General features: G+C 51.1%; 14 protein-coding genes, 1 long non-coding RNA gene and 1 pseudogene across 31 annotated transcripts in view; 5 read left to right on the forward strand and 11 right to left on the reverse strand.

The window, feature by feature from the left end:
• Positions 1–3,664, reverse strand: part of CLN3 (CLN3 lysosomal/endosomal transmembrane protein, battenin) — a 9,922-nt gene extending 6,258 nt beyond the window's left edge. For 2 of the 5 annotated variants that reach the window (XM_087417248.1, XM_087417249.1), the window contains exons 1-3: positions 3,472–3,664; positions 3,162–3,284; positions 253–324 (exon numbers count right to left, since the gene is read on the reverse strand). In XM_087417248.1, coding sequence (XP_087273374.1) covers positions 253–324; positions 3,162–3,284; positions 3,472–3,624 — 348 coding nt within the window. In that variant the 5' untranslated portion in view covers positions 3,625–3,664. Of the gene's footprint in view, positions 1–252; positions 325–1,637; positions 1,735–2,925; positions 3,005–3,161; positions 3,416–3,471 lie in introns of those variants that run through there. The other 3 variants (XM_087417246.1, XM_087417245.1, XM_087417244.1) reach the window with 3 other exon arrangements.
• Positions 3,665–5,227: 1,563 nt separating this feature from the next.
• On the forward strand, positions 5,228–10,539 carry APOBR (apolipoprotein B receptor). The gene is made up of 4 exons (XM_087417250.1): positions 5,228–5,299; positions 5,630–9,187; positions 9,273–9,538; positions 9,628–10,539. The coding sequence occupies exons 1-4, from the start codon at positions 5,243–5,245 to the stop codon at positions 9,695–9,697; spliced, it is 3,951 nt and encodes a 1,316-aa protein (XP_087273376.1). The 5' UTR covers positions 5,228–5,242; the 3' UTR covers positions 9,698–10,539.
• A 42-nt stretch (positions 10,540–10,581) lies between these two features.
• Positions 10,582–15,198, reverse strand: IL27 (interleukin 27). Its single transcript, XM_004439386.3, has 5 exons — positions 15,058–15,198; positions 12,739–12,911; positions 12,556–12,654; positions 11,636–11,794; positions 10,582–10,939 (listed from the first exon to the last, which is right to left on the reverse strand). The coding sequence occupies exons 1-5, from the start codon at positions 15,086–15,088 to the stop codon at positions 10,694–10,696; spliced, it is 708 nt and encodes a 235-aa protein (XP_004439443.1). The 5' UTR covers positions 15,089–15,198; the 3' UTR covers positions 10,582–10,693.
• Positions 15,199–31,593: 16,395 nt separating this feature from the next.
• Positions 31,594–33,521, reverse strand: NUPR1 (nuclear protein 1, transcriptional regulator). The gene is made up of 3 exons (XM_004439387.3): positions 32,806–33,521; positions 32,227–32,376; positions 31,594–31,890 (listed from the first exon to the last, which is right to left on the reverse strand). The coding sequence occupies exons 1-2, from the start codon at positions 32,918–32,920 to the stop codon at positions 32,240–32,242; spliced, it is 252 nt and encodes an 83-aa protein (XP_004439444.1). The 5' UTR covers positions 32,921–33,521; the 3' UTR covers positions 31,594–31,890; positions 32,227–32,239.
• Positions 33,522–43,520: 9,999 nt separating this feature from the next.
• Positions 43,521–80,053, forward strand: SGF29 (SAGA complex associated factor 29). 2 transcript variants are annotated; one of them, XM_087417251.1, is made up of 10 exons: positions 43,521–43,685; positions 65,967–66,056; positions 70,328–70,403; positions 71,106–71,178; positions 77,279–77,343; positions 78,137–78,266; positions 78,341–78,487; positions 78,758–78,793; positions 78,898–79,060; positions 79,848–80,053. In XM_087417251.1, exons 1-10 carry the CDS (start codon positions 43,551–43,553, stop codon positions 79,962–79,964), a joined length of 1,032 nt encoding a protein of 343 aa, XP_087273377.1. In that variant the 5' UTR covers positions 43,521–43,550; the 3' UTR covers positions 79,965–80,053. The 2 variants fall into 2 exon arrangements, with proteins under 2 accessions (XP_087273377.1, XP_087273378.1); XM_087417252.1 differs by lacking the exon at positions 65,967–66,056.
• Positions 80,054–80,214: 161 nt separating this feature from the next.
• LOC101391147 (sulfotransferase 1A1) lies at positions 80,215–84,287 on the reverse strand. 5 transcript variants are annotated; one of them, XM_087417261.1, is made up of 9 exons: positions 83,887–84,287; positions 83,409–83,554; positions 82,482–82,690; positions 82,247–82,372; positions 82,060–82,157; positions 81,407–81,533; positions 81,215–81,309; positions 80,550–80,730; positions 80,215–80,412 (listed from the first exon to the last, which is right to left on the reverse strand). In XM_087417261.1, exons 3-9 carry the CDS (start codon positions 82,627–82,629, stop codon positions 80,300–80,302), a joined length of 888 nt encoding a protein of 295 aa, XP_087273387.1. In that variant the 5' UTR covers positions 82,630–82,690; positions 83,409–83,554; positions 83,887–84,287; the 3' UTR covers positions 80,215–80,299. The 5 variants fall into 5 exon arrangements, with proteins under 5 accessions (XP_087273387.1, XP_087273388.1, XP_087273390.1 ...); XM_087417262.1 differs by having other exon boundaries at positions 83,409–83,559; XM_087417264.1 differs by having other exon boundaries at positions 83,414–84,287.
• A 331-nt stretch (positions 84,288–84,618) lies between these two features.
• On the reverse strand, positions 84,619–88,554 carry LOC147913613 (structure-specific endonuclease subunit SLX1-like). The gene is made up of 7 exons (XM_087449228.1): positions 88,475–88,554; positions 86,481–86,532; positions 86,033–86,375; positions 85,842–85,885; positions 85,044–85,171; positions 84,789–84,876; positions 84,619–84,707 (listed from the first exon to the last, which is right to left on the reverse strand). Exons 2-7 carry the CDS (start codon positions 86,526–86,528, stop codon positions 84,678–84,680), a joined length of 681 nt encoding a protein of 226 aa, XP_087305354.1. The 5' UTR covers positions 86,529–86,532; positions 88,475–88,554; the 3' UTR covers positions 84,619–84,677.
• Positions 88,555–88,733: 179 nt separating this feature from the next.
• LOC147913614 (SAGA-associated factor 29-like) lies at positions 88,734–91,559 on the forward strand. The gene is made up of 6 exons (XM_087417268.1): positions 88,734–88,871; positions 89,672–89,777; positions 89,850–89,993; positions 90,264–90,299; positions 90,404–90,566; positions 91,354–91,559. The coding sequence occupies exons 2-5, from the start codon at positions 89,722–89,724 to the stop codon at positions 90,495–90,497; spliced, it is 330 nt and encodes a 109-aa protein (XP_087273394.1). The 5' UTR covers positions 88,734–88,871; positions 89,672–89,721; the 3' UTR covers positions 90,498–90,566; positions 91,354–91,559.
• Positions 91,560–91,720: 161 nt separating this feature from the next.
• LOC147913615 (sulfotransferase 1A1-like) lies at positions 91,721–96,018 on the reverse strand. 5 transcript variants are annotated; one of them, XM_087417255.1, is made up of 9 exons: positions 95,391–96,018; positions 94,915–95,060; positions 93,988–94,196; positions 93,753–93,878; positions 93,566–93,663; positions 92,915–93,041; positions 92,721–92,815; positions 92,056–92,236; positions 91,721–91,918 (listed from the first exon to the last, which is right to left on the reverse strand). In XM_087417255.1, the coding sequence occupies exons 3-9, from the start codon at positions 94,133–94,135 to the stop codon at positions 91,806–91,808; spliced, it is 888 nt and encodes a 295-aa protein (XP_087273381.1). In that variant the 5' UTR covers positions 94,136–94,196; positions 94,915–95,060; positions 95,391–96,018; the 3' UTR covers positions 91,721–91,805. The 5 variants fall into 5 exon arrangements, with proteins under 5 accessions (XP_087273381.1, XP_087273382.1, XP_087273383.1 ...); XM_087417256.1 differs by having other exon boundaries at positions 94,915–95,065; XM_087417257.1 differs by lacking the exon at positions 95,391–96,018 and having other exon boundaries at positions 94,920–95,186.
• A 64-nt stretch (positions 96,019–96,082) lies between these two features.
• Positions 96,083–96,678, reverse strand: LOC147913616 (uncharacterized). The gene is made up of 3 exons (XR_015548568.1): positions 96,546–96,678; positions 96,291–96,378; positions 96,083–96,209 (listed from the first exon to the last, which is right to left on the reverse strand). It is a non-coding gene; the product is annotated as an uncharacterized LOC147913616 (long non-coding RNA).
• Positions 96,679–97,487: 809 nt separating this feature from the next.
• On the reverse strand, positions 97,488–101,384 carry LOC147913617 (structure-specific endonuclease subunit SLX1-like; annotated as a pseudogene). Its single transcript, XR_015556451.1, has 3 exons — positions 99,968–101,384; positions 97,976–98,027; positions 97,488–97,871 (listed from the first exon to the last, which is right to left on the reverse strand). The product of XR_015556451.1 is annotated as a structure-specific endonuclease subunit SLX1-like (transcript).
• LOC147913618 (SAGA-associated factor 29-like) lies at positions 98,263–101,491 on the forward strand. The gene is made up of 4 exons (XM_087449230.1): positions 98,263–98,298; positions 100,220–100,364; positions 101,165–101,270; positions 101,344–101,491. Exons 1-4 carry the CDS (start codon positions 98,263–98,265, stop codon positions 101,489–101,491), a joined length of 435 nt encoding a protein of 144 aa, XP_087305356.1.
• Positions 101,492–103,212: 1,721 nt separating this feature from the next.
• On the reverse strand, positions 103,213–106,869 carry LOC147913619 (sulfotransferase 1A1-like). Of its 2 annotated transcripts, none has more exons than XM_087417254.1 (8): positions 106,407–106,869; positions 105,477–105,685; positions 105,242–105,367; positions 105,055–105,152; positions 104,402–104,528; positions 104,208–104,302; positions 103,544–103,724; positions 103,213–103,410 (listed from the first exon to the last, which is right to left on the reverse strand). In XM_087417254.1, exons 2-8 carry the CDS (start codon positions 105,622–105,624, stop codon positions 103,298–103,300), a joined length of 888 nt encoding a protein of 295 aa, XP_087273380.1. In that variant the 5' UTR covers positions 105,625–105,685; positions 106,407–106,869; the 3' UTR covers positions 103,213–103,297. The 2 variants fall into 2 exon arrangements, with proteins under 2 accessions (XP_087273380.1, XP_087273379.1); XM_087417253.1 differs by having other exon boundaries at positions 106,402–106,869.
• A 708-nt stretch (positions 106,870–107,577) lies between these two features.
• Positions 107,578–110,283, reverse strand: SLX1A (structure-specific endonuclease subunit SLX1A). Of its 2 annotated transcripts, XM_087417266.1 has the most exons (6): positions 110,096–110,283; positions 109,474–109,525; positions 109,030–109,368; positions 108,041–108,168; positions 107,786–107,873; positions 107,578–107,704 (listed from the first exon to the last, which is right to left on the reverse strand). In XM_087417266.1, exons 1-6 carry the CDS (start codon positions 110,281–110,283, stop codon positions 107,675–107,677), a joined length of 825 nt encoding a protein of 274 aa, XP_087273392.1. In that variant the 3' UTR covers positions 107,578–107,674. The 2 variants fall into 2 exon arrangements, with proteins under 2 accessions (XP_087273392.1, XP_087273393.1); XM_087417267.1 differs by lacking the exon at positions 107,578–107,704 and having other exon boundaries at positions 107,855–107,936.
• Positions 110,284–110,409: 126 nt separating this feature from the next.
• Positions 110,410–111,413, forward strand: BOLA2B (bolA family member 2B). Its single transcript, XM_014794608.2, has 3 exons — positions 110,410–110,793; positions 110,882–110,979; positions 111,269–111,413. Exons 1-3 carry the CDS (start codon positions 110,410–110,412, stop codon positions 111,366–111,368), a joined length of 582 nt encoding a protein of 193 aa, XP_014650094.1. The 3' UTR covers positions 111,369–111,413.
• A 2,133-nt stretch (positions 111,414–113,546) lies between these two features.
• Positions 113,547–119,255, reverse strand: CORO1A (coronin 1A). Its single transcript, XM_004439388.3, has 11 exons — positions 119,113–119,255; positions 117,306–117,504; positions 115,948–116,070; positions 115,730–115,859; positions 115,459–115,643; positions 115,177–115,296; positions 114,861–114,965; positions 114,602–114,747; positions 114,428–114,485; positions 114,100–114,315; positions 113,547–113,777 (listed from the first exon to the last, which is right to left on the reverse strand). Exons 2-11 carry the CDS (start codon positions 117,501–117,503, stop codon positions 113,673–113,675), a joined length of 1,386 nt encoding a protein of 461 aa, XP_004439445.1. The 5' UTR covers position 117,504; positions 119,113–119,255; the 3' UTR covers positions 113,547–113,672.
• Positions 119,256–133,506: the final 14,251 nt, after the last annotated feature.

Consider the following 133,506-nt stretch of genomic DNA (forward strand, 5'->3'; position numbering starts at 1 on the left):
TGTGTGTCAAGGCATTCACATTCTCTGAGCTTTAGTTTCCTCATCTGAAAAATGGGGATGATTATAGTGCCTCACTCACAGTACTGTTGTGTGGATTAAATGAGCCAATATACACCACACACAGAAAGGGCTCAGTAAATGGCAGTCTTAATTATTATAATCAAGACAGTCCCACCTGGGTGCTGAGAGGGTAGAGGTGGGGTATGTAGACCCATAGAGCCTGGGTAAGGGGAGGACCAGATGGGTACTCACAGCCGTGGAGACAGGGTTGCAGTCAAATCGAGATGAGCTATTGTGGGTGGTGGGCGTTGGGCCTGGGTCCACCTGATGGGAGAGAAGAAAGTCTTTCACCCAGGGAGGCAGGAGTGTAGACAAACAGGTTGTGACTCCAGTGCCAGCAATGCTCTAACTTGAAGGATGGCCTTGGGTCAGCACTGGCCTCTTGGGACCTCAGTTTCTCTATCTGCACAATGGGGAGGGGGAGGTTTCCATAGAAACCCGAAGCTAATGACCCACAGGCCAAAGACGGCCCTGTAAATGGACTTTATTTGGGTAACACATTCAAAAGCTTTCATTAAGAAATTAGGGTTACCAGAAAATCTGATCCCCTAACCCTAACGCTAAGCCAAATTCCCCACTGGACTTGCAAAATGGCAGCTGCTCCCCTTGGGCATGCGCCTTCCAGCTCATCATAGACAGGTTTTCAACAAAGGTGATTATAGGGCCGGCCCGTGGCATAGCGGTTAAGCACGCACACTCTGCTGCTGGCGGCACAGGTTCAGATCCCGGGTGCACACTGATGCACTGCTTGTCAGGCCATGCTGTGGCAGCATCCCATATAAAGTGGAGGAAGATGGGCACGAATATTAGCTCAGGGCCAGTCTTCCTCAGCAAAAAAAAAAAAAAAAAAGGTGACCATACCCACCAGGGAACATTTGGCAATGTCTAGAGATATTCTTTTTTCTTTTTTAAGGTGTTTTTTTTTTTTAGAATTTTATGGTATGTGAATTATATCTTAACAAAGCTATTATTTATTTTTTTTCTTAATTTTGTTTGTTTATTTATTTTTCCCCCAAAGCCCCAGTAGATAGTTGTATGTCATAGCCGCACATCCTTCTAGTTGCTGTATGTGGGACGCGGCCTCAGCATGGCCGGAGAAGCGGTGCGTCGGTGCGCGCCCGGGATCCAAACCCGGGCCGCCAGCAGTGGAACACGCGCACTTAACCGCTAAGCCACGGGGCCGGCCCTAGAGACATTCTTGGTTGTCACAACTGGAGGGTGGGAGGTATGCTATTGACATTCAGTGGGTAGATGCCAGGGATGTTGCTAAACAGCCTACAATGCACGGGAAAGCCCCACAACCATGAATTATCCAGCCCAAAATGTCAACGGTGCTGAGGTTAAAAAACCCTGCCATAGACCATGACCCACCCAGCCAACAATTGAGTTTGCACACCTGGCACCAATTGATTCTTAAAGACCTTGCCTGCTCTAAGGTCTGGGAGACTGGGAACTTTAGCCCCCATGCCCCACCCCATTCCATGAGTTTTTCAAGGGGGCCTCTGCCCCAGGGTGAGGCCCTCATCCTCCCCTAGAGACAAAACGTGGTGGTGATGGTGGTTGAGAGGGTCACTTACATGGCTCTGGTTCCCAGGCGCCCTCTGGTGGCTAAGTATGTCATGGGCAGCACTGAGCATCACCACATACGAGAAGTTGTTGCAAAGGCCCAGGAGCCTGGAGGGAGCAGCACAGATTTTTTTTTCCAGTTTTATTGAGATATAATTGGCATATAAGAACAGATCTTAACCTCCTTTCAGGCCTACAATCTATCCATAGTCCTAGCACCAAACCTCCCCCTTACCTGTGCCCTTCAATCAGCTCCCTCTTTCTTCTCTATCACCAGCCCCATCTCCATTCAGTGTTAGGGTTAGAAACATGGTCTGTGGGATCACAGACTTAGGTTCACATCTAATCTGCAAGACCTCTCCCAGGAAGAGAAGGAAGTCATCCTTGATGACTCCTTCCTCCAAGCTCCCACCAAGATTCAGTTCCTGGGGCGTTTCTCATCCACGCTCCACTGTCTCGGATGCGCTCCGGCACAGAAGAAAGGTCCTGGGGTCCCAAGTCTGCCGCTTCCTACATGAGCGGTCTCAGTCTACTCACGTGTAAAATGGGGATGCAAATTTCTCTCCTAACTACCTCACAAAGTGCTGTAGGGATCAAAACAAGATAATAGCGAAGTCTTTCACGATCCATGAAGGATCTTGTTCGCCTACTCTCATCTCCCAGCGCTGCGCTCAGTGATGGGAAGGGAACAGGGCTCAGCGCCGGAGACCTCATGTGTCCTTGTCACGATCCTAGGAAGTGCTACCACTGCTCTTCCCATTTCACTGCTGAGAAACGGAGGCTGAGAGAGGTTACATGACTCTTCCAGAGTCACATGGGAGGTCACCTCCAGCCCAATCTGCCACCCAAGACCTCAATGTTTAGGTCAGTGTTACAAGTACTTCCCAAGACTCAGAATTTGAATGATTTTAGGAGGTAGATGGATGACCTTTCAAAAAGTAGCGATGCATTTATTTAAACGTGTATTAGGGAAATATTGGCTTTCCGTCTAGAGTAGTGATTTAAAGTTTTCTTTTAAAAAATACGTGCACTTGCAAATTGAAAGGCTGAATTGGTTGGAGTAAAGACCTGAAGGAACTATCCTACAGGTAGTATGAGGATCTGGCCAAAACATGAGAGTAGTAAGTAAATCAGCAAAGTTAGGGAAATTTACATGCTGTAGGGCAAACTAACTGGTTCAGTAAATGTTTGTGGATTCAGCTCCTTTTCCGCAGCTCAACTCTTTCTTCTCTCTGTCCTCCTGTCGCTTCTCTCTTCCTACCCCATTTTTACTCCTGCTGAACTCTTCAGACCACTCACCAGAAGCCCACCGCGTTCTTCCAATGAGCGCCCTGAGGGTCCAGCAGAGGCCGCCGAGGTTCGGGGACGGTCTCCTCCTCTGGGAGGGCGAGAAGAAGTGGGCATGATCCCCACCCGACTCTCAGGTGCACGAAAACCCCACGGGGGTTCTCCCGGGGCCGAGCCAATTCTCCAGCCCATCAGGGTTGTCGCGGGCAGAGGCATTCACTCCCGTGAGGATGGGCCGGAATACTCACCCTCGGAATCCGAAAGGCGCCGCCGCGAGCCCGCACAGCCTCCCATGGCATCAAGTTCTTGTCCCCGTAAGGGTCCAAAGTCAGCGAGAGTCCAGAGTTGGCTCCGATGGGGCGGATGAGGGTCTGCGACAGGTGAGAAGGATCAACGCCTCATTGCCTGTCCCAGCTCCGGCTTCTCTGCTGCACTCGCGCTCTTGGATCCACCACGCTAACTCTGGGCTCCATCTCTGCCCCTGGCATGCCCCACCACGCCCCACCCGTCGGACTCTGCCCCCGCCCCCTCTAAAGCAGGGGGCCTGGCAGCCTGTACCTTTAAGAGCAGCTGAACAGTGCGCTCCGAGGAAAGACAGGTTGGTGGGTCATGTGACAGCACAGGCGGGTCCTCCATCACGTGCTTGGAAGTCCTCACCACTTCCGGGTCTTGTCTTTGTCTTCGCTTCAAGCCTTCCCGGCTACGGGGCATGGGGCAGGGACAGACCAGGAGGACCCTGGAACCGCTGGTTTACAACTGGAGCGGCTGGTATCAGCAATAAGAGCCGTGACGTTAGATTAGCGGCGCCCAAGGCCTTGACCGTATCATGCCAGCACTAATCATGGCTGCAAGCGGCTTCAGCCCGTCTCTCGGCCCTCACTAGCCAGAAACAAATATGGTCACCTGGCCACAGACAGGAATGTTTCTGGCTGGGAACAAAGGCAGTCAGCTTCAGGTCATACTTATTCCTATCTGTTGCTCTTAGATTGCTTTAGAAACCAAAAATAAAGGTAACACCCACTTAAGAGGATTTCATGAATTATCTGTTGGCAGTATCCAAGGCATTAAGAGATCCCTTTTCCCAAATTATCCTAGAATTGAATATCACAGTAGTCGTCCAACCCCTGGTTTTACAAATGGGAACACTGAGGTACAAAAAAGGACACTTACTGATGATCATACAATGTTAGACCTAAAGGTGACCTCAGAGGCCCTTTTAGCAATAAGAAGTAGAGCACCAGAGGCAAGCAGCCATTAAGCAGGCTGCTGCAGGATTCCTGCCTGCATCAAGGGTGCTCAGGCCAGATGATTCTAAGGCCGGAGATTCTGATTCTGTGCTGTCATCTAGTTTCTCAAATTAGAAATTAGGAAAGTGGGGCTCGAGAGGTAACTGGGGGAAGAGGTGTACATGAAGGTCACTTCACATAGTCCCAATAAGGAGTGATTCTCTTACCTTCCTCTAGGTAGTAAAGCAGCATCCTGAATTTTCCTCATCATGTCCTTCCCCTGCTAATCTCTCCTTTGGGCGTCCAACAGCTGGTGCCCAACTCTACCAGCTCTTTCTCACCACCAGACCTTCAGACTGCTGTTTGAAATGTGCCCCCTTTGGTCTGCTTCCCAGGTCACTCAACCAATGAAAATTGGAGTCCTACTACCCATGCAGGGATCTAGAAATTCAGCAACGTGTTGTACATGGCCTCTGCCCTCAAGGAACTCACAGGAGGGTGGGAGGTAGACACAAATAACCACAGTACAAAGCTTAGCCAAGTTTTGTTTTGCACGAATGACCACAGAAGAGGGAATGGCATTGGAGTCACCAATCCAGTCCCTTCCTCTTGGGGAAGCATTAATGATCCTGAAATGAGAAGCCAGAGCTCTCACCAGCCCCCTCCTTGCTCCTACTCCTTGTCCCCAGGCAAAACAGGAACCACAAACCCCAGCTTCCTCTCACAGAGTGGCTGTGGCTTGGGGGGAGACGGAAATGGCTGAGGTGTGAATACAAGACCTGAGTCAGTTGAGCTGCAGTTGCCACATGCCCCCTCTCTCTCCCCCATTCTGAGCTCTCCTGCTCCCACTTTCTCCTTCCTGGCCTCTTCCTTCGCCCTGTAGCTCCAAATGTGCCCCTGAGTCCCCTGGGTGATACACACCCATTTCTTAGCCTGGTCTGAAAGTTACTGTGGGCATTGCGGAGGGTGGGCAGAGCCTGGGTGAGGATGCGTCAGGGAGAGGCAGGGGAAGAGGAAGTGTCTTGGGTCCGGGGGAAGACTGGCCTGTCTTGGTGGGTGGGGACCGTCATTATCAGCTTTCTGGACACACAGAGACAGACAGGATGGATTTCCTCCGGCTACATCTCCCTGGGCTGCATCAGGCCTTGAGGGGGGCACTGGTGAGAGGGATGCCAGAGACTTTCACCCTGCTTCCTGGGGCCTCACCTTCCCTCCTCCCTTTGAGCCTCTCCTCAGACTTGAGATTCCTTCCCCAGGATCAGGCAGCCTCCTAGCCCACTCTTTTCTGTATTTCAACCCCTCACCTCCACAAACGCATCCACATACCCCTAATCTAGGCCCTTTCCTATTCCTTCTACAGATCTTGTGCTCCTTCTCTTCTCAGATCCCAGAACCCTTCTTCCTTAGCCTGAGCTCCTCTGGCCCAGGGCCCCCAGAGAGAGGGCTGGGCCTCCCCTTAATGGCTTTACCCCTTCCCTCTTTTCTTCTAGGATTCCTTGAGCACCTTTCTCTCCTACCTTATGGGAGATGAGGTCCCCACTGCAGAGAGGAGGGGGGCGGGGGCAGCTGAGGAACTAGGGGAGGTGGCAGCAGGAAGGTCAGGGCGGACTATGGAAGAGGAAGCCCAGGAGGCCCTGGGGGGCCTTGGCAGCAGCCAAAGCAAGGGGGAGGGAGGGCTGAGAGGGGCTGGAGAGGCTGGAAGACACCAGCAGGGAAGCTCAACTACAGAACAGACCTGGGGTTGGGGAGAAGGCAGCTCCCATGGGTCTCAAGCAGATAGGCAGGACACTGGAGCCTGGGAGGCAGCCAAGGCCACCAGGTGCCAGGAGCCAAGTGCTCCCTTGGAGGCCAGGAAAAAGTCCAAGGCAGGGTCTGAGGCTGGTCGAGATGGGAGCAGCCAAGCCCAGGAGAGTCAGGAGCCCGATGAGCAGGAAGTGACCAGAGGGGAGACACTGAGAACCTGGGAACAGGAGGAGGAGGAGGAAGAGGTCAGGGCAAGAGAGCCAAGGGTGGCTGGAGGGGCGGAGTCAGTGTGGACCTGGCACAGGGAGCCTGAGGAGAAGGCCGGTGCTGACGGGCAAAAGGTGGCAGGGGATGGCAGGGAGATGGAGCAGGCAGTCAAGGAGGCAGTTGCAGAGGAGATCCAGGGGCCTGGGGTTAAAGGGGCTGGGAGGGAAGAGGAGGTGGTGGTAGTGGTGAGAGGTAGCCAAAGCACAAGGGCACAGGGGACACAGGAACAAGGGGAAGAATCTGGGGGTGGGGCAGCTTCAGGCAGGGAGGAGGCCCAGAAAACCTCAGGCAGGGAAGAGGCCTGGACAACCTCAGGCATGCAGGAGGCTGAGACACTCTCAGGTGGGGAGGAGGCTGGGACAACCTCAGGCAGGGAGGAGGCTGGGACAACCTCAGGCAGGGAGGAAACCGAGACAACCTCAGGCAAGGAGGAGGCCTGGACAGCCTCAGGCAGGGAGGAGGCCTGGACAACCTCAGGCATGGAGGAGGCTGAGACACTCTCAGGCAGGGAGGAGGCCTGGACAACCTCAGGCAGGGAGGAGGCCTGGACAACCTCAGGCATGGAGGAGGCTGAGACACTCTCAGGCAGGGAGGAGGCTGGGACAACCTCAGGCAGGGAGGAGGCTGAGACAACCTCAGGCATGGAGGAGGCTGAGACACTCTCAGGTTGGGAGGAGGCTGGGACAACCTCAGACAGGGAGGAGGCTGGGACAACCTCAGGCAGGGAGGAGGCTGAGACACTCTCAGGTGGGGAGGAGGCTGGGACAACCTCAGGCAGGGAGGAGGCTGAGACACTCTCAGGCATGGAGGAGGCTGAGACACTCTCAGGTGGGGAGGAGGCTGGGACAACCTCAGGCATGGAGGAGGCTGAGACACTCTCAGGTTGGGAGGAGGCTGGGACAACCTCAGGCAGGGAGGAGGCTGAGACACTCTCAGGTGGGGAGGAGGCTGGGACAACCTCAGGCAGGGAGGAGGCTGAGACACTCTCAGGTGGGGAGGAGGCCTGGACAACCTCAGGCATGGAGGTGGCTGAGACACTCTCAGGTGGGGAGGAGGCCGAGACAACCTCAGGCATGGAGGAGGCTGAGACACTCTCAGGTGGGGAGGAGGCTGGGACAACCTCAGGCAGGGAGGATGCTGACTTCCTAGGAGTGAGAGAGACAGAATATGAGGCAGTCCTAGGAAAAAGGATCCCAGAGGATACTGAGAGATTCTGGGCCCTAGAGGAAGCCTCCGAGGGAGACCAGGAGGAGGAGGTAGATGAGAACAGAGAGGATGAGGGAAGCCTGTTCCCCAAACAGACCCGGGGCCTGGGAACTGAGGGAGTGGAAGAAGTGGCTGAGGACCAGACAGCAGAGAGAAAGGCTGCAGAAGACCAGGAGTTAGAGGGGGAGGTAGGGGAGGGCTTTGAGGGCCAGGAAGATCAGGGTGGGAAAGAGGCGGAGGGGAGGCAAGACTCAGAGATCAGGGCTACTCAAGCCAGTCTGGAGGAGGTGCTGCAGGCAGAGGAGGCCAAGGAGGAGAGACAGAGTTGCTGGGCCACAGAGGCTGAGCTGCCTCAGGACAAAGCTGCAAACGAGGCTGAAGGTGATGCTAACTTGGAGGCAACCCCACAGGCCAGGCCGGAGAAGGAGTTCTGCGGGGAGAGGAGTGAGGAGGAGGCTCAGATGGGTCAAGAAGCATCAGAGGTGGAGTGGGGTGGCCTCAAGCACGAGGTCACTGAAGGCCAGGAACCTGAGCTGATAGGAGGCCCCCAGACCCTGATAGAGCAACCTGAGGAAGGACAGGGGTGTAAGGAAGAGCTCTGGAGCATTCCAGCCCTGAGCAAAGAGGAGACAGAAGGGCGCCTGGAGGAATATCCCAGGAACATGGGGTACGTAAAGCCTGATACCTCTGAGGCAGAAGTCTGGGAAAACCGGAGGAGAAGGGATGTGGAGAGAGGACATTCTCAGGAGGAAAAAGCAGATGCTGAAGAGGGGGAGGAGGAGGCGGCAGGAGGCCAGGCACTAGAGGCTGAGGCTGAAGGAGGGCAAGAGTCTGCGCTACCAGAGGTTCCGGAGGCAGGCTGGGAGTGGAAGAAAGCAAAGGAAGCAGAGTGTGGAGCAGAGGAGGGAGAGGCCCCTGGAGCAGAGAGCCAGGAACTGGGTGGAAGGCATGGGGCAGAAGCAGGGACAGGCCAGCCACTGGGAGAGTCAGATGCCAGAGAAACCAAGGATGAGGAGGTGGAGGCTGCAGTGCCCTGGGGGGCCGACGGAACATCCAGGGGAGGCTGGAGGCTGGAGGAGGCAGCTCTGAGCCTCCAGGACAGCGAGGACACCTGGGCCAGTTCTCTGGCTGCTGCGGTTGTGGAGGAAAAGGCAGCTCTGGGTGGAAGGACTGCCAGGGCTGGGGAAGGGCCTGAAAGAGAGGCTGGGGAAACGTTTGGGAGAGGCTGGGATTCAGGAGGAAGAGACGAAGCTGGGGAAAGTGAGGACCTGGTGGAGACTGCAGAGGGAGAGAATAGAGGTGAGCAGGAGTCTGGCCTGGAGGGCTCAGCAGAGGAGGAGGTGACTGACAGAGGTAGCCAAGCAGAGGATTTTGAGGCCAAGGATGGTGAGCCCTGGGGAGATCAGGCTGAGGCCAGGGAATCTGTGGTGGCAGAAGGAAGCTGTGGGATGGATGGCTTTACCTCGGGCTCCCATGAAGCTGGTGCAGAGGGGACCATGGCCATAGTGGAGGCCGAGGGGCTCCCAGGAGGGAAGATGCAGTTGGAAAAAGAGGCTGGGGGATGGCAAGCAAGGGAGCAGGGGCAAGGCAGTGAGGGGCAGGATGGGGACCACAATCCCGAGGGAGAGGTACAAAGGCTCCTTGAGGTGGAGGATGTCAAGGTGACTGAAGACCAGAGGGCAGAGGCCGAGGAGATTGATCCAGAAAGCCTGGAAGACGTCCAGAGCCAGGAGGACCTGTCAGCAAACCAGGACCCCACAGAGATTGAGCCTGGGCCAGGTGCTGAGGCTGCAGGAAGTGCCAGAGGGGATGCTCACGGCGGCTGGAGTGAGGTGAGGGCTCCAGGTGGGGTCCAGGGCCAGACGGAGCAGAATCTTGAAGCTGGCCCCATAGTACTCTGTGCCCTCTTCCCTGTAGGCCCTGCTCCCTGGGTCTCGCCTGGACGTCTCTGTCCCACGGAGCCGTGTCCTCCTCTCCCGCAGCTCCTCACAGCGCCGCTCCCGGCCCTCTTTCCGACGGAGCCCTGCCCCTGAGCAGCAGGAGGAGCCTCCCAGCCCCCCACCCGAGCAAGAGCTGTCAGCCCCTGAGCAGAGACTTCTCCAGCCAGAAGAACCCCCAGATCCAAGCCCCCCAAGGCCTGAAGGGACCCCAGTGCCAGCCAGGAGAAGGCCCCTGGGACATGGGTAAGCACAGGGTGAGGTGACTGGGCTGGGCTGGGGAGGAGGCTGTGGACACCTGGAGACCAGCTCCCCCACCTGTCTTCCATCTCCAGGTTTGGTCTTGCGCACGTTGGCATGATGCAGGAACTGCAAGCCAGGCTGGGCCAGCCGAAGCCCCAGTGACTGGGACCCGAGACCCTGGGAGCCAGGCCTGAGTGAGGGTCAGAAGGCTCCGTTGAACCCTGCTCAGCCTGACTCCCTCTGCCACTTTGGACGCACCCCTTCTACCCTCTGGGCCTTAGATTCTTGGTGTGTCATTCACGGAGCAGACAGAAGCGGATGTCTGTGAGAACTACGAACTTAAGGAGTCTGCGCCTCCAGTGCAGCCAACGGACCACTTGCCCCACTGGGACCACCTCTCACGGCCTGTCCTGACTCCCTCCCCAGCCTGTCTCACCTGTCCGAAGGACTGAGGGGACGGAGACAGTTCTCCCCACAGCGGTACCTCTCTGACTGCCCCCACTCCCCACCTACCCCCAAACCCCTCCCTGAACCCTCAGAGAGCTATGTAGGAGTAACACAGACCTCTGGGGTTGCAGCCAGCCCAGAGGAAACAGGTCAGGAGGGCCTACAGAGCTCCATTTGCCATTAAAGGGTGATGGGAAGCAGTCTAGCCACCCTGAGCTTCCAAAATGGGAGCTTGGGCTCAGAACCCTGCTGGTTACTATGGCAACTAACCACTGAGCAAGCCAGAGTCGGCGAAGTGGGCAAAGAACCCACAAAATCTAGGAGCAGAGAGGGGTGCGGGGTGGCCAGAGGCTGCAGACTCCATTCCAGGCCCCCTTTGGGTGTCAGGTACCCCTTCTCTGAAAAGAAGCCGAGGCAGAGAGAGGGTGACAGTGCTTTATTAGGCACCCTGCATGGCGGCCTAGCCCAAGGAAGAGTAGCAGGCCCTGAAACAATAAATAAACCATCATTTCCCTAAACAATAAATAAATATCCAAGAAATAAATATCTGGCAAGGACTGGAGGGGCCTTAAGTTATTGGTAGGGTCTGGGGTGGGAGGCCGGTGGAGACCTGCCTTGTCTAAGGCAAATGAGCTGGAGGCTGTCCTGTTGGCCCAGACTCCAGTCCTAAAGTCCTAAAGGGTGAAGGGGGATGGCCTCACTCCGTCAGGGCTAGGAGCTGGGTGTTGGGCACCCCAAGGCCTGGGCTGGCTTCCCGGCCTGGGAGAGCAGCAGCAAGTCCCGCACGGCCCGAGACAAGACAAGCTCCAAGGAGTGCAGCAACTGGTAGGTGTAGAGGAGCTGGGGCCAGGACCCCTGGCGGGACATCTGTGAGGGGCCGCCCGGAGCCCCTGCGAGCAGCTCCTTCCCCTCCTCATTCTCGTCCTCCTCAGGGAGGTTGAATCCCGCAGCCAGCACCTGTAAGGAGAGGCCCACAGGTCAGAGAATGGCCAGGCTGAGACCCTGCATGAATCCTCGTTCCTTTATGTGCCCAGTGGTGCAGAATGACATCAGGCGCCACAAGGTCATGACTTCCCCGGACAACCCCTACTTCAGATCTTCCATTATGTCATCATCTCATGTGTCCTGCCTGATTTTTTGGTTCAAGAAATGGAAGTCACAGAGCAAGATGATGCTCACAGAGCTAGCTCACTCATCCAGATTACCCTGAGCATTTGGGCTTCTGGAATTTCCTCTCTTAAGTGTCATCTTAGGATCAGAAATGGGCAGAAAAGTGATATAGCTAGTTTTTATGCTGCTTGCGTTTTCTATTCTCCTTTTATTAAGGGTAAAATTCCTATTTCCCTTTGAACTGTTCAGGAGGATCTGATGATGTCAGAGGATGAGGGAGAAGGGAACCAACTTTGCTGTAGGGCCTGCTGAGGCCAGTGCTTCAGAGCTGTTCTCTTGTTTAAGACTAAGACCCCAAGAGAAGGCAAAGATTCAGGGGGCAGAGCCAGGGCCTGGTGCAACTACACACACACACAGTCACACTCAGAGGATCTGGAGCATTTTCCTCTAGACTTACCCCACCTGTGAACAGGGGGTGTTTTAAAAAGGGAGCCAGTGAGCTTCAATTTTGTCTCTGGGGGTTGAGGAAGGTGGACACTCTACCTGGAAGCGGAGATGCCGCTGCAAATCCCGGAGATCCAGCCTCATGGCCCACAGCTGCGTCCTCTCTGAGCTGGTCCAGCCTCCCTGGCTCCCCAGCCCTCCCAACAGGGCATGGAAAGGGAGAAGCGTCATGGAAAGGAAACCGAGTCGTTCTGGGTCCTGTGGAGGGGGAGGGAAAGGGTCTGGAAAGGCTCGCAGGCCAAGGATGACCCACTTGAAACCCAACCCCATCTCTCTCTGGGTCCCATTCACATCCCAAACCCCAATCCCTGTTTCATCCCATATCTGTTTTCATCCTCTCCACTCCCTTCCTCTGCTCACCAGCATGCCCATCTCCACTGTCTTTGACCTCTATCCTACCTCCTTTTCCAACCTCATTTTCAGTCCCATGCAAACTCATCTCTGACCCCAACCCCATCTCCATTGTCCTATCACTCTCTATCCACACCCCCACTTCCATCCCTCCTCCATATGTCCGCCCTCATTCCCACTCTCTCTCCCTCCCATCTCCAACTCTACCCAAACTCATTCCACTCCCATCCTCACCAGCAATCCCCATCCTTTCTCCATCCTCCAGTCACTCTCAGCCCCAACATTCTTCCCGTCCCTAATCTATCCCCATTCTCCTCTCTAACGACTGCATTCCTCCTCCATACTAATCTCTATCCCCAATCCCATTCTGTTCCATCCCCAGCTCCTTCCACGCCCAGCTTCACTCTCACTCTCTGCCTAACTCCATTTCTTTATTCCAGCTTCGTCTTTATATCCAACAACATACTCAACCTCATCCAGATTCTGTCCCTCAGTTCATCCCCAACTAAATCTATCTTCATTTCAATCCCCAACTTCATCTCCATCCACCCAGCCAAGCCTAACTGCCAGCTCACCTGCCCCAGCCCACCAGCCCCACCCTCACTCACAGAGAGGCTGCGCCAGGCCTGGAAGGTCAGAGAAACGTTGGGGAGCTTATCTCCCAGGGGCAGCAGGTCCAGGCTCACTCCTGGCAGGTGAGATTTAGCCTGTGGGGCAAAGTTTGTTAGTGGGGGCTAGAGGGGACTGAGGATCTGCCCATCCCCGGAGCCAATTGCTTTAGGGAGACTCACAAAGCGGTGGGCCTGGGCCCGAACCTCGGAGAGCAGCTTCCTGGCGAGATGCAGGCTGACCTTGAACTCCTTCTGCAACTCCTGCAGGCTCAGGGGGGACCTCCTTGGCGGTCTTGGGAATCCCCAGACACCAGCTCGAGCCAGGAGCAAGGAGAGCAGCAAAAGGCTGAGCCCTGGAGAGATGAGGAGAGGGTGGGCAAGATGAAGGGAGAGCTTGAGGAGAACTCATGAGAAGGAAAGCAACACGCCTTTTCTGAGACTGCCCTAGGGGTAAGCACTGTGCATTGTCTCCCAGAGCCCTCAAAACCACTAATGGGATGGAAGCTTTTGAGGACACCAGAGGGCGTCTCTGTAGGAACGAAAGGAAAGTGCCCCTTCCCCCAGGTAGACACAGCCTTGCAGATTGCCCACCTTTGCAAGCAGATCTCAGGCTGGATCTTGACCCCCCCTAACTCCCTTGGCCAAGTGTCTTTTTCAGTGAACAAACCGCACAACTGTACGTGGCAGCCTGGGTGCTGTTATTCTCCCCATTTCGCAGATGAGGAAAGTGAGGTTGATTTGCCCAAGGTCACATAGCCAGAGAGTGAGGGAAGCAGGACTGGATTCCAGATCTGCCCAAAGCAGAACCTGTGTGCTTCCCCCAGGGAACTCAGAGGAGGCAGCCACCTCCCCTGGAGTGGGCACACTCTGTTCTGCCAAGGATTCCTTGGGCTTAGCCAGGCGGCTCTGATGTCCTGAACTAGGGCCCTAGAGATGGGCTGGCAATGAGGCAGGCTCTATCCCAAGGAGTCGGAAGGACAGATTGGTCCAGCCCCCTCCCAGGGAGGTGAGTCATTCTGCAGTGTGGGAGGAAGAGGGGGTGCCAGGAGGCAGAGGAGGGCCTGAAATGGGAGGCAGACCCTCTGTCTCTCATCCAGATTCTTCCCTTGAGCAAGTTGCCTCTTATCTCTGTGCCTCAGGCTCTCATCTGTAAAATGGGAGAGTCAGACCAGCTGATTTCTGAAAGCTTCCTGCCCTATGTTTCCTGGACAGAAGGAAGAGGGGCAATGGGGTGGGCGCTCTGGGAAGAGGGCAGTGCGCGGCGGTTTCTCCCTCAGAGAGAGGAAATCTAGCAATCACTGGAGTTACACAATTCTCCTCGAAACGCAAACCAAAACTGGCCCGTAGGTCTAAATCTATGCCTGCACGCCCTCCTCTCCATGCCTCTTCCCTGTCATTCTTGATCTCCAGCCTCTGGGCTCTGCTCCTTGCATGAAATGTCCTCTCAGTGAAGACTAAGTGGGTACTGCCACTTCCCACATGGACTTCCAGTGGTGGCAGGCAGTGCCTGCGATATCTAGTGTTCAGGCTCCCTGGCTTGGGCGCCACTCTGGCATCCTGGAGACCTAAGGCAGAGTGGGGTTCTTCCCAGCTCTATGATGAGGGAGAGTGGGTGCCCCCAGGCCTTGATGGATACTGTCCACCCAGAACTGAGCTGTGCCATTTCCTACAGACCCTCTGCTTGCTGCCTGAACTCTGGAGCCCCCAGACCCTTCCCTTGGCTTCTCCCTCCCCTCTGCAGCAATCCTAGGCCCTTGGCCCTTGGATTTGAGGGTTCTGTCCTCATCCTCCAGCCGTTGGTCCCTGCTCTGGCCCTACCATCTGCTACTCTGCCTATAGCCCTGGTTCCAGCCTCTGAGTCCTTCAGTCACCAACTGCAGATTGGACCTCTTTCCAAGCTTCAAACTGTAACCCTTGACCCAGATAGGCTGCTAACACTTTGCCCCCAGCCCCCTACTCGTGCCAACTCCTCCTGCTGTTGTTCCCTCTAGGCAGCTCCAGTTCTCAGCCAAGCTGTCTGGCCCCCATTCACTCCAACCAAACTCTTCATTTATCTGCCTGGTCCTGGTCCTAGTCAAACCACCTGCCCAACTCTTCCCATTCATGCCAGTCAAGAGTTCCCATCCTCTGCCCAGCCCTCACCAAACCAGCACCCCTCCACCCCTCTCCCCCATTCATGCCAGCCAAACTGTCCCATCCTCTACCCAGCCCTCATCAAACCACCACCCCTCCACCCCTGCCCTCCCATTCATGCCAGCCTAACTATCCTGTCCTCCACCTAGCCCTCACCAAACCACCACCCCTTTCCCCTAACCCATCTCCCCATTCATGCCAGCCTCATTCCCAACCTCCAGTCAGCTGTATCCTGTATCCTTAGTCTTGGCCAAGTAGTTGCCCCTCAGCCCTTGGCCCCATCTACACCATCAAGCTCTCCCACCCTCTGCCCAGTCTCAACTAAGCCTCACACCCCTCTGGCCTCAGCCCCAGCCTCAAACTCACGCCAGCCAAGGTCGCCTGCCGTCTGGCCCATGGCGGGGCCCAGCCTCTTTGGCCAGCCATCTCCCGGGTAGGGGGAGTCTTATACTGGGGGCTGCGCCCGGTTTCACTTTCCGTCCTACTTGTACTTTCAGCTTTGCAATAAGTCAGTCTTCCCTCCTCACCACCCCTTGCTAAAATGGGGAAATGTAATTTCCCTTCCCAGAGGGGGTGGGAGGTGCAGTGGGGGGTGGCGGGAAGCTGGAGTTTCGGTCAATCCCAGCTCAGACCCCTACTGAGCTTCCAGGTCCAGCCCTCCCTTCACCTCCCCACTCTTGGGTGAGCCACCCACTCTATTTGCTGGTAGGTCCCAGAGGTCGAACCCCCTCCCGTTTCTCTTCTCTGTCATTATCACCCTAGTGCCGTTACCAGCCCTCTGTCCTTCGGCAGATGGATGGCCAGGTAAGGGGATTGCCCATCAGAGGGTACTTGCGTTTTGAGTCATCCTTACTGTCTTCTGGTTTACCAAATGGCTGAAGGAGGGAGTGCCAGGGAAGTCGGGAGTCAGTGGTGGCTGGAATGGGGCTTTGTGTGGGGCAGTGGGCTCTCAGTCTGGGCAGAGTCAGAGCTCAGTCTAGACTAGGGTTAGGGCTGGATGAGAACAGGTCTGTTGAAGGCCAAGAGCTCAGTCTTTGGACAGAGTCAGATCTAGGATTAGAACTCAGTCTATAACCAGGATCAGGACTGGGTCTAGGGCTGGACTCAGAGCTTCACGCGGGGCCAGCATCCTGGCTCTGTCTGTGTTGGGGCTCAGAGCTACCAATGACCTGGGGACTCTGCTTGAGACCAGTCAGGGTTGCGCTTAGAGTTCAGTCCAGATGTGGCACAGAGCTCGGTCTGCGGCCACGGTTCTGACTGAGGCTGTGACTCAGGTCAGGGCTCAGGCTTGGGCTGGGAGAAGAGCTCAGTCGAGAACCACGGTCAGGGCTCAGCCTGCGGCCAGGTTAGGGTTGTGTGAGGTCAGGACTGGGGCTCAGCCAGGTCCCAGAATAATCGTGGGGTTTCTGCCCTATGGACAGCTGTCAGGGCTGGGCTGCATCAGCCCAGACCTCCCTTCCAGCACAGCCCTGCCCTCAGCCCCACCCTGAATTTCCCATCTTTAGGGAGAAGATGGGGGTTTCTTGGTCTTCCCCAAGGCCTACTGCTGCCACTTTCCTTTTGGGACCTGTGGGGTTTCCCTGCTGGGTCCCTGTTGTGAGACAGAAACCAAGGGGGCTTCCCCTTCCTACCTTCTTCCTCCTGAGCCCTGCCTGGGCACTGCCTACCAGGGCTGCCTGGGACCAACTTCCAGGGAAGTACCAGCGCCTTTTGGGGAGCAATCCTGGAGGGCTGCTGGAGGAGAAGGGAAAGGAAGAGTGGCTTGCACCTGCCTAGCCCAGGCTGGTTTCCCTTGCAGTGCCCCTCGGTGGTGGCAGCTCATCCTCCCACATGCCACGCAACTAGGGCTTCCCACTGGGGGGTCCAACACAGAGGACAGACAGAGGCCCTGGCTGGTCTTCCTCACATCCCCAAGTCCCGCTGTCATCCTGGAGGACAGCCACTCCACTCATCCCCTGACCACAGCCACTTTCTGACCCTTTGCCATCACCCGGAACTGCTGTACCTCTCAAGACTTGAACCCCATCTCCCACTCTGTGACCACGACCTCCCAACTTTCTCTTAGGGGTCCCTGAGACCTCCTGTCCCTTGCTGCTTCTTTGCCCTTCTCAATCTGGCTGCAGCTGACTCCTCCAGCCTCGCCCATCACTGCCACCCTATTTCTGCCCCAGCAACTGGAGCTTTGTACTTGAATGTGATGAGCCGCTTTGTACGTCCTTGCCTTTGCGCAAGCTGTTCTCTCCGCCTAGAGTGCCCTCACTGCCTTCTCTGGAGTTCCCTCTCCTCAACCTTCTCTGTACCCAGACCCCTTGTGTCACAGCCTTCCTGCCCTGAATGGCACATCCCTTACTGCCATAAATCTCCTCTCCAATGAACATTTCATGTTTGTTTATCTTGCTCACTCTGTCCTTGCTCATACCACTCCAGCCACACTGGCCTCCTCATTGCTCCTAGAACATGCCAGGCATGCTCCTGCCTCAGGGCCTTTGCACTTACTGTTCCTTCCGCTTGGAACACTCTTCTTCTGGATATCTGCAAAGCTCACTCTCTCCTTACAATCTCTGCTCAAATGTCTGTCTCAAATGGAGTCTTCACTGACCATCCTACTGAAAAATGTAACCCTGTCCCTGGCACTCTCAGTCCCTTTCCCTGCATTGTCTACATAGCATTTTAGATACCTAACATTTTCTTAGTTATTGTTTTTGTCTGTCTCTATGCACTAGACTATGGGTTCCACAAGGGTGAGAATTTTTGCGTGTTTTGTGCACTGATGTACCCCAGTAGCTAACAATCGCAGGTTCTTAATAAATCATCAAACAAATCTGTCTTCTGCCACAATCCTGCCTAATCCAGGTTCTGCTCATAGCTGGTGATCTGCATGTTGCCCGGATTGAGTAGCAGGTGTGGGACCAACCTGAGTCCTGAGGTCTCACCATCAGCCTTCTCCCACCCCAGCCAAGTCTCCAGCCAGGTGCTGAGGGACGTGAAGGGGGCACTTGGGCTGCTGGGCATGGCCCTGGGCTGATGATCTTAGCAGATCCTTGACAAGAAGCCAGAGGGCCAGCGAGGGCAGTACCTGCCTCTGTCCATATGCTCAGAGGACGGGCCGTCTCTGCCTAGCTAGGCCTCAGTTTCCACAAGCAGATCTTGGCTGGTGGGCTGAGGCTTGGGCTGGAGCAGGCAGGAAATGGAAAGGATGTGGTGAGGGGTGAAAACTCTGGAAGGGAAGCCGAGAGCACTGGGTGCTCCAGTGTGCAACCAACCCTCCTGGTGACCTCAGGTGAATCATTAACCTGCTCTGGCCCTCAGTTTCCTCATTGAAAAGTGATAGCAATCTTCAAATGTTACCACTCTTATTACGTAGAGAAGTTAAAACCCGGATGATAAAGAAAAGAGAGAAAAGAACCATCCACCAATTTTCTGATTATTTTCCAAGCCCTGTTACAGCTCTGACCCTGTGGGGCACTCCATGGGGTTGCCTGGGGATCCCGAGCTCAGGAAGCAGAAGTTAGAAGCTTCAGATGTGACATCAGGATGGAATCAGGGAGGGGAAATCTTGCTCAAGGTCATGTAGCAGATCAGCGACAATACGAAGACTGGAACTCGAGTCCTCCATTTTCAGCTTGGGCTGGGGAGGGGAATCCCTGGGCCCTGTGATGTCAGCTCCAAGGATTGGAACTAACCCCTTGCTGAAAGCGAGATGGTCTTTGGTGAATGGGGGAAGGCTGGGAGGAGGTGAGGCCGGGCTGGAACTGGGACCACCCCTCTGAGTCTCCCAGACACAGGTAGGCACAGCACCGCCCCTCCCTGGAGAGTGGAGGTGGACGCAGGCCGCAGTCCCAGCCCTGCTCGCTGGACCTCTCTCCCTGTTTGCACCTGCACCCACCCCACAGAGACCTAGCGTCTGCCAGGATTTGTTCTGCAGTAGGCACTCACGGCAGGAGCAAGGGGGCTTGGGGGTCCCGCCCTCTTCCAGCCGCCTAGAGAGCTGCTCTTAAACATGGTGTCTCTTGTGGGACTGCCGACCCTGGGAGGGGGAGCTTTTTTCCCTCACTGCCACCTCTTTTTTCTCTCTAAGGCAGATGCGATGGCAGGCACCTGGGCAGGGCTGAGAGGAAGGGGGGCTTCCCATGGACGAGATGTTCATGGCTGGGTGCTCTATGTAAAGGGCACACGATGCAGGGGTGGGACACTAAGCCACGCAGGGTGTGAGGAGAAGCTAGGAGGCCAGGCCTGCTGAGTGCTGGGAAGGAAGAGTTCGAGGAGAAGTTGAGAGGCCAGGTCTGTTGAGTGCTGGGAAGGAAGAGGCCGAAGCCCAGGAGGCAGGGCCGCAGAGGAAAAACACCCGCCAGGGGATGAAAAGTCCCGGTTCAAGTCCCGGCCCTGCTCTGCCCTTTCCCGCGCGCCCCTGTGTGAGCAGGCGGCTCCAACACTCTGCGCTTCGGTTTCCCCGTCTGTAAGAGGAGGCCCACCACCCTGGCCCAGCCCACCTCTCGGCCCAGACATGAAGGCAAACTTGGGAGGACACAGGGAATCACGGGGCAGCGCCCCACTCAGGAGCCGGACAGCTCTACACTCCTTTCTCAGCTCCCACACTTCCCAGTGTGACCTGGGTCAAGGCGTGAAACCTCCCTGTGTTAGGCTCATCTACCAGGTGGGGATGCTACTCATACCAGCCAGATAATTATGACAGCTGTGATGATTATGCACATAAATGGTTAGCACTGCCTACAAGTAGCTGTGTGATCTTAGGCAAGTTACTTAACCTCTCTGCGCCTCAGTTTTATCATCTGTAACATGAGGAAAATAATACAAACTCAAAAGACTTTGGATGATTCTTTGAGCTATTGTTTGTAAAGTGCTTGGAACAGGGCCTGGCGTGTGGTACGACTGGGGTTCTAGCTAGTCTTAGTGGGATAAGGCCTGACCCACAAGAAAGCTCTCAAGAAATGTTAGTTGTCTTTAATAAATGCAAAGGATGGTTGTCATCAACAGGCAAAAAAAGGCCGAAGGAAGGTTGGAGGAAGAGGGTGAGGAAGCAAAGAGGCTGCAGTGAGAGCTTAGGAAGTAGGGGAGGAAGTGGGTGCAGGTCAGGAGGCCACAGGCAGAGGGTGCCTGGTGGCCCAGAGATGTGCATCAGAACAGAATTCTGGCCAGGAGGAGAAATCTCAGAGAGGCAGCCTATCGGGCCCTGGGCCAGGGTGTGGACAGCCTCAGATCTGAGGACCACTGGGTGGGACTCACCTCCCGGGCCAGGTGAGGCTCCATGAAGCCTCCCTAGGGAGAGAACTTGGAATGGAGACAGACCCTGGGCTGAGCCGCAGGACAGGCCCTGCCCCGTGTCTGAGAGAGGCAGGTAGGCCCCGGGAAGACACGAGGTCCCTAGGCTCCCAGGCTGACACTGAGCCCCACACCAATCCTGGGGCTCTCACCTGACAGCCTCCGGGAGGTCTCAGCCACCCCTGGCCACCATGTCCGTCTCTTATCCTGCCCACCGCATGTAGAACCCCCAGGTGAGTGGACAGTGCACTCCCCAGGAATGGGACACACCTGCCACTTGCATTTTTATGTATCATCTAATTCATACGAAGAATAGATACCACATATGTTTCTGCCCACGCACTTTTCTTTCTCCTGCCTCAGTTTGGTCCTGGGTTCCAGCAGACTACCTGCACAACCAATTCATTGATTCCCATGGCTCCTCACTTCCCTCTGTGTAGCAAAAATCCTTCTCATGGCTTAGGAGGTCCTCATGATCCCTCCCATTGACCTTTCCTATTCTCTCCCCGGCCTCCTGGCTACCCTACAAACACACCAGGCACACTCCTACCTCAGAGCCTTTGTACCTGCTGTTCCCTCTGCCTAGAACACTATTCCCACGGCTCTTCAAATAACTGGCTCCCTGTTCCTCCTTCAGGTCTCATCTTCTCATAAAAGCCTTCTTCCCTCTCTGGCTCTGAGGACTGTCCCATCCTGTTCCCACCTACAGTAAGACTTTGCATACAATCTTAAGATCTAGAGGTTAGTATCTTAGCTTATCAATTTTTCTACACATTCTGTTGTAGACCCGAATCTCTGGGGTCTTCTCCAGACCTCGAGCCTCCACCTGCCTCAACAGACATCTGGGTCCTGTTGGCAATATGAACAACTTCCACTCCTTCCATGTTTCTGAATTGAAATGGTGCACCTGGGTAGGAGAGGGGACGAGGGAATTAGGGGTTGGGTACCGAGGTGTGGGAAGCATGGTCCTTGCCCGCTGAGAAGCTAGAGAAACATGTGCAACCAGAGAGAACAAGACAAAGCAGGGCTGTTTATAACTTACTGGGAGACCCTGGCAAGCCACTCTCTGGCCTTTGTTTCTTTACCTGGAGAACGGGCCTAGCAATACCTTCCCCACAGAGAAAGAGAGAGCACGTGAACGTGTGCTCTGGAAACTGGAAAGTGTATTAATATTGGGAGCTCACAAAGCAAAGATTGTCAACTAACTGGTCAGTGGGCAAGAGGACGAGGACAGACGGGCATCACTTGGGATAAAGTTGACATCTGTCATTTCCACCTGCCCACCCGTTCTTCCTTTTTAAATAAAAAATAATAAAACATCTGGATTTTCCTTTGGGGAATTATCCATCATTTCTCTCAGAGGTTCACACCTCCCAGGGTGGGCGCCAGCCAGGCCCAGCCAGTCAGGGTGCCCCATGCCCCTCACTACAGTGAATGGTTCAAGGTACACGACACACTGAGAGTCAGTCCCTGGCCTTGCAGTCGGGAAAGGAGCTTTCTCTCTGCAGGGATTGCTCAGCTGGCAGGATGTGAACCTGAACCTGCTGGAGGCCACCGTGAGGGAAGACCTTGCCTCAGACTGGAGCCAATGCAAGGGAAAGTAGAGCTGAGAGGTGGAGAGGGAGACAAGCATCTTGATTATCATTTACTTTGAGCTCCTGGATCCAGCTATTGCTGAAGCGATTAATTCTGGAATGTTCAGTTTCACAAGCCAATCTTCTTTTTTGCTGAAGCTGGTTGGAATTGTGTTTCTGCCACTTGCAGCAGTGCATGTCCCCTGCTCTGCTTTTATCTGCCTTCACAACTGATTTCCAATGTCAAAAATCACAGATTAGATTTAAAAAATCATGATAAAGTCAAACAGTATCATATAGCAGAAAGAGCACAGTGTCAGCAGCCAGTGGGAGAGCCATTTCAGATAGAAAGAACAGTGTGAACAGGGCCGGCCCCGTGGCGTTGTGCGCTCGGCTTCGGCTGCCCGGGGTTCGCAGCTTTGGACCTTCGCACTGCTTATCAAGCCACGCTGTGGCGGCGTCCCATATAAAGTAGAGGAAGATGGGCACGGATGTTAGCCCAGGGCTGGTCTTCCTCAGCAAAAAGAGGAGGATTGGCAACAGATGTTAGCTCAGGGCTAATCATCCTCACCAAAAATTGAAAAAAAAAGAAGGAAAGAGCAGTATGAAAACAGAGTAGATGCTCGGTCAGTATTTGCTGAGCACCAACTCCATGTGCTCCACGTGAGCACAACCAATGTCCCAGGCATTCTAGGCATTAGAGATATGGCAGTGAATGAAGCCCACAGAAAGCTCTGCCTTCACAGAGCTCATACTGAATGGGATAAAATTCAAGTTATAGCTAAAATTTAATCAAATGCTTATATGTGCCAGGCACTTTTCAACTATTGGCTCATTTAATCCTCACAATAACCTTATGTTGTAGATATTATTATTCACATTCATTTTATTTTTTTTAAGTCTTTTTTTTTTTTAAGATTTTATTTATTTATTTTTCCCCCAAAGCCCCAGCAGATAGTTGTATGTCATAGCTGTACATCCCTCTAGTTGCTGTATGTGGGACGCGGCCTCAGCATGGCCGGAGAAGCGGTGCGTCGGTGCACGCCCGGGATCCGAACCCGGGCCGCCAGCAGCGGAGCGCGTGCACTTAACCGCTAAGCCACCGGGCTGGCCCTTCACATTCATTTTATACAGAAGAGGAAACTGAAGCCCAGAGAGGTTAAGGCTCTGTGCCCAGGGTCACAGAGCTAGTAAGTGGCAGCTCTGGGATTTGAACCCAGGATGTTTGGCTTTCTTAACCACTGTACTATACCGCCTGGAATAGCAGTTAGTACTTACTGAGCCTTCTCTGTGCCGGGCACTGTTCTGACGGCTTGAGACACATAAACTCATGAAATCCTCAAAACAACCCATTTACAGGTGAGAAAACTGAAGTTAAACAACAGTAGCAGAACTGAAGTTTGAACCGAAATAGTGTGGCTCAAGAGTCCACACTCTTTTTTTTTCCAGCTTTATTGAGATATAATTGACAAATAAAATTGTAAGATATTTAAAGCGTACATCACAGCAACTTGATATATGTATACATTGGGAAAGGATTCCCCCCACCAACTTAATTAACACATCCATCACCTCACATACTTTCTTTTTTTTTTTTTTGTTGGTGAGAACATGTAAGTTCTGCTCTCTTAGAAAATTTCAATTACACAATACAGTGTTATCAACTACAGTCACGAGAATCCGCACTCTTAACCACTAGCCCATACTGCCCCTAATGAATGAGTAAAGGAATGAAGGGGGGCCAGAAGACAGAAACCAGGCCCAGGAGGGAAGGACAGCCCTGAGGCCCCACGTCCAAATAGTGCCAGGGTTCAGTCTTGATAAAGAGATGATCCTTCCAGCATCTGTCACTGAGAGTGTGCACCCTACCTGCCCTGCCCCCAGCCCCACTGTCCAATGGCCAGACCTCTCTGTCTTCTCCAGCCCTGAGGATCTTTCTGTGATGACTATGGTGAGCAGCAGAAGTTGGAAGACTGCAGGAAAGAGACACAATGAGGAGGCAGAGGAGAGGAGCAGGGGGCAAATCAGAGAGGGTGGAACCCAGAAGTTTCCCAGCCCCCAGGAGCTCCACCAATCCCCCCACCAGGAATCTCAAAGCCATTCCCCCAAATTCTGGAATTGCTCACTTGTCCAAGAGTAGGAATATGCTTCCAAGCTTTCTCAGTAAATACCAGGAAGTTCTCAGGAGCAAAGAGGTGGAGGAAGGCAGGGACCTTGCTGCCAGAGAGGGAGCTGGCTAGAGGTCAGAAGTCAGAGCCATGTCAGGCTCCCCCTCTTCACCTCCTCGACCCCCATCCTGGCTCATACTCACCTCTGCAGGTGATAGATCTTGTGCGTAGACTGGCCCCGCTCACCAGGACCGCCTCGCAGAGCTGGTTGGTCAGCACCTCAATGCCCCTGCCTCTGTCCTTGCTGGTCTGGGCCACAGAAGACAAGTGTCCACTTGGCACTGAAGGCGGAGAGCAGAGCAGGGCCAACCAAGTCAAACAGAAGCAGCAAATTATATTGGCTCCCCCACCTGACTTCATTCTCGTTCAAAGGGGAAGAGATGTTGAAACAGACAGCCCTAAAATAGGCTGGACTGCAGCAAGAGGTGCTGAAGGCATGGGGCTCAGTGTAAGGAGAGGGCGATTCCTGTGAGGAATCGGAGGAAGCTTCCTGCAAGAGAGAGTCTCTGACCCGGACCCGGCTGAGGGCTCCGGTTCCAACTTTGCCTCACAACAGCTGTGTGGCTCCTAGCAAGTCATTTTCCTTTTGAGCCTCAGTTTCCGTATCTGTAAAAAGGGGGTGATGACTATACTAGCCTGATGAGGTTATTGGGAGGGTCAAATCTGTCGGATGACAGGATAAGGGAAACTCTGCAAGTGGAAATGCAGCACTATCATAAATGGTTATTGTGGAGAATCAGTGGAATTCTGACAGGTCAGGAGGAGAGGAGAAATGTCCCCAGCAAAATGGATGGTGTGAAGCAAGACTATTTCTGACATGTTCACGCATGAGTATTTATTGCACACCTGCTCTGTGCCAGGCACGAGCCCTGCAGAAGAGGAACCAGAAGGCACTCAGACTGAGAGGATGGTGGTTAAGGTCCTGGAACACCACACTCAAGAATATGGACTGTGTCGAATGGGCAGTGGGGACCCCTGTTAAGACGGATAGTGACAGAGAGGCCTGCCCACAGAACAACTTCAGGAGACTCCTGGGGGTGGCGCATCTCCTCCACGGAGCGGGGGTAGCAGCACCTGACTCGTGGCGAATGTGCGGTGGGCCTAAGCAGAAGAGAGGACACTTAGGCCTCCCTGCCTGGCCCCCATGGTCCGCCCCAACCCTTGCTCTCCGCCTGTGGTCACTCAGACCCCAGCCCTTCTCATTGCCTCGGGTTTCTCAGCAGCCACTGGTCACCTTTCCTAACCCCAGACAATAACCTAATAAGTAAAATATATGGTATGTCAGATGGTACTGTGTGCTCTTAAGGGAATAAACAGGAATATCAGCGTGAATCACTCCCAAACTTCCTTCTGGCTTTGGCTTAAATGCCGCCTTCTTAGGGAGGCCTTCCTTAACCAAGGTGTTTAAATCACACAAGCTGTGCTGAAAGTGTTGTTCTTGTTGGCTCAGTTGTAAATGTTTGTCTACCCCTCCAGCATGTAAGCTCCACGAGGAAAGAACTAGTTTACACTGTATCCACAGCTTTTAGAATATTCCCTGGCTCAACAAACCTTTGTTGAATGAATAAATCATTATTTCCTCAAACAGAAAAAAATACCTCTCCAAACCGGTTCTCCAGAAAAAAGAGAACAGGAGAAGGTTGCCCAGAGCTGGTGCGAGCATTCTATGAAGTGACCACAAACGAACTCTAATTTTATAACTTGAGTGTTTTGCAAAAGTTGGAAGGAGGGCGTGTTTAGTCAGGGGGACCGAACCAGAGGTCAGGGGTTATCTTCTGATTCTATAGCATTAACTGCTTCTGTAATCAGAAAAGCAACAAAAACCTTGTTTTACAAAGAAAAGGAAGTGCTTCTGGTTGATAGAGACCTGGGTTCTGGGTCCAGCCCCTGGGGAGAGGTCTTCACTGTCAAGGCTGGCTGCCTGCACAGGGACTCGGGGGCTGGGGTGCTCTCCCTTCTTTGCTTGCTGCCCCCTGGGACTCCCTGAAGGCCACAGAACTCTCTCGAAAGCCTGGGCACGGGTGTCAGCACACCTGGTTTACTCCTAGCTCGGTCTGTGACCCGTCGTAAACCCATGACCCAGGTCTTTTCCCTCCCCAAGGGCTTCGGTAAATCTTCAGTGTGATAATAATAATCGTGTGGCTGGGTAATATTTTTATATACAGTCATCCTGCGGTATCTGCAGGGGATTGGTTCCAGGAAACCCCCTCTCCCCCCACCCAAAAAATCTAGGGATGCTCAAGTCCCTTATATAAAATGGTAGTAGTATTTGCATACAACTTACGCACATCCTCCCATATACTTTAAATCGTCTGTAGATTTCTTATAATACCTAATACAAAGTAAATGCTATGTAAATGGTTGCTATACTACATTTTTTAGGGAATAATGACAAGAAAAAAAAGTCTGTCCATGTTCAGTACAGACACAACCATCGTAGAACTTTCCATCCGTGGTTGGTTGAATCCGGGGACACGGAACCCTCAGACATGGAGGACCGGCGGACTGACTGTACAAACCAACGTGGAGTTTCCCCCATATTCCCTTTTACGCTCATCCTGTTCTGGTTTAATCAGTGAGGGCCACGTGGCTTTCATTGCTATAGTGAAGGGATGTCATTGCAGTTTCATTTTTAGTTCAACAGCCTTGGGGGACTCAAGACACAGAGAATTATGACGACGTAAGAGCAAGGTGGATAGGGTTGGGGATGGGGCAAACTAAAATACCCCCCAAGTCAAGGAAGGAAGGAGGCAATTTGGAAAGGAAACAAAGAGAACTTAGGACTGATGTGTCCCTGAGAAAGGGTTCCTGTGCCCTGCTTGTTCTGAATAGTTTGGTGAGATCTGAGGACGGCAGGGACTATACCCCATTTTCCAGGTGGACAGACCCCAGCAGTGCCCCTGCACCCTGGCGTGACACAGGAGCTGTGGGAGGTGGCCCAGAGCACACAGACTAATAGCAGGGGCTGTGTAGGGGGACAGCAATGAGCAGGCAGAAAGGGCAGGAAAGGCAGAAGGGGGACATCTTGGCAGATGCCATTGTACCAAGGGCATGTTGAGGCCACGAGGATGCGTGCCTCTTCCAACTCTGCTCCTGAGCAGCCCTGGGAAAAGGAGAGAAAAACTGCGAACTGACCGGTTGAACACCTGCCGCCGGCAGGAAAGGAGCAGATATTATCAATTTAATTAAACAATAGACAATCATGTTTCTGGCACACTTGAGCTGTGTTTATGTATCATTGTTTTAATCAAGCACTTACATGGCGCTTACTGTGCATTTTACAACATTAACTCACCTAATCACAGCAGCAACTCTATGTTGAACGTTATTGACATTCCTAATTTACACATGGGGAAACTGAGGCTGGAAAGGTCACGTAACTGGCCCAAGGTCACACAGATTGTGAGTAAGAGAGCTAGGACTCGAACCCACGGAGTCTGGGTCCAGAGCCCGTGCTGTCAGCAGCTACTTGGCTGACTCCTTAAGTTCTTTTTCTGGGTCAGATACCCTGCGAAGTGCTTGAAAAACACGATTTCCTTGCCTTCTCGAAACCATTCCAGGAGGTGAGTGTATTCTTCATCTCCTGTTTACGGATGTGGAAATCAAGATGCAGGGTAAACAATAACGTGTTCCAGCTCACAGCCAAGTTTGCAGACAGGGCCTGGACATAGTTCTGGGGACTCTAAGGCTGTTCTAGTCACTGTTGCTGCATAACACACCATCCCCAAACGTGGTGCTGTGAAAACATCATCTTATTATGCTCCTAGATTCTGTGGGTCAGGAATTGGAGATGACTTGTCTCTGCTCCACAATATCTTGGGCTTCATCCGGGAAGACTCAGTTGCTGGAGGTGACTTGACAGCAGGGGCTGGAACCATCTGCAGTCTCCCTTCACTCACAGATCTGGAGGAGGGCTTTCAGCTAGGACTGCTGCTGGGATGAAGGGCAGAACAACCGCAACACGTGGCCTTTCCATGTTGTCTCTCCATGTGTGTTATTTTGGACTTCCCAGTAGGGTGGCTGCATTCCAGGAACTCCAGAAAGCGAGGTCGAGGAGCGTGGCGTTTTATGACAGCACCACTTCTGCCGTATTCTATCAGTCAAGACAGTCAAGAAAGTCCTCCCATGTTCAAAAGGAAGGGACACAGTCCTGGGCCCCACCGCTTGATGGGAGGGTGTCAAGGCCACGTGGTAAGGAGAGCATATGGGATGGGAACTCTTGCTGTGACCATCTTTGGTAAATGCAATCTGAGACAACAGCTCACCGCATCAGTGGTCCTCAAACCACTGCACATTAGAATCATTTTTCAAAGTCCCAATGCCCAGGCTACTCCCCAGACCAATGAAATGAGAATCTGTGGGCGTGGAAGCCAGGCATCAGTATTTTGTTTAACCCCCAGGTGATTACAACGAGAACTTTGCTTATATATGCAAAGCACCTGGCAGTGTCTGGCTCGTGAACAACCACTGTTTCTCCAAGTGGGAACACCTATGACCGTACACAAGGTCATCTGAGCTAGTGCACAGGTGGGTTTAAAAACATTATGGTTAGGTGTTTCTTTTTACAGTTTTCTTCTAATGATGACAAATGATTGTGGTTTTTCATTTTTGGTGGTTATGTAGTTTCCTTTTCAAATACATTTGAGTAAAAAACACGAGGAGGTAATTTTTAAGATGCTAAGTAAATAATGGTATAGCTCAAATGCACACAGGGCAGATATCACAAAAGTGTGAGAGAGGAGGCTGGGAAACCCTGAGGCAGCTCATCAATCATGGTAGCTGGGACTATTACTATTATTGGAATCACCTTTAAGGAGTGCTAAGTGAAAGTCAACTTTGGGTGATTCAGAAATTTTAAAAGCTATACATCTGAGAGCTGGCCCTTGAGAAAGGACTGGGCGGAAGAGGACCAGGTGTTCGTGAAGCAAATGAAGAACCCCACAGTGAGTTTCCCCAATTCCCTGCAAGGAGCTAGGAATCCTGTGAATGGAGGCAACCTGCTCCTGAGGGGAAAGAGAGGGCAGTCCTCGCTCTAGTTCTCAGGAGGAACCCAACAAATTGTGGAAATAGATGTTACATGGAACCAGGGGACAAAAAAGAAGGAGTGTAGGAAAAGAGAGGGTGGAACAGAAGAGGGAGGTTCCGGAGAGGTAGAGGTAAGAGCGAGTTCTTGTCCTGACTGGATCCCTGGGCCTCAAATGAGTTTAAGCCAGTCCCTAAGCCCCGCCCCCCACATCCTTGATTTCCCCTTCTGCAAAGGGGAAAGAGTGGGGCTCTAACCCCCAGGATTCTTTCGGATCCAAACATTGTGTAATTCCAAGAACTGTCTGGTTCCTGGAACAGTCACGTAAAGGCCTCCTAGGCAGAGGCTGTGCCAGGGAACAGCGAGGCCAGGAGTGAGTGGTAGCGTTTGGGGCCTCCTGGCAAGTGTCAAAGGACCCAGTACCCAGGGAGTGGCCATGGCCAGCTAGGGACACAACACTCCCCAGCCTGTTTTCTCCTTTGAGGTTGACAGAGGAGAGAGTAGTCTCACCATTTGACAGGTGAGGAAACTGAGGCTCAGAAGGAGTAACTGACCAGAAATTAACTAGCATTTAGGATTTCTCATTGTCAGTACATGGTTCTTCTGAGGCGTGTAGTAAAAAAGGGAAAAGCCCAGGCTTTGAAAATCAGACCGACCTGAGTTCAAAATCCCAGCTCCTGCAGGCTGTGGCTCTGTGACTTTGGACAAGTTACTTAACTTCTCTGAACCTCGGTTTTCTGGTCTGTAAAATGGGATTAATAACAGTATGCGTATTGGGTTATTATAAGGATTAAGTGGGACAATGCCTATAAAACACCTTCCTGGAGTATTTGCCCAACACGTGGCAGCTGTTGCTGTGACTTTCTGAAGCTGACACACCAGACGTGTGCTGGGCTGAGAGTTCACTGCCCAGTGCGGCTCCTGCCATTTGCCTCCTGAGTTCAAGAGGTGACAGTGACCCTAAGGCATGGTTCCCATCATACCAGGGTCTCGTTTGTCCCTCGTGCAGTCCACGCCTTCAACCAGGCTCTGCTAAAACAGTAGGCATCCAATAAACATCAGCTGAATGAATAAATAATTTGTCATGGAAAGAGGGTTCGAGGGGAAATGGGAAGGAGCTCTATGCCAGGATGGCTGAGGTTCTGGGCACAGGTCTGCTGTGTGTGCAATCCCAGAGAAGGCGTCTCCTGGGGTGGAGGTGAGGAGACGGGTGGTGGAGGGCAAGACGGGGAAGACTTTGAGAAGGAGGCATTTGAGCTGAGCCTTATAGGATGGGTGAGATTAAAGGCGTCTCAGACAGAAAGGACCAGAAAAACAAGTTTGTTCAAGGGGCAGGCAGGAGAGTCAGGTTTCAACCCACGTTATGAGTTGCTCTGAGAAGGAAGCAGGCAACTCAAAGGCAGCAAGTTTCCTATCCCTATTCAAGCAAGCAGACATGATCCCAGTACGGAGTGGGGTGGGGCTGGACTGTTGCTGTTCTTCTCAGCCAGCCATTCTGCGACTGTTATCAGGCTAGACTCAGGGAAGGCCAATGGATAGAGGTTCCCAAAGGTTCAAGCTGGTCTTAGATGGCTGTGCAGTTTTTTCTGCTTCACCAGGTGCCTTACGCCTCTGTCCGTATTCTTGGGCCCTAGGAAAAACTGGCTCCATATTCTGCAGCCTAGGGCTTATATGGAAGGGACAGGAGAGGAGAAAAGAGGCTCTGTCCAGGGCCAGACCTAGGGGTTTTCTCCCTCCACTGATGTTGAGTCTGTCTGCGGAAAATATTTCTTGCTGTTTTTTTTAGTGTTTACTGTCTCCTGCTTACTTTAATAACAAAACCCTGCCCTCCCCCAAGTTTTTGGCTAGCACACGGCTAAGCAGGGAAATACTACATTTCCCAACCTCTCGTGTGGTTGGGTGTGGCCGTGTGACTAAATTCTGAGCAGATGTGATGTGTTCTACTTTTAGGTTGTGGCCTTAGAAATAAATTGGTGTGGCCTCCCCTGGTCCCTTCCCCGCTCTCTTTCCACAGGCTGAGATGCAGATGTGATGGCAGGTACCAGAGCAGCTAGATTGGACCTCAAAGTAGAAGCCATGTTTTGAGAGTGGCAGAACAATGAGCCAGAAGGAGCTGGAATCCCTCACACAATGGAGTTGCTTTTAGCCCAGGAGTACTTACCCTTGGAGCTGTTATGTGACACAGAACTTTCCATCCTGTTTTGTTTGGCTCTTCATTACAGCAGCCAAATCTGTATCTCAATCAATATATCTTCTTAGCTTCAATCACATCTCTTTTTTGCCCCATGTTCTTCTCCAACTGTGATCCCAAGACTGATAACACTAAGTAAGAACTTCCTCCTCTCGCTGACCTCCCAGAATCCTGTTCGGGCAGCTCCCCGGGCAAAGGGACCCCCCTCACACTTGAGCACTCTAAGAATCCTTGAAGTTGAGCCCTGGGTAACTTGAGGCAAGTCCCTTAATGTGTTAAATCTCAGTTTTCTCCATTTTGCAGGTGGCGCCAAGAAATAACATTCACTTCAAAAGGCAATGTTATATGAATACGACATCGTCAACAAGATTGTTCTTCTGAAAATGGAGAGGAGCTGGGGAGGGGGCTTTTTTCATGGGCAGCATTACAAAGAAACAGAGGAAATCCCGCTGCACCCCAAAAGAGACCACAGAAATGTATGCACCAAAACACACGCATACCAAAAAAAATGCATGCTCACCTCTAGGTGCCCTACAAAATCAGGAACCGCCCCTCCCAGACACATAACCAAACACAAACACTAACAAGAAATGCTCTCACTGGCTCATGCAAATGCAGACACATGTGGGCAGAAACAGAGAGAGAGGACAAAAACCACACACATGCTGCAGCTGCTGAATTTTGTTTATTGTCGCTGCCACCCTGGGGAGCTCCCGGGTCTTCAGCGTCTTTCTTTTTGGGGGTACCTTCATGACTCTGCCTCTCTATCCCCTGCCTCTTGCTCCCCATCTTGTCCTTTTTCTGGGGCTGGGGGCGCTTCCTTGGTGGCCCCTTGGAGCCTCAGTCAGGTGGGGTAAGTCCTGGGGGTGGGGCGGAGGGCAAGCAGGCCTGGATCCGGCCCCCAGGTGCTGATTCTTCCGAAGTCCTCTCTCCATTGCTGTGGTGTCCGTGCTCTGGCCTCATCTGGAGGAAGGAAAGCAGGTGACCAAAGGCATAGAGGCCTGGGTTCTGACTCTGCCTCTCCCGCTCACTTGCTGTGTGACTCCAGAGAAGGAGCCTACCCTATCTGGGCCTCAGTTTTCCTCTCTGTAAACCAAATTTCCCTCTAATTGGAAAGGGTCTATGTTTCCCCTTTGCTCTGGTCACTAACAAACTCAGAGTCAAATGTATGTTTCATTTTACTCTATGTGGAAACAACAGTCCCTTGACCCCTTCTCCCCACCCAACCAGCACATTCAGGCTTGTCCCTTTCAAGGCACAGGGACCTCTGCTGTTGCTTTGGGACCCCCGATTCCCTACCTCCAGCTCTGTCTCAGGGCCGTGCCCCTCGCTTTTTTCGCTCGGTATTCTGGAGCTTGGTCACCAGCTTCCTCTCATGCCCACCAGGGCTGGGGCGGTTGGTGTGGGCAGCAGCTTCTCTCTTGGTGCGACCTTTCCGGCCTCCCACTCCTGGGAACCGAGGCAAGAGGCCAAGGTGAGGTGGGCAGAGGCATAATGCCTCAAAGGAGAGGCAGGGGGTTGGGACTTGGGGGGAAAGAGCTTGGGCTGGAGTAGGGAGACTGGGGGGTTGTCACCATAGCTTTGGGGGCAGCCATAATCCCTGTTCCCCATCTGTGGAAGAAGGGGCCCCTGGAATGAGCTGTTGTTGCTCCAGTATTCTAGAAGTGTATGAGGCCCCAGGCTGAATAGGACAGCACTCAGTGGAGGAGGGGTTAGCAGGGGGTGATGCGAGGGATAAAGGAACAGGTTGGCTGGATAAGGGTGAAGGGTGGGGAGAAGCCCAAGGAGGGGACCTCGTTTGGGGGTGGGGGGTCAGGCTGTTTGTGGGGGATGGGGATCAGAGTAGAAGAACCAGGAAGGTGGCAGGCCAGGCCTTACGCAGGTAAGAATGAGCCAGGCTGTAGAGGTCGTACTCATCCAAGCTGGGGTCTTCGTCCTCCGGGTCTGGGGGCTGCCGGGATGGGCTGGCTGCTTTCGGGAAGGTGGCCATCATGTCTGGCTTACTCTTGCTGTCTGTCTCTCGTCTTCTAAAACTTTGTTTGTGTCTGGTTTCCTGACACCTCCCAGTTCACTGGCCCCAACTTATAAGGCCACGTCTCCTCCTCAGCCCACAGTCTGGCTCCAGCCCCTCAGGCCCTGTCTGATGCAATCAGGCCCTTTCCCAGAACCCGGCCCAGTAAACACCAGTCACGAGAGGGAAAAAGAGTCGTCCCGTGAGTCCCAGCCCCCCTTGCCTCCTCCTCTCACCGGGGCTCGCCCAGCTGGGTATTTTTCCACAGAGGAGATCCCCGCCCCTCAGCGGGGAGGAGGAGAGGCAGGGTCTGGGCATAAACAGTTCAGAAGATCAGGGCCAGCAGGGAACTGAGAGCCTCACTTGGCCAACTCCTTGCTGTCTGTCTCCTGCCCTCTGCCACGTGCCCCTCCTGGACTTGGGCTCATGGCCACACAGCTGACCCCCACCCCCACCCCAATTGTGGCTCAGATTCAGGACCATGGTGGCAGAATACGGAGTGAAAAGGGAGAGGGAGAGGATATCAACACTCTATGTGCTCTGTCAGTGGTTCTCACCCCTGTCACACCCAACCCCCTCTTTTATAAGAAACATCTGGAAAGCCCCCTTAATATCCTGAACTGGGTCCCTAGGTAATTTCCTCACCTGAGAGAGAGGCTAGCAGAGTGGTTACGAGTGCAGATGCTGGAGCCAGATGCCCTGGGTTCAAACCCCTGATCCACTACTGCCTGTGTGATCCTAGGCAAGTCACCTTCCACCGCTGAGCCTCAGTTTTCTCCTCTGTAAAAACGAGGATGATAAAATTGTATCTACCTCATAGGGCCGGTGAGAGGATCAAATGAGGTAATCGTGCCTGGCCCAGCATAAGTTGCACTATGTAAGAGTTAGTCACACAGTTTCCAAACAACTCCATATAACACCCTCACTGTAATGGAAAGGAGACATAGAAGGAAATTAATTTATAATGAAATAAAATATATTTCAAAACATGGATAGACTGAAGTAGAAAATATTATGAAGTGAATAGGTGCTTGTACCTATTTAACATGAATTAAAGGGAGGGGTTCAGATAAGAAACATGTGAAAGTAGAATTTTCCACTCTTGCCTAAGGATCTGACCCAGAGAGGCCACACCCTCGGGTGCCCACTCCTGCTTGAGCTCAGCTTGTCGTGCACCAGCCCCCGGCCCCGGCTGTCCAGATCAGGGAAGGAGGCAGACACAATAGTTCACTTTCTTCTTCTTTTTTTTGGTGAGGAAGATTGTCCCTGAGCTAACGCCTGTGCCCATCTTCCTCCATTTTGTACGTGGGATGCCACCACAGCATGGCCTGTTGAGCAGTACATCGGGCTGCGCCTGGGAGTCGAACCTGCGAACCTGGGCTGCCGAAGCGGAGCGCACGAACTTAACCACTATGCCACTGGGCCGGCCCCACTTTCTTTTTCTTTTTTTTTTCACTCTGTGGTTCCAGCACAACACGACCTGCTCGGTGTTAATTCTCTGTTCACACTGCGACTTTGCTGTGAGCCTTTTGAAACGTGTTCCATCTCAGTGTTACCTAAACCCCATCCTTCTCCAAACCCTATAATAACCCAGTCTTGTCTTCTGTTGAACAAGAAGCAACACTTCTGCTTGTGTTCTTCTCTAGCCTGAGCCAGAATTAAATTTAGCTTTTGTTTTCCAGATTTGGGTGATATGTGAGTTCTTTAATACCCAGTAAATGAAAGTGAAGACAGGAGGGTAGTCGAATAAGAACAGCTGGGCTGGGCCGGCCCCGTGGCTTAGCGGTTAAGTGCGGGCGCTCCGCTGCTGGCGGCCCGGGTTCGGATCCCGGGTGCGCAGGACACACCGCTTCTCCGGCCATGCTGAGGCCGCGTCCCACATACAGCAACTAGAAGAATGTGCAACTATGACATACAACTATCTACTGGGGCTTTGGGGGTAAAAAAAATTAAAAAATTAAAAAAAAAAAAGAACAGCTGGGATAATAATGACAGACCAGATGACAAGAGAAAGAGGAAAGTCACCTTAACTTAAAGATAACACACGGGGCCGGCCCGGTGGCGCAAGCGGTTAAGTGAGCACGCTCCGCTGCGGCGGCCCGGGATTTGCCGGTTCTGATCCCAGGTGCGCACTGATGCAGTGCTTGGCAAGCCATGCTGTGGCGGTGTCCCATATAAAGTGGAGGAAGACGGGCACGGATGTTAGCCCAGGGCCAGTCTTCCTCAGCAAAAAAAAAAAAAAAAAGGATTGGCAGATGTTAGCACAGGGCTGATCTCACAAAAAAAGAAAGATAACGCACCACGACAAATTAAGGTGGAGAAATACAGTGTTATTGCAAAGTAGTGGGCTTTATCACTATGTGTAAAAGTAGCAAAATAATTCCCTCTATCATGACGTGGGAGAGGGTAGGTTCTAGGCTCAGCTCATTGTAAATAAGTTTTTTAGCTTCATGAACATCTAGCAGGACAGTCAAATGTCATGTAGGACATGAGGCAATTCTGTGTGCGACTGTCCTGCTCCGCCTCCCTGTCATTGTGACAACCAAGAACACTCCCACAAATTCCCGAGCTGCCCCCTAGGGGGCGGACTTTGACTCATTCACCTCTGCCACTAGGACCCCCGTTTACCGGCTGCAAGATCTTGGGCTCACTTCTGAGTTTCCGTCTGCTCATCTGTAAAGGGAAGATGGTGACAGTACCCGATGTGTGAAAGGGCTTTGTCCAGAGCCCGGCATGTGGTGTACTATTTCCCCTATTCTTCAAAGAAGGAAAACTGAGGCTCAGAGAGCGACCAAGATCACACAGCTGGTGTGAGAAGGATTCCTCCCACGGTCTACCTGACCCTGGTTCCAGGGCTCGTGCTGTCTGCACAGCTGGCAAACACTGGCAAAGGCTGGGTAGCTCTGTGTGTGGAAGCACCTCTCAGAGAGTCGTCCCTCCCTCCCTGCCTCCTTGTCCCCTCCACCCTTCCTCCCAAACAGTGAGTGCCTGCTTTGGACCAGGCAGGGTGCTGAGGACACACAGAACTACACACAGTGGCGCCCTCTGGACGCTCTGCGCAATGCAGGAGGCAGGTCATGAGCAGATGAGCGCACATCCCTATCCAAAATACCATACATTCCCCCAGTTATTCTTTACCCCTTTACCCTGACGTTATTTTACTTTCTCTATAGCATTTAGTTATCACTAGTCAAAATGTCTTTTTTATTTGTTCACGTCTCCATGATTTGTCCCCACTAGAAGGCCATCATTGGTTTGGTTTAGTTAGTGGTTAAAGGAGTAGGCTCTGCAGCCGGACTGCTTGGTTCTACTGCTTGTTAGTTGAGTGCCCTGAGACAAGCTATTTAGCCTCTCTGTGCCTCAGTTTCCTCATTTGTAAAATGAGATTAATAATAGTACCTAGTGGGATTGTTGTGAGGATTAAAAGACCAATTCTTGGGGCCGGCCTGGTGGTGCAGCAGTTAAGTTCATGCATTCCTCTTCGGTGGCCTGGAGTTCGCCAGTTTGGATCCTGTGTGCGGACCTACTCACTGCTCATCAAGCCATGCTGAGGTGGCGTCCCATATAGAAGAGCTACAACTCTACAGCTATGATACACAGCTATGTACTGGGGCTTTGGGGAGACAAAAGAAAAAAAAAGAGGAGGGTTGGCATCGGATGTTAGCTCTGGGCTAATCCTCCTCACCAAAAAAAAAAAAAAAGATTAAAAAAAACCCAATTCTTATAAAGGCTCAGCACGGTGCCTAGAACAGAATAAGTTTCAATAAATGTTAGCTATTATTATTATTATCATTATTCATGAGGGCAGGAATCTCGTGTGTCTTATCATTATTATTTCCCCCATGGCTGGCACACAGTGAGCACTCAATAAATGCCTAGTTGAATACATGAAGCTATGCTAAGATCGGTACTGCTTTTTCAGCTTCCAGATGCTCTGCTCTTAGGGAACTGAGGGGCCCAATCCTGCTCCCGCAGAGGACTGTGAAGACACCGTGACCATCGTCCGTGGAGCCGGGGAAGGAGGTCTCCCTGGCCTTGAGTGTGCAGGTGCTGGAAGGACAAAGCCTAGACCTTGGGGGCAAGAGTGGGCAGAGGGAGGGCGGCCAAGAGAGAAGGGACTTTTGGGAACCCATTGGCATGGACCTGTCGGGCCCAAAAGGTGACTCAATGGGAAAAGTCAAGGTGTGTTTTCCCAGTCTCTAGCCTCCAGGCGTGTGTATAATCAGCCACAAGTAAGTTTATTTTCTCGCTGCTTATGACTACACCTTCGTGACATTCCAGGAGATTGCCAGGCACACCGATTACAAGCCAGCGTGGTCAGTCTGGAGTAAACACAGGGGCTGGGGGAGCTCTCAGGAGGGTACCTAACCCAGCATGGGTGTGTGTGTGTGTGTGTGTGTGTGTGTGTGTGTGTGTGTGTGTAGGGGCTGGGCAGAGGATCAGGGCAGACTTCCCGGAGGTGGTGAAGCTGAACAAGAATAACTGTGAGAAAGACAGCAAGACAAGCCCAACTCCAGGAGTTAAACCATCCAAGTCAGGAAAACCTGGATAGCCTGAGGGATGTGCAGAAGTCTTTGGCTCAAAGGATCAGGAGCTTCCCAGGCAGGATATGTAATCAGGGGGGATTGGCGACAATGCTGTATGCCAAGGGGACTCAAGAATCCTAAATGAGGTGAAACAGGATGTGTCTGCATGACCTCATAGCCCCATGCGGAGAAACCCTCGAACCTGGCAGCTGTGCTTGCCGTTCTTCCTGGCTGTCTGACGTCATCCCCTTGAATATAAATGCATGCAGTCTTCTCATGGGGGATTCGGCAACATTGACAAGAATGTTAAATGCACATAGTCCCTGATATTGCAGTTCTACTTACAAGAATCTCCTACAGAAATGCTCCCAGCCTTGTTTGTAGCAGTGAAAAACAGAAACGACCTAAGTGTCCTTCAATACGGGACTGATCAGCACCCTTCTGTGAAATGTTCTGTGGCCATTAGAAAGAACAAGCTATGTCTCTAGCTCTGATGAGAAAGTTGTCCATAATAAATAGTGGAATGAAAAGCAGGTTGCAGAACATTATGTATACTATAATCCTAATTTTTGCACTAAATTTATTGAAATAATATAGAAAACTGTAATACATTGTTTTCAGCATAATATAGGCGTCACACATTTCTCCTGGTAACTAAAGAAGATAGATGGCCAGATAAAACAATAGTAGAAGGATCTAGAATAATAAATTCTATTACTGGAAGTCTCCCTAGAGATCAGCAAACCCAACTCCATTTAATGGATGAGGAAGTAAGGACCAGAGAGGTAGCATTCTCCACTCTACACATGTTTAGGGCACTAACCACATGCCAGGCACTTGCTTGGTGCTGGGATATGAAAGTAAGCAGAACACAGTACCTGCACTCAAGGGGCGGCTCACCAACAGGCTGGTGGATGACGGCATCCAACACGCAGGACGTTACCACACAGTGTAAGATGTGAGACAAGCACATTCAAGCTGCAAGGTGCACCTAATTCAGGCTTGTGAGCAATGCCCAGAGAAGGTCATGTGTGAGCTGACCTGGGAAGGATGAACAGAAGTCAAATAGACCAGAGGGTTCCGGACAGTGTCCCAGGAAGGCCAAAATGGGGGAAAGCGTAGTGCATTTAGTTAACCAAAGGAGTTGGAGTATAAGGGAATTCTGGTCCTGGATTTAGGAGACGATAGTCTCCTGTCTCCCAGTTCAGTGCTATTTTTAAAATGCAACTTGTCTCCCTAGGTCTATTGACAAATACGTGATGATTCAGCACATCTATCAATACACTGGCATAGGAAAAAAAGCAGCATACAATACATGGCTCATGCTTACCCAGGTGTAGCCTGGAAGGGATTTTAAGGGATCATTTTGTCAGTGGTGTGAGAGGGACTAGGAGCAGCCTGATACTCTGGTGCTGGCAGTAAAGGGGTCACTGTTTATAAACTGACCAAAATCATCTGCTTTTTATTATCACCATCAATTCTCAACAATGTCGTGATAAAATATGCTTTCCTTGCTCCTGCAGACACCTCACCCCTTAGTACACTAAGACACTTTGTATAGACCTGCACACGCATACAGAACAGAACCAAATAGATTTTAAAACTACCTGAAGCATCCATATTCGCCATCTATTCTGCTCCTATTACCATATATTCTCCATTCAGCTTCATTTTGTAAACACAGCTTGAGTTGTCAAAAATACATACATACAAAGAAACTCACAATGTTTATCCTCCTAAAACTATGATATTTAGCTCCAATGAAGAGTCTCATCTCCTTAAGTCTAAACTTTGTTTCCAGCTGGGGCCGCCGGGTCTCACGTCCAATGCTGTCACCTCTGTGTTCCCAGGCTCACCCAGAGCAGTCCTCACTCACGTTCTCCACTGGGCAGTCCGGCACGTGCCTGGTGGAGTCAACACCGAGAGGTCTTTCATGTCCGGCTGCATGTTGAAAAACTGGGTGGACAACATCACATTATAATTTTGGGTGGCTTCCTGGACAGGGTAACAATCCTTGACTGTGTAAATGCCAATCCAGGTTCCATAGAGGCTAGCTGATGGACCACTCCTGGATGGCGACGTGCCCCTGAGGCCCCCTGTGGAGTACTGGTCTTCAAGGGGTTCTGAAGAATGTCAAGAGGATCCTGCAGGCCGATCGGGGTGATCTTTGAGCGTAGCTTGGTGGCTTGTTCAACGTGAAACATCACTCCATCCTTACAGAGGAAAATCTACTCAAATAATCTCTTGCTGGGGAAGACCAGCAGCTTGCAGGTTGAGGGGGTGGTGAGAGAGCGGGTCGTGGCTGTGGAGCCCCCTACTCTGCGGGGGCCTGGCACTCCGCTGCCCACTGCCCTGACCCCCACCCCACCCCAAGCATGAGCCTGAGCCCAAGGGGTTGCTGCGCGGCTACAATCCCATTTCTGTTTGAAAAATTATTTTAGTTGTTGAAAAAAAGGCAAAGGGGCTAATGGGATGTGTCCCAAACTCTCCACAGTGGTTATATCCTTTTTTGTGTGTGTGAGGAAGATCAGCCCTGAGCTAACATCCATCCCAATCCTCCTCTTTTTGCTGAGGAAGACCGGCCCTGGGCTGACATCTGTGCCCGTCTTCCTCTACTTTGTATGGGATGCCGCCACAGCATGGCCTGACAAGCTGTGCGTCGGTGCGTGCCTGGGATCTGAACCTGCGAACCCCAGGCCACCGACACCGAGCGCGTGCGCTTAACCGCTACGCCACGGGGGCCGGCCCCTGTGGTTATATCCTTGACCGAGGTTATGCAGAACTTTTCCTTTCTGCATTATAGATTCTAGATCTCTGCAATGTTTGGCTTCTCACAGTGTATATTTATTTTAGAAAGAGGAAACAAAAGTAATTTTTAAGAGTTAATTTATTTAACCCCCTTCCTCCATTGGGTTCCATGCCTACCATGCCACCTTCTGGCCATGATATTGCTTCTTTTGTATGTGTTGGGGGCAAAACCCATTAAATGTGAATAGTTACGATTTTCCCCACCTACCTGCCATGGGCGGTCAGATCCAAAAGAGAGCTTTTTTGTTTTGCTCAAGTGGGTGATGGCTGGGCACGAACAGGGACTAGCTGAGGGAGGGGTAGCTGGCTTTACACGGAAGATGCCTGAAGCCCTCATGCAAAAGGCCAATTATGTGGGGGAAGGAAGCAATGAGGAGGGAGAGATGTGAGCACTGTCCTCAGCAGTGGAATTCTGTGAAGGGAGGGACTTGTATAGGGACTGTTAGGAAGGCATGATATGTAACTCCCTCCTCGTGTCCTCAAGAGACCTTCAGCAAAGATCCCTGTGACTTTTCAAGGCTCTTTGGAAAGGATTTCAGATGTGATGTTCTGAAGCGATGAGACTCAGTATAGACCAGGAAGGCCTAGATTTCTTTGCCATGCTGTGGCTGTCTCACAGGAAGGGACTGTGCTGCCCAGGCAAAGGGAGTGTTCTAGTCAGTTCCACCATTCTAAATCTCCCTATATGATTCATGGGGCTCCTGGTTTATACCTCTGTCTCTTGTGAGTTGTGTCAGTGTGAATCTATCCTGAGAGGTTGCTGACAAAATGGAATTTCTGGTCCTGCAGAGCTGAGGACCAAAATCTGTAACAATCACCCCCACCAAGATGCTGCCCCCTCAATGACTCTCCCTGAGCAGAGATGATAACTTCATTTTCTCTTTCATCTAATAAATATTTATATTTAAAAGTTATATTTATATTTATATTATGCGCCAGGTACAAGGCTAAGTGCTAAAGATACAGTGATGAGCATAAACAGATATGAGCCCAGGCTTCATGGAGTCTATAATCTAAGGGGTAAGAGATAGGCCAGACAAATTAGGTTACAAACAAATATAAAATTGTGACATTTGTTTTACCATCACAATTATGTAAGGTCTACACTTGGTTTGAGAGATTATATCAGAGGGATGTGACCCAGTCAGGGAAATCTGAAGATGAGTAAGAGATATGAAGGGAAAGAGGGGAGGGAAATGTGCTCCAGGCCGCCTTTGCAGAGGCCTGTGGGAGAAGGGACTCGGCAGGGCTGAGAGACGTGAAGAAGCCTGGGGAAGCTGAAGTGGAGAGGGAGGTAGAGTGGGTTGGGAAAGGAGGCCGTGGGGCAGGAGGCCGGGGGTGCCAGGACACGAACACACTTGCATTCATTCTGGCCAGAACGGATCAGGGGAGGCAGCTTAAGGAGCTATTGCTCACTGCCACTAGTGGATAGACATCCCAGAAAAATCTTCACACAGGCCACAAGGGGACATGCATGAGTTCGTTCACTGTAGCATTGTTTGTGGTAGCCAGCAGTTGGAGGCAATTTAGAGGCCCTTCACCGTGGGTCCAAATAACTAAAATGTGGGTGCCCGCTATCAAATATTGCACAGTTATTCTAAGTAACAGGCTAGGGGTACACACAACAAGGACAGGTCTTCAAAGCATGGTGCTGAGTGGAAAATGTAAGAAAGAGAACAAGGTTTATAGCACAATACCATTTAGCTGAATTAAAGATAAAGGCACACTAAACAACACAAATGTTTTACAGACACTCACACACACCACTGGGGAAGACGGGAGGAGTGAAGAAAAGAGATAAAAGGCCATCGATATACAAAACAAGAGAGGGGCCATGCAGAGCCCAATGATGACAGTGTGCCATAAAGTGAGAAATGAGTGATTCAACCTCCGCATCTGGGATTGAAAAAAATAAAAAGCTTCTTAGTTATTTAGGCAAGAACGGAAGTACCTTGGACTAGGGTGGGTGCGGTGGAGATGAAAAGTGGATGGACTCTGTCATATGAATGAATACATGTAAAGCATTTCAACAGTGCCTGATACATGGTAAGTGCTCAACACATGAGCTGTTATTGTGTTTATACTGCAGACACTTAGTGATGGATTGAATACAGAGCGGGGAGGGAAAAGGTGCTGTCAAGGATAACTCCCAGGTGCTGGCTCGGGCCCTTGTTGCAGAGAGGGAGGTGAGAAAATGAAATCTGAGGACAGGTGATTCTTTTGAGAAATGTGGATGTGAAGGGGAAGACAGAGCTATCCCTTACATATAGACAACCCTCTAAAACACTTTTAAAAAATTAATCAAGTAATACATGTTTATTGTAGAAAGATCAGAAATTAAAGAAAATTCAAAAAAACAATTGTGAGCCCCAAATTTCTCTGGTGGGGCAACTAAGGTTGATATTTGACATTCAGGAGAAATAGCTCCTGAGACTTACAAATGCAAAATTTGTGAAATCCCTGCTATACGCCTCATAAAATGCAAGAGATAAAGCTGAGACTGGGTAGATGGTCATGCCATTAATTGAGATAGACACCACAGAAAGAAAAGCAAGCTTGATGGAAGTAAATGATGTGTTAAGTTCTGGGCTGAAACAGTTTGTGTTGAAGTCTGAGATTCTTCTAATGAATAGAAAAATATTAAGGCTTATTGTGTGCCAGACACTGAGTTACAAACTGGGAATACACAGGTGAAGGAAACAGATGATCCTGACCTCACTGAGCTGGCAAGTGTATCAATAATCAAACAAATAAATACATAACCATAAACTTTGGTAGGGGGTATGGTATGTAAGAAATTATAAGATGCTAGGATGTAAACCATTGTAGCTAAATATTTGCTCACATCCTTAATACGTTCCTGGGAAGATTCCCTAAAAGCACGATTTCTGGGTCTACAGATCTGCTAGTTTTTATTTATTTAAAAATTTTAAAAATAGACTTTATTTTTTGGAGCAGTTTTAGGTTCACAGCAAAACCGAGGCAGAAAGTAGAGCTCTCATATACCCACTGCTCCCCCCTCAATCAACAATCTACTCGTTTTTTAGGTTTTTAAAAAATTATTACTATTTTATAGCGGCTTCGGGGAATAGGAGAGGATACTGAAAACGCACAAGAACCCTGGTTTGTTAAAACAAGGTTCAGCTGAAATGGTCGACAACAGCGTGTCAAAGGAAAGACTACATTTCCCAAGGGGCAGCGCGGCACGTCACAGAAGAAGGACGGCGCATGCGCAGAGTGGTCCTCCACGACGCGACTCACAGAGAGGGAAAAAACGTATGCGGTTCTCAACGTGCCGCGAATCTTCGAACGCAAGCGCGTTATTATCCGCAGACTTTGAAAAGGATTCGAGGAACGCGCCTGCTTCCGCCGTCGCAGTTTCCAGCGCGACGTGCTTGTTCCACCGTGGCTCGGTAGGCAGGGATGGGTCGCGGTCTGGGAGCCCCCCAGCATGGCGGGAGCAGAGGGCCCAGGCGCCCCCTCTGCTTCCCCACCCCCGGGCCTCGCTGAGGCGGCTGTGGAGTGGCGATGCGCACGCGCCTTGGGCCAGGAGAGGCGGGGCTCGGGGAGGGAGGGCCCGCGCCCGTCGTTGGGGTCTGCGCGTGCGCTGCCGGCCCTGCGAGGGTAGGAAGCAGCCGCTGGCGGGGCTGGGCGCCGGGGCCGGCGGAGGCGGGGAACCCAGTGCTGGTGCGAGAAGATGAGAGCTGAGGAGGGGCCCCGAGCTCTGGCGTTTTTTATTATATGCTCAGGATGTGCCCATTTTAACTAAACAACCTCATTCTCCCTCCAGGTGCCTCCTCATCTCTTTGCGCCGGTTTGCAGCCAAAGCTTCAGTCTGTACTTACTAGCACCGTTTCTCCTCCGAGTCTCTTCTGAACCCACTCCAGTCAGGCCTTGGCCCCCCCATGCCGCTAAAATAGCTCTTTGTCAAAGTCACCAATGATCTTTAGGTCGCCAAAATCAGTGTTTAGTTCTCAGTCCCGTAGCAGTGTCTGATGCGGCTGATCACTGCCCCTTCTTGAAACATGTTCTTCATTGGGCTTGCGGAACATTCTCGTCTTGAGCTTCAGCTCTCTCTGGCCTCTCCTCTGCTGATTCTTGCTCCTCCTCCTTATCTTTAATGATTGTGCTGCCCCAAGACCTCATCCTGGATCTCTTCTCTGTGTTCAATTCCTAGGAGTTACCATTTCAAGGCTTTAAATATTAATACCACGTATTGTGCTAACTCTCAAATTTCCATCTTCAACCAGTGCCCGACCTTGAACTCCAGATTCTTATGTTCAGCTCTTGCATGACGTCGCCTCTTAATATCTAATCAGCATCTCAAACATGTCCAAAACTGAAATTTGGAGTTTTACCCTCCACACGCCTTCATCCTCCCCAGTCTTCCCATGCTTCCAGTTGCTTAGGCCAGACACCTGAGTTATCCTTGGTGTCTTTCGCTTCTCCCATCTCCTCCTCCTCCATCCGTCTATTAGCACATATTTATCCTTGAGGCGTTGAAGTTTCATTGCTGGGTGTCTTATTGTAGGTATTCTCTTTGGCACTTGGTGGATCCTTTCTGCCTGAGAATTTGTGTTTTCAGTTTTTTGGCGTTCTCTGTCATTATTTATTCAGATTTATCCATTTATCTATTCTGTCCTCTATGGGTGTTCTGTCCTCTGTGTCCCTTTTAGAGTGTTTATTTCACCTACAAATAAGTGTTTGGAACTATTTGTTTAATATCTGCATTCATTTCTAGACTGGAGCGAGACAAGGACTGTTTGTCTCATTCACTGCTGTATATCCCTCATGTCTGGCACAGAGTAGGTACTTGATAAATGTTATTCAATGAGTGAACTTTTTTTTGCTGAGGAAGATTAGCCCTGAGCTAACATCTGTTGCCAGTCTTCCTCATTTTTTTGCTTGAGGAATGTTAGCCCTGAGCTAACATCTGTGCCAATCTTCCTCTACTTTATATGTGGGTTGCTGCCACAGCGTGGCTGACGAGTGGTGAAGGTCTGTGCCAGGTTCGGAACCCATGAACCTGGGCCGCTGAAGTGGAATGCGATGAACTTAACCACTACGCCACAGGGCCGGCCCCATTGAATGAGTGAATTTATAAGGAGGAAGTACCTCTTCTCCATAGGTGGAAAGTAGACAATCCTTCTTAGAGTATGTTGATAGCAGCTAATTTTTTCTCTGCGGTTGGGGAGGAGAAGATATTGAATAGCCCAGATTCAGAATTGTTGCAGTGTTTCTAAGACGAAAGACTGTTTGAAGAGGTTTCCAGGATTCAGTTCAGTTCAGCAATCTATTTTGAGGACTTAGTAGGGGCCAGGCCCTGTGTTAGTTGCTGAGAATATAAAATGCATAAAACTGCATCCCTGTCTTCCGAGAGCTCGTGGTCCGACAGGAGAGACAAGTAAATGAAACAGTTAGTGTCTCGGTGTATGTGTGACAAGTACAAGAATGGAATTTTGTTTCCGGTGCTTTGGAAGTTTTGATTGACCTTGGCATCAGGGCAGGTGAGAAGAGCCTGGGGCAGCCAGATCCCCCTGCCAGGCTTTTCTGGCTGTGAGCAGCTTTGCCCTTTTACCCCAGCGTGCTATACAAATATTATCACGTTCTCTGTGTGCTGTGGTGTGAGAAAGGTTGGCAAGTACTGCTGTAAAAGTGTTAATTTTGCTGCCATTTAATTTGGACCCTGAATAATGAGTAAATTTGAGAGACCCAGGGGGAGGAGGGAAAAGGATCAAAGGGCATTTCAGGCAAGCATAACAGAAGCATGAAAGTCTGTGTTGGGGGCACTGGAGTTGTTCAGTGTGGTTATTGGAGGGTAGGGTTCAGTAGGAGAGGGCCGTTTGAGAGGTGCTGTCCAGGATCTGAAGCAATGCCTTGAAAGTGTTTTATAAATACCTGACCCAACCATGAAGCACCCTCTTCTCAGTGGGTAGGTCCATTAGAGTCCATAGTTTTAGCAACCAACTTTGTGGAGCTGGAAGTAGGGACATGCAGTAAGTCACAGGCCTTTTTTTATGATGTCTAAATTTGAATATAGAGATTCTTATAAAAGTTTTAAAAATGAATCTCATGTAGACTTTGGATGAATCATTTGTATTGAAAAAATACCCAATTTATGTCACTTCAGGATTTGTGGTCACTATGTCTGTGGTGTGGAGGGTAGTTTGGTGGACCCTGAACCAATGGTAGTTGAATGTTGATGATACTAAGGGCTGTTTGAGCCCTTAAGGCTTAGGTTGTGCAGTCAGACGTATCTGGATTTGAATCCCTCCTCTGCCACTATTACTTGCATGACCTTGGTAAAATCATTTGTTTCTCCAAGACTCTAGTTTCCACGGTGCTAAATGAATAGTACTTACTTTGCAGGATTATTAGGAGGGTTAAATAAGATAATCTACATAAAAGTGCTTAGCACAGGGTAGGTACTCAGTAAGGAATAGCTGTCATTGTTACCTTTATTTTCCTGCTCTTTTTTTCAGATGGCACAATGAGTCACCATCTTACTGGTGACACTTTCAGGGTAATCGTAATGACCTAACAGTTGATTGGCAGTTTACGGTAGACAAAATGCTTCTATTTCCATGATCTCTTTTGCTATTGAGTATGCTGAAGTTCTAACAAAACTTGGAATTGGGAGGAAGAGCATAGATTTTAGAGTTAGCAGTCTTGCGATCCCAGCTCAACTACCTGTATTTCCTGAGTTACCTAGCATAATTTAACCTCTCTGAACTTCACTTTCCCCAGCTGTGAAGTGGGTGTGCTTATAGGATTGCTGTAAGGTTTCAGTGAGAATCACTTGTGTGAGCTTCAGTACAGAAGCATGGTAGGTACTAGGGGAAAAAAACAGTCATGTCTTCTCCTTAATTTTTTTTTTTTAACCAATTGATGATTGTAGAGTCTTATTGATGGTGGCTGGATTGAAGGTATGGGTTCTGACTATAGAGTCTTAGATCTTGCTTCCCTGTGACTCAGAACAAAGCTCTTATTGTCTTAAGCCCCGTGGGATTAATTTTAGAGTGGTTTAAGTGTAGGATGTTTGGATTTCTTTGTATGAGTCCTTAGCTGCTAGTAGAGGGGCCAGAAAACAGTTTTAGGCTGGGTGTTTTGTAGTTAATGTGTGCTTCCACCTTGCAACCTGTGTCCCTAAGAATTACCTGTTAGTCAGACTTCTCAGTCGTGGATAACAAAAGCTAACCCAAACTAGCCTAAGCAGAAAAGGAGTGTCTATTGAATCTAACTGAAGAGTCTTGGGTATACCCGCTGCAGGCATGGTTATATCCAGAAGCCTAAATTATGTCACCAGTATTTTCTATGTCTTTCAGCTCTGCTTTCCTCCATGTTGTTTTCTCTCTCAAGCAGGGAAAAGCCCCCATCAGTTCTGGGCTTCTGTGCTACTCTCTTAACAATCAACTGAAAGAGGGTATCTCTTCGCAGATAGCGCCAGCAAAAGATCTGAAATTGATTTTGGCCAGACTTGGGTCACATATCTCTTGGTGGTCAGGGAGAATGTAATATGTTCATGGGCCCAGGTCATGTACCCATCCTTAGAGCCAAGGTGAGAGATGGTTTCCCAAAGGGAAGTTGGAGCTCTGTTATCAAAATGGAGAAAAGGTGCTGGGCAGTGTACTCAGAGGTTGCTTCCGGTAATGGTGGAATAGCTCATAACAGGCCAACCCTCCCACAAATAATGATTAAAAAACCCTGCACAAAATATAAAAGACCGCTATCTGAAGGTACTGGAGAGCAACCAAAAGCAGGCAGTAAATAGAGAGGAGTTGACACCCAGAAGAAGGGAGTGGCCTTGGTGAATCTCCTATTTGTCTGTTGTTGTTTTTAATGCCTTGTCACACGATAATGGCCCATCTTGGAAAGATGATAGCCGCAGAGAAGGAGTTCCAAATTCTTTTTTTTTTTTTTTTTGTTTTTTTTTTTTGTTTGTTTTCTTTTTTTTTTTTTTTAACATTGGTTTATAACATTGTAAAAATTTCAGGTGTACATCATTGTACTTCTATTTCTGCATAGATTACATCATGTTCACCACCAAAATACTAATTACAACCCATCACCACACACATGTACCCAATTATCCCTTTCACCCTCCTCCCTGCCCCCTTCCCCTCTGGTAACCACCAATCCAATCTCTGTCCCTATGTGTTTGTTTATTGTTGTTATTATCTACTACTTAATGAAGGAAATCATACGGTATTTGACCTTCTCCCTCTGACTTATTTCACTTTGCATCATGCCCTCAATGTCCATCCATGTTGTCACAAATGGCTGGATTTCATCGTTTCTTATGGCTGAGTAGTATTCCATTGTGTATATATACCACAGCTTTTTTATCCATTCGTCCCTTGATGGGCACTTAGGTTGCTTCCAAGTCTTGGCTATTGTGAGTAAGGCTGCAATGAACACAGGGGTGCATGTACCTTTGCAAATTGGTGTTTTCAAGTTCTTTGGATAAATACCCAACAGTGGAATAGCTGGATCATATGGTAGTTCTATTGTTGATTTTTTGAGGAATCTCCATACTGTTTTCCATAGTGGCTGCACCAGTTTGCACTCCCACCAGCAGTGTATGAGAGTTCCCTTCTCTCCACAACCTCTCCAACACATGTTGTTTCCTGTCTTGTTAATTATAGCCATTCTGACGGGCGTGAGGTGATATCTCATTGTAGTTTTGATTTGCATTTCCCTGATAGTTAGTGATTTTGAACATCTTTTCATGTGTCTGTTGGCCATCTGTATATCTTCTTTGGAGAAATGTCTGTTCAGGTCTTTTGCCCATTTTTAATTGGGTTGTTAGTTTTTTTGTTGTTGAGATGCATGAGTTCTTTATATATTTTGGAGATTAAGCCCTTATCAGAAGTATGGTTTGCAAATATCTTCTCCCAATTGTTAGGTTGTCTTTTCGTTTTGTTGATGGTTTCCTTTGCTGTGCAGAAGCTTTTTAGTTTGATGTAGTCCCATTTGTTTATTTTTTCTATTGTTTCTCTTGCCCGGTCAGATGTGGTGTTTGAAAAGATGTTGCTAAGACTGATGTCGAAGAGCGTACTGCCTATGTTTTCTTCTAGAACTTTCACAGTTTCAGGTCTTACGTTCAAGTCTTTAATCCATTTGGAGTTAATTTTTGTGTATGGTGTAAGGCAAGGATCTACTTTCATTTTTTTGCATATGGCTATCCAGTTTTCCCAACACCATTTGTTGAAGAGACTTTCTTTTCCCCATTGTATGTTCTTGGCTCCTTTGTCAAAGATTAGCTGTCCATAGATGTGTGGGTTTATTTCTGGGCTTTCGATTCTATTCCATTGATCTGTGTGTCTGTTTTTGTGCCAGTACCATGCTGTTTTGGTTACTATAGCTTTGTAGTATATTTTGAAATCAGGGAGTGTGATACCTCCAGCTTTGTTCTTTTTCTCAGGATTCCTTTAGCTATTCGGGTCTTTTGTTGTTCCATATAAATTTTAGGATTCTTTGTTCTATTTCTGTGAAAAATGTTGTTGGAACTTTGATAGGGATTGCATTGAATCTATAGATGGCTTTAGGAAGTATGGACATCTTAACTATGTTAATTCTTCCAATCCAAGAGCACGGAATATCTTTCCATTTCTTTGTGTCTTCTTCAATTTCTTTCAGAAATGTTTTATAGTTTTCGTGTACAGATCTTTCACCTCTTTGGTTAAGTTTATTCCTAGGTATTTTATTCTTTTTGTTGCAATTGTAAATGGGATGGTATTCTTAATTTCTCTTTCTGCTACTTCGTTGTTAGTGTACAGAAATGCAACTGATTTTTGTATGTTGATTTTGTATCCTGCAACTTTACCATATTCGTTTATTACTTCTAAAAGTTTTCTGGTGGATTCTTTAGGGTTTTCTATATATAAAATCATGTCATCTGCAAATAGTGACAGTTTCACTTCTTCCTTTCCAATTTGGATCCCTTTTATTTCTTTCTCTTGCCTGATTGCTCTGGCTAGGACTTCCAATACTATGTTAAATAGGAGTGGTGACAGTGGGCATCCTTGTCTGGTTCCTGTTCTTAGAGGGATAGGTTTCAGTTTTTCACCATTGAGGATGATATTAGCTGTGGGTTTCTCATATATGGTCTTTATTATGTTGAGGTACTTTCCTTCTATACCCATTTTATTCAGAGTTTTTATCATAAATGGATGCTGCATCTTGTCAAATGCTTTCTCTGCATCTATTGAGATGATCATGTGATTTTTGTTCTTCATTTTATTAATGTGGTGTATTACGTTGATTGATTTGCGAATGTTAAACCATCCCTGCATCCCTGGAATAAATCCCACTTGATCATGGTGTATAATCTTTTTAACGTATTGTTGTATGCGATTTGCTAGTATTTTGTTGAGGATTTTCGCATCGATGTTCATCAGTGATATTGGCCTGTAATTTTCTTTTTGTGTTGTCCTTGTCTGGTTTTGGTATCAGGGTAATGTCAGCTTCAGAGAATGAGTTAGGAGCTTCCCCCTCCTCAAATTTGGAAGAGTTTGAGAAGGATAGGTATTAAGTCTTCTTTGAATGTTTGGTAGAATTCACCAGGGAAGCCGTCTGGCCCTGGACTTTTATTTTTGGGGAGGTTTTTGATTACTGTTTCGATCTCCTTACTGGTGATTGGTCTATTCAAATTCTCTACTTCTTCTTGATCCAGTTTTGGAAGGTTGTATGATTCTAAGAATTTATCCATTTCTTCCAGATTGTCGAATTGGTTGGCATATAGTTTTTCATAGTATTCTCTTATAATCTTTTGTATTTCTGAGGTGTCTGTTGTAACCTCTCCTCTTTCATTTCTGATTTTACTTATTTGTGCCTTCTCTCTTTTTTTCTTGGTGAGTCTAGCTAAAGGTTTGTCAATTTTGTTGATCTTTTCAAAGAACCAGCTCTTGGTTTTATTAATTTTTTCTATTGTTTTTTGGTCTCTATTTCATTTATTTCTGCTCTGATTTTTATTATTTCCCTTCTTCTACTGATTTTGGGCTTTGTTTGTTCTTCTTTTTCCAGTTCCTTTAGGTGCATTGTTAGATTGTTTATTTGAGATTTTTCTTGTTTGTTGAGATAGGCCTGTATTGCTATAAACTTCCCTCTTAGAACCGCTTTTGCTGTATCCCATAAATTCTGGCATGTCGTATTTTCATTTTCATTTGTCTCCAGGTATTTTTGATTTCTTCTTTGATTTCTTCATTAACCCAGTCGTTGTTCAGTAGCATTTTGTTTAATCTCCATGTATTTGTGGCTTTTCTAATTTTCTTCCTATAGTTGATTTCTAGTTTCATACCTTTTTGGTCAGAAAAAGATGCTTGGTATTATTTCAATCTTCTTAAATTTATGGAGACTTGTTTTGTGGCCTAATATGTGATCAATCCTGGAGAACGTTCCATGTGCATTTGAAAAGAACGTGTATTCTTCGGTTTTTGGATGGAATGCTCTGTATATATCTACTAGGTCCATCTGTTCTAGTGTGTCGTTTAAGGCCAATGTTTCCTTATTGATCTTCTGTTTGGATGATCTATCCGTTGGTGTAAGTGGAGTGTTAAAGTCCCCTACTATTATTGTGTTACTGTCTATTTCTGTTTTTATGTCTGTTAATAATTGCTTTATATATTTAGGTGCACCTACATTGGGTGCGTAGATATTTACAAGTGTTATATCCTCTTGTTGGATTGTTCCCTTAATCATTATGTAATGCCCTTCTTTGTCTCTTTTTACGGTTTTTGTTTTAAAGTCTATTTTGTCTGATATGAGTACTGCTACCCCAGCTTTCTTTTCATTGCCATTTGCATGGAGTATCTTTTTCCATCCCTTCACTTTCAGTTTGTGAGTATCTTTAGGTCTGAAGTGTGTCTCTTGTATGCAGCATATATATGGGTCTTGTTTTTTTATCCAGTCAGCCACCCTATGCCTTTTAATTGGAGCATTTAGTCCATTGACGTTTAAAGTAGCTATTGATAAGTATGTTCTTTCTGCCTTTTTTTACCTTTTTTTTTTTTTTTTTCTCAGTGTTTTAGTAGTCCTTCTCTGTTCCTTATTTCTTCTATACAGAATTGATGGTCACTTTGGTTTGACCTCTGTCTGAAAGCTGTACTCTTTAACTACCCTCCTCCCTCCTTTTATGTTTTTGATATCATATCCAACCTCTTTTTTGTGCATTTGTATCCATTACGTTCTAATCGTGGAAATAGATAATTTTTTCTATTTGTGGTCTTCTCTTTTCCCCTTAAATCAGTCCCTTTAACATTTCTTGTAACACTGGTTTCTTGGTGACAAACTCCTTTAATTTTTGCTTATCTGGGAAAATTTTGATCTCTCCTTCCATTTTGAACGATAACCTTGCTGGGTAGAGTATTCTTGGCTGTAAGTTTTTTCCTTTTAGCACTTTAAATATATCATGCCATTCTCTTCTAGCCTGTAAGGTTTCTGCTGAGAAGTCAGCTGACAGCCTTATGGGGTTTCCTTTGTATGTAACTTGACATTCTCTTGCAGCTTTTAGGATTCTCTCCTTATCTTTAATTCTGGACATTTTGATTATGATGTGTCTTGGTGTGGGCCTCTTTGGGTTTATCTTGTTTGGGGCTCTCTGTGCCTCCTGTACCTGGACGTCTGTTTCCTTCCTTAGGTTAGGGAAGTTTTCATCTATTATTTCTTGAAATAGATTCTCTGCCCCCTTGTCTCGCTCTTCTCCTTCCGGGACACCTATAACACGGATGTTAGTGCGCTTGATGTTGTCCCAGAGGTCCCTTAGACTGTCCTCACTCTTTTTAATTCTTTTCTCTTTTACCTGTTCACCTTGGGTAATTTCTTCTAGTCTTTCGTCCAGCTCACAGATCCGTTCTTCTGTATCCTCTACTCTGCTTTTGAGTCCCTCTAATGAGTTTTTCATTTCCAGTATTGTATTCTTCATTTCTGATTGGTTCTTTTTTATATCTTCCATTTCTTTGTTGACATTCTCACTGAGTCCATCTATTCTTCTCCCCAGATCAGTGAGCATCCTTAACACTCTTAGTTTGAACTCTCTGTCAGGTAGGTTGCTCATTTCTGTTTCACTAAGTTCCTTTTCTGGGGTTTTGTCCTGTTCCCTTACTTGGAATGTATTCTTTTGCCTCTTCATTTTGCCTCTTTCCCTGTGCTTGTGTCTACGTATTAGGTAGGTCAGCTACGTCTCCTGCTCTTGGATAGGTGACCTTATGTAAGTGATGGCTTAGGAGGCTTCCAGTGTGCTTCCCTCAGTTCTCAATGTTCCAGGGGTGACCCCTATGTGGGCTACGTGTATCCTTCTGCTGTGGCCTGTTTGCCCTCCCTGTAGGCGCCCAGGGAGGCTGAGTTATGCTCCTGGCCAGCTGTTGTAATGCTCAGCTGCTTGTAGTTGTTGTGGGCCCTTCAGTCTCTTTATCAGCTGTGGGGAGCCCCAGCACAGTTGGCTGCAAGTTCTAATACCACATTTGTGTTGCAGTATTTCTTTTAAGTGAGTAGGCCCCCACCGTGGCAGGTTGTTAGGCTCAGGGCCTTACAATTGCTGTAAGCCTCTAGCCTATTAGGTCTCTTGTCAGCTCTCTGAGGATTGCAGCTGGGTGGGGCTGGCCTCAGGCACAGGAGCACCCAATTGTTTCAGGTTTTGGAAGGTGGAGCAAACCTCCTATGTGGGTCTTTGAGAAGTACAAGTCTTCTGTGGCTGAGAAGCCCTGCCGCCCACAGGTCCACACACACAGTCAACACAGTCCTGCCCCGTGTGAGCGCCCCGACCTCCCCAAGTGGACCCAGTCTCTCCACGGCGGGAGTCCCACACACTCTGCCACCGCCCCACACTCTCCACCCGCTCCTTGTGCACACCCTGCCCCGCTCAAGTCAGCTCAGTTGCCAGGCTGCAGAGAATCCAGTCACCAATCTATGCAGGCCCACACGTTGCCTGAGGGCTTGTTGTTGGGTGGGGCTAGTCTCTAGGGTGGGCTGCCTGCCCTGGCTGAGCTGGATTAAATCGGTGCTCTAGCGGGTGGAGCAGACCCTGGGCTAGCAGGTCTCAGGGAGAACTCCAATGGCGTCTGTGTCAGCACGCTCACACCAGGCCACAACAATGGCCGCCGCCAATGTCCCAGTCCCTGGAAAGGTCTCACCCCTCACCGAGATGCACTCAGGGCCTATTAGGTGAGTCTCTTGTCACCGAAGCACTGTGCACCTTTCTTTCTGGTGATTTTAGGATGCTTTCTGGAACGGGTGAGTTTGTGCGTGGGCCCTTTAAGAGCCAGTTTTAGTTTCTTTGTGAACCGGGTTTTCTGGGGGTGCTACCCAATGCTTTAGTAGCAGGCAAAGTCAGATATTATGCTGCTGGTCTCAATTGTGCTGGGTCCACAAAATGCCCACAGCGGGGGCGCTCCCCGGCTCAGGGCCCCGCGCCTCCAGGGAGGCTGCGTACCTGTGCGCTGCTCCCGGCGGCCGTGAAGCTGGCGGCTTGTGAAGGTGGCGTTTTTCCTCTCCAGAAGGGAGTCTCTGCCTCTTCTACCCCAGTTAGGATTGTCCGTTGTTGCAGGGGTTCCTCTTATGCAGTTTTCAGTTCTGTCTCAGGGGTAATTTTTCCACGAGTAGTTGTAAATTGGCTGTGTCCACGGGAGGAGGTGAGTTCAGAGTCTGCCTACGCCGCCATCTTGACTCCCCCTCCCCCCAAATTCTTTATATAAAAGTTCTTTTACGCAAATGTCCATCAACTGATGAATGGAAAAACAAAATGAGGTATATCTATCCAATGCGATATTATTCAGCCATGAAAGGAATGAGGTACTGACACATACTACAACATGGGGGAACCTTGAAAACATTATGCTGAGCGATAGACGCCAGTCACAGAAGGCCACGTATCATATGTTTCTGTTTACATGAAATGTCTAGAATAGGCAAATCCATAGAAACAGAAAGTAGAATAATGGTTGCCAGTGGCTGAAGGGAGGAGGGAATGGGGAGTGACTGCTGATGGGTACGAGGTTTCCTTTTGGGGTGATGAAAATATTCTAAAATTAGATAGTGGTGATGGTTGCACAACCTTGTAAATATGCTAGAAACCACTGAAATGAACATAAAGGAAGCCAAATAAGCATGAGAAGGTGTTCAACATCATTAGTCACCAGGGAAGTATAAATTAAAACCACAGTGAAATACCACTTCACACTGGCTAGGATGACCAAAATTTTTAAAATAAAAATGACAACCTTGTATGTTGGCAAGGATATAGAGCAACTGGAACGTCCATACATTGTTGGTGGGAGTGGAGACTGGGACAGCTACTCAGGAAAAAGTTCTGGTCTGGCAGTTTCTTATAAAATATCCACCTCAGACCTAAATATTTACTCAAGAAAAATGAACATATGTCTAAAAAAAGACTCACGTATGACTGCTCTGAGCGGTTTTAGTCGTAATGGCCAAAACTGGAAATAGCCCAGGCACCATCAAAACAGAACTGGTTAAATAAACGAGTTTGTTCATACAATAGAATGCTACTCAGCAATAGAAAGGAACAAACTCCTGCTACACACAGCAACACTGATGAATCTCAAAAACACGTTAAGGGAAAGAATCCAGACACTAAAGACTCTGGATAGCATGATTATGTTTCTGTGAAGTTCTGAAACAGGCATAACTAATCGACAGTGGAAGACATCAGAACGGTAGTTCTCTCTGTGTAGAAATAGAAGGTGTGGCCTTCTGCGTCAGTGGACAGAAGAGAGTGCTGGGACCAAAAAATGTTTAGAGTCCTGGGCCTTGCCTCAAATTTCGTAAGGATGCCTGAAACCTCGCAGGAATTGCTTAATTCCTAACCTGATTTCCATGGTTTGAGAATAGTGCTAAGATCAGCTGGGACCGTTCCCCCACCTGGGAGCTGCCTGGCCTTTCCGTCAGATATGACTGCAGTCCCCAGTGCCTCGCTCCCACTGGCTTTGCACCAGCAGACATGGCTTTCTCTGAGTGGAGAGCCGCAGAAACCTTTACCTCCATTTAGAGGGTGTTTTCTGGGGCAATTCAAGTTCATGACTGATTGGATATGGAGATAGCAGTACTTTGTTGTAGAATCATAAAATGAGGTGGTTCTCCCAGGTGGGGCACCACCCAGTAGGCGAAGCTCAAACAGGAGCATGCCCTAAGTGGCGTGGTCTTTGGACAGTCCAGCATCTCAGGGTGCTCCCCCGGCCTGGGATGCATCAGTGTTTTCTCTTGCTTGTGCTGTGACTGCTTTGCTCAACTTACCACGGTCCCTGCCTTTTTTCCTGGCAGTCCTGTGCCCCCCATCTCCTACAGATGAGGAGGGGCAGCTCATATTCACTAAGTGTGCGCTGTGCCGAGCACTGCCTGGGAGCTTACTTATGTAGGTGGTCGGCAGTTGAGAGCTCTGGTTTTTTGAGACTCAGAAAGGTTAAGGAACTCCCCTGGGGTGAGCATATGGCTTTCTGAGAACTTTACAGCTGTTCTGTCCCCATTCCCCTCCTTGGAACACTCTTAAAATACGCATGTCAGTGCATTTCCCTGATGGCTCTCTTGAAGGTGGCATACTTCATTTCTTTAAGTGACTTGATGCATCTGTTGCCACTGGGCATGCTGTTTGCCTCTTCCCCTGTTTACCAAAGTAGGTTCTGACAAATGGCTGCTCAAACCTTCCTTTATTTCAGGCTTATTTGGGGTGCCAAGATACAAAGACGATTAAGCCTTGTACTTATGGAGCTGGAAGTCTGAGAAGTGGACTCCTACACAGTTAGGAAGCAGTCTTAAAAGGGCGTGTACACTGATGGCAATTATATTGCACATACAGGAGGTGGCATACAAAATGAAAATCATTTTAGATTGCTGACATTTGCTTTAAGATATTCTTTAATATCGTTGTACTGTTTTTTTCACCTAAATTAGGAAAAATTGGAAAAAGAGGGGTGGCCAGAGTCCTCTGGGGAGCCACTGACTGCCTGGGTGGTTAAGGGGTACCCCAAAGAAGAGAGGGCAATTTGAGTAGTAGTAACAGGCTGCCGTTCGTCAGTTAAGTCCTGGGGGAAGGGGTGTCAGAGTAGTGGAAACAGCTTGATGGTCACTTTGAGAGTTGACCACTGACGGGATCTGGAGATAGGAGGAGTTTGTTGTAAAACCATAGAATGAGGTTGTTCTAGGCAGGGTACTATCCAGTAGGCAAAGTGATCTTCCAGAATCCTGTCAGTCATCTCAGCACTTCAAAATTATTTCACATCGGACAGAAATGAGGTGACGTGAAAGCGTTTTAAACGTCACAAGTCACCGTTTGTATGTGAGGGCATCCCGAGAATTGGCGTAGGGGCTGAGAGTCAGAGGCCTTCGACAAGTCCCTCTTCAAAAATGGGGCCTCCTTTCCGGTGGCTGCTGGCTGGGTGCAGGAGTAGGCCCTGCCCGGTTTGGTATTTGACCTCCTCCTTCCCCTCCACACCATGTGAGTCAGCTTTTTCACTTTGGTTTGCTGAAAGTTTCAACCTCCAGCTCGTGTGTGTGTGTGTGTGTGTGTGTGTGTGTGTGTGTGTGTGTCTGTGTCTGTCTGTCTGTCTGTCTCTCTGGCTCTGCATCTGCCATTTGTAAGAGTTTTTATGAGATACATAACTTTTTTTCTTGTATATACATGGGATATCTCTGGAGAAATACCCAGGAAACAATAGTGGTCGCCTCTAGGGGTGGGAGATTTCATTGTACTTCTTGAATCGTTTGAATTGTTTTTACTATGTGCATATATTACTTACGCAAAGTTAGTTTGTTTTTTTTTTTCCCTTAAGAGAAACAGGCTTTGTGTCCAACCATAATGAGACAGAGACGGGATGATGATGGGAGCCTAATCTATAACAGTGACAGGTGTGGTGGAAAAGAGGGCAGTGGATTTGAGAGAAATTTCTGAGGCAAAATCAATAGAATTTGAAATGGAGGTTGATCAAGGAGGTGGGGGGTTGGAGATGAGCAAGAAGGAGGAATCGATGACTATCGGATTTCCAGCTCGGGAAGCTGGCTGGACTGTGACAAACTCCATTAACCAACATCTGGAAGGCAGAGCAGTGCAGGACAGGAAGTGGGGGTGTCTGGGGGCATCTTGGTTGAGTTATTCAAGTGGCAGCTGGAAGTCTGAGTTGGGAGCCTTGGAGAGAGGTCAGGGCTGGTATCAATTTGGAAGTTTCAGAATATGGGGGCTTGAAGCCAATGAGAATGCTCAGGGAGGGCGTAAAGAATGAGAAGAGGATCCTCCACTGGAGGTGATCCTCCACTGGGAGGTGATCTTCCACTGGGTTGTAGGAGGAGGGCAGCAGAAAGACCACGCGGGGTGGTTACAGAAATAGGGGAGATTGGAGGCCTGGAGCAGAGCTTTGAGAAGCAGTGTGGTCAGGTGTTCAGTGCAACAGAAAGGTCCAGGAGCTCACTGGGGACTGAGGGAGAGCCAGACTGTGGAGGGTTGAGGAATGAATGGGAGTAGAAGTGAGGATGGTGGGTACTGTGTGCCGGCTCTGTGCTAGGCACGGAGGATAAAGTGATCCCCACCCTCAGAGATGGGATAAGCTGGGGGAGGAGACAAACACAAAGAGAATTAGAGCATGATTGGTAGGCACAGAGGTAGAGAGATGCACAGGGTGTAATGGGAACACAGAGACAGGTAACTTAACCCAGCCTCGGAGACTGGGGGCTTCTGTCTGTGATTACTGGAGGAGCTGACTGGGTAGTAAGCCCGGTCTTAGAGAATAAGTAGTTAAATCAGGCAGAGGATTAGGAGTGATCTGGTTGTGGGAAGGACATCCCAGACAGAGGGAAAAGCATGAACATTGGGCATGGGGATAAGAAATTACGTGGTATATGGTCAAAAGCGGAACAATTCAGTGTTGCTGGAATATAAAATGTGAGGCAGACAGTGATGAGAGGTAATGGGGTGGGGGAGAGATGGAGATGGAAGCCTCTTTATGGAGTCCCGTGTCCTGTGTTAAGGGCTTGACTTATCCTGGAGGCAGGGGCTTGAAAGCTTTTGGTAGGGGAATATGACCACACTTGTCTTGTAGATGGATGGTTCTGGTGCTGTGTAGAGGGTGGATTTGATGGAGATGCAAATGCAGGGAGGAAGACCAGTTAGGACCACTGCTGCCTAGGTTACAGGGAGACCAACCTGATATGGCCTGAAACAATGAGTGAAGGATAAAAAGCAGACAGATTTATTGGGACAATAAACCAACAGCAGTGGTGACTGACTGGACATGGGGATTGAAGGAGAAGTGGGATTTGAAAATAACTCAGTTTCCAGCATAGGTGGCTGAATGGGTTATGGTAACATCAGCAGAGAAGAAGCATGCTCCACGTAGGAGTTTTGGGGGTGGGGTGGGTAGGGAGGTGAAGAGTTTGGGTTTGGACATGCTGATTTTTAACAGTTTTATTAAGATACAGTTCACATACCATACAGTTCACCCATTCAAAGTGTACAATTCATTGGGTTTTTTTTTTTAGTATATTCACAGAGTGGTACAACCATTACCATAATCTAATTTTAGAATATTTTCTGGACTATTGATTTAAAAACTTTTATTATAGAAAGTTCCTGGCATACAGAAGTAGAGAGAATCATATAAGGAATGTCTGTGTTGGGCATGGTGATTTGGAGTCTTCTCCAGTAGAGATGTCCAGCTAGCATGATTATATAAGATTCTGAATCTTGGGGAAGCCGCCTGGGCTAGAGATAGGTTCGGGAGTCAGTACCATGTGGTTCATGAGTCGGTACCATGTGGTTCACTGTTGATGATGCGGTAGCCCAGAGCCAAGGAAAAAGGCTACACTTGAAAAAGAAGTTTGGAATAGGTGATACAGGAAATTCAGGATGGACCCAACTGCGGGGATGGGGGTCAGGGCAGGAGAGAGATGGTGTGTAAGGTAGAAAAAGTTATGAAATTCCTGCCAAGTCCCTGACACTGCTTATCAGTGGGGTTGTTGAAGAAGGGATTGTTGATGAAAGCAGAGAAGGCTCTTCTTGCCTGAGGAGCTTCCAGTCTGGTTGGAGAAGAAAAGATCTACCTACATCAACTGGCTAGAAAGCCGGTTTATAAAGGCTTTGGAAAGGTTGGAAAGTCAAGGTAGGTTCCAGGAAGAGTCAACCGAGAGAAAAGATGGCTTATTTAGGGTTAGTCAGGCAAGACCAGTCTTGAGCTGGTCCTTGAAAAAAGTGTAACGTTTGTATCCTTGGCAAGGAGAAGGGGTATGCCATTCAGCCTCTATGGAGGGTAGGATGGGGTGGGACAGGACATCTGTGTTTGTGTGTAGGTAAGACAGGCCGGAGGGAATGTAGCAAATAATGAGAGAGGACACTGGATTTGTCTCAGGGCTGGTCCCGTCCCTCACCCTCCTGTCCCTTGGACTAGGCATGCTCCCGCCGCTCAGCCAACACACTCACATTTCCTCCACCTGTAAACCCTCTGGCCACTCTGCCTCCCCCTCAAGCCTGTACCTGCTCTCTCTGGCGTCACAGGCCTGCTAAGAGGAAATAGTTAGCTACATTTGCTCCTTGAACCACACCCTTTCTGCATGGTGGCTTCTGTCTCTCCTACTGAAAGAGTTTTCCCTGAGGTCCTCAATAACGTCCTGTCAGGTTCAAGAGACAGCTCGCGTCCTTTTCTGTGGCATTCGGTATTGTTAATCACCCCCTTGTGTACACTTTCCTGCTTTGACGGAGATGTCATCACACAGACGGGGGCAGGGGGAGGGGTGGGGGCTGGAGGAGACCTAGGAGTGTGTGGGACAGTGGCCAGGCTCAAGCCCTGAGGAGCGCCAGCACTTAGAGGACAGGCAGGAGAGGGGCCAGCCCAAGAGACTAAGGAGGAGCCGGAGGCGAGCCATGCGCGAGGGAGGCCCTGAAGTCAGAGGAGGGAGGGGGCACCTGTGTCAAGATGCTAACGGGTCAGGTCGGATAAAGCCGGAAAGGATCTAATGCTTTGACCTGTAGGAGGTTATTCATTCTCTTGAGAGCATTTTTGCTGGACTGGTGAGGAGAGAAGCTAAATTGAAGTGGGTTGAAAAGTAAAATGGGAACGAGGATGTAGAGGCACATGCTTGGACAACTTCAGAAGTTCTGCTGTGAAGAGGAACAGAGATGTGTGGGGTTCAGAAGCTCCTATGCTTTTTTAAGATGGGCTGTCCTAAAGTATACTTGTTTGCTCCTAAAGCTAGGAAAGGAGTATCAGATGGTCCAAGAGGAGATGGGGTTCGGAGCACAGAGGAGGGGCTGATCTTCAGTAAGTAATAGACAGTTCTTCCCACTATAGGGGGCGGCCCAGGTGACAGGTGCTGCTCATTTTGATAGTAGCTCCTCATTTTGATGATGGGAATAAAGTCTTTGGCTTCTCTTCTGAGCAAAGTAGGCACCTTGGACGTCAGCTAAGGGGGCCCAGGCCGGATCTGAGGGCAGGAGCAAGGGTGGTGAGGAGAGAGAAGGTTGAAATGTCAGAATCATGAGGGAAGGGCAACTGGGTCACCTGGCAGCACGGTGGGAGTGCCTGCTGGCCATATGGTGACGGTGCAGTATCAAGACAACCCACCTGCCCGGTTGTGGGGCCTCCCCCAATTTTCGTTTTTTTTTTTTTTGGTGAGGAAGATCAGCCATGAGCTAACATCCATTGCCAATCTTCCTCTTTTTTGCTGAAGAAGATTGGCCCTGAGCTAACATCCGTGCCCATCTTCCTCCATTTTGCATGTGGAATGCTGGCACAGCATGGCTTGACGAGCAGTGCACAGGTCCGCGCCCAGGATACGAACCTGTGAACTCCAGGCTGCCAAAGCAGATCTCAAGAACTCAACCACTACACGACTGGGCCGACCCTCTCCCCCAATTTTAATATGCACAGGTGTGGGCATGTAGAAAGCAGGTGGGTCTGACTAGGATTCCTTCTTTATTTAGCAGGAGAGAACAACCCTTTTCCATGCTAATTCCCTCCTTCCCAGCATCGTTCCGCTGAACTTGTATCTTGGGTCCACACCTTCACCTTTGTGGCTCAGTGGGGCTCTTTCTTCCTTCCTCTTTTCTCACTCAGCAGACAGTCCCTAGCGTCATCAGTTCCCAAGACTTTAGTAACGACCTGTATGCTGATCATTCTCAAATTTATCCACTTCCAATGTCTAAACTCGAGATCCATTATTTCGTGTGGTTCTAGCTAATGCAACTAGACTTTTTTTTTTTTGAAGGCACATGTTCTTCTCTGTACCAAAATACATGATATAAAGCTGTGTTGGTAAAAATTGTGATGCACATGTGAGAAAAAATGGATCAATGTCACGAGCAATCCAAGAAAAATAGATAAATTAGGCTTCATAAAAATTAGAAACGTGCGTCAAAGGACACAATTCAATAATAAAAAATAACCCAATAAAAATGGGCAAAGGGCAGTTCTCCAAAAAAGATACACAAATGGCCCATAAACACATGAAAAGATGTTCGATATCATTAACCATCAGGGAAATGCAAATCAAAATCACTGGTTACCATTTCACACCTACTAAGATGGATGTAATAAAAAAGACAATAATACGTGTTGGTGCAGATGCAGAGATATCAGAACCCTCATACATTGCTGATGAGAATGTAAAAATGGTGCACCTACTTTGGAAACAGTCTGGCAGTTCCCCAAAAGGTTAAACAGAGTGACCATGTGATCCAGCAGTTCCACCCTAGGTATATACCTAGAAGATGAAAATATATCCACAAAGACTTGTATGTGAGTATTCCTAGCAGCATTATTCATAATAGCCAAAAAGTCAACACAACCCAAATGTCCATCTGTTGATGAATTGATATAGAAAATGTATATCTAGACAATGGAATATTATTCAGCAATAAAAAGAAATGAAGTGCAGAATAGGCAAATCTATTAGAGAGGAAGTAGATTAGGGTTTATTTAGGGCTGGGGGTGATGGGGATTTACATCTATTTAAAATGTACAATTCGTTCGTTTTCAGTGTATTCAGAGTTGTGCAGCCATCCTACAATCAATTTCAGAACATTTTCATCACCTGGCCCAAAGGCCCCATACTCATTAATAGTCACTCCCCTTTCTCCCTCAGCATGCTCCTCCCCCCCGCCCCCGATTTCTTTGGATTTGCCTATTCTGGATAATTCATATAAATAGAATCATACAGTGTGGTCTGTTGTGTCTGGCTTCTTTCACTTAGTGTAATGTTTTCAAGCTTCATCCATGTTGTAGCATGAATCAGTACTTCATACCTTTTTATTGTGGAGTAATATACTCCATTGTATGGATAATACCACACTTTATCCATTCATACAATTTCTCCACATCCTTGCCAACACTTATATCTCTTTGATTACAGCCTTCCTAGCGAGTGTGAAATGGTAACTCCTTGTAGTTTTGATTTGCATTTTGTTGGTGGCTAATGGTATTGAGCATCTTTTCATGTGCTTGTTGGCCATTTGGATAACTTCTTGGGAAAACTGTCTATTTAGATCATTTTTGTATGTGGTCAGAGGTAGGGATCTAAATTCATTCTTTTACATGGGGATATCTGGTTGTCCTAGCACGATTTATCAAAAAGACTGTTCTTTCCCCATTAAGTTGTCTTGGCACTGTTGTTGAAAATCAATCGACCGTAGATATAAGGGTTTATTTCTGGTCTCTCAGTTCTGCTCCATTGATCTTTATGTCTATCCTTATGCCAGTACCACACCATCTTGATTACTGTACCTTTGCAGTATGTTTTGTAATTGGGAAAACTGTTTTTCATTTTCAAGATTGTTTTGGCTATTCTGGATCCCTTGACTTTCCAAATGAATTTTAGGATGAGCTTATTAATTTCTGCAAAGAACCCAGCTGGGATTTTGATAGGGATTGCATTGAAACCATAGATCAGTTTGGGGACTATTGCTATCTTAACATTATTAAGTCTTCTGATCCATGAACATAGGATAACTTTCCATTTATTTAGGTCTTCTTAAATTTTTTTAACAATGTTTTGTAGTTTTCAGAGTGAAAATTTTTGCACCTCTCTGGTTAAATTTATTCCTGAGTATTTTATTTTTTTGATGCAATTGTAAATGGAATTTTTTTCTTAATTGCATTTTTGGATTGTTCACTACAGCTGTATAGAAATACAGTGATTTTTGTCTATTGATCTTGTGTCCTGTGACCTTGCTATTAGTTCTAACTTTTTTTTTTTTTTTTTTTTTACTAGTTCTAATAGTTGTTTAGTGGATTCCTCAGGATCTTCTGTATACAGGGTCATGTCATCTGTAGGTAGAGAGTTTTCCTTCTTGTTTTCCAATCTGGATTCTTTTATTGCATTTTCATTGCCTACTTGCCCTCCCTAGAACCTCCAGAACAGTGTTGACTTATTCCTGATCTTAGGGGGGAAGGCTTTCAGTCTTTCACCATTAAGTATGATGTTGGCTGTGGGTTTTCATAGATGCCCTTTATCAGGTTGAGGAAGCTCCCCCTCTATTCCTAGGTTGTATATTGCTTTTTTAATAAAGAGAAGCAGAAAATTTAAGAAGATATGAATATTTAAATACATGGAGTTCACAGTTTATTAGTGAGGGGGAAGTTTATTCTATTCAGTGTGAATCTGATCTTTGTGGATATAGAGATGTATTAATTGAACAATCTTTCTAAGAAGGCACGGTATCATGCAAAAATTTCAGCACCCTAAAAAGTTTCTTCTTGTTTTTTCCAATCTATCTTTATCTTTAGGCATATGTCCATTTTTACCTAGTTAAAATAAATAGCAAAGATAACTCCTCCTTTATTACCTTTTATTGTCTTTTATTCTTTTCCCAATTACTTTTTATTACATTTTATTTTCATCAGAATACATTCATCTTATCTTAAGTCAGATATTTTTTAGTAGTTAATAATTCTCCCCTTTACAGTAAGGAAGTAAGTGTTTTGTGACGGGGAAAATGTCTTCATATAAAATCTTAAATAAGATTTTACAGATTAAAAAAATGGAGACCAGAATGTTTGAATCATTTGTCAGGAGAGTAGCAGCAGAGCTAGGGCCAGGCATGCTGCTTTTGGAAGGTACTGAATAAGTACGGCTTGACTTGGTGAACATACTGAATATAGACATCCTTGGATTGGGGTAGAATTCCAGGACAACTTGCCGCTGTATTAGTTTCCTAAGGCTGCTGTAACAAATTACCACAAACTGGGTGGCTTAAAACAACAGAAATGTATTCTCTCACAGTTCTGGAAGCTGGAATTCCAAACTCAGGGGGTCGGCTTGGTTCCACAGTCCGGGATGGGTTCCTTCTTGGGTGCTCAGAAGAAGAATCTGTTCCATGCCTCTCCCAGCTTCCCGTGGTTGCTAGCACTCCTTGGCACTTCTTGGCTTGCTGCTACATAACTCTGATCTCTGCCTCTGTCACTTGGCCGACTTTTCTCTGTGTGTGTCCGTCTCTCCACCTGGTGTTCTCTGTATGTGTCTATCTCTGTGTCTCTTCTCCTTTTCTTATAAGGACCCCAGTCATATTGGATTAAGGACCCACCCTACTCCAGTATGACGTCGTCTTAACATACATCTTGGTTACATCTGAAAAGACCCTATTTTCAAATAAGGTCACATTCACAGGTACCAGGGGTTAGAACTTCAACATATCTTTCTGGAGGACACAGTTTAACCCACAACAGCCACTAATGAGGTTCTCTTCTGTTCCTCCTCCACCCCAGGTGCCCCCATATACCATGGCCCTTGTGTCTGCTGATTCCCGCATTGCAGAACTTCTCACAGAGCTCCATCAGCTGATCAAACAAACCCAGGTAAAAAGCCACGACCTCCTCTCCTAGAGGGGAACATGGACTGTGACCCAGAGCCACGAGGGGGCGGGGCGGGGATGTAATGTTCAGAGAGATTGGACATGCAGGAACCGAGATGATGTAATCTTGACTACCATTCCTGTTTGATTTTCTATCATGTGCAGGATTTCATGATTCTCTTTGTTTAATAACAGCTATATTGAGATATAATTCACATACCACACAATTCACCCATTAGAGTGTACAATTCAGTGGTTTTTAGTATGTTCAAAGAGTTGTGCAACCATCACCACGAGCAGTTTCAGAACATTTTCATTACCTGACAAAAATGCCTGGTACCCAATAGCAGCCACTCTCCTTTTCCTCCCCCCTTTACCCCAGGTAAACAAACTCTTATCAGGCGAGGTATTCTAAGGGTTTAGAGGTTATCTCCCAGGAGGTGGTCAAGGGCCAAACCTTTTTTGAAATGTGCAGGGTTTGAAAACCCAGGCCTGCTGAGTTAATCTTTTACTGCCCACACCACCTCCCTGGCCCTTGAGCTGGGCCCTCTTATAGCAAAACAGTCATATTTGTCTTATTATCTACATTTAGTGTAGCATTTATATAACAGATACAGCAAGCAGATCAGTATGAATATGCCTGATATTTGGTGGAGCCAGTGTGGGGTAGGGATAGATTTAAAGAAATAACTCATCTGTCTTATGGAACCAGTACATACATTTTCATATTTTTGTATTCATTTGTTTCCTCCCTTCATCAACCACTATTTGTACCTCCTGATAAATTTGTGCAGAACTGTTCAGCGTAGAAATTAGTTGATGGTTAGCTAAATCCAGTTTTTCCTCATTTTCCATGAGTATTACATTCTGAGAAGGATTTTACTCAATCTCCTAATACATTTTGTCATTAGTGTCAGTATTATCATAGACTTATTTATATAAGGTGGTTGAATCTTAGAAAAAATGCCAGAGTGTGACACCTCTTTGAGGTATGGTTATGGTAAAACTCAGTTTCATTACAAAACAAATCAGTAAGAATTACAGAGCTCTTTGTTATGCCTTCCCAACAGGATTGGCCCTGCCCATTTAACAGATATTATTATGGACAGGCTTTATTACAGTTGGCCACGATTCAGTTATTTCTAAGTCAGCTGGGGACAAAGCCAGTCACTCTGTCTCAGCTCACAGCTTGTACTGAGATTGGTTTCCCTTGTGTGCTGTTGTATAGCAGGACCTACCTCCCACCTACAAGGAGGACACAGGTGATATTCAAAGTAAAAGTCCTAGCTCTGCTAGCTGTACTTAGCATATGTCTTACTTTGATCTATTCTTGGATCAAGGGTAGTCATGGTGCATCAGTGTAAATTACAAGTGCCTCTAGAGGGCTTCCATTGGTTTGGAGGTCCATGAGATTCCCATAGGTGTGCCCCTTGGGGCTCAGCAGGTAGGATGGAGGGCCATTGCCCCATTACTTCAGCCTCCATCTGTATTAAAATAGTCCAGAGACTCTGGTGGGTCAGGGTGCAAGCCCTTTCTCGACAACAGATAGGTCCTAGAATTATCAGGCGTTACTTTGTTGGGTTGGCCTGACCCACTTTACTAAAGCCTCATTGTCTTTCCAGGCTAACTCTCTTGCCTTCCTCCTGCAGGAGAACTCACTTAGTCTGTTTATTCTAAATAACAAATCTTTCCCTCCATAATGCTGCTTCTCCAAAAGTGAATTCAGGGGCCGGCCCCGTGGCGTAGCAGTTAAGTCCACGTGCTCCGCTGCTGGCGGCCTGGGTTCGGATCTCCGGGGCGCACCGATGCACCACTTGTCAGGCCATGCCGTGGTGGCATCCCATATAAAGTGGAGGAAGATGGGCACAGATGTTAGCCCAGGGCCAGTCTTCCTCAGCAAAAAGAGGAGGATTGGCGTGGATGTTAGCTCAGAGCTGATCTTTCTCACAAAAAAAAAGCCAAAAGTGCATTCAGCTTGTCCCACGTGGACACACCAACACCTGTCTCCCCTAAAGCCCTTTTCTATCTGTGGGACAATGTTGCTTACTCCGCCAGGCATTTTGTTGCTGTTGTGTGCTCATGGTCTGGGTGCAGGTAGGATACATACTTTGTACCCAAAAGTGTTGGGTGCCCCACACTAGGGTTAGATGCGTGGTGGGAACACCTAGATGTAATTTAGCCTGAGTGTATCATATGGCCTCTCAAAACCTTCCTCATCTCAGGGTGAGGCTGTTCCCCAGGGGAATTTGGACCCACCATGTGGTGTCTGCTGCTTTAATCTTATCAGAAACCCATTTTTTTCCTATTCTAAAAAATAGCTTTTCATTCACAAAAACAAAGGTGATACATACTTGTGCATAACTCGCTGTGGCATATTGGGCATGCGCTGCTGTATTCTGTCCATTATAACTGGGACCTTTCTAAGCATTCGATCATCCCGGTTTATAGTTCCACAGTGGTCAATGTGCTGGCAGCCACACACCACACAGCCCGATGGCTTAGGAGGCAGCAGTTCCCGGAAATTCCTTCCCGGAAGATATCCTTCATAGTGGGGTGTAACCTGAAAAGTAAGAGTCAAAAGATACTGGCACACACATTGCTAAGGGAAAGAGCCCAGTCTGAAAGGTTACATGCTGTATGGTTCCAACGGTATGACATTCTGGGAAAGACAAAACTATAGAGAGAGTAAAAAGATCAGTGATTGCAGGGGCTTGGAGAGAGGCTGAGATGGATAGGGGGACAGGGGAGTTCTAGGGAGGTGCAACTATTGTGTAGGGTACTGTCATGGTGGATACAGGACATTATGCATTTGTCAAAACCCATAGAATGTACAACACAACAAGTGAACCTTAATGTAATCTGTGGGCTTTAGCTAATAATCATTGTCAATATTGGTTCATTAATTGTAACAAATGTACCACACTAATGCAAGATGTTAATAATAGGTGAAACTCTGTGCAGGGGAGAGCAGGTATAGTATATGGGAACTCTGTTATCTGCTATCTGCTCAGTTTTTCTGTAAACTAAAACTGCTCTAAAAATATTTTATTAATAAAATTTAAAAGATAAAGAAAGAAAAGATACTGACACATTACTAGAATTCTGTTCAGTCATCAACAGTTAGTCTAGTTTATCGTTATACCATATAACTAAAATGCCTCTCAGAGGGATGCCACTCAGCTTTGCAGGCATCCATTTGACTTGGTCAGGTTCCAAAAGCAGGGGTGATCTTGGCAAACTGGTCATCTGGTATAACTGAGCCAAGAGCCAATATTATTCTCTTGCTCTCAGCCTCTCTCAAGATACTAATTAACTATTGAATTTCCCTCATTGCATAACCCATTTATTCATTCTTTGACCCTCAGCTACTGTTGCTCCTTCTATCCATTTGTGATTGATTTTTACACCAACTTTTCTACCTTTGGAAGGACATTAGGTTTGGCTATACTGTGCTGGTCCAGATTGCTGGCAGCAGCGCTAGTCCAGCAAGTCCATTCATGTAGGGTTGGCTTACATAGGTGCGAACTGGTGGGCTACTCTGACCACTAGGCAGTACAGCTGTGTTCACTGTTAACCCCATTTTGCCAGAAGGGGTGAAGCCACAACCCATCCCCTCAGGCACTTAGAAATTCTGATGTAAAGGTTAAAACGTATAGTTACAATGTCTTCTTGAGGAATCATCCCTGCTTCCGGCATCTTTAGTTGCAGTGCTGGTCCCAGGACCTCTGATGTGGAGAAGAATTGTACCAGCATCCTTCCCCATTCCCTCTTCCTCAGATGGATTGACCATAGATATATGTGTTAATTTCTGGACTCGCAGTTCTGTTCCATTGATCTATATGCCAGTACCAGACTATTTGATTACCATAGCTTTGTAGTAAATTTTGAAATCGGGAAATGTGAGTCTTCCAACATTGTTTTTCTTTTCAGGATTCTTTTAGCTATTCTGGGTCCCTTGAATTTCCATATGAATTTTAGGATGAGCTTGTCAGTTTCTGCAAAGAATTCAGCTGTAATTTAGATGGGGATTGCATTGAATCTGTAGATCAATTTTTCTCTTTTTGGTAAAGGGAGTCATTAAATGTATAACTTATGATTTAACTTTAATGCCTTTTGTAACGCTTTTCTATTAGTCAGGGAAGAAAATCCTTTTGAACTTATCCTGAATTTGGATTTAGAAATGAGGGCCATGTTTATGGGTCCTCTGGCCTGGAATGCAGGGTGTCACAGCAGGATGAAGGGCCTCCTCATGTCCTCTTGACTTGATCCTTGCAGGAAGAGCGTTCGCGGAGCGAACACAACTTAGTGAACATCCAGAAGACCCACGAGCGGATGCAGACAGAGAACAAGAGTGAGTAGCTGGGCTCAGGAGAGGAGGGGATGAGTGGGGGTGTGGGCCAAGACTGGGAACATGGTGTCATTTCCAAAAGGGACTATTGCATATATCTGCATAATCCAAAATGAACTGCTCCTTAGGCCAGAGGGACAGTTTTCCTTTAGGCTGGTGACCTAAGGTGACCCAGAGACAGATGACAGACTGCCTAGTGCTAAGGGACCTTAGAATCCCCCAACTCAAGGGACTGGAAAGTCAGTGAAATTGTTAGGAGGCATCCAGGACCCCCCTTAGAGTGCACAGGCACCCCAGTTAGCTGGTGTTTTCTAGAGACAGCTTCCCTCCCAGTGTGCCCTGCACATGCCCCAAGGCCCTAGACAGTCAGGCTCCTAGGCTGGTGCTTTCCAGCTCTGAGCAGCTTTGAGAATTGTTTTCTGTTTTCTCCTATGCTGAGAAATATTTTCTGCGTGTGTCATGCTATGGCAAAGGTTAGAAAGTCCTCTCCTAGATGCAGTGAGAACATTTTACCATATGAAAATGTAAACTTGTTGAACTTGGGCTATCCGCCTCGGGGAGCACTTCTGAGCCAGTAAAGCTCATACCTCGGTCCGTGGCCTCTCTGCGCCCCCCAAAGTCTGATTCCAGTTTCCTGGAAGCAGCACCCCATTACTGCCAGCTGCCCCTCACCCATGCCTCTTTCTCCCTGTCTTTACTCTGCAGTCTCTCCCTATTACCGGACAAAGCTGCGGGGCCTCTACACAACTGCCAAGGCCGATGCAGAGGCCGAGTGCAAGTGAGTACCGTCCACTGGTCTGCGGCACCTCCTCCTTCCTCGGCCGGGCGCTGGGCTGCAGGAGCCTACAGGCCACAACCCCAGCTTGCCTTTCCTGCCATGGATAAGCAGATTCCTACTCCCCAGCCTCTCCCTTGGGGCCCACCTTCCCTAGAGCCCACTTCTAGGTGCCCTCATCCCCCTAGCCCTCCTGTTCTATAGATGCAGCAAGGTGGAGGTCAAATCCCAGCGCTGCCAATCACTAGTCATGTGGCCTTAGGCCATCACTTCAGCTGAGACTCAGTTTCTCCATCATTAAAACAGGGATGACAATTGCCTACAGAATTGTCAAAATAAAATGGGATGATGGTATAAAGTGCCTAATACCAGTGTTTTTCAAACTCTTTTGACCATAACTTACTGTAGGAAATATATTCTCTACGGTGGCCCAATAATAATAATAATAATAATGTCTGTGCGGCCTTACTGTGTGCCAGGTACTATTCCAAGTACTTTATGTAGTTAATCCTCAGAGCAACCCTAAAATGGGGGTTACCATCAAATGAGGAAACTGAGACACAGAGGGGATACGTAATCTGCCAAAAGTCACACAGGTAATAAGTGGAGGAGCCCAATTTTAAACCCAAAGTCCATATTCTTTTGCCTTCCCACAGCATACATATTTATTTTATATGTATATGTATCAGACTTGGAACATGAACTATAGTTTTTACTGTTACTATGTATAGTCTATTTCTGTTTTACTTTTTTTTTTTTGGTGAGGAAGATAGGCCCTGAGCTAACATCTGCCAATCCTCCTCTTTTTGCTGAGGAAGACCGGCCCTGAGCTAACATCTATTACCAATCCTCCTCCTTTTTTTCCCTTTTCTCCCCAAGGCCCCAGTAGATAGTTGTATATACGTCATAGTTGCACATCCTTCTAGTTGCTGTATGTGGGACAGCATGGCCGGACAAGCGGTGCGTTGGTGCGCACCCAAGATCCGAACCCGGGCCGCCGGTAGTGGAGCGCGCACACTTAACCGCCAAGCCACGGGGCCGGCCCCCTCTGTTTTACTTTTTAAGTGCCAGTTGTTACCCAAGAAATAGTTTCATGACTCACTAATGAGTCTCAGCCTGCAGTTGAAATAATTGCCTTGCACATATGGGTGGTGGCACACACAGGGCCCAGTGGGGGTGACAACCATGCACCAGAGTCAACACCCTAAGCATTGTTGGTGGCTCCAGGGCTCTTCTTTTCTTCCCATCTGGCTCTTCACAGGCTCTGCCTGTGCTCGTGGTCTCATATTTTCTTTGCCTGCTGCCATTCTGCAGAGCTTTGCTGGTGCTTACCCTGCACCTGGCACTAGGCAGTCCCCATGTAGAGAGACACAAGGATAGCAAGGATCCTGCCTTGAAGGGCAAGCAGTCCAGAAAGGAGAGATACCCTAAAAAAAACAGTTACAGGACAGTGTAGTTGGTGGGCTGGCAGAGATGGGGCTTACTGTGCCTGGGGATCTGGGACAGCCTCAGGAAGGAGGAGAGATGAGCTAGGGGTCAGTAGGCAGACAAGACTGAGAGCCCAGGCAGAAGGGACAGAGTGTGCAAAGGCCGTGAAGGAGTGCCTGCAGGGCATTGCATGTGGGGAGTGAGAACTAGTCCTGTATGGCTGGGGAAGGAGAGGGCAGGATGTGGAGGGCCTCCAATACCTGGACTTTATCCTGGAGGCCACAGGGAGCCAATGAAGGCTCCATGGAGAGTAGACTGGGTGAGATGCAAGGCTAGTTAGGAGACAAGAGATGGTAATGGAGTTGAGCTGAGACAGTGGCAGTGGGGATGGACAAGCAAGAATGGGTTCAAGGGCAATTTCTGAGATCAAATTGAGGGACCAGTTGGGAAGAGAGAAGTTGAAGATTCCAAGGTTTTTAGCTTGGACAAAGGGATCTGATGGGGCTCCCTATGCCAGGTTGGGGAGCAGAACAAAAGGGTGAGGCCGACTGGGGGTGGGGAGAGGAGACACTGAATTCTGATTGGAGGTGTTGACTTCTCGGCTCTCCAGCCCACCCTTCCCCACCCCCATATTCTCCCTGATTTGCAAGTTTATCATCTGGCCACAGTTGGGCCCTTTCCCACTCAACCTGGTTGGAGTTTGGCTTGCGTAAGTCAGAGTGACTCAGGCTCACATGACAGTAAAAGGCAAACTGTCCCTTCCCCTCTCATCTGCTGGCAAAGTGAGGTGACCGCTTCTGAGACCAGTTTGGTGTGGGCTCTCTCTGGCATTGACTGAACTAGGGTTAAACATTTATAAGCTTGTTTCATAACTGCAGTCCCAACTTCTTGCAGTTCTGCTGCATTTCACTTTTGAGACTCTTAAACGTTCGTACATTTATTGACTAAACACCGAGTAAGGCCTCCTCACCTCCAAACGCCATCCTGGGAACGGGAGAGCGGGCGAGATAGCCGAGACTCCCCCTGCCCACAGAGAGCTCCGAGTCTAGTTGGGGAAAACATATGTTACTGTATGTTCCTATGGCGCTGATCCAGGTGGTGTAACACACATCAGCCCATTTTCTAAAGGGATTAATTAAAACTGTCAAGAAACTGAAGAGGCGCCAAGAGCCCTAGTCAGGAACTAGCCCGAGTCCCGTTAGTCCTGTGGTGCATTGCTGTGCTTTCTGCCGTGTGCACCACAGCTGCCTCCCAGCTGGTTCTCCTCCTCCTGCTTTGCAGAAAATGGAAAGTAGCCCCTGTGTCTTCATTTAACAATCATCTCTTTTTTTAAAAGGCCTTAAGGTGGCACACTGGCAGCAGGGGTCAAAGGGAAACAAGGTCAAAGGCCTCCCTCTCCATATTCCAGTGGAGGATGGGCAGCCATTCCTGGGTGGGAAAAAGTGATTTTCTAAGAGTTCAAAAGGCATTTCTCAAGCTGCAGCTCTAAAAGGGCTGAGTGCACGGCGTAAGGGATAGTGTCCTCTGGGACACTTTGGCCACAGACAGTGGCTATCTCTCTTTCTTTGAACAGCCTCAGCCACTCAGTTCCAGCTAGGGAAGGTCGTTTTATGAGTGGCTAAGCCAGTGCAGGCAGAGGTGTAGCTTAGCTTTCCAAGGGCCTGAATGACTCACAAGCCTGGAGGAGAGAATGAAGGCCGTGGTGGTGGGACCATCTTTCTGAGCCAGGTGCTGAGGCCTGGAAGCAGACCATTTGCTGGTGGGCACCTGCAGCATGGATATTGACCCATGTTGCTGACCAGAGGTCGTACTCTAGTCTAGACATGTCACGAGATGTGTCAGCTCGGAAGCCAGAGAAAGGTATTTCTCCCTCCTCACCCCTGACACGGACCACACTCAGAGACCACTTAGAGGTGGGCAAAGAAGCCATGTGCCTGAGAAGCTACCACCTGTTACCTTATCCCTCTATTGCAGCCACTCCCCCTCTGCAGCCTGCAGCCGAGAGGGTGCAAAGAAGCCAGCGGTGCGGCCGCAGGTTCCTCCTGCTCTAGGTGGGCGGAGGGGAGGAGGGTTCCACCTGTCCAGCACCCCTGTGGTCAGCTGCTTTCCTTCTAAGATGCTCTACAAACACAACTCCAACCATCTCAGCCAGAGAGGTGGCCTAAAAGGAAATATTTTTTATCTTTTTTCTTTTTAAAAGGTTCTCCTAATCAAATTATTACACTGTGCATTTGTATGCAGCTGTATTGGATTATTTTAAAGGGCCCACACTGTCTTAGCCCCTTGCTAATGGTCAGGGAGGAGGTGCTGGGGTGGGGGGAGGGAGGTTAGGGCTTGGGGCTCTTGGCTGCGATCAAAGGAACGTCAGCCAGAAAAAAGCCCTTCCTTAACTGTCCCAGGTGAAGGGGGACTCTTGGGGTGGCCCCATCCCCGAAGGTTGCTGTCAGGCAGGCTGGCTGCCTGTCAGAAGGTAGGGGCCCATGCTTTGCCTGGGAGGTAATACTAGATGAACTAAAGCTTGTATGGTTCTGAGATGGAGAAGTTTCACTTCCAGAAAACTGCTTTTTACATAGTAAATGGTCTTAAAACATTGTTTCCTCGAATCTCTGCAGTGGAACTGCAATAACTTTACGAAATGGAGTACTGCCTTCCTCTCCTAGAGATTCACGATGCAAGTTAAGATATTAAAGGCTCTGCCAAGTTCTACAACAATTTCTTTAACTCAGTGTTTCACAAAGTTGCTGGCAGTGGAATACATTTACACTCTGGTTCTCAAGTCTGGCTGCGCCCAGAGGGTCTGATTTAATTGAGGTGGAGCTCAGACATTGATATTGATTTAACCTTTTATTTGTACGTAATTTCAGACTTACATAAATGTAATATTTTACCACATCTGCTTTATCATTCTTTATGTATACACACGCTATTTTTTTCCTGAACCGTTTCCGTTGCAGACACGATGCCCCTTGACCTCCAAATACATCAGTCAGTATTTCCTAAGGACAGTGACACTCTTTTACAACGATGGTACATGTCTGAAAGTCAGGAAATTAACACTGATGTAAAACTATTCACTAACCTACAAATCTTATTCAGATTTCATCACCATCCACTAATGTCCTTTATAGCAAAAGAAAAGACCATCTGTCTAGCCCAGATCACCACTGCATTTATTATCAGGTCTCTCCAGTCTCCTTCAATCTGGACCAGTTCCCAGGCTGTCTTTGCCTTTCATGACCTTGACATTTTGAAGATTATAGGCCAGTGACTTTGTAGAATGCCCCTCACTTGGTTTTGTCTGAGGTTCCCTCAGGGTTACATTCAGGTTTTACGCTCTTGGCAGTATAACAGCACAGAGGTGATGGTGTCCCCGGTGCTTCATATTAGAAGGCGCAAGACACTGTCCCGTGGGTTAAGGTGGTCTCTTCCTGGTTTCTCCCGCGTCCAGTTATTGCTGTTTTCCACCGTGTAATTAGTAAGTGTCTTATGGGAGATACTTGGAGACTATGTAAATGTCCCATTTCACATCAGACCCACTAGTTTGGGCATCTGTTTACGATTCTTGCTTAAAACATTTGGGATTTTTTTTTTTAATTCCCCAGGGGATTCTGATATCCAGCTGGGGCTGAGAACCACTCCATTAATATCTCACAGAATACAGCTTAGGACATTCTACCTAAAACCATGTCCTCCTCACAGGCCCAGCAGCAATGATCAGACTTTCCAAGTTCCCTTGGGCCTCCTGGCTTTTACTCCGTCTCTGCTTTCCTGGATGCTGACGGCCCTGTGTCCCAGTGCTGACAAGCCTGCGGCGGGGCTAGCTGAGCCCTCCCAGGGTCCTGCCCAGGAACGCTGAACTGCGACGCCCCAAGCACATGGGGCAAGGTGTTCACCCTCCCTGCTTTGGTTAGCCCGCTTCCCTCTACCAAGGCTGCCCCCATTCTGGCCTCTGCCTGATGAGCTCCACAAGAGTCAAGTCCTCTGGGGCGCCCACTGGGACACTGTCTTGTGCTGTGTTCTCATGTGTCTCCCTCCCGATGAACAAAGGCCTCAGAACCACGTGGGCATTTACCAAAGGTTTGCTAGAGGAATGGTAGAGAGTAGATGACCCAGAGTGGAGTCTCTGCTGCTGATTGCTGTTGAAATATTCTTTGGGGGACCTTCTCCAAGGTCTAGGATAAAGAAGCCTTCCTCCCACAAGGATTTCTTCCTCCCACAAGAGAATTCCTGGGGCTGCAGCCTTTCGGGGACGAGTCCCCTCCACCCCAGCTCTGCTCTGAGCCAAGAAAACTCCCCACAGTCCTCTGGACTGTCTCCTGTTACATGTCCCGCCTTGGGCAGACCTGACTTTGACCTTCTGTCCTCCGAATCGCAGGAGGTTGTTGGAGGCTGCCAGCACTCAGCAAAACTTCTTCAGGATTTGTCAAACACACACAGGCAAAGGCAGCTCTCTCTGCTTTGCTTATGTCTCTAGGATCCTTCGATTGTTTTGGCCTGCTACTTCTTACTGTCTCATCAGTTCTTTCATGCTTTTCACATTAAGAAACACAGACGTAGGGTTTCTAGTTTTAGGCAGTAGGGTCGGTCTGAGTTAGCCAGCCTCCCGCAACCAGAAAAAGAAGCCTGTGCTTCGTCCTTCATCCAGACCTCTTCTCTCCCTTCTCCCCACCCTCAGCATCCTCCGGAAAGCCCTAGATAAGATTGCGGAAATCAAGTCTCTGTTGGAAGAGAGGCGGATTGGTGAGTGAGAGACAAGTTCGGTGTTCCTTGACCAGGCAGAGTGAGGGGCCCTGAGAGCAGCGTCACGTCTCCCTGTGGAGGAGCCTGGAACCTCAGCCTGGTGTGATCATTCCGTGGGCATCTGACAGAGAAGCGCACCTGTGCAGCCTGGGACTGGGGTGGGAATGGAGAGCATGCCCAGTGCTCAGGCAGGGTCTCCCAGTTCTCCCTCTGCAGACCAGGACGATTCGCCCTGCTCCCTCTTGTTTCTCCCTCTTGATCTACAGACGGGGCAGTCACCTTCCTCCTTCCCCCCACTCCCATTTCTTGACGTGGTGAGAACCTGGCTGTTTTTTGAGAACCACACCTCAGGTGTCTTGAAGCCAGCATTTCAGGCAGAGTTTACACAGGGTGTGGCTTGCAAATGCTTTCAGACTGAGGCTTTCCCACTTCTCTCTTGCTGAAGTGCACATAAGTGTACCTACAGCCGGCTGAGATTTACACTCACTGAACAAACGGATGTAACCAGCACCCAGGTCAAGAAACACATGACAGCACCTCAGAAGCCCTCTTTTCCCCCACTAGTTCCCTCGCCCCAACGGTACCTGACATCTCACCAATCTGTTAGTGTAGCCTGGCCGTCTCACCGTGGGCATCTAGTGGGAGGGGCAGGGATCACATCTGGGCCCTTGGTGCTAACTCGGGGTATGGGGCTCCAGGCTGAACTCCTCTGACAGCTCCACGCAGGCGTCCTAGGGTGGGTCTGGGGACAGGCACCTGTCCCTGGTGCCTCGGGCTCACTTCCTTCCCACAGCGGCCAAGATCGCAGGCCTGTACAATGACTCGGAGCCCCCTCGGAAGACCATGCGCAGGGGCGTGCTGATGACCCTGCTGCAGCAGTCAGCCATGACCCTGCCCCTGTGGATCGGGAAGCCTGGTGACAAGTGAGGGCAGGCCCGGGGGTTGGCGGGGAGCTGGCATGGAAGGGGCTAGGACTAACACTTTCTCCCACCCTCAGGCCCCCACCCCTCTGTGGGGCTATTCCGGCCTCTGGGGACTATGTGGCCAAACCTGGAGACAAGGTGGCAGCCCGGGTCAAGGCCGTGGATGGGGATGAGCAGTGGATCCTGGCCGAGGTGGTCAGTTACAGCCATGCCACCAACAAGTGAGTGGACACCCAGCTCTGTGGGCCACTCTCCTGTCATCGCACCTGTGTGGGCTGCCCCTTTGTCACCCATCTGCAGGACAGGAGAAGAGCTTCCCCACAGGGTGCCTGTGGGGACGGGGATGGCAGGTGAAGCGAAGCAGCCGGCTCCTTGGGCTACTTCTCCTCCCCGCCCTGCTCCTTCGCCTCCTCACCCTGCTCCTTCCCCTCCTCACAGCTCCCCGACTTGCACCTCCCTGCATCCACCATTTTCCTTTCGTTCTCCTGCAGGTATGAGGTAGATGACATTGATGAAGAAGGCAAAGAGTGAGTGTGCTGGCCAGGGAGGGGCCGTGAAAGCCTGGGGGACAGCCGAGCTGCTGGGAAGGAGCCCCAAGCTGGCCATGGGTTCACCTAAGCCCCCCCTCCAGGAGACACACACTGAGCCGGCGGCGCATCATCCCACTGCCCCAGTGGAAGGCCAACCCTGAGACGGACCCCGAAGCATTGTTCCAGAAGGAGCAGCTCGTGCTGGCCCTGTATCCCCAGACCACCTGCTTCTACCGTGCCCTGATCCACACACCCCCACAGCGGGTAAGGCAGCCCCCAGGGGAGAGACTTTCCAGAGACCAGGACCGGGATGACCAGATGGGTCGTGGGGTCATCGTCCCACTTCCTTCCCCTCTTCTCATCTCACGGCCTCTCTGGCTGGGAGGGTCCTGCGAGTTGCCCTCCCTCTTCTGCTCATGCTCTGCCTTGTAACTCCCTTCCTGCCCTGTCCTCCAGGGCAGCGCCAGCTGACCCTCCTCTTTCCCACCTTCAGAGCCTTAGCCAGTCCCGAGTGCAATGGAGCCTGTGTGTCCTCTAGTCTAACCTCGCTTTTGCACTGAGATGAGCAGCCTGAGCCCTGAGCCAGGAAGCGCCATGCCCAGGGCCTGTCTTCCCACCCCTGCCTCCTGCACCACTGCCCCTTTCCTGGCCTGAAGCTGCTCTCCCTCATGCTCCTGGGACATTGCTGGCACCCTGCTCACCCATCACCCGATGGCAGTTTCAAGGCTGTTCTCCCCTCTTCCTCCAGGATGCCTGCCCGCTGCCCTCTAGGTTGTCCTTGATCCCTTTAAGCAGGGTCCCCGAAAGGCACCAGAGCCTCCTGTTATGCCCGCCCACGTAGGCAGTCTCCCTTCTCCCTGCTCTGACCCCCTACCCTTGGCCCTCTGTTGCTGAGGAAAGAGCTCTGTAGTAGCAGGGCCTGGGTTCCAACATCTAGACTTCTTGAGTGAAGAGGAGGACAGGAGAGGCTGGGAGCCCCGGCACCCGAGGTTCCTGTCGGTCTAGGCCTGGGGGTCTCTGACCAGCCCCTCCTATCTGCCCCCTGCCACAGCCCCAGGATGACTACTCGGTCCTGTTTGAAGACACCTCCTATGCAGATGGTTACTCCCCTCCCCTCAATGTGGCCCAGAGGTACGTGGTGGCTTGTAAGGAGCCCAAGAAAAAGTGAAGCAGGCTGGCAGATTCGCAATCTCCTGCCACCCTCAAGCGGGAATGCAACAAAAGATTGTGTGAACAAATAAACATTCTTCCCCCTTGCCCGTGTCTCCTGGATTTTACTTTTCCAGACCCTTCTTCCCTGCCCCATGTAGGGTGAGTTGGGGAACTGGAGGCCACAGGGCAGATGGCTCATTTGGCCCCAGGGGGCATTTACTCTTTCAGCTCGGGTTGCTCTTTGCTTCCAACAGAGGCTCTCTGTGTGACACAAATCGTATTTTATTCTCGAGGCCAGGATTGGGCTCCTTTCACACCACTCCCTTTGCAGTGATGTCCGATGAACACCTCTCACACCTCTGAGCGGAAGCTGAGGTTGCAGCCTGCCATCTTCTCAGCATAGTCGTTGTCAAAGCGCTCGTTCTGGGCCACAGTGAAGGTGGTTTTCCAGTCCCCTGCGACGCCTGGGGAAGGAGGGAGGGAGGGAGGGAGGGAGGCTGGAGGTCCTGGCCACAGAGGAGGCCCCACGTGACTCGGGGCCGGCTCTAGCTGCTGCCTCCACCCTTGCCTCCCCACATGCCCGTCCTGGGCGGGCACCCACCTTTCCTCATGAAGGCGGAAACGTTGTGGTCCATGATGTCTGGGGGGATAGTGCTGTAGTTCGCCATGGGATTCTTCTTCATCTCCTTGAAAGATGTGTGCTGGGCAATGTGATCTATGGTCTCTTCTGGCAGGGAACGCCCCACAAACTGCAGGATCTTCTGAATCTCCCTTTTGGGGTTCTGGAGCAGCAGAAGGGCTCTTCAGTGGAGGTTTGGGTTGCTCACTGGGCAAACAAAAGGGAGGCCCCTCTCTAACCTCTCTGGGATCTCTCACTTCCGCTTAGAGACCTCAGACCCAGCTCCTTGACTCTCTGCTCCTCTCTCCATGGGGCAAATTAAATTGCCTTCTGCCCTGTGGCCCTGGAATAAGCTCTGGCTCCTTAATGGCTGAGGGCTGGCCAGTGCTCTTTCATAACTCTGGCGCAGGGAGAAGCAACAGCAGTAAACGGCTGATCGCTGGTGGCAGTTTGGTGACTCAGGCGCCAGGAGGTAAGAGCTGTATGAAGTGCTGCCGCCAAGGTGGCACTGCAGCTGTGAGTCCGGGGCAGGGAAGGCGGGGTGGGGGCGGCCCTAGGGGACGGGGGCTTAGAGGGCCTTGGCAGGTCCCCCTAAGGTTCCTGCCTCCTCCCCATGACATGGAGGGAGTGGTGGCAGGTGCTCTCACCTCCTTCATGTCCTCATAGAAGAGGTAGAGAACAGGGTGGGTGTGACTCAGCTCCCACCACTCCTGCACGTGCTGGTACCAGGACCCATACGACACTGAGGAAAACGGCAGGGGGCAGAGACGGAGCTTGGTATTAGTTTGCGCTGGCTGGCCCTCAGTCCCACCCACTCCTTCCTCTAGAGTCAGGCCCACCTTCCCCAGCCATGAACTTCTCCAGGAAGCTGTCCCAGGTGCCAGGGTCAGGGTGCACTTTGGCCATGCGGTAGAAGTGGTAATAGGAGACGGCCACGTCCTTTGCGTTGCGGGCGACATACACCACCTGGAGGGGCGGATGATCCCCCACCCCCCGTGTCATCACCACACAGCACACAGGCACTAGACATTCTCCGCTTCACGGCATCCCTGCGAGGGAGGTTACCTCCTGGTTTGGCCAAGGGGGAAACAGGCTTAGAGGATGACCTGGTCGTGCTCCCATGGGTGTGGGCGTCACTGAGCTGGGATCTGAACCCTGCTCGGATGCCTAAATCCTGGCCTGTCTCTGGAACCACATTTTATACTAATCTGATCCCCTCAGTGCCAGCATACCCACACTGGAAACAAGGTGTGCCAGATGCCCACCAGCCCCCTCCTCCATGGGCCGGTAGGCACCCAGACTCTGCTCTTCTCAGCTCTGTACAGAGGAGGCTCCCTTTCACTGGTCATCTGACTCCACCAGAGCATGAGGCAGATGGCCTCCCCCCTTAAGGTGAGACGGCGGCTGGAGGAAGTAGGAGACCATCCCAGAAGGTGGGCCAAAGCAGGGATGGCCCCAGCAGCCTCCCTCCCTGACTTCTTCTGCCACTTACCTTGACCTTCTGATCCAGCAGGATCTGGGGGAGCAGGGACAGGGGCAAGTGTGTCTTGAGGAGCCGTGGGGCTGGTGTGTCTCTCAGAACCTCGAAACCTAAGCCGTGGGTAGGGAAAGGTCTTCTGAGCTGGAGCCCTGGTCCTCCCTCCCTCTGCTCCACTTCTTCCCAGCGCCCCGCCACACACCTGAGGGAAGCCCTGGGGCCTTAAACTCAAGGAAGGGCACACGGATGAAGACAGGGGCCCTGCGACACTTCTCCACGTCACCACCCTGGTAGATCATGTCCAGGACCTCGCTCACCCAGGTGGTGCCTGGAGAGGGAGGGAAACAGGAGGTGAGCAGGTCTGAGGGCATGCCCTTGCTGGCCAAGGCGGGAACTGCAGCCCAGGAGAAGGGTGGGTGGTAATGAGGATCACCTACCAGATTTGGGGTAGGTGCTGATGAGCAGGTCGTCAGGCCAGGCGTGGAAGCTCTGCAGTGGCCCCAGTGCCTCCGCAAAGTACTTGATGAGAGGAACCCCCTTCACATACTCCAGTGGCGGGCGGGAGGTGTCCTGGACCTGCTCCATGCTGCTGTGTCAGGGGCCAGAGTGTGGCCTACTTCCCTCAACGATGTCACAAGAATGCCACCTGTTGAATTCTTGCTTTAAGATGAAGTTGAGGCTGAGGGAGGCTGAGCGACTTGCCCACACCCACAAAGCTAGTGAGTGGTGGAGATGAACTCAAAGCCAGATCTAACGCCTGCACAGTGGGTCACAATTCTGGCTACTCCTTTGATTTACCAGCAGAGCTTTGAAACTCCCAGTGCCTGGGCCCTGCCCCAAGCCAATTAAATCTCTCTCTGCAGATAGGACCCAGATAGCAGTTTTTTTGGAAGCTCTCCAGGAGATTCCAACATGTCCTTGAAAGAAACTACTCCTCTAGGACCTGCCTGACCTAACTCCCTGCCAGCCAGTTTTCTGTCTTACTCCTTCCTGCTTGGCTCCCAGCCTCCCCCCCGTCGTCCCCTCCTTAAGTCCCCTGGGCCCCTCACACATGGAAACTTCCTGAAGGCTGGCCGGGCCTGTGATCCCACTTGCCCAGCCACACCCCATCTTGGCTTGGGGTTAACACAGCCAGTTGAACAACGGAGCTTGTTTTGGGGGCCAGAGGGTGGTATGTGAATGAGCAAGATTGTGCTGACTCAGCTGAAGAGGCTGGGCTGGAATTGGCAGATTGAGATGGGCTATCCGTGGGGAAAGGGCAGGGACGTTAGAGGCAGAGGCAGAGAGATCAAGCGGTAGGATAGCAGCTAGCAGTACAGGGTGAGGGAGGTCTGGCCCAGCCTGTCCCCCCACCTGGCACTCACCTCACCTCTCTGATCTTGGCCTTCTGACCACCTCGCTGTGCTGTGGCTTAGCGTGGGCGCAGTGTGGTGAGTGCAGAACTGCTCTCTGAGCTGAAGGTTTTGTAGGTCCAAAGTGGGAGGGATCTGGAGCCAGCACTGGGACTTGGCTTTCCTCCAGAAAGGAAAGGGTAGAGTCTGGGATGGGAGGACCCTCTGTGCTACCCTCCTTAGCACCCCAGCCGGAGCCAAGCTTACAGTGGCCTGACAACCCAAGATGTGGGTTTAGCATGTAGAAAATAAAAGACGGACTGAAACTAGACTAAAGCACCCAACCGTTTTCTTTTTGGTTTTGTTGTGTAATCCTGGCTCCTTACTTTCCCTCTGAACTCCACCCCTGCAGGGTGTCCCAAAAGACAACTCTTTCTAACTGTTCCGGTCCAGAAAGGGCAGAGGAGTGGAGGGGAAAACTTGATGGCAGGGCATGGGCTGGGCCACTCACCTGTCTGCTGGTTCCAGGCCACTCTTAAAGACGCCAAGGGTTCAGGCTGGGGGTGGCCCCACAGGAACTGCTGGCTCTGAGCACAAGGGCAGTCCAGAGCGATGTGGGGGGGCAGGGTGATGGGGTCTGGGGCAGAGCAGGGTAGGGCAAGCTCTTTTTGAGGCAGCATAGGATAGGAAAGAGCGAGAACGCTGGAGGGTAATAACCCTGGGAGTGAGCCCAGCTCCACAGCTGCCGTGGGACCTCACGGAGCCTCACTCGTGGTTGCTGGAAGAACAATGGTCCCTAGAAGCTGCTTTTGTTTCCCTGGGTTTGAAGAGGGCTCCACAGACAGAGATAAGGGGTTAGGGCTGGAGAGGCACAGGGCCTCTGCGGGCAGAGTATCCCCCCTGCCCTCCTTGGCCTTCGTGGCTTACTATTTGTTTTCAAGTCTCAAGTCAAGCTGGTCACTGGAGGTGGGTGGGTTCTGAGTCAAGGGTCAAGTCTCCCAAGTCCTGAAAGAACTGTGTGACCTCAGAAAAAGCTTGCTGGGGAAAGCTGAGGCAGAGGAGCCTCCAGGCAGAGGCTGGTCCCTGCTGGGGCCAGCGGCCTCCTCCTCCCTCCTCTGGTCTCCACAGGACCCAGTGACTGGTGGGGCCTCTGCCCTCTGCCTCCAGCTCCACCCCCACCCCGCCCCGGCAAACACCAGTGGTACCCTTAGCTCTGACTTTTATTGTACTCAAGTAAAACGGCCCAGAACCGCAGGGGGTGGCACAGAGGAGGAGTGGGTGGAGGTTTGGGGATGCTGAGGATCAGGTCTCCAGCATGTCTGTCCAGTGTTCCTGTGGGGACAACAGTGTTGGTCAAAAGAAGCCTAGAGGATGAAGTAGGGTAGAGAGGCTGGGGCCAAAGCCACTTCTCACCTCTTCTAATTCCAAGTCCTCTTCTTCCTCCTCGGTGCCCATCTGGCACAGCCAGATCAGATCTCCCCACAGCAGTGAGTTCTTACAGCTACCAAGGGGTGCAGTTGGTGGGAGATACAGAGTCAGGCATCACAGGGCTCCAGGCCAGGCCCTGGGTGCCAAGATGAGGGCTCAGCTGCCCCAGGCCTGGACCTGGACAACTGGGTACCATCTTCCCAGAGCTAAACCAGGCTAGGGTAGGGGTGCTGGACTCACCCAGGGCATTGGCCCTCTAGGGGCAGAAGCTGCCCTGGCTCCTCCTGCAGGAACTCCTCTGCAAGGCAGATCACATGGGCCCTTAGCGGGCAGCCAGGGTGGGGGCAACACAGAGGGTCCTCTTCATCCTGTCAGAGGTGGCAGGCAGGTAAGAGGAAAACGGGGTAATGACGTAGCTAACACGCATGAAGAGTTCTGTGGACCACTGTTCCAGGAGCTTTACATACGACAACCCTATGGGGCACGGACTGCTATTATTTGCATTTTATGGATAAAGAAACAGGCACAGAGAAGGAAGTTACAGTACTTGCTCACAGGGACTAAGTTGGCCAGTTTTCCCTGAGAATTAGCAGTGATTATATAACAGCATGGCCACCGCAACCAGACCCGTAGTTCCTTACAGGCTATGTGATTTCAGGTGGGTCACTCAGTCTCCGAATGGCAAGTACTCACCTTCCTTACATTCACTGAGAGCTCAACAGAAGTCAGGCACAGTTAATCTATTAAATATTTACTGGCCACCTGGTCTGTGCCAGACCCTGTTTATAGTAGTGAACAAGAACTGCCCTTGTGGAGTCCAGTATGGGGGGGTGGGAGAGCCTGATAATATAAATAAAATACATAGTATGTCAGACAATAATAAGTGTTGAGGCTTTAAAAAAAAAAAAAGAAGAAGAAGAAGAAAGGCTGGCAGGGAAGTGCACAAGAAGGACCGGCAATCTTAGATGGAGAGCCAAGGAAGACCTCAGGGAGAAGGAGAGGCGGCATTCTATCAAGACTGAAGGTCTAGGGAAGAACCTTCCAGTCAAAGGGGAAGGGCAAAGGCCCTGAGCAGGAGGGTACTGGTGTGGAGGAATGGGGGCAGAGAGGGCAGGGGTGTGAGTGGCTGCCCAGTCCGTCAAGAAACAGCTTGATCCTGAGTCGTCCGAATCCTAGACCCGCCCCTACTTGGAGACCAGGTGGAGCTTCTCCCCTGGAGCACCTCTCACCTGCAGCGCGCAGCGCGCAAGACAGGGCGCAGCGGGCCTCGGCGTCCTGGTCCGGCGTGGACTCGGTGTCAGCAAGGGGAACGGCGCGGCGCGTCGCGGCCAGAGCCCGGGGCGGCGGAGGCCCGAAGGCCAGCGGCACGTGCGGCGGCGGCGGCGGGCAGAGGTCACGGCGGGAGGCGGCGCGCAGCCAGCGCAGCGTGAGCGGGAGGCGGGCCCAGGGCGGCGCGCGCAGCATGTGCGCCAGCACGCGCAGGTGGAACGCGAAGGCGGCCTCGCCGCGCAGGCGCGGACCCACGTGCGCCAGGCGGCGCGATGCGTGCGGGTGCTGCCAGGCCCACTCAAACTGCGGGAGGGCAGTGCAGGGCTTCAGGGCCGCCCTGGGAAGAGGGCCGCGCGGGGAAGCTCCAGCCCCAGCCCGTCCTCCCGCCGCCCCCATCGCCTTTCTTACCCGAAGGGCGGCCACGGCGGAAGGGAAGCCGTGCACGATGAGCACCATCTCCCTGGGGAAGAGAACCAAGGCGCGGTTTGTGAGCCCTCCCATCCCACCCCACCCCATCGCGAGTCAAGTCTAATCCCCTGGCCAGGGTTCCCCACCAGTCCTACCCTACCGCACACACGGCTTCAAGCCTAGCCCGCGAGGCCCTGCACCCTTCAGGGAGGTACATGTTCTTTGTGGAGGTGCTTAAAACTTGGTTTCGTCCAGTCTCTGCAGTGGAACTGCAATAACTTTACGAAATGGAGTACTGCCTTCCTCTCCTAGAGATTCACGATGCAAGTTAAGATATTAAAGGCTCTGCCAAGTTCTACAACAATTTCTTTAACTCAGTGTTTCACAAAGTTGCTGGCAGTGGAATACATTTACACTCTGGTTCTCAAGTCTGGCTGCGCCCAGAGGGTCTGGTTTAATTGAGGTGGAGCTCAGACATTGATATTGATTTAAACTTTTATTTGTATGTAATTTCAGACTTACATAAATGTAATATTTTACCACATCTGCTTTATCATTCTCTATGTATACACACGCTATTTTTTTTCCTGAACCGTTTCCGTTGCAGACACAATCCCCCTTGACCTCCAAATACATCAGTCAGTATTTCCTAAGGAGAGTGACACTCTTTTACAACAGTGGTACATGTCTGAAAGTCAGGAAATTAACACTGATGTAAAACTATTCACTAACCTACAAATCTTATTCAGATTTCATCACCGTCCACTAATGTCCTCTATGGCAAAAAAAAAGACCATCTGTCTAGCCCAGATCACCACTGCATTTATTATCAGGTCTCTCCAGTCTCCTTCAATCTGGACCAGTTCCCAGGCTGTCTTTGCCTTTCATGACCTTGACATTTTGAAGATTATAGGCCAGTGACTTTGTAGGATGCCCCTCACTTGGGTTTGTCTGAGGTTCCCTCAGGGTTACATTCAGGTTTTACGCTCTTGGCAGTAACAGCACAGAAGTGATGGTGTCCCCGGCGCATCATATTAGAAGGCGCAAGACACTGTCCCGTGGGTTAAGGTGGTCTCTTCCTGGTTTCTCCCGCGTCCAGTTATTGCTGTTTTCCACCGTGTAATTAGTAAGTGTCTTATGGGAGATACTTGGAGACTATGTAAATGTCCCATTTCACATCAGACCCACTAGTTTGGGCATCTGTTTACGATTCTTGCTTAAAACATTTGGGATTTTTTTTTTTAATTCCCCAGGGGATTCTAATGTCCAGCTGGGGCTGAGAACCACTCCATTAATATCTCACAGAATACAGCTTAGGACATGCTACCTAAAACCATGTCCTCCTCACAGGCCCAGCAGCAATGATCAGACTTTCCAAGTTCCCTTGGGCCTCCTGGCTTTTACTCCGTCTCTGCTTTCCTGGATGCTGACGGCCCTGTGTCCCAGTGCTGACAAGCCTGCGGGGGCGCTAGCTGAGCCCTCCCAGGGTCCTGCCCAGGAACGCTGAACTGCGACGCCCCAAGCACATGGGGCAAGGTGTTCACCCTCCCTGCTTTGGTTAGCCCGCTTCCCTCTACCAAGGCTGCCCCCATTCTGGCCTCTGCCTGATGAGCTCCACAAGAGTCAAGTCCTCTGGGGCGCCCACTGGGACACTGTTTTGTGCTGCGTTCTCATGTGTCTCCCTCCCGATGAACAAAGGCCTCAGAACCACGTGGGCATTTACCAAAGGTTTGCTAGAGGAATGGTGGAGAGTAGATGACCCAGAGTGGAGTCTGTGCTGCTGATTGCTGTTGAAATATTCTTTGGGGGACCTTCTCCAAGGTCTAGGATAAAGAAGCCTTCCTCCCACAAGGATTTCTTCCTCCCACAAGAGAATTCCTGGGGCTGCAGCCTTTCGGGGACGAGTCCCCTCCACCCCAGCTCTGCTCTGAGCCAAGAAAACTCCCCACAATCCTCTGGACTGTCTCCTGTTACATGTCCCGCCTTGGGCATACCTGACTTTGACCTTCTGTCCTCCGAATCGCAGGAGGTTGTTGGAGGCTGCCAGCACTCAGCAAAACTTCTTCAGGATTTGTCAAACACACACAGGCAAAGGCAGCTCTCTCTGCTTTGCTTATGTCTCTAGGATCCTTCGATTGTTTTGGCCTGCTACTTCTTACTGTCTCATCAGTTCTTTCATGCTTTTCACATTAAGAAACACAGACGTAGGGTTTCTAGTTTTAGGCAGTAGGGTCGGTCTGAGTTAGCCGGCCTCCCGCAACCAGAAAAAGAAGCCTGTGCTTCGTCCTTCATCCAGACCTCTTCTCTCCCTTCTCCCCACCCTCAGCATCCTCCGGAAAGCCCTAGATAAGATTGCGGAAATCAAGTCTCTGTTGGAAGAGAGGCGGATTGGTGAGTGAGAGACAAGTTCGGTGTTCCTTGACCAGGCAGAGTGAGGGGCCCTGAGAGCAGCGGCACGTCTCCCTGTGGAGGAGCCTGGAACCTCAGCCTGGTGTGATCATTCCGTGGGCATCTGACAGAGAAGCGCACCTGTGCAGCCTGGGACTGGGGTGGGAATGGAGAGCATGCCCAGTGCTCAGGCAGGGTCTCCCAGTTCTCCCTCTGCAGACCAGGACGATTCGCCCTGCTCCCTCTTGTTTCTCCCTCTTGATCTACAGACGGGGCAGTCACCTTCCTCCTTCCCCCCACTCCCATTTCTTGACGTGGTGAGAACCTGGCTGTTTTTTGAGAACCACACCTCAGGTGTCTTGAAGCCACCATTTCAGGCAGAGTTTACACAGGCTTCCAAATCCTTTCAGACTGAGGCTTTCCCACTTCTCTCTTGCTGAAGTGCACGTAAGTGTACCTACAGCCGGCTGAGATTTACACTCACTGAACAAACGGAAGTAACCAGCTCCCAGGTCAAGAAACACATGACAGCACCTCAGAAGCCCTCTTTTGCCTCCTCTAGTTCCCTCGCCCCTAGGGTACCCACTAACCTGATGTCTCACCAATCAGTTAGTGTAGCCTGGCCGTCTCTCTCACCGTGGGCATCCAGTGGAAGGGGCAGGGATCACATCAGGGCCCTTGGTGCTAACTCGGGGGGTGGGGCTCCAGGCTGAACTCCTCTGACAGCTCCACGCAGGCGTGCTAGGGTGGGTCTGGGAACAGGCACCTGTCCCTGGTGCCTCGGGCTCACTTCCTTCCCACAGCGGCCAAGATCGCAGGCCTGTACAATGACTCGGAGACCCCTCGGAAGACCATGCGCAGGGGCGTGCTAATGACCCTGCCCCTGTGGATCGGGAAGCCTGGTGACAAGTGAGGGCAGGCCCGGCGTTGGCAGGGAGCTGGCATGGAAGGGGCTAGGACTAACACTTTTCCCACCCTCAGGCCCCCACCCCTCTGTGGGGCCATTCCGGCCTCTGGGGACTATGTGGCCAAACCTGGAGACAAGGTGGCAGCCCGGGTCAAGGCCGTGGATGGGGATGAGCAGTGGATCCTGGCTGAGGTGGTCAGTTACAGCCATGCCACCAAGTGAGTGGACACCCAGCTCTGTGGGCCACTCTCCTGTCATCGCACCTGTGTGGGCTGCCCCTTTGTCACCCATCTGCAGGACAGGAGAAGAGCTTCCCCACAGGGTGCCTGTGGGGACGGGGATGGCAGGTGAAGCGAAGCAGCCGGCTCCTTGGGCTACTTCTCCTCCCCGCCCTGCTCCTTCGCCTCCTCACCCTGCTCCTTCCCCTCCTCACAGCTCCCCGACTTGCACCTCCCTGCATCCACCATTTTCCTTTCGTTCTCCCGCAGGTATGAGGTAGATGACATTGATGAAGAAGGCAAAGAGTGAGTGTGCTGGCCAGGGAGGGGCCGTGAAAGCCTGGGGGACAGCCGAGCTGCTGGGAAGGAGCCCCAAGCTGGCCATGGGTTCACCTAAGCCCCCCCTCCAGGAGACACACACTGAGCCGGCGGCGCATCATCCCACTGCCCCAGTGGAAGGCCAACCCTGAGACGGACCCCGAAGCATTGTTCCAGAAGGAGTAGCTCGTGCTGGCCCTGTATCCCCAGACCACCTGCTTCTACCGTGCCCTGATCCACACACCCCCACAGCGGGTAAGGCAGCCCCCAGGGGAGAGACTTTCCAGAGACCAGGACCGGGATGACCAGATGGGTCGTGAGGTCATCTTCCCACTTCCTTCCCCTCTTCTCATCTCACGGCCTCTCTGGCTGGGAGGGTCCTGCGAGTTGCCCTCCCTCTTCTGCTCATGCTCTGCCTTGTAACTCCCTTCCTGCCCTGTCCTCCAGGGCAGCGCCAGCTGACCCTCCTCTTTCCCACCTTCAGAGCCTTAGCCAGTCCCGAGTGCAATGGAGCCTGTGTGTCCTCTAGGCTAACCTCGCTTTTGCACTGAGATGAGCAGCCTGAGCCCTGAGCCAGGAAGCGCCATGCCCAGGGCCTGTCTTCCCACCCCTGCCTCCTGCACCACTGCCCCTTTCCTGGCCTGAAGCTGCTCTCTCTCGTGCTCCTGGGACATTGCTGGCACCCTGCTCACCCATCACCCGATGGCAGTTTCAAGGCTGTTCTCCCCTCTTCCTCCAGGGTGCCTGCCCGCTGCCCTCTAGGTTGTCCTTGATCCCTTTAAGCAGGGTCCCCGAAAGGCACCAGAGCCTCCAGTTATGCCCACCCACGTAGGCAGTCTCCCTTCTCCCTGCTCTGACCCCCTACCCTTGGCCCTCTGTTGCTGAGGAAAGAGCTCTGTAGTAGCAGGGCCTGGGTTCCAACATCTAGACTTCTTGAGTGAAGAGGAGGACAGGAGAGGCTGGGAGCCCCGGCACCCGAGGTTCCTGTCGGTCTAGGCCTGGGGGCCTCTGACCAGCCCCTCCTATCTGCCCCCTGCCACAGCCCCAGGATGACTACTCGGTCCTGTTTGAAGACACCTCCTATGCAGATGGTTACTCCCCTCCCCTCAATGTGGCCCAGAGGTACGTGGTGGCTTGTAAGGAGCCCAAGAAAAAGTGAAGCAGGCTGGCAGATTCGCAATCTCCTGCCACCCTCAAGCGGGAATGCAACAAAAGATTGTGTGAACAAATAAACATTCTTCCCCCTTGCCCGTGTCTCCTGGGTTTTACTTTTCCAGACCCTTCTTCCCTGCCCCATGTAGGGCGAGTTGGGGAACTGGAGGCCACAGGGCAGATGGCTCATTTGGCCCCAGGGGGCATTTACTCTTTCAGCTCGGGTTGCTCTTTGCTTCCAACAGAGGCTCTCTGTGTGACACAAATCGTATTTTATTCTCGAGGCCAGGATTGGGCTCCTTTCACACCACTCCCTTTGCAGTGATGTCCGATGAACACCTCTCACACCTCTGAGCGGAAGCTGAGGTTGCAGCCTGCCATCTTCTCAGCATAGTCGTTGTCAAAGCGCTCGTTCTGGGCCACAGTGAAGGTGGTTTTCCAGTCCCCTGCGACGCCTGGGGAAGGAGGGAGGGAGGGAGGGAGGGAGGCTGGAGGTCCTGGCCACAGAGGAGGCCCCACGTGACTCGGGGCCGGCTCTAGCTGCTGCCTCCACCCTTGCCTCCCCACATGCCCGTCCTGGGCGGGCACCCACCTTTCCTCATGAAGGCGGAAACGTTGTGGTCCATGACGTCTCGGGGTATAGTGCTGTAGTTCGCCATGTGATTCTTCTTCATCTCCTTGAAAGATGTGTGCTGGACAATGTGATCTACGGTCTCCTCTGGCAGGGAACGCCCCACAAACTGCAGGATCTTCTGAATCTCCCTTTTGGGGTTCTGGAGCAGCAGAAGGGCTCTTCAGTGGAGGTTTGGGTTGCTCACTGGGCAAACAAAAGAGAGGCCCCTCTCTAACCTCTCTGGGATCTCTCACTTCCGCTTAGAGACCTCAGACCCAGCTCCTTGACTCTCTGCTCCTCTCTCCATGGGGCAAATTAAATTGCCTTCTGCCCTGTGGCCCTGGAATAAGCTCTAGCTCCTTAATGGCTGAGGGCTGGCCAGTGCTCTTTCATAACTCTGGCGCAGGGAGAAGCAACAGCAGTAAACGGCTGATCGCTGGTGGCAGTTTGGTGACTCAGGCGCCAGGAGGTAAGAGCTGTATGAAGTGCTGCCGCCAAGGTGGCACTGCAGCTGTGAGTCCGGGGCAGGGAAGGCGGGGTGGGGGCGGCCCTAGGGGACGGGGGCTTAGAGGGCCTTGGCAGGTCCCCCTAAGGTTCCTGCCACCCACCCGTGACATGGAGGGAGTGGTGGCAGGTGCTCTCACCTCCTTCATGTCCTCATAGAAGAGGTAGAGAACAGGGTGGGTGTGACTCAGCTCCCACCACTCCTGCACGTGCTGGTACCAGGACCCATATGCCACTGAGGAAAACAGCAGGGGGCACAGTCACAGAGGTTGGTATTAGTTTGCGCTGGCTGGCCCTCAGTCCCACCCACTCCTTCCTCTAGAGTCAGGCCCACCTTCCCCAGCCATGAACTTCTCCAGGAAGCTGTCCCAGGTGCCAGGGTCAGGGTGCACTTTGGCCATGCGGTAGAAGTGGTAATAGGAGACGGCCACGTCCTTTGCGTTGCGGGCGATATACACCACCTGGAAGGGCGGATGACCCCACACCCCGTGTCATCACCACACAGCACACAGGCACTAGACATTCTCCGCTTCCACGGCATCCCTGCGAGGGAGGTTACCTCCTGGTTTGGCCAAGGGGAAACAGGCTTAGAGGATGACCTGGTCGTGCTCCCATGGGTGTGGGCGTCACTGAGCTGGGATCTGAACCCTGCTCGGATGCCTAAATCCTGGCCTGTCTCTGGAACCACATTTTATACTAATCTGATCCCCTCAGTGCCAGCATACCCACACTGGAAACAAGGTGTGCCAGATGCCCACCAGCCCCCTCCTCCATGGGCCGGTAGGCACCCAGACTCTGCTCTTCTCAGCTCTGTACAGAGGAGGCTCCCTTTCACTGGTCATCTGACTCCACCAGAGCATGAGGCAGATGGCCTCCCCCCTTAAGGTGAGACGGCGGCTGGAGGAAGTAGGAGACCATCCCAGAAGGTGGGCCAAAGCAGGGATGGCCCCAGCAGCCTCCCTCCCTGACTTCTTCTGCCACTTACCTTGACCTTCTGATCCAGCAGGGTCTGGGGGAGCAGGGACAGGGGCAAGTGTGTCTTGAGGAGCCGTGGGGCTGGTGTGTCTCTCAGAACCTCGAAACCTAAGCCGTGGGTAGGGAAAGGTCTTCTGAGCTGGAGCCCTGGTCCTCCCTCCCTCTGCTCCACTTCTTCCCAGCGCCCCGCCACACACCTGAGGGAAGCCCTGGGGCCTTAAACTCAAGGAAGGGCACACGGATGAAGACAGGGGCCCTGCGACACTTCTCCACGTCACCACCCTGGTAGATCATGTCCAGGACCTCGCTCACCCAGGTGGTGCCTGGAGAGGGAGGGAAACAGGAGGTGAGCAGGTCTGAGGGCATGCCCTTGCTGGCCAAGGCGGGAACTGCAGCCCAGGAGAAGGGTGGGTGGTAATGAGGATCACCTACCAGATTTGGGGTAGGTGCTGATGAGCAGGTCGTCAGGCCAGGCGTGGAAGCTCTGCAGTGGCCCCAGTGCCTCCGCAAAGTACTTGATGAGAGGAACCCCCTTCACATACTCCAGTGGCGGGCGGGAGGTGTCCTGGACCTGCTCCATGCTGCTGTGTCAGGGGCCAGAGTGTGGCCTACTTCCCTCAACGATGTCACAAGAATGCCACCTGTTGAATTCTTGCTTTAAGATGAAGTTGAGGCTGAGGGAGGCTGAGCGACTTGCCCACACCCACAAAGCTAGTGAGTGGTGGAGATGAACTCAAAGCCAGATCTAACGCCTGCACAGTGGGTCACAATTCTGGCTACTCCTTTGATTTACCAGCAGAGCTTTGAAACTCCCAGTGCCTGGGCCCTGCCCCAAGCCAATTAAATCTCTCTCTGCAGATAGGACCCAGATAGCAGTTTTTTTGGAAGCTCTCCAGGAGATTCCAACATGTCCTTGAAAGAAACTACTCCTCTAGGACCTGCCTGACCTAACTCCCTGCCAGCCAGTTTTCTGTCTTACTCCTTCCTGCTTGGCTCCCAGCCTCCCCCCCGTCGTCCCCTCCTTAAGTCCCCTGGGCCCCTCACACATGGAAACTTCCTGAAGGCTGGCCGGGCCTGTGATCCCACTTGCCCAGCCACACCCCATCTTGGCTTGGGGTTAACACAGCCAGTTGAACAACGGAGCTTGTTTTGGGGGCCAGAGGGTGGTATGTGAATGAGCAAGATTGTGCTGACTCAGCTGAAGAGGCTGGGCTGGAATTGGCAGATTGAGATGGGCTATCCGTGGGGAAAGGGCAGGGACGTTAGAGGCAGAGGCAGAGAGATCAAGCGGTAGGATAGCAGCTAGCAGTACAGGGTGAGGGAGGTCTGGCCCAGCCTGTCCCCCCACCTGGCACTCACCTCACCTCTCTGATCTTGGCCTTCTGACCACCTCGCTGTGCTGTGGCTTAGCGTGGGCGCAGTGTGGTGAGTGCAGAACTGCTCTCTGAGCTGAAGGTTTTGTAGGTCCAAAGTGGGAGGGATCTGGAGCCAGCACTGGGACTTGGCTTTCCTCCAGAAAGGAAAGGGTGGAGTCTGGGATGGGAGGACCCTCTGTGCTACCCTCCTTAGCACCCCAGCCGGAGCCAAGCTTACAGTGGCCTGACAACCCAAGATGTGGGTTTAGCATGTAGAAAATAAGCCGGACTGAAACTAGACTAAAGCACCCAACCGTTTTCTTTTGGTTTTGTTGTGTAATCCTGGCTCCTTACTTTCCCTCTGAACTCCACCCCTGCAGGGTGTCCCAAAAGACAACTCTTTCTAACTGTTCCGGTCCAGAAAGGGCAGAGGAGTGGAGGGGGAAAACTTGATGGCAGGGCATGGGCTGGGCCACTCACCTGTCTGCTGGTTCCAGGCCACTCTTAAAGACGCCAAGGGTTCAGGCTGGGGGTGGCCCCACAGGAACTGCTGGCTCTGAGCACAAGGGCAGTCCAGAGCGATGTGGGGGGGCAGGGTGATGGGGTCTGGGGCAGAGCAGGGTAGGGCAAGCTCTTTTTGAGGCAGCATAGGATAGGAAAGAGCGAGAACGCTGGAGGGTAATAACCCTGGGAGTGAGCCCAGCTCCACAGCTGCCGTGGGACCTCACGGAGCCTCACTCGTGGTTGCTGGAAGAACAATGGTCCCTAGAAGCTGCTTTTGTTTCCCTGGGTTTGAAGAGGGCTCCACAGACAGAGATAAGGGGTTAGGGCTGGAGAGGCACAGGGCCTCTGCGGGCAGAGTATCCCCCCTGCCCTCCTTGGCCTTCGTGCTTACTATTTGTTTTCAAGTCTCAAGTCAAGCTGGTCACTGGAGGTGGGTGGGTTCTGAGTCAAGGGTCAAGTCTCCCAAGTCCTGAAAGAACTGTGTGACCTCAGAAAAAGCTTGCTGGGGAAAGCTGAGGCAGAGGAGCCTCCAGGCAGAGGCTGGTCCCTGCTGGGGCCAGCGGCCCCTCCTCCCTCCTCTGGTCTCCACAGGACCCAGTGACTGGTGGGGCCTCTGCCTCCAGCTCCACCCCCCCCACCCCCGCCCCCGGCAAACACCAGTGGTACCCTTAGCTCTGACTTTTTATTGTACTCAAGTAAAAACGGCCCAGAACCGCAGGGGGTGGCACAGAGGAGGAGTGGGTGGAGGTTTGGGGATGCTGAGGATCAGGTCTCCAGCATGTCTGTCCAGTGTTCCTGTGGGGACAACAGTGTTGGTCAAAAGAAGCCTAGAGGATGAAGTAGGGTAGAGAGGCTGGGGCCAAAGCCACTTCTCACCTCTTCTAATTCCAAGTCCTCTTCTTCCTCCTCGGTGCCCATCTGGCACAGCCAGATCAGATCTCCCCACAGCAGTGAGTTCTTACAGCTACCAAGGGGTGCAGTTGGTGGGAGATACAGAGTCAGGCATCACAGGGCTCCAGGCCAGGCCCTGGGTGCCAAGATGAGGGCTCAGCTGCCCCAGGCCTGGACCTGGACAACTGGGTACCATCTTCCCAGAGCTAAACCAGGCTAGGGTAGGGGTGCTGGACTCACCCAGGGCATTGGCCCTCTAGGGGCAGAAGCTGCCCTGGCTCCTCCTGCAGGAACTCCTCTGCAAGGCAGATCACATGGGCCCTTAGCGGGCAGCCAGGGTGGGGGCAACACAGAGGGTCCTCTTCATCCTGTCAGAGGTGGCAGGCAGGGAAGAGGAAAGCGGGGTAATGGCGTAGCTAACACGCATGAAGAGTTCTGTGGACCACTGTTCCAGGAGCTTTACATCACGACAACCCTATGGGGCACGGACTGCTATTATTTGCATTTTATGGATAAAGAAACAGGCACAGAGAAGGAAGTTACAGTACTTGCTCACAGGGACTAAGTTGGCCAGTTTTCCCTGAGAATTAGCAGTGATTATATAACAGCATGGCCACCGCAACCAGACCCGTAGTTCCTTACAGGCTATGTGATTTCAGGTGGGTCACTCAGTCTCCGAATGGCAAGTACTCACCTTCCTTACATTCACTGAGAGCTCAACAGAAGTCAGGCCCAGTTAATCTATTAAATATTTACTGGCCACCTGGTCTGTGCCAGACCCTGTTTATAGTAGTGAACAAGAACTGCCCTTGTGGAGTCCAGTATGGGGGGGTGGGAGAGCCTGATAATATAAATAAAATACATAGTATGTCAGACAATAATAAGTGTTGAGGCTTTAAAAAAAAAAAAAGAAGAAGAAGAAAGGCTGGCAGGGAAGTGCACAAGAAGGACCGGCAATCTTAGATGGAGAGCCAAGGAAGACCTCAGGGAGAAGGAGAGGCGGCATTCTATCAAGACTGAAGGTCTAGGGAAGAACCTTCCAGTCAAAGGGGAAGGGCAAAGGCCCTGAGCAGGAGGGTACTGGTGTGGAGGAATGGGGGCAGAGAGGGCAGGGGTGTGAGTGGCTGCCCAGTCCGTCAAGAAACAGCTTGATCCTGAGTCGTCCGAATCCTAGACCCGCCCCTACTTGGAGACCAGGTGGAGCTTCTCCCCTGGAGCACCTCTCACCTGCAGCGCCGCAGCGCACAGGGCGCCAGCGGCCTCGGCGTCCTGGTCGGCGTGGACTCGGTGTCAGCAAGGGGAACGGCGCGGCGCGTCGCGGCCAGAGCCCGGGGCGGCGGAGGCCCGAAGGCCAGCGGCACGTGCGGCGGCGGCGGCGGGCAGAGGTCACGGCGGAAGTCGGCGCGCAGCCAGCGCAGCGTGAGCGGGAGGCGCGCCCAGGGCGGCGCGCGCAGCATGTGCGCGCCAGCACGCGCAGGTGGAACGCAGCGGCGGCCTCGCGGCGCAGGCGCGACCCACGTGCGCCAGGCGGCGCGAGGCGTGCGGGTGCTGCCAGGCCCACTCAAACTGCGGGAGGGCAGTGCAGGGCTTCAGGGCGCCCTGGGAAGAGGGCCGCGCGGGGAAGCTCCAGCCCCAGCCCGTCCTCCCGCCGCCCCCATCGCCTTTCTTACCCGAAGGGCGGCCACGGCGGAAGGGAAGCCGTGCACGATGAGCACCATCTCCCTGGGGAAGAGAACCAAGGCGCGGTTTGTGAGCCCTCCCATCCCACCCCACCCCATCGCGAGTCAAGTCTAATCCCCTGGCCAGGGTTCCCCACCAGTCCTACCCTACCGCACACACGGCTTCAAGCCTAGCCCGCGAGGCCCTGCACCCTTCAGGGAGGTACATGTTCTTTGTGGAGGTGCTTAAAACTTGGTTTCGTCCAGTCTCTGCAGTGGAACTGCAATAACTTTACGAAATGGAGTACTGCCTTCCTCTCCTAGAGATTCACGATGCAAGTTAAGATATTAAAGGCTCTGCCAAGTTCTACAACAATTTCTTTAACTCAGTGTTTCACAAAGTTGCTGGCAGTGGAATACATTTACACTCTGGTTCTCAAGTCTGGCTGCGCCCAGAGGGTCTGGTTTAATTGAGGTGGAGCTCAGACATTGATATTGATTTAAACTTTTATTTGTATGTAATTTCAGACTTACATAAATGTAATATTTTACCACATCTGCTTTATCATTCTCTATGTATACACACGCTATTTTTTTTCCTGAACCGTTTCCGTTGCAGACACAATCCCCCTTGACCTCCAAATACATCAGTCAGTATTTCCTAAGGAGAGTGACACTCTTTTACAACAGTGGTACATGTCTGAAAGTCAGGAAATTAACACTGATGTAAAACTATTCACTAACCTACAAATCTTATTCAGATTTCATCACCGTCCACTAATGTCCTCTATGGCAAAAAAAAAGACCATCTGTCTAGCCCAGATCACCACTGCATTTATTATCAGGTCTCTCCAGTCTCCTTCAATCTGGACCAGTTCCCAGGCTGTCTTTGCCTTTCATGACCTTGACATTTTGAAGATTATAGGCCAGTGACTTTGTAGGATGCCCCTCACTTGGGTTTGTCTGAGGTTCCCTCAGGGTTACATTCAGGTTTTACGCTCTTGGCAGTAACAGCACAGAAGTGATGGTGTCCCCGGCGCATCATATTAGAAGGCGCAAGACACTGTCCCGTGGGTTAAGGTGGTCTCTTCCTGGTTTCTCCCGCGTCCAGTTATTGCTGTTTTCCACCGTGTAATTAGTAAGTGTCTTATGGGAGATACTTGGAGACTATGTAAATGTCCCATTTCACATCAGACCCACTAGTTTGGGCATCTGTTTACGATTCTTGCTTAAAACATTTGGGATTTTTTTTTTTAATTCCCCAGGGGATTCTAATGTCCAGCTGGGGCTGAGAACCACTCCATTAATATCTCACAGAATACAGCTTAGGACATGCTACCTAAAACCATGTCCTCCTCACAGGCCCAGCAGCAATGATCAGACTTTCCAAGTTCCCTTGGGCCTCCTGGCTTTTACTCCGTCTCTGCTTTCCTGGATGCTGACGGCCCTGTGTCCCAGTGCTGACAAGCCTGCGGGGGCGCTAGCTGAGCCCTCCCAGGGTCCTGCCCAGGAACGCTGAACTGCGACGCCCCAAGCACATGGGGCAAGGTGTTCACCCTCCCTGCTTTGGTTAGCCCGCTTCCCTCTACCAAGGCTGCCCCCATTCTGGCCTCTGCCTGATGAGCTCCACAAGAGTCAAGTCCTCTGGGGCGCCCACTGGGACACTGTTTTGTGCTGCGTTCTCATGTGTCTCCCTCCCGATGAACAAAGGCCTCAGAACCACGTGGGCATTTACCAAAGGTTTGCTAGAGGAATGGTGGAGAGTAGATGACCCAGAGTGGAGTCTGTGCTGCTGATTGCTGTTGAAATATTCTTTGGGGGACCTTCTCCAAGGTCTAGGATAAAGAAGCCTTCCTCCCACAAGGATTTCTTCCTCCCACAAGAGAATACCTGGGGCTGCAGCCTTCGGGACGAGTCCCCTCCACCCCAGCTCTGCTCTGAGCCAAGAAAACTCCCCACAATCCTCTGGACTGTCTCCTGTTACATGTCCCGCCTTGGGCATACCTGACTTTGACCTTCTGTCCTCCGAATCGCAGGAGGTTGTTGGAGGCTGCCAGCACTCAGCAAAACTTCTTCAGGATTTGTCAAACACACACAGGCAAAGGCAGCTCTCTCTGCTTTGCTTATGTCTCTAGGATCCTTCGATTGTTTTGGCCTGCTACTTCTTACTGTCTCATCAGTTCTTTCATGCTTTTCACATTAAGAAACACAGACATAGGGTTTCTAGTTTTAGGCAGTAGGGTCGGTCTGAGTTAGCCGGCCTCCCGCAACCAGAAAAAGAAGCCTGTGCTTCGTCCTTCATCCAGACCTCTTCTCTCCCTTCTCCCCACCCTCAGCATCCTCCGGAAAGCCCTAGATAAGATTGCGGAAATCAAGTCTCTGTTGGAAGAGAGGCGGATTGGTGAGTGAGAGACAAGTTCGGTGTTCCTTGACCAGGCAGAGTGAGGGGCCCTGAGAGCAGCGTCACGTCTCCCTGTGGAGGAGCCTGGAACCTCAGCCTGGTGTGATCATTCCGTGGGCATCTGACAGAGAAGCGCACCTGTGCAGCCTGGGACTGGGGTGGGAATGGAGAGCATGCCCAGTGCTCAGGCAGGGTCTCCCAGTTCTCCCTCTGCAGACCAGGACGATTCGCCCTGCTCCCTCTTGTTTCTCCCTCTTGATCTACAGACGGGGCAGTCACCTTCCTCCTTCCCCCCACTCCCATTTCTTGACGTGGTGAGAACCTGGCTGTTTTTTGAGAACCACACCTCAGGTGTCTTGAAGCCACCATTTCAGGCAGAGTTTACACAGGCTTCCAAATCCTTTCAGACTGAGGCTTTCCCACTTCTCTCTTGCTGAAGTGCACGTAAGTGTACCTACAGCCGGCTGAGATTTACACTCACTGAACAAACGGAAGTAACCAGCTCCCAGGTCAAGAAACACATGACAGCACCTCAGAAGCCCTCTTTTGCCTCCTCTAGTTCCCTCGCCCCTAGGGTACCCACTAACCTGATGTCTCACCAATCAGTTAGTGTAGCCTGGCCGTCTCTCTCACCGTGGGCATCCAGTGGAAGGGGCAGGGATCACATCAGGGCCCTTGGTGCTAACTCGGGGGGTGGGGCTCCAGGCTGAACTCCTCTGACAGCTCCACGCAGGCGTGCTAGGGTGGGTCTGGGAACAGGCACCTGTCCCTGGTGCCTCGGGCTCACTTCCTTCCCACAGCGGCCAAGATCGCAGGCCTGTACAATGACTCGGAGACCCCTCGGAAGACCATGCGCAGGGGCGTGCTAATGACCCTGCCCCTGTGGATCGGGAAGCCTGGTGACAAGTGAGGGCAGGCCCGGGCGTTGGCAGGGAGCTGGCATGGAAGGGGCTAGGACTAACACTTTTCCCACCCTCAGGCCCCCACCCCTCTGTGGGGCCATTCCGGCCTCTGGGGACTATGTGGCCAAACCTGGAGACAAGGTGGCAGCCCGGGTCAAGGCCGTGGATGGGGATGAGCAGTGGATCCTGGCTGAGGTGGTCAGTTACAGCCATGCCACCAAGTGAGTGGACACCCAGCTCTGTGGGCCACTCTCCTGTCATCGCACCTGTGTGGGCTGCCCCTTTGTCACCCATCTGCAGGACAGGAGAAGAGCTTCCCCACAGGGTGCCTGTGGGGACGGGGATGGCAGGTGAAGCGAAGCAGCCGGCTCCTTGGGCTACTTCTCCTCCCCGCCCTGCTCCTTCGCCTCCTCACCCTGCTCCTTCCCCTCCTCACAGCTCCCCGACTTGCACCTCCCTGCATCCACCATTTTCCTTTCGTTCTCCCGCAGGTATGAGGTAGATGACATTGATGAAGAAGGCAAAGAGTGAGTGTGCTGGCCAGGGAGGGGCCGTGAAAGCCTGGGGGACAGCCGAGCTGCTGGGAAGGAGCCCCAAGCTGGCCATGGGTTCACCTAAGCCCCCCCTCCAGGAGACACACACTGAGCCGGCGGCGCATCATCCCACTGCCCCAGTGGAAGGCCAACCCTGAGACGGACCCCGAAGCATTGTTCCAGAAGGAGTAGCTCGTGCTGGCCCTGTATCCCCAGACCACCTGCTTCTACCGTGCCCTGATCCACACACCCCACAGCGGGTAAGGCAGCCCCCAGGGAGAGACTTTCCAGAGACCAGGACCGGGATGACCAGATGGGTCGTGAGGTCATCTTCCCACTTCCTTCCCCTCTTCTCATCTCACGGCCTCTCTGGCTGGGAGGGTCCTGCGAGTTGCCCTCCCTCTTCTGCTCATGCTCTGCCTTGTAACTCCCTTCCTGCCCTGTCCTCCAGGGCAGCGCCAGCTGACCCTCCTCTTTCCCACCTTCAGAGCCTTAGCCAGTCCCGAGTGCAATGGAGCCTGTGTGTCCTCTAGGCTAACCTCGCTTTTGCACTGAGATGAGCAGCCTGAGCCCTGAGCCAGGAAGCGCCATGCCCAGGGCCTGTCTTCCCACCCCTGCCTCCTGCACCACTGCCCCTTTCCTGGCCTGAAGCTGCTCTCTCTCGTGCTCCTGGGACATTGCTGGCACCCTGCTCACCCATCACCCGATGGCAGTTTCAAGGCTGTTCTCCCCTCTTCCTCCAGGGTGCCTGCCCGCTGCCCTCTAGGTTGTCCTTGATCCCTTTAAGCAGGGTCCCCGAAAGGCACCAGAGCCTCCAGTTATGCCCACCCACGTAGGCAGTCTCCCTTCTCCCTGCTCTGACCCCCTACCCTTGGCCCTCTGTTGCTGAGGAAAGAGCTCTGTAGTAGCAGGGCCTGGGTTCCAACATCTAGACTTCTTGAGTGAAGAGGAGGACAGGAGAGGCTGGGAGCCCCGGCACCCGAGGTTCCTGTCGGTCTAGGCCTGGGGGCCTCTGACCAGCCCCTCCTATCTGCCCCCTGCCACAGCCCCAGGATGACTACTCGGTCCTGTTTGAAGACACCTCCTATGCAGATGGTTACTCCCCTCCCCTCAATGTGGCCCAGAGGTACGTGGTGGCTTGTAAGGAGCCCAAGAAAAAGTGAAGCAGGCTGGCAGATTCGCAATCTCCTGCCACCCTCAAGCGGGAATGCAACAAAAGATTGTGTGAACAAATAAACATTCTTCCCCCTTGCCCGTGTCTCCTGGGTTTTACTTTTCCAGACCCTTCTTCCCTGCCCCATGTAGGGCGAGTTGGGGAACTGGAGGCCACAGGGCAGATGGCTCATTTGGCCCCAGGGGGCATTTACTCTTTCAGCTCGGGTTGCTCTTTGCTTCCAACAGAGGCTCTCTGTGTGACACAAATCGTATTTTATTCTCGAGGCCAGGATTGGGCTCCTTTCACACCACTCCCTTTGCAGTGATGTCCGATGAACACCTCTCACACCTCTGAGCGGAAGCTGAGGTTGCAGCCTGCCATCTTCTCAGCATAGTCGTTGTCAAAGCGCTCGTTCTGGGCCACAGTGAAGGTGGTTTTCCAGTCCCCTGCGACGCCTGGGGAAGGAGGGAGGGAGGGAGGGAGGCTGGAGGTCCTGGCCACAGAGGAGGCCCCACGTGACTCGGGGCCGGCTCTAGCTGCTGCCTCCACCCTTGCCTCCCCACATGCCCGTCCTGGGCGGGCACCCACCTTTCCTCATGAAGGCGGAAACGTTGTGGTCCATGACGTCTCGGGGTATAGTGCTGTAGTTCGCCATGTGATTCTTCTTCATCTCCTTGAAAGATGTGTGCTGGACAATGTGATCTACGGTCTCCTCTGGCAGGGAACGCCCCACAAACTCGAGGATCTTCTTAATCTCCCTTTTGGGGTTCTGGAGCAGCAGAAGGGCTCTTCAGTGGAGGTTTGGGTTGCTCACTGGGCAAACAAAAGGGAGGCCCCTCTCTAACCTCTCTGGGATCTCTCACTTCCGCTTAGAGACCTCAGACCCAGCTCCTTGACTCTCTGCTCCTCTCTCCATGGGGCAAATTAAATTGCCTTCTGCCCTGTGGCCCTGGAATAAGCTCTGGCTCCTTATGGCTGAGGGCTGGCCAGTGCTCTTTCATAACTCTGGCGCAGGGAGAAGCAACAGCAGTAAACGGCTGATTGCTGGTGGCAGTTTGGTGACTCAGGCGCCAGGAGGTAAGAGCTGTATGAAGTGCTGCCGCCAAGGTGGCACTGCAGCTGTGAGTCCGGGGCAGGGAAGGCGGGGTGGGGGCGGCCCTAGGGGACGGGGGCTTAGAGGGCCTTGGCAGGGCCCCCTAAGGTTCCTGCCTCCCACCCGTGACATGGAGGGAGTGGTGGCAGGTGCTCTCACCTCCTTCATGTCCTCATAGAAGAGGTAGAGAACAGGGTGGGTGTGACTCAGCTCCCACCACTCCTGCACGTGCTGGTACCAGGACCCATATGCCACTGAGGAAAACGGCAGGGGGCACAGTCACAGAGGTTGGTATTAGTTTGCGCTGGCTGGCCCTCAGTCCCACCCACTCCTTCCTCTAGAGTCAGGCCCACCTTCCCCAGCCATGAACTTCTCCAGGAAGCTGTCCCAGGTGCCAGGGTCAGGGTGCACTTTGGCCATGCGGTAGAAGTGGTAATAGGAGACGGCCACGTCCTTTGCGTTGCGGGCGATATACACCACCTGGAAGGGCGGATGACCCCACACCCCCCGTGTCATCACCACACAGCACACAGGCACTAGACATTCTCCGCTTCACGGCATCCCTGCGAGGGAGGTTACCTCCTGGTTTGGCCAAGGGGGAAACAGGCTTAGAGGATGACCTGGTCGTGCTCCCATGGGTGTGGGCGTCACTGAGCTGGGATCTGAACCCTGCTCGGATGCCTAAATCCTGGCCTGTCTCTGGAACCACATTTTATACTAATCTGATCCCCTCAGTGCCAGCATACCCACACTGGAAACAAGGTGTGCCAGATGCCCACCAGCCCCCTCCTCCATGGGCCGGTAGGCACCCAGACTCTGCTCTTCTCAGCTCTGTACAGAGGAGGCTCCCTTTCACTGGTCATCTGACTCCACCAGAGCATGAGGCAGATGGCCTCCCCCATTAAGGTGAGACGGCGGCTGGAGGAAGTAGGAGACCATCCCAGAAGGTGGGCCAAAGCAGGGATGGCCCCAGCAGCCTCCCTCCCTGACTTCTTCTGCCACTTACCTTGACCTTCTGATCCAGCAGGGTCTGGGGGAGCAGGGACAGGGGCAAGTGTGTCTTGAGGAGCCGTGGGGCTGGTGTGTCTCTCAGAACCTCGAAACCTAAGCCGTGGGTAGGGAAAGGTCTTCTGAGCTGGAGCCCTGGTCCTCCCTCCCTCTGCTCCACTTCTTCCCAGCGCCCCGCCACACACCTGAGGGAAGCCCTGGGGCCTTAAACTCAAGGAAGGGCACACGGATGAAGACAGGGGCCCTGCGACACTTCTCCACGTCACCACCCTGGTAGATCATGTCCAGGACCTCGCTCACCCAGGTGGTGCCTGGAGAGGGAGGGAAACAGGAGGTGAGCAGGTCTGAGGGCATGCCCTTGCTGGCCAAGGCGGGAACTGCAGCCCAGGAGAAGGGTGGGTGGTAATGAGGATCACCTACCAGATTTGGGGTAGGTGCTGATGAGCAGGTCGTCAGGCCAGGCGTGGAAGCTCTGCAGTGGCCCCAGTGCCTCCGCAAAGTACTTGATGAGAGGAACCCCCTTCACATACTCCAGTGGCGGGCGGGAGGTGTCCTGGACCTGCTCCATGCTGCTGTGTCAGGGGCCAGAGTGTGGCCTACTTCCCTCAACGATGTCACAAGAATGCCACCTGTTGAATTCTTGCTTTAAGATGAAGTTGAGGCTGAGGGAGGCTGAGTGACTTGCCCACACCCACAAAGCTAGTGAGTGGTGGAGATGAACTCAAAGCCAGATCTAACGCCTGCACAGTGGGTCACAATTCTGGCTACTCCTTTGATTTACCAGCAGAGCTTTGAAACTCCCAGTGCCTGGGCCCTGCCCCAAGCCAATTAAATCTCTCTCTGCAGATAGGACCCAGATAGCAGTTTTTTTGGAAGCTCTCCAGGAGATTCCAACATGTCCTTGAAAGAAACTACTCCTCTAGGACCTGCCTGACCTAACTCCCTGCCAGCCAGTTTTCTGTCTTACTCCTTCCTGCTTGGCTCCCAGCCTCCCCCCCGTCGTCCTCTCCTTAAGTCCCCTGGGCCCCTCACACATGGAAACTTCCTGAAGGCTGGCCGGGCCTGTGATCCCACTTGCCCAGCCACACCCCATCTTGGCTTGGGGTTAACACAGCCAGTTGAACAACGGAGCTTGTTTTGGGGGCCAGAGGGTGGTATGTGAATGAGCAAGATTGTGCTGACTCAGCTGAAGAGGCCGGGCTGGAATTGGCAGATTGAGATGGGCTATCCGTGGGGAAAGGGCAGGGACGTTAGAGGCAGAGGCAGAGAGATCAAGCGGTAGGATAGCAGCTAGCAGTACAGGGTGAGGGAGGTCTGGCCCAGCCTGTCCCCACCTGGCACTCACCTCACCTCTCTGATCTTGGCCTTCTGACCACCTCGCTGTGCTGTGGCTTAGCGTGGGCGCAGTGTGGTGAGTGCAGAACTGCTCTCTGAGCTGAAGGTTTTGTAGGTCCAAAGTGGGAGGGATCTGGAGCCAGCACTGGGACTTGGCTTTCCTCCAGAAAGGAAAGGGTGGAGTCTGGGATGGGAGGACCCTCTGTGCTACCCTCCTTAGCACCCCAGCCGGAGCCAAGCTTACAGTGGCCTGACAACCCAAGATGTGGGTTTAGCATGTAGAAAATAAAAGACGGACTGAAACTAGACTAAAGCACCCAACCGTTTTCTTTTTGGTTTTGTTGTGTAATCCTGGCTCCTTACTTCCCCTCTAAACTCCACCCCTGCAGGGCGTGCCAACAGACAACTCTTTCTAACTGACCCGGTCCACAGAGGGCAGAGGAGTGGAGGGGAAAACTTGATGGCAGGGCATGGGCTGGGCCACTCACCTGTCTGCTGGTTCCAGGCCACTCTTAAAGACGCCAAGGGTTCAGGCTGGGGGTGGCCCCACAGGAACTGCTGGCTCTGAGCACAAGGGCAGTCCAGAGCGATGTGGGGGGGCAGGGTGATGGGGTCTGGGGCAGAGCAGGGTAGGGCAAGCTCTTTTTGAGGCAGCATAGGATAGGAAAGAGCGAGAACGCTGGAGGGTAATAACCCTGGGAGTGAGCCCAGCTCCACAGCTGCCGTGGGACCTCACGGAGCCTCACTCGTGGTTGCTGGAAGAACAATGGTCCCTAGAAGCTGCTTTTGTTTCCCTGGGTTTGAAGAGGGCTCCACAGACAGAGATAAGGGGTTAGGGCTGGAGAGGCACAGGGCCTCTGCGGGCAGAGTATCCCCCCTGCCCTCCTTGGCCTTCGTGCTTACTATTTGTTTTCAAGTCTCAAGTCAAGCTGGTCACTGGAGGTGGGTGGGTTCTGGGTCAAGGGTCAAGTCTCCCAAGTCCTGAAAGAACTGTGTGACCTCAGAAAAAGCTTGCTGGGGAAAGCTGAGGCAGAGGAGCCTCCAGGCAGAGGCTGGTCCCTGCTGGGGCCAGCGGCCCCTCCTCCCTCCTCTGGTCTCCACAGGACCCAGTGACTGGTGGGGCCTCTGCCCTCTGCCTCCAGCTCCACCCCCCCACCCCCGCCCCCGGCAAACACCAGTGGTACCCTTAGCTCTGACTTTTTATTGTACTCAAGTAAAAACGGCCCAGAACCGCAGGGGGTGGCACAGAGGAGGAGTGGGTGGAGGTTTGGGGATGCTGAGGATCAGGTCTCCAGCATGTCTGTCCAGTGTTCCTGTGGGGACAACAGTGTTGGTCAAAAGAAGCCTAGAGGATGAAGTAGGGTAGAGAGGCTGGGGCCAAAGCCACTTCTCACCTCTTCTAATTCCAAGTCCTCTTCTTCCTCCTCGGTGCCCATCTGGCACAGCCAGATCAGATCTCCCCACAGCAGTGAGTTCTTACAGCTACCAAGGGGTGCAGTTGGTGGGAGATACAGAGTCAGGCATCACAGGGCTCCAGGCCAGGCCCTGGGTGCCAAGATGAGGGCTCAGCTGCCCCAGGCCTGGACCTGGACAACTGGGTACCATCTTCCCAGAGCTAAACCAGGCTAGGGTAGGGGTGCTGGACTCACCCAGGGCATTGGCCCTCTAGGGGCAGAAGCTGCCCTGGCTCCTCCTGCAGGAACTCCTCTGCAAGGCAGATCACATGGGCCCTTAGCGGGCAGCCAGGGTGGGGGCAACACAGAGGGTCCTCTTCATCCTGTCAGAGGTGGCAGGCAGGTAAGAGGAAAACGGGGTAATGACGTAGCTAACACGCATGAAGAGTTCTGTGGACCACTGTTCCAGGAGCTTTACATACGACAACCCTATGGGGCACGGACTGCTATTATTTGCATTTTATGGATAAAGAAACAGGCACAGAGAAGGAAGTTACAGTACTTGCTCACAGGGACTAAGTTGGCCAGTTTTCCCTGAGAATTAGCAGTGATTATATAACAGCATGGCCACCGCAACCAGACCCGTAGTTCCTTACAGGCTATGTGATCTCAGGTGGGTCACTCAGTCTCCGAATGGCAAGTACTCACCTTCCTTACATTCACTGAGAGCTCAACAGAAGTCAGGCCCAGTTAATCTATTAAATATTTACTGGCCACCTGGTCTGTGCCAGACCCTGTTTATAGTAGTGAACAAGAACTGCCCTTGTGGAGTCCAGTATGGGGGGGTGGGAGAGCCTGATAATATAAATAAAATACATAGTATGTCAGACAATAATAAGTGTTGAGGCTTTAAAAAAAAAAAAAGAAGAAGAAGAAGAAAGGCTGGCAGGGAAGTGCACAAGAAGGACCGGCAATCTTAGATGGAGAGCCAAGGAAGACCTCAGGGAGAAGGAGAGGCGGCATTCTATCAAGACTGAAGGTCTAGGGAAGAACCTTCCAGTCAAAGGGGAAGGGCAAAGGCCCTGAGCAGGAGGGTACTGGTGTGGAGGAATGGGGGCAGAGAGGGCAGGGGTGTGAGTGGCTGCCCAGTCCGTCAAGAAACAGCTTGATCCTGAGTCGTCCGAATCCTAGACCCGCCCCTACTTGGAGACCAGGTGGAGCTTCTCCCCTGGAGCACCTCTCACCTGCAGCGCACGCGCGCACAGGGCGCAGCGGGCCTCGGCGTCCTGGTCCGGCGTGGACTCGGTGTCAGCAAGGGGAACGGCGCGGCGCGTCGCGGCCAGAGCCCGGGGCGGCGGAGGCCCGAAGGCCAGCGGCACGTGCGGCGGCGGCGGCGGGCAGAGGTCACGGCGGAAGTCGGCGCGCAGCCAGCGCAGCGTGAGCGGGAGGCGCGCCCAGGGCGGCGCGCGCAGCATGTGCGCCAGCACGCGCAGGTGGAACGCGAAGGCGGCCTCGCCGCGCAGGCGCGGACCCACGTGCGCCAGGCGGCGCGAGGCGTGCGGGTGCTGCCAGGCCCACTCAAACTGCGGGAGGGCAGTGCAGGGCTTCAGGGCCGCCCTGGGAAGAGGGCCGCGCGGGGAAGCTCCAGCCCCAGCCCGTCCTCCCGCCGCCCCCATCGCCTTTCTTACCCGAAGGGCGGCCACGGCGGAAGGGAAGCCGTGCACGATGAGCACCATCTCCCTGGGGAAGAGAACGAAGGCGCGGTCTGTGAGCCCTCCCACCCCACCCCATCCCAAGTCAAGTCGAATCCCTTCGCCAGGATTAGCCTCTAGTCCTAACTGAGAGTGGAGTCCTCACACGTGGCTTCAAGTGTAGCCCACGAGGACCTGTCGCCTTCGTTGTGGTACGCCCCCTCGCACCTGCCAACCTCAGGCCCCACCTCCAACACGTACTTAACCGCTATCCTCAGTTTCTCTCCCTTCCAGGCTGTTTCTATTGCAGCCCCAGCCTCGTTCAGCAACCTCCTGTCGCTGGACCAAGCCTAGATCATCAGTCCCCTTCCTACCCAACCCGGGTCTCTGTGTCCCACTCTCTAGTTTCACAGGGCTCCGCCTCCCCACCAGGCTCCTCCCCTGATAGGCCCGTCTTCCCCCCAACCCCCGCCCCGCCCTCCCAGCGACATCCTGTCTCTCAGCTTCCACAGGGGCCCCGCCCACTGTCACTGGCCTCTCCTCTGCCGGGCCCGTCTGCTACCTGAAGCCCTCCTCCTCCTTGGAGCCCTGCTCCTGACCGTGACCCGTTCCCTCTTACCATGGCCCGCGCCCGCTGGTGCGCCAGGCCCCGCCTTTCTTGCGGCCTCCGTTGTGCTGCTGGGCCCGACGAGCAGGGTTGACGGTGAACCCGACGTAGACGCGGCCCGGGTGCCGAGGGTTCAGGCAGTAGAGCAGGTAGACGCCGAAGAAGCGGCCGGGCCTCGCCGCGCCCTCCTCGGGGCCCATCGGGTCTTGTGGGTTGATTGCTGTGGCCTATGAGCACGGGGAGGGCTGGGTGGCCAGGGTCGCAAGTTGCTTGTCTGTGAAAAAAGCGCTTAGGGGAGATCCCGAGGTACCCTAGAGGCCACAGTCATGCAGGTGCGTGCCCCCTCCCTGGCTGGAGCTAGGGTGTCCAAACCGGCCCACAGAACCGGCTGCTGTGCAGGCGGCGGGCACCAATTAGCGTCCGCTCCGGCCGAGTCCGTCCTTATGCAGACTCTGATTGGCCGACTGCTGGTAGCGCGGACACCCAAGACTGTTGGAAAGCTAGGCTTGCGGGAGGGCGGAAGTGCTGGGTTTACGGACGCCGTAGTAAGGGCGGAAGTAGAGTTCTCAGCGGAAGTGGTGTCGGTAAGGGCGGAAGCAGTGTGGCCCGGGTCCGAGCCCGGGCGCCGCCCCCGCTGGGCTGCGGCCATGGAACTCAGCGCTGAGTACCTCCGGGAGAAGCTGCAGCGGGACCTGGAGGCAGAGCACGTGGTGAGTTGAGCGGCCAAGACTCGCCCAACGAGGGGAAAGGGCTGCCGGGGGCAGGGTTTGGCACCATCCACGCTATTCTGCCCCATAGGAAGTGGAGGACACGACTCCCGACCGTTGCGCGTCCAGCTTCCGAGTCCTGGTGGTGTCGGCCAAGTTTGAGGGGAAGCCGCTGCTTCAGAGACACCGGTGAGGCCCCGGGAACACCTCGCTTAGCGCGGTCCCAGCTCCGGCACCACACCCCGGCCACTCCCCGGAGCTCAACTCCCTCATGCGAGCCAACGCGGTCCAGCACTGTGGACCACGACCCCGAGGATCCCGCCTTCGTGGTATTTCGACTTAGGCCCTCTCCCAGCTTGTTCCCAGGTCCCCGGGACTACGACCTGGGAGACACCTCCAGCCGCCAGGGTCACTCTAGCTTCGGGGACCACAGCCCAGGTCCCAGCCTACCTTCTCCTAATCCCATCTCTCCTCCCAGGCTGGTGAACACGTGCCTAGCAGAAGAACTCCCGCACATCCATGCCTTTGAGCAGAAAACCCTAACCCCAGAGCAGTGGGCCCGTGATCGGCAGAAATAAGGGACCTGGACCAGCACAGCCATTAAATTATGAATCAGGGCCAGCTTCTGTGTCAGTGTGTTGTGTGTGGAAGGGTGAGAGGGCCCTGAGACTGAGTCTAGGGCCTGGCTTCTCCCTGCCCCGCCGCCATCCCTTATTTTACCTTGGGCAAGTCCCTCTCCACAGATAGGCCTGTGTCCCCACTTATAAAAAGTTCTGTTCTTAAGGTTCCTTCCAGGGCGGGCCTCAGAGGCCTTCTCTGTAATTTCTGGTAGACCGCTAGGGGTACTACCGCTACCCACCCATAGCACCTATTCATTCACTGTTGCTGGGGGTTCCTGCTCTCTGCCTGCCTTCCAGATGCACAGATGAGAAAGTGCTCAGGGTTTCAGAAAGGACTCTGGCCAATTTAACAAAGCTCTCCCTTTCCCCAGCATCAGAGGTATCATAGAGGATTCCATACTTCCCCTGCAAGTTCCCCCAGCCCTTCACAGCCTCAGGAACATAGTATTCCAGCAGCGGCTCCCCAACACCTGGAATGCTGATGTTTTCTGGCCCACTGGAGAAGGTCCAGTGACCCCTTAGCCATGGGCTTAATGTGGGAGGTTAAGGGAGAGACCGTGAGGTTTTCAGGAATGGAGGTGTGGGGCAGGGGATGGGGATAGGGTTAGAGGAGGAAAGTAAGGCCGACCTGAGCCACAAAATTGGGGCAGGGGATGCCCCTATGATCAGTTGTAAACAGAGGTGCCAGAGTTGGTGAGGCTTGTGCAGATGAGGTCCCTGAGTCCCAGGAGGGATAGCAAGTGACCCAGTTGGGGCCAGGGCTCTTTGGGAGAGAGAAATGGCAGGTTTCAACCATCCCACCCACCCTGTTCCCCTGTGTTTTCAAGGCCGGTTTCTTAGCCCCTAAGTTACCTCCACCGCCTACCTCCCCATCTTGTTCCTATCAGAGAGAATGGGCTGGTAAAGCTGGAAGTCATGGTCATGACAGGTTAACCCTTCTGGGTTCCAGGGATCCTTTCTGAACTTTTTTTCAGTTCCCCTGGGCCAGGAGGAGTGACTGAGTCTACTCACAGGTCTACTTCACTAGAAGGGCCCATTATCCCCAGAGAGGCTCCGAGAAGAGACCTCACCTCTTTATAAGGCCCAGGCTTCCAATTTTCTGATTCTCTTTACCACATCCGTGACTGGATCCACCCACTGTGTTCACAGAGCTGTGATGGTATCACTCCCTGTTTTATGGTTGGGCAACTGAGCCATGGGGGGAAAGTGACTTGCCCAGGGTCACATCGCTTGCACAGAGGTTGAGACCAAAATGGGCAGACAGGGATGTTTGTATGGTTGCCTTGTGCGGCTCTCTACCCAGGTAGTTTTCTATAGCACACTGAAGAGGGAGCAGGGGCTGCGAATGGGGCATTTAGTCCTTGCTGTGTACCCTGCATGGGTGAACCAACCCTGCTGTGGCCAGGACACCCATCCCTAGTAGCCCTGTGTCCCAGCTCAGGGGGTCACCTGCTAAGCTGGGCATCAGAAACTGACTTCAAGCCCCCTCTTGATAGGGCCTGACAGATGTATTCAGGTCCCTCTCACAGAGGCCAGGCCAGGAGGAACCTCTCGAAGGGCTCGAGAGACAGCACTGTGCCGGGAAGGCTCTGAACTAGAAGGGGAGAGACCTAGGTCACGAATCAGGATCTGTCCTTCAGCAAGCCCCTCTCCTGCTCTGTACCTCAGTTTCCTCACCTCTAAACTAGAGTTGGGCCATTGCTTTGGTTCTAAGCTTTTTCTTTACAAAAGGTCCCCTTCCTTTGATCCCTTGGGCCGATAGTTTGAAAGATGTCATGTAAGTGCTAGTTGTTTCATTTCCCCAAGCAACAGTGTCAATACAGTTGCATGCAACCTGATGTGTGGTTGACTAGGAAAGGCAGATTTGGGGTAAACATGGGAGTTATTGAGGCCCCAGGCTAGGGCCCTGAGTACCTGAGACCTGCTGTCTCTGAGAAGGAGCTGGGAAACAGCAGGCTCCCAACTCACATCAGCACGGAGTGGCTCCCGCCCACCAAGGCCTTTTCCTGTGATCTAGGGCATCCCCCCGCCCCTGCCATGGAACCAGTCCCATCAAGGCTACGGAGAGGGAAGCTCAAGGGCAGGTTAGTTCAGCACACCCAGCCTCTAGATGACCAGTCATCAGAGTCTCAGAGATACCAGAAAATAAAGCCATTTTATTATTATTTTTTTTTTATGTGCCATTGTGGTCTGAGGAGTGGGAGTACGAATGGAAGGGAGGGTGGTGATGCCACGAGCCCCAGCTGAAGGCCCAGGGGTCCTCTACTTGGCCTGGACTGTCTCCTCCAGCCTATCCAAGCGCTTCTGTAGCTCCTGCACCGTGGCCTGGAGCTTCCTCATCTCTTCCTCCAGCCGGGATATGGCATCCTGGGGGTCCAGCACTGCATTAGCCTCCCTCGGCTCCCCTTATCCTGGCATCCCCTAAGCCCCCTCCCAAGAGCCCCAGGGCTCAAGCCCTTCCCTCTCTCAGCCAGTCGCTGCCCAGAGAGCTGGAGGCCTATAAACCTGAAACCTGTTTTCTGAGGCCTCAGGATTACCCACTCCCAGCCCCCAAGGGATCCCCAACTTTGTGAGTTTAAGATGCCCCAAATGCCAGCCTCTTTCCACTGGGTCAATGACCACATCAGTAGCAGCCCCTGCCCTACCCCATCTTCCCATCTTGATTCTCGGGCTCCCATCCGCCTCTTACCAAGCTAAGAGTGCCACTGGCCTCTGGTACTGTCTTCCTGCGCCCAGTGTCCAGGCCCCGGTTGACCCTCAGCTCCCGGCTCTTTGGGGGCACATAGCCATCCTTGAGGGAAATGAGGAGGGGCCCGGCATCTCGACCCCCCAGCCACTCCTCAGCCGTGAGGGCAGCATCCGGCCCTGCAGTAGGTGGGTACAGGTCCTCCTGGAACAGGTCCGACTGTGGGCAAGGCCAAGGCTGGTTAAGAGAGTGCTTAGGCCACACCACCACCCTGCAACTCCACGAGGTCAGTGCCCCACCCAGAGCCCAGGGAGGGACATGGGAGCATCACCTTTCTAGGCACTGTCATGGCAATGGGCTCACACCTCCGCTCATGTAGCTTGTAGAATCTGTGGAAACAGGAAGGTGAGCAGCGCCCACAGCATGGTTGGGCTGGGGCTGAAGGTCAGCATGGGGTCAGCACTGCCCAAGGAGCATGCTCAGGTCAGAGTCAGGAGTCAGTCACCTGGCAATCTCACACTTGTTCACCTCCAGGCCACGTTTGGGCATGTAGCCCATGCCACGCTGGGATTCCTTGGAACTGAACATGGAGAGATAGTGCAGGAATGGGGCCTCAGAAGTGATCTCGAAGTACCGGATAGAGCTGTCACCCTGCAAGTGGTGGGTGCAAGGGAGGATCAACACCGACACATGCCTCCAGCCGCAGTCCTTTCCAAGCCCCACTGCCCACCTTCCTCCCCTGACCCCCTGCCCAGCTGGGCCACCTTGCCACAGAGGTAGACGATGTTGGTGTCGGGGTCAAAGAAGGGCAGCAGGACGCCGCTGCTAGTGTCCAGCTCCTGCAGGGACAGCGGCTCCTCCAGGTGCTTCTGTAAAGACGGGCAGGAGGTAACAATGAGCGGGGCCATGTCAGGCCCGGGGGTGGTGCTCTTCATGAGCAGTGACCCAGGAAAGACCAGTCAGCGGAAACCCCCATCTCATGGTGGGTAAACTGAGGCCCATGCCCTTATAGCCAGGCAAGTGGCAGGGCAAGGCCTAAGCCTCCTGTCTTCTGAGTCTCTGCTCCCGCCCGGCACTCACCGTGTCCCACAGCGCCACCTGCCGCTCACTCATGCGGCTGAAGCCTGTGGTCAGGATCTTTCCATCTGATACAAACACAGCGCGCACAGGCCTGGTCCCCTCGTGGGGACGGTCCTTCTCCTGGAAGGAAAGGGAGGTGGTCCGTCAGGCACCCAGACACACACCTTAAGGGCCAGACCCCAGCTGGAGGCAAGAGAGGGCAGCATCTAGGGGCCTGGTTGGTGGTGGGTAGGAGCGGTGAGGGTCCCAGGGTCAAGGGTCACAGTTTTTCAGGCAACTCACAGCTACAACAGTGCCTTTGCGGGGCTCGATGATGCGCACGCGCTTGTCGCGGCAGGAGGTGCAGATGAGGGCGCCATCTCGGCTCCAGTCCACGCTGTAGATTGTATCCGGGTGCACGTCCGTGCCCAGTGTCAGCACGGCCGTCCCAGTGCCCACGTCCCACACCAGGATCACGTTGTCACAACCTAAGTGATGGCCCCAGTGTCAGAAGCCATGAGCCCCCACCTTCATTGCCAGGCAACTAGCCCACCCCTCCTCTCCCCCCAGGCACCTGCACTGAGCAGCACATTCTGGGCTGTGGGGTGCCAGGCTACGATGCCCACGCGCTTGGTATGGCCCTCCAGGGTGACGACGGGTTCCCGCAGGGGCAGCACCAGGCCCCCATCAGGGATCTCCCACACCTGCAGAGGAGTGAGTGAGTCTTGGGGGCTGCAAATGTCAGATCCAGTGCTGGAGCCTCCTCCTGTCCCGCGTCCCCCCACCACTCACCATGACTGTGCAATCCTCGGAGCCACTGGCAATGACGTTATCATTGTGGGGGCACCAGGCAATGTCCAGCACAGGGGCTGTGTGGCCACAGACCGTGGGCGCATTCTTGTCCACACGTCCAGTCTAGAGGGCACAGCAGAGCCTCTGAGGGAGGTGCTTTTCCCCTCCAATGCAAGCCAACCTCCCCACACCCTTTCAGAGAGGCACAGAGAGGAAGGCTGTGGGGTCCCTGGGAGGCGGAGCAGGGCCTAGGCTGGGAGGGTTTGGTCCTGTGCCCCAGTCCCAGAGTTGTCTGGGCAACTCAGGAGGGCTGAGCACAAGTAGTGCAGGATGGGGGTGCAGGGTTGAGCACCAGGGCCACGCTGGGCCCTGGTCCTGCCTTGCTGTCAGACCCTGGCCAAGTTCCTGTTGTCTCTATCTCAGTTTCTCATCCATGCCCTGGGGGCCGGCACCCACACCCCCACCCCAGCTTCCCTGAGTAAAGCTTCCATGGGACCACAGGCCAAGGCCCTGCGCCCAGGACAGGTAGTGGAAGGTAGGTTGTATTGGGGTGGGGGTTCCCCAGGGAAGTGTGTGTGAATGGTGGGGCTGGGTCCTTCCAAAAGGGCAGGGACCTGGTAAGTCTGCCACAACTGGCCCCCAGGCAGGAGCAGAGGGTTGGAAATGGCCGCTTCCGGGGACAGCTGCTACAGCAGGGCTTCCGGTGTGAAGAGCGGTGCAGGGCGCGGGCCCAGCTCTCACCCCGACAACCACTTCCTCTTCTCTTTGCTTCCATCGGCCCTTTTAAGGTAACAACTTAGGGCCCATCTCCCCTTCCCGTCTCACCCCTCAAGAGCACAGGAGTGTGCTGGGGGTGGAGTCAGCGGACAGCAGGGGGAGGAGGGAGCAGGATCAGAGGAGGGCAGGGCTGGGGAGGGGAGAGCGCCTCTTACATCATCCCTGCCTGTGAACTGGGGGCCCCAGCTTGCTGGGTCTCCAAAGGCTCAGACAGGCCTAGACCTGACGTCCCTCCCAACCCTGAGAGCACTGCTAGGCCTGCCCAGACCCCATCCCAGCACTCTCTGTGCTCCCAAGGGGAGAAAGCCCCAGGCTGAGACTTGGAAGACCTGGCACTGGGTCTGCAGAACTCACTGTGACCCTTCTCACTCCCCTCTGAGCTTCAGTTTCCATTCAACCACTGCCTGTAGGGGCTGGAGGAAGCTTAAGGCTCATGTGCCCAGCTCAGTTTTACAGATGACAGCGCTGCAGCCCAGGGAGGCTTGGTGACAATCACCTAATCAGGACCCCCAAGGGGCCACTGGATAGCCAGAGGCCCCCTCAGGTGGAGGACTGCTGCCCCCAGGGCTCCAGGGGCTCACCTTGCTCAGGGGCAGCACCAGGAAGGCCCCTCCCCCGCTGGCCTCACAGATCAGGGCCACGAACTTGGGGTTGACAGCACAGAAGCCACTGTCCCAAGTGGTCTGCGAGACACGCACATCCTCATAGCACTGGTCAGCCTTGGCTGGCTGTCCAAACACGTGGCGGAACTTGCTGGAGCGGACCACCTGCCGGCTCATCCTGGGGAGCACATGGGTTGAGAGCCTTTCTCCCTTCAGGTCAACTCTGACCTTACAGTGGCCCCCGTGTCCCCCAGGACACCCCTCAGCTTGGAGTTTAAGGTCTCAGCTAGCTTCCCCAGCATCACATCCCTGGCCTCCCTGCCCTTGTCCTCTGTAACTGATATCCTGCTACCCTCACGCTCGTCTTCCTCACGCCCATCTCTTCTCCATCCACCCCAGGCCCCACTTGTGTGCCCTCGGCCCCGACAGTAGAGCCTGAGGTGGGGTAGCACCTAGTGCCGAGCTGTCAACCGACTGGCTGACAGACACAGAGCCCTTCCCTTCTGATAGTTCACACTCCGGGGGCTTCAGTGCAGACAGCTTGGAGAGTGCGTTGTCTCAGTCTCAGTGTCCAGACCTCACATCCCTCACACCCACATGGGGAGCTTCTAAAGGCAGGGGCAGGCCTGGCTCTACCTCGCCTCCTGGCACAGGGCTGGACACACAGAGGAAAGTGGTCTGCCCAGGAGGCATGTCCTCAGCAGCAGGATGGCCTCCCCAGTAGGTCTCTGGGCACCAGAAATAGGCAGATGGCTCGAGTCCCAGTATCTCCTTCTCCCCATTCCTCTGCCTCTCGCCTCCACTTAAGCAGGTGCCCTAAGTGCCATCTCCACCCCCACTGGAACTATGCACAGGAAGGGAGAGGCTGACACTGACTTCTCTGAGGTCCAGCTAGGATGGTTTTCCCCTGCCGTGGCTGGGCAGAGAGCAAGCAAAGCCAAGGGGACTGCCTCTGGATCCCCAGGCTCCAGGCCCCATCCTGGTGCCCAACCGCATCGCCTTCTGCCCAGAGTAGGGGCCCGTGTTGCCTGCTCTGAGGGCACCCTCCCCAGGGCCTCTACTCCACCTCCCCAGCTTCACCCATCTGCCCTGCCTTCGGGCCTGGCCCTTCTCACTGGGGGCTCCAGCCGCCCTTGCCCGCTCGGTGACTCTCCAGGAGGCTCCTGGGTCTGTCTGCCCAGAAGCAGGCAAGGAGCATGTGTGAGAAGAAGCAGTCTGGGGAAAGGGGGATCAGTCCCAGGTGAGAAGCCTGGGTCTGGGGAGAAGGGAGCCCCAAACTGGAGGTTGGGGGACAGGAAGCCATCGCCCCACCCTGCCTCCTCCCCCACCGCAGGTACCAGGCCCGGAAACCACGGAAAGGGGAACTTGGTCTTTTCTTGTTTTGCTCTCAACTCCTTCCTGTCTCCAAGCTCAGGGCAGCTGCTAGGCTCACCCCACCCTGCCCCAAACCCCCATCCCAAAGACTCCCATTCTGGGGAGAGTCAGGGCCGGCTCATGTCCTGACCCCCCCCCCCCCGCCCCCACCTCCATCTTGGCTCTGGTGGTCCCTCACCAGCCCCCCCTTCACAATGCTCTCGACACACAGATGGACCTTCCCACGAGCACCCCACACCCTCAGGCGAGTCCCCTGCACGCGGGGCGTGGATGGGCTCTATCCCCATCTCAGAGCCAGCTCACTCGGACGGTCTGTCCGCCCCCAGAGCCGGCTTCTGCCAAGCTCACGCCTGCCCCACAGGTGGCCCAGGGCGGCGACGCCTAGTCCCTTTCCCGGGCACCCCAAGCTTACCTGCTGCTGAGAGCTGAGTGACCCCCAAATGGAGGAGGGAGAGGAGAAGGAGACGGAAGGAGGTGGAGGAGCCGGAGACTGCCCGCTGAGGATGCTCTTGTCAAGACAATGAATGAGAAGCGGCGGCCGCCCGCCTCCTTAGGGGTGGCAGCGCGGCTTTGGGCGGAGCTCCTAAAAGGGAGCTTCCCTCCGCGGAGGCGCCGCCTCGCCCGAGCCCGCAGCCTCCCTTCCCCTCCCTCCGCGGGGGAGCTCAGCGCCTTACGCTGCCAATTCCGAATCAAAACAGATGCTGCTGGCCACTCACTGACAATCTAATCTGCACTTTTTTTAATGTCAAAATGCAAAAATACCCTGTTCCTTCTTTCCTCCTTCCGTCCATCCCCAGCCTACTCACCATCCTTTCCCTGGCGTTCATCAAATCGCCCATCAGGCCCGCTCATCGGGCCCCACGCCCACCCCAGCTAAGGCTGTGTTGCCTTCTCTCCCCGCACGGACAAGGAATGGAGGCCAGGAGGGGCTCGGAGGAGGGAGAGCCCCGCGCCGCCCTGCACCGGGGAGACCTGGGTCTTGTCCAGGCTCCTACATCTGCAGATGGGTGGCCTTGGGAGAGTCCCTTAACCGCCCACGTCTCGTGTCTTCATCTAGGAGCACCTCTGCCATGTCTGCCTCACAAGGAACAAATGAAATAATCTGGCCATGCAGAGCGCCTCTTTGGCGGGGTCTGTAGAGGTGAATGAGTCAGGTTCCTGCCCCCAAGGACCTCTCAGCCTAATGGAAGGAGGGGAGTGAAGAACAGCTCTCAGGGAGCTAAGCAGAGGCAGCAGCCTGGACTTCAGACTCAAGAGGAAGGAGGAGTTTGTTCTCCTCCCTGGATAACAGACCCTGTCATGATGGTAGCAACGCAGAGGGCAAGAAAGGCCTATTCTAGAGTCAGATTTCCTGATGAGTTTGACTCCTGGCTGTCACACTACTGAGTGACCTTGGGCAGGTTACTTAACCTCTCTCAGCCTCAGTTTCTCCCTTTGTAACAAAGTCATACCTACTTGATGAGGTTATGGGGCAAGGAAAGCCTTATGCGCCTCATCTGGAATTTAGCAAGCGCTTACTATATGCTAGCTCTTATTATTATTACTGTTTACAGAGTATCTGGGCTGGACCTGAAAGGGTGAGAAAGCGCCAACAGGCATGACTGGAGGAGGTCTTGTAGGCTGAGGGGCAGCCTGAGCAAAGCCCAGTAACGTGAGCCTTCAAGGGACTGGTTCAAATCCTAGCTCCACTACAAACTGGCTGTGTGATCCTGAGCGAGAGGTCTAACCTCTCTGAACCTGAGTTTCTTCATCTATAAATGGGGGATAAATATGAGTTGTCCTGCCCTCCTCATAAAGTTATGAGGCTCGAATGAGACAATGTATGTAAAAGTGTTTCACACGTTATTCAATGGTAAAAACCTGTGGGGTGCACTGTACCTGAGCGCCTGCTGCTGGACCGGACTGGACAGGGATGAGGAGGGACTGTGATGTACAGTCTCCAGCTGAAGTGATAAGAATAACAGCAGGTGCTTACTGAGTACCTGCTGTGTGCTGGGCACTGCTCTAAGCACTATGAATATGCCACACTCCTTTAATCCTCACAACGCCCCTAGGTGGCAGATACTACCTCCACTTTACAGAGACGAGACTGTGGCACACACTGCCCTCAGCCCTGGAGCATCTCATTCCAATCAGAGGACAAGCACATTGATGAGGGACCTGGAAACCATGCCCCCAAAGGCAAGAGCCTGATGGGCCTGGCGAGGGAAAGTTCAAGAAGCACAGACGCCGCTTCCACATGCAGTTGGTCTGCAGTGCAGGATGGGGGCAGATAAGTGCGGGGCTGCTGCGGAGGACAGATGCGAGGCCGGCGGTGGCACACAAGAGAGTTAGCTCAGTGGTGGGTGGTGAAGGCCCTGCCATGAGGCTCTTCATGTGTCAAAGGAGGGGCTGATGCCTCCCTATGAGGGGTGCTGGGAGGGTGTTCCTGGGGGGTGCTGCTGGCCCAGCATCTTACCATCCCCTCTTTACTGGTGGCCACATCTGGATTTTCCTTTGGGGAACCAACATCTCCTCACTGGCAGTCTCTGAGGGTCAAGAGGGGGCTCCAGGGTAGGCACATGGCCCACACTTCCCTGGTCAAAGCAACCTTTTTCGATTAGTTCGGGGATGGGCACTTGATTCAAGTCTATGCCATCAGAAGCTGGCTCATTGGAGCTGCTAGGAAAAAGAGCCCTCTTTCCACTGGGGGTTAGTAAACTGGTGGGCTCTAAGCCCAGTGCTATAGTGACCATCTTGTCACTATGTAGGAAAAGCTGTCCAGAAGGAGCCCACACAGAGGACTGCAGAGGCAAGATATGAAGACAGACATATGTTTGACATCATTTGAGTATCTGGCTCAAGCTGTGCCTGAACTCTTTAACCTCTCTGTCACATAAAGTGTAAGTTCCTTTTTTCCACATAAGCCAATAAGTTTGAGTTGAATTTCTGGCACTTACAATGGAAAGAGTTCCGACTGGAACACCCGCCATGGAGGGAGACAGAAGCAGAGGCCCTTCCAAGGTGCAAGATACATGCAGTAAAGAGGGACTGAAATGCTGCACATGGGATTAAGTCCAAACTCCTTAGCAAGGCCAGCAAGACTTCTCTGGTCTGTCCTGCCCTAAAGAGGCTATAGGGCATGATGGAGTCAGATGGGCCTGGAGAAGCGTGGCTTCACCATCTCCTGCTGGCCCGGCGTAGTGATGCTCTGTCACCTGTAAAAGGTGCACAGCACTGCTCACTTTCTACAGTGTGTACCCAGGGGGCTGGCCCGATGGTGTAGTGGTTGAGCTCTTGTGCTCTGCTTCCGCAGCCCAGGGTTCACAGGTTCAGATCCTGGGTGCAGACCTGCACGCTGCTCATCAAGCCATGCTGTGGTGGTGTCCCACATATAGAGTAGAGGAAGATGGGCATGGATGTTAGCCCAGGGCCAGTCTTCCTCAGCAAAAAGAGGAGGATTGGCAACAGATGTTAGCTCAGGGCTAATCTTCCTTACCAAAAAAAAAAAAAAAAAAAAAATAGAGTGTGTACCTACCACCCAGCCTCAACAATTATCAACATGTGGCCAATACTGATTTATTTCTTCTTCCACATTATTTTCTTGGAATCTAGTAAAACAAATCCCAGACATCACAGCTTTCAACTTAAATACTTCACATTTACCTCTTAAGAGAGAAACTTTTTAAAAACCTCTTAGAGTTTCTAATACAATTGCATTCACTTTATAGATTAACTTGGGAAGGATATTAAGATTTCCATTCGCAAATGTAGTGTATTTCTCCATATATTTTGTCTTCTTTTATGTCCTTTAATATAATTTTCTCTGTAAATGTCTTGTATATCATTAAATTTTTACCCCCGTAGGTATATTATAGTTTTGTGGCTATTTTGAATGGATTCTTCTTATTTTAGTTGTAGCCTTATTTTATTTTATTTCTTTTTAAAATCAACTTTATTTACATACAATAAAATACACCTTTATTTCCGTACAATAAAACACACTCATTTTAAGTGCATGGTTCACTTAGTTTTGACAATTGTATATGCCCATGTAACTACCACCATTACCAAGATATGAAATATTTCCATCATCCCTAAAAGTTCCCTCATGTCCTTCTACAATCAATCCCCACCCTCAGCCCCAGGCAACCACTGATCTGCTTTTTGTCAGCATAGATTTGCCTGTTCTAGAATGTTCTATACAAATGAAATCATACTATATAGGTCTGTCTTTTTTCACTTAGCATAATGTTTTGAGATTCATCCATGTTGTTTTTGTATGTCAGATAAGGATTTTTATTTTACCTAAGCATGATACCATTACACAATACACAATACACAATTACACCTAAAAAATTCAGGAATAATTTCTTAATATCATCTAATACCCAAGTTATGATCAAATTTCCATGTCTGCCTAAAAAAAAGAACCCAGCAGTCAATGTTAACATCACCAAAAGTAGGACAACCAGACATTGTGCGCCTCCTGTAAAGTGAGGCAGTAAGTATGTAGCAGCACCTGTGCAGTGTTCTTAGCAAAATCATCATCATTATCACCATCATCTTGAATCTAATTAAGCCTCTAGATCTAACTACCAGTTTATAGGAAATAAAGGGGGTAGAAGAACAGGTCAAGTAACACCTCAAGGAAGCAAGTACCTAAATTTAGAATGTGGAAAATTCTATAGGACAAATGACTTGGCTTCAATAAATAAATGGCACTAAAAGAAAAGGAGAGGAAATATATTGAAAGAGTCAAGAAATATACCAACCAACTGTAATATGTGGACTTTCTTTGGATCCTGATTCAAACAAATCAACTGTAAAAGGAGATTTTAAAAATTAGGTTCTGTCGGGCCGGCCCGGTGGCTTAGTGGTTAAGTGCACGCGCTGCGCTGCTGGCGGCCCGGGTTCGGATCCTGGGCGCACACCGACGCACCACTTCTCCGGCCATGCTGAGGCCGTGTCCCACATACAGCAACTAGAAGGATGTGCAGCTATGACATACAACTATCTACTGGGGCTTTGGGGGGAAAAAAATAAATAAATAAATAAAATCTTTAAAAAAAAAAAATTAGGTTCTGTCACTTACAACCAAAAGGGTCCTGACTGCTCCAAGCAGCACCAGGTCCTCAGTGCTGTCCTAACATTCCATCACTGAAGAGGTTCAAGAGCCCTATCAGGTATTTTATTGTCCCTCTTTTGCAGATGATGAAATCAAGGCTCAGAGGGGATAAATGACCTACCCTAGGTGACACAAACTGTGATCCAAATACAAATCTGCCTGACTCTGAAACCCATGAGTCCATTCAAACCGTCCAGCGACCTCTCGAAGCAGAGGCGTGCACAAAAGTGGAGAGCAGCGGAGTGCAGAGGGCAGACTGGGAACAAAACTAGATCCTCCATAGATGTTGGCGAGTAGATGGATGACATTACATTTGAACAGAGTCTTGAATACAAGTTTGCCCAGTAGAGAAGGGAGGGGAGAGGGAGAAAAGCAATTCCAATAAAGGCAATGAGAAGACAATGCCATTTTAGGGGATGAAGGGGAAAGTGGCAGAGCTAGGAGGATCAGCAGAAGGCAGATCATGAGGGAACTCAACCTGTGTCTTCTCAAGGAGTTTGCTCCTATAGGCAAGGAGAAGCCCACACAAGTCTCTGAGAAGCGACAGGGTCATATTGCAAGAGGTTACTCTGGAAGCCTGGCCCCTGCTCCTGTGGCCCCCAGGCCTTCTCACAGCTGTAGTCTTCTCCCCACCTGCAGGCTCAGCCCTGACCCACATTCAAAAACCAATCCTGGCTTATGATAGCATATAGGATGCCATGTCCACAGGCTCAGGCCTAAGTCAACCTGGCTGGCCACTTCTCACTGGCCATCTACTCAAGCCACCTTCCTCACTCTCATGAGATGACCATTGCTCCTATTTTATGGAGAAAAGAGGGAGAACTCTTTCAACCTCTCTGCTCCTACCAGCAACAGCATCTCCAGCTCCTATCAACAGCCACCGACTGTTATCACAGACCAGCCGTCCTCCTTGGGCCCAAGGCTAATTCCTCCCTCTTGGGACACAGTCCTTCCCATTTCCTCAGTGACCTCCTCCATCACTTAACCTCTTTCTCCGGCTGTGCCAAGTTCTCTTCTCCCCAGACCCTCTCTCTTCAGTGTATAAAAACAAGTTTAAGTCCCCTGTGTCTTTGGGGAACCCCTCTCAACTTGGCGACCTCAAAGCACATCCCTATCTTCCTCTTAGGGTTCACAGTCAAGTTTCTTGAAAGAACTGCTCGTACTCACTGTCTCCACTCCCTCACTTCCTACTTCCTCTTCTACCTACGTGAGTCTGGCTTCTGCTCCCACCGTTGCACACAGACTTGCCCTCGCCAAGGCCATCAGTAACCTCCTGATCTTTAAATCAAACAAGCCCAGTTTGATGATCATCTGATGCTACTGACTATTCCCTCCCTCTGGAATTTTTCCTTTCTTTGGCATCTGAGACACCACTCTCTCCTGGTTCTCTTCTTTGCTCTGGAGCTTTCTCTCACAATCCCCTGCAGTGTCTCTCCCTTTGCTTATCTATAGGGTACTCCCCAGGACTCCACCTCTTCTGTTGCACCCAAATTCCCCACACTATCTCATGCACATCTGCAGCTGCAACTACAAACGCTGACAACCCGCAATCTGTCTCTGCAGCCCAAACCTGCCCCCACTCACTCCCTAGTTCTGACTGCCAATTGCAGACTTCTCCGACTTTCGACGGTTCGACTTACAATTTTTCAACTTTACAATGGTGCGAAAGCAATATGCATTCGGTGGAAACCGTACTTCGAATTTTGAATTGTGATCTTTTCCTGGGCTAGCAATATGCCATGCTACATTCTCTCATGATGCCACAGCTCCCTGTCAGCCCCGTGGTCACGGGGATAAACAACTGATACACTTCCAACCATTCTGTACCCACGCAGCCATTCTGTTTTTTGCTTTCAGTACAGTATTCAATAAATTACATGAGATATTCAACACTTTATTATACAATAGGCTTTGTATTAGATGATTTTGCTCAACCATGGGCTAATGTAAGTGCTCTGAGCACGTTTAAGACAGGCTAGGCTAAGCTGTGATGTTTAGTAGGTTGCGTGTATTAAATGTATTTTCAACTTACGATATTTTCAGCTTGCGATGGGTTTACCAGAATGTAACCCCATCCTAAGTCAAGGAAGATCTGTATATGGCTTGACCTGCATGTTCCATTTGCACCTTGGGGAAAGCGTCGCAGAGAAGGAAGTCTTGACCTTGAATCTCTCCCTTTGGTTCCATGCCCACCACCACTGCCTGAGTTGTGTTGCTTGGACCACTGTGCTAGCTCCCTGACTAATCACCTTCCTCTGATTCATCTTTTACAGCATTGCTAAAGTCACCTTCCTGGTCATAATATGCCTACCTTACAAAACTCCATCAGCTCCTCAACACCTTCAGGAGAAAGTTGAAGCTCCCTCAGCGTGGCGTACAAAGCCCTTCCTGATCTTCCTCCGCCCACCTTTCTGGCCTTGCTGCTCATCATTACCCAAGCTCAATATGCTCCCTCATTCCTCTGGTCCAGAGGCTGAACCCTCAGATGTCTACAAGGGGAGGAGTGGAGCTGGGTGACCCAGTTACCTGTTGCAGAGTAAATCACTCCAAAACTTTGTGATTTAAAATGACAACCACTTCTTTATCTCCCATTATTCTTGGGTTTTGAGAGGGAGTGTCCCGACAGAGAGTGTGCTCCAAGAGGATAGGCCTGTGATTGGCACAGGGTCACTTCTACCACATTCTATTGGTTAAGCAGTCACAGGACCAGCCCAGATTCCAGGGGATGGGAAATTAACTCCTCCTTTTGATGTGGAGAGTTACAGAGAATTTGCAGCTGTCTTTAATCCACCACAGAGGACTAGGCAGGTAACATGAGTACTAGTTGATGGGGGCAGGTGAATTACAATAGTGAGTGGATGGATTGTGGCTGTGCCAGCCCTTTGTCACAGGCCCTGTGTAGCTAAACCTTCTGGTTTTTCAAGACGAGTTAGAAATATGGATTTTTATGTGAAAGCTCCAGATCTTTCAACGTTGGCAACTAAATCAAAAATTTCTAAAAATGTTATATGAGCAAAACTAAGTATGTCTTTGGTTTGGATGTGGTTTTACTGGCCAACAATTTTTTGGACTCTCTTCTTTGCCCTTGGCACAGGCCTGAAATCTCTTACTCCTTGTTTGCTACCAAACTCTTATGTACCCTACTTATCCTTTAAGACACAGGTCAAATTTCCTTCTCTGTGAAGCTTTCCCTGACACACCCACTCCTCAAATGGTTTCTTTTCTCCTCTGTGCTAGTGGCCCCGGGTGCACCCCGCTATCGTGGTAATTAGTACACTGGAGAGTAATTGCTTACAGGTCCAGCTCCTCCACCAGACTGAGCTTTATCTGCCCAGCACAGGGCCCAGCACCTGGTTGGCATTCAAGAAACATAAACCCTTCTTTCTTTCCCAACACTGCCAATCAACCACCAACTCCTATATACTCTATTTTCACCATTTTCTTTCCTGGCCGGTCTATTCTCCACCCCCACTGCCATTACTCTAGTTCACCCCCTCCTCGCTTCTCCCAGAACCTGCTAACCAGTCTCCCCAACTCTTCTCCTCCATTGCCCCCAATCCCTGTCCCTCAGCCACCCTCCTTCTCCCTAATGCACAGCTCTGACCATGTCAATCCCCTGCTCAAATGTTTTAATATTCCTTCTTTATTCCTCATCATAAAATCCAAACTCCATGAACCCGGTTAGTGGATGTTGGTTTTGTGCCTGTCCAGCACACTGGTACAGGAGTGAAGCAGCGCCAATCAATGTCAGCCCTGGGTCTTTTTCTGGAACTGCTGGTTGCCATTTCTGTCACTATGTGGGGAAAGCCTTCCTGAGGATGAAGCTGACAGGCAAAAGCCAAGTATGAGTGAGGAGTGGGGAAAAAGAGAGAGAGAGAGGAGAGAGAGATTGATTTGATGACCTTGTTGAGCCCCTCGATCTAGTTGTGCTTGAAGCCAGGTACATCCCAGGCTTTCCCAGTTCTCAGATTCAAGGTCAGATCAAGAGCCTGCTGGCTAGACTCAGGGGCCTGGTTTGACTGATCTGAAAAACAGAATTAATATGTACATAAAGCAAAGGACATTCAGCAAAGAAGGCCCAGCTTGATTTATTTCCACCATGATGCATTTCAAAGAACCAGACCCCCACTGATCAGCTCCCATTTTGGAACTGACAGCCAAGCTCACCACACATGACCTCCGGGGAGAATTTTATCCCAAAGCCTTGTCAGCCCCAGGTAGGGTCTCTCCAAGTTGTACAAGTCCTTCCTGTTGCCTCCATTGGGAGCTCTGCAATAGGATTTTGGGACACTAATACTAGAAGGGATCTTAGTCTACCCCTTCTTTTTATGAGTGATGAAACCAAGACCCCGAGACCACAGTTAGTTAGACAGAGTCTGAACAAAATCCTGGGTCTGAACTCCCATGGTACCACGTCACCAAGTTTGAGACAAGATCCTTGTCTCTTTTTCGCACCCAACTGCAGCTTAGACACAAAACAGACACCAAGTCTTTAGATGTTTTCAAAGATCCATAAGGTGTCCCACTTCCATCCTTATGGTAAATAAAACCAAACAGGGAAAGAAAAGGAGGTGCAGTAGCTCTTGAGTAAAATAACTATAAATATTTTTTCACTTTGTATGTGGCTGTTTTTGAACCTGTTTTCTTTTATCTGTATCCAGCTTTTATTCGGATATTTACACAGCATCAGTGCATTTAATCCAAACTATAAGCAAGGAATTCATCTTTATTAGGTCTCTTTGAGTTGCAAATTACAGAAACCCAGCTTAAATCACTGTAAGCAAAACAAAAAAAAAAGTGAATTTGGGGGATCGCGTAACTGATAAGTCCAGAGACTGGATCCAGTTACTCAAATGATGATATCAAGATCATCAAGATTCTCTTTCCTCTTATGTGTTTCATTCTCAAGCAGGTTCTCTCCATCGGTGGCAAAGACGACCACCAGAAGCTCCAGGCTTACAACCTACCAGATGGACAACCCTGGGAAAAAGTGAGCTTCTCTTTCCCAGCAAAAGTCATGGGCTGACTCTCATTGGACCAGCTTGGGTCACTTGCCCATCTTTGAACCAATCCCTGTGGCCAGAGGGATGGAATAGATGGAGTGGCCAAGCCTCGGTCAAGTGCCTACTCCTCAAGCTGGGAAGGTGGAGTCAACCAGGTCCAAACCACTTGGACTGAGAATAGGGGCTTAGACCAGTCAGTTAAAATAGGATGGATGTTGGGAGGCAAATATCATGACCACTGTAGTTCCCCAAAGTAAGATCAGAGTGGAAGAAAGAATAGTGCTTGGCAGGCAAAAAAAACAACTAAACTGCATGATTTAGGCTGCTATTGTCACCGAATCATCTATGTTTCTGATGATATAAGAGTCTTCAGGTGCATAATAATTTTATGGTAATAAAATTATTACCAAAATAAAATAATACAATAATATAATAAATTAAATAAATAAATAATTATATAAAAATATAATTAAATAAAATAAATAAAATAATATAAAAATAATAATGGTAATAAGATTTTGATTGGTAGTCACAAAAGTTGTTTTGTGTTCTATCTGAGTCACGGAAAAGCATGTGAGCCATTTTCCATTGCTGGAAGGCAATATGTATAATCACAGTATTTCAAAGCTGGTAGGAACCACTTCATTCAAAGAAACTGAGGGCTAACAAGTGAAGTAATCTCTAGAATCATCCAGTAAGTTAGTGGCAGAGTCCAGTATCCAAGTTAATGATTTTTCTCACCACATTCCAGCTGTTTCTGATGGTGCAGTAGACATCTGTTGTTTTTGCCTGCTTGTCGTCTATTCTCTACTCTAGTAAGAGGGACTAGAATTTCCTTTGGAAGTCTATATGGTGATATGATGGTTGCCTACCTAAGCTCCATTTCACTGCAAATGACTAGTCTAACTCAATCATGGAAATCCTATTCCTGGTGCCAGCGATTGGTTCAGGAATGGTCATCCGCCTCAAACTGGCCAATAAGACCAAAAGATGTCATTGGGGGGGGCTTCATGCAAAGTTTTCCTTGCTCATAAAAAAGATACTCTGGTGATCACTTCCTTCCAAAACTTGTTATTATCTAACTTTTTTGTTATAGCCACCCTCGCTGGTGTGAAATGGAACCTCATTGTGCTTTTTATTTGCATTTCCCTAATGACTAATGGTAGTGAGTATCTTTTCATGTGCTTATTGAACATTTGTTTTTTTTTTTAATAGTTTTTATTTTTATTTTATTTATTTATTTATTTATTTTGTGAGGAAGATCAGCCCTGAGCTAACATCTGTGCTAATCTTTCTCTTTTTGCTGAGGAAGACCGGCTCTGAGCTAACATCTATTGCCAGTCCTCCTCCTTTTTTTCCCCAAAGCCCCAGTAGATAGTTGTATGTCACAGTTGCACATCCTTCTAGTTGCTGTATGTGGGATGTGGCCTCAGCATGGCCAGAGAAGCAGTGCGTCGGTGCGCGCCTGGGATCCCAACCCCGGCCTCCAGTAGCAGAGCCCACGACCTCAACCGCTAAGCCACGGGGCTGGTCCTGAGCATTTGTTTATTTTCTTTGAAGGAATGTCTATTCAGATCCTTTGTCCACTTTCAATTGGGTTGTCTTTTTAATGCTGAATTGTAAGAGTTCTTTATATATTTTGCATATAAGTCCTACATGAGATATATGATTTGCAAATATTTTCTCCTACTCTGTAGGTTATTTTTTCACTTTCTTCATGGCGTCCTTTGAAGCATAAAAGTTTTAAATTTTGGTGAAATCCAATTTATCTGTTTTTTCTTTTTTTTGCTTGTGCTTTTGGTGATATATCTAAGAAACCACTGCCAAAGTCGCGGTCATGGAGACTTATCCCTATGTTTTCTTTGAAGAGTTTTATAGTTTTAGCTTTTACATTTAGGCTTTTGATCTATTTTGACTTAATTTTTGTATATGATGTGAGGTAGGGAGTCCAAAATCGTTCTTTTGCATGTGTATATACAGTTACGCTAGCACCATTTGTTCAATGACTATGCTTTCCCCCATTGAATTGTCTTGGCACTCTTGTCAAAAATCAATTGACCAGGGCCGGCCCTGTGGCTTGGCGGTGAAGTGCGTGGTGTTGCGATGCTGGTGGCCAGGGGTTCGGATCCCGGGTGCGCACCGAGGCACCACTTCTCCATCCATCCTGAGGCCGAGTCCCACATACAGCAACTAGAAGGATGTGCAGCTATGACATACAACTATCTACTGGGGCTTTGGGGGGAAAAATAAATAAATAAAATCTTTAAAAAAAATTAAAAAAAAAAATCAATTGACCATAGACATATGGGTTTATTTCTGGACTCTAGATTCCATTCCATTGATCTATACGTCTATCTTTATGCCACATTGTCTTGATAACTATAACTTGGTAGTAAGTTTTGAAATTGGGAAGAGTGAGTCCTCCAACTTTGTTCTTCTTTTTCAAGATTGTTTTGGCTATTCTGGGACCCCTGAGTTTCCATATCAATGTTAGGATACACTTGTCAATTTCAACAAAAAAGCCACTGTGATTGGGGATTGTGTTTAATCTGTAAATCATTTAACAATAATATGTGTCCTGATCCATGATTATGGAGTGTCTTTCCATTTATTTAGATCTTCTTTAATTTCTTTAAACAATTATTTGAAGTTTTCAAAGTATATGTTTTATACTTTGTTAAATTTTTTCTTAAGTATTTTTTTCTTTTTGATGCTATTATAAATTGAATTGTTTTCTTAATTTCCTTTTTGGATTGTTCACTGTAAGTGACCATATTATAATTGATTTTTGCATATTGACCTTGTACCCTGTAACTTTGTTGAACTCATAAATTAGTTCCATTTTTTTTATTATAGTAAAAAACACAAAACATGAGATCTACTCTCAGCAATTTTCAAGTGTATTGTACAGTATTGGTAACTCTAAGCACAGTCTTGTACAGCAGATATCTAGAACTTTTTCATCGTGCTTGACTGAAATTCTATACCCATTGAAAAGAAATTTCCCATTTTCTCCTCCCCCCCAGCCCTTGGCTACCTCCATTCTAATCTCTATTTCTCTGAATGTGACTACTCTAGATACCTCATATTGTGGAATCATGCAATATTTGTCCTCCTGTGACTGGTTTATTTCACTTAGCATAATGTCCTCAAGGTTCACCCGTGTTGCAGTGTATGACAGAATTTCCTTCTTTTTATGGCAGAATAATATTCTACTGTGTGTATATACCACATATTCTTTATCCATTCATCCATCCATGGACATTCATGTTGTTTCCATATCTTGGCTACTATGAATAATGCTGCAATGGACATGGGTGTGCAAATATCTCTTTGAGATCCTGATTTCAATTCTTTGGGATATATACCCAGAAAGTGGGATTACCAGATCATATGATAGTTCTATTTTTAACTTTTTGAGGAACTTCCATACTGTTTTCATAGTGGCTGCACCATTTTACATTCCCACCAACAGTGCACAAGTGTTCTAATTTCTCCACACCTTCACCAACAGTTGTCATTTTCTGTTTGTTTGTTTTATAATGACCATCCTAATAGGTATGTGGTGATGCCTCATTGTGGTTTTGATTTGCATCTCCCTGATGATTAATGATGTAGTTCTAATATTTTAATGGATATGTTAGAATTTTCTACATACAAGATAATATCATCCGCAAATAGAGATAGTTCTACTTCTTCCTTTACCATCTGGATGCCTTTTATTTCATTTTCTTCCCTAATGTTCCTGGCTAAAATCTCCAGTACAACGTCAAATAAAAGTGACAAGAGTGGACATCCTTGTCTTGTTCCTGATCTTTCAGGAACTTTCACCATTAAGTATGATGTGAGCTGTGGGTTTTTCTTAGACGCCGTTTATCAGGTAGAGGAAGTTCCCTTCTATTTCTAGTTTTTTTTAATTTTTTATTTTATTTATTTATTTTTTTGTGAGGAAGATCAGCCTTGAGCTAACATCTATGCCAATCCTCCTCTTTTTGCTGATGAAGACTGGCCCTGGGCTAGCATCTGTGCCCATCTTCCTCCACTTTATATGGGACGCCGCCACAGCATGGCCTGACAAGCGGCGCATCCGTGCGCGCCCGGGATCCGAACCCGGGCTACCAGCAGCAGAGCTCGCGCACTTAACCGCTACGCCATGGGGCCAGCCCCCTCTATTTCTAGTTTGTTGCACATTTTTATCATGAAAGGGTGTAAGATTTTGTTAAAGGCTTGTTATGCATATATTAAGATGATTATGTTTTTTTTCCTTTATTCTAATAATATGGTGTATTACATTAATTTATTTTCAGATGTTAAGCCAACCTTGCATTCCCGAGATAAATCTCACTTGGTCATGGTCTATTATCCTTTTTTTTTTTTTTTTTAAAGATTTTATTTATTTATTTTTTCCCCCCAAAGCCCCAGTAGATAGTTGTGTGTCATAGTTGCACATCCTTCTAGTTGCTGTATGTGGGACGCGGCCTCAGCATGGCCGGAGAAGCAGCGCGTCGGTGCGAGCCCGGGATCCGAACCCGGGTCGCCAGCAGTGGAGCACGCTCACTTAACCACCAAGCCACGGGGCCGGCCCCTATTATCCTTTTTATAGTTGCTTGATTCTGTTTGCTAGTATTTGTTGGGGTTTTTGCCTCTAAATTCATAAGAGATATTGATTTATAGTTTTTGTGTGTGTGTGATATCT

This window comes from Ceratotherium simum, chromosome 26 (genome assembly GCF_057802395.1).
Source record: "Ceratotherium simum simum isolate JZ-2026a chromosome 26, ASM5780239v1, whole genome shotgun sequence".
NCBI classification, from domain to species: Eukaryota; Metazoa; Chordata; class Mammalia; order Perissodactyla; family Rhinocerotidae; genus Ceratotherium; species Ceratotherium simum.

Bases quoted from the DNA above. Each gene is read 5' to 3' on its own strand.
- NUPR1 (XM_004439387.3), bottom strand. From the start codon at position 32,920: ATGATGGCCACCTTCCCGAAAGCAGCCAGCCCATCCCGGCAGCCCCCA. The intron at 32,377-32,805 runs GTAAGGCCTGGC...CTCGGTTCCCAG, and splicing joins CCTGGCTCATTCTTACCTGC to GAGTGGGAGGCCGGAAAGGT.
- BOLA2B (XM_014794608.2), top strand. From the start codon at position 110,410: ATGCAGGTGCGTGCCCCCTCCCTGGCTGGAGCTAGGGTGTCCAAACCG. The intron at 110,794-110,881 runs GTGAGTTGAGCG...TCTGCCCCATAG, and splicing joins ACCTGGAGGCAGAGCACGTG to GAAGTGGAGGACACGACTCC. The intron at 110,980-111,268 runs GTGAGGCCCCGG...CTCTCCTCCCAG, and splicing joins CCGCTGCTTCAGAGACACCG to GCTGGTGAACACGTGCCTAG.
- SGF29 (XM_087417251.1), top strand. From the start codon at position 43,551: ATGCGGTTCTCAACGTGCCGCGAATCTTCGAACGCAAGCGCGTTATTA. The intron at 71,179-77,278 runs GTGAGTACCGTC...CCCCACCCTCAG, and splicing joins GATGCAGAGGCCGAGTGCAA to CATCCTCCGGAAAGCCCTAG. The intron at 78,267-78,340 runs GTGAGGGCAGGC...TCCCACCCTCAG, and splicing joins ATCGGGAAGCCTGGTGACAA to GCCCCCACCCCTCTGTGGGG.
- CORO1A (XM_004439388.3), bottom strand. From the start codon at position 117,503: ATGAGCCGGCAGGTGGTCCGCTCCAGCAAGTTCCGCCACGTGTTTGGA. The intron at 114,966-115,176 runs GTGAGTGCCGGG...CCGTCTTTACAG, and splicing joins AGGTGGCGCTGTGGGACACG to AAGCACCTGGAGGAGCCGCT. The intron at 114,316-114,427 runs GTGATGCTCCCA...CCTTGCCCACAG, and splicing joins CCATGACAGTGCCTAGAAAG to TCGGACCTGTTCCAGGAGGA.
- LOC101391147 (XM_087417261.1), bottom strand. From the start codon at position 82,629: ATGGAGCAGGTCCAGGACACCTCCCGCCCGCCACTGGAGTATGTGAAG. The intron at 81,534-82,059 runs GTAAGTGGCAGA...CCGCCCCTCCAG, and splicing joins TGCTGGATCAGAAGGTCAAG to GTGGTGTATGTCGCCCGCAA. The intron at 80,731-81,214 runs GTGAGAGCACCT...CTGCTGCTCCAG, and splicing joins TCTATGAGGACATGAAGGAG to AACCCCAAAAGGGAGATTCA.
- LOC147913613 (XM_087449228.1), bottom strand. From the start codon at position 86,528: ATGGTGCTCATCGTGCACGGCTTCCCTTCCGCCGTGGCCGCCCTTCGG. The intron at 86,376-86,480 runs GTAAGAAAGGCG...GCCCTCCCGCAG, and splicing joins CCGCCGTGGCCGCCCTTCGG to TTTGAGTGGGCCTGGCAGCA. The intron at 85,886-86,032 runs GTGAGAGGTGCT...CCTCCACACCAG, and splicing joins TTGCGCGCTGCGCGCTGCAG to TACCCTCCTGCTCAGGGCCT.
- LOC147913618 (XM_087449230.1), top strand. From the start codon at position 98,263: ATGGAGTACTGCCTTCCTCTCCTAGAGATTCACGAT. The intron at 98,299-100,219 runs GCAAGTTAAGAT...GGTCTGAGTTAG, and splicing joins CTCTCCTAGAGATTCACGAT to CCGGCCTCCCGCAACCAGAA. The intron at 100,365-101,164 runs GTGAGTGAGAGA...TCCTTCCCACAG, and splicing joins GTTGGAAGAGAGGCGGATTG to CGGCCAAGATCGCAGGCCTG.
- IL27 (XM_004439386.3), bottom strand. From the start codon at position 15,088: ATGGGCCAGACGGCAGGCGACCTTGGCTGGC. The intron at 11,795-12,555 runs GTGAGTGAGGGT...CCCCCTCCACAG, and splicing joins AGGCCTGGCGCAGCCTCTCT to GACCCAGAACGACTCGGTTT. The intron at 10,940-11,635 runs GTAGAGTGTCCA...CTCTCCTTACAG, and splicing joins AGCGGCATCTCCGCTTCCAG to GTGCTGGCTGCGGGATTCAA.
- APOBR (XM_087417250.1), top strand. From the start codon at position 5,243: ATGGATTTCCTCCGGCTACATCTCCCTGGGCTGCATCAGGCCTTGAGG. The intron at 9,188-9,272 runs GTGAGGGCTCCA...TCTTCCCTGTAG, and splicing joins CTCACGGCGGCTGGAGTGAG to GCCCTGCTCCCTGGGTCTCG. The intron at 9,539-9,627 runs GTAAGCACAGGG...TTCCATCTCCAG, and splicing joins AGAAGGCCCCTGGGACATGG to GTTTGGTCTTGCGCACGTTG.
- LOC147913614 (XM_087417268.1), top strand. From the start codon at position 89,722: ATGCGCAGGGGCGTGCTAATGACCCTGCCCCTGTGGATCGGGAAGCCT. The intron at 89,994-90,263 runs GTGAGTGGACAC...GTTCTCCCGCAG, and splicing joins AGTTACAGCCATGCCACCAA to GTATGAGGTAGATGACATTG. The intron at 90,300-90,403 runs GTGAGTGTGCTG...CCCCCCCTCCAG, and splicing joins ATTGATGAAGAAGGCAAAGA to GAGACACACACTGAGCCGGC.
- LOC147913615 (XM_087417255.1), bottom strand. From the start codon at position 94,135: ATGGAGCAGGTCCAGGACACCTCCCGCCCGCCACTGGAGTATGTGAAG. The intron at 93,879-93,987 runs GTAGGTGATCCT...CTCCCTCTCCAG, and splicing joins CAGCACCTACCCCAAATCTG to GCACCACCTGGGTGAGCGAG. The intron at 93,664-93,752 runs GTGTGTGGCGGG...CCCACGGCTTAG, and splicing joins GGCCCCAGGGCTTCCCTCAG to GTTTCGAGGTTCTGAGAGAC.
- SLX1A (XM_087417266.1), bottom strand. From the start codon at position 110,283: ATGGGCCCCGAGGAGGGCGCGGCGAGGCCCGGCCGCTTCTTCGGCGTC. The intron at 109,526-110,095 runs GTAAGAGGGAAC...TCTCTTCCCCAG, and splicing joins ACCAGCGGGCGCGGGCCATG to GGAGATGGTGCTCATCGTGC. The intron at 109,369-109,473 runs GTAAGAAAGGCG...GCCCTCCCGCAG, and splicing joins CCGCCGTGGCCGCCCTTCGG to TTTGAGTGGGCCTGGCAGCA.
- LOC147913619 (XM_087417254.1), bottom strand. From the start codon at position 105,624: ATGGAGCAGGTCCAGGACACCTCCCGCCCGCCACTGGAGTATGTGAAG. The intron at 104,303-104,401 runs GTGGGCCTGACT...CGTTTTCCTCAG, and splicing joins GAAGTTCATGGCTGGGGAAG to TGGCATATGGGTCCTGGTAC. The intron at 103,411-103,543 runs GTGGGTGCCCGC...CTCCTTCCCCAG, and splicing joins TTCCGCCTTCATGAGGAAAG to GCGTCGCAGGGGACTGGAAA.